The sequence below is a fragment of the Tenrec ecaudatus genome, chromosome 16, assembly GCF_050624435.1.
Source record: "Tenrec ecaudatus isolate mTenEca1 chromosome 16, mTenEca1.hap1, whole genome shotgun sequence".
NCBI classification, from domain to species: domain Eukaryota; kingdom Metazoa; phylum Chordata; class Mammalia; order Afrosoricida; family Tenrecidae; genus Tenrec; species Tenrec ecaudatus.
Genome location: NC_134545.1, coordinates 72,142,892 through 72,256,482, shown reverse-complemented (window position 1 = coordinate 72,256,482; position 113,591 = coordinate 72,142,892). Strand labels below are relative to the sequence as shown.

At 44.9% G+C, this 113,591-nt stretch overlaps 1 protein-coding gene across 1 annotated transcript; it reads right to left on the bottom strand.

Annotated features, from left to right (window-relative positions):
- Positions 1-9,319: 9,319 nt before the first annotated feature.
- On the bottom strand, positions 9,320-107,940 carry PAPSS2 (3'-phosphoadenosine 5'-phosphosulfate synthase 2). The gene is made up of 12 exons (XM_075534573.1): positions 107,732-107,940; positions 45,532-45,649; positions 41,082-41,317; positions 40,223-40,361; positions 38,632-38,750; positions 38,389-38,502; positions 36,773-36,884; positions 30,125-30,330; positions 15,721-15,856; positions 14,086-14,354; positions 12,654-12,883; positions 9,320-10,903 (listed from the first exon to the last, which is right to left on the bottom strand). Exons 1-12 carry the CDS (start codon positions 107,756-107,758, stop codon positions 10,762-10,764), a joined length of 1,848 nt encoding a protein of 615 aa, XP_075390688.1. The 5' UTR covers positions 107,759-107,940; the 3' UTR covers positions 9,320-10,761.
- Between the last annotated feature and the right edge of the window lie 5,651 nt (positions 107,941-113,591).

The following is a 113,591-nucleotide window of genomic DNA, read 5'->3' as shown; positions in this document are numbered from 1 at the left end:
GGCACGCACCCTCTCGGATTGCGTGATGAGGTGGTAAGGCATGGAAGGGGAGTCAGTGCAGGAGGACACACAGTAACTATTTTCAAAGTTGAGTATTGATGATAATGCTCAGTGATTGATAGATATATCCCAATGATCAGACTCAAGCTTAATCCACACTTTTCATAATCCCTGGCCTGTATTGTAGGGATTGAGATCGCAAGGATCGCATCTATGTGATGTTTCTCCAAAAGCCTATTATTACATAGACTTCTGGCAAAAATTACTCCAGGCCCTTTTGATATACATTTAATAATACAATACTTGAGTCAGCTCAATCTCTCCTCTACTTTTCTCCTCTTTAATCTCGTTTCCACTTTTGCTCCTTTGCCCTGGGTAGACCTGGAACTCATCCTACTATCAGTACCTGGTTGGAGTACTCTAAATATCCCAGATGGGTCATAATAACCTAACATTCTTTAGTAGCTTTGACTTAATAGGTTTGCTGCTTCATGAGGATGTTGACCTTGTTAACCTTGGTTACTTGGTACTTGTATAAAAAGGGCAGTTTCACCTGAGTAGGAATTTTTTTTCACTGGAATTGTGTTTGTAGGTAAATGTTAACAACTTTTTTTCTGGGTAAAGAAAATAAATTGGGTAATGTATATTTTATCATGTCCTGTTTAGCGTCTCTTAAATTCTAAACATTGGTAGAATTCTCGTACCTGAGAATGTTTCCTGCATGACTAAACCTCAGCAGGGACAGGATGCCTGAGACTAATCGTGGATTCATGAGTACAGTTGGGCAGAAATCCTTAGATGGCTGTGCTGATTAATTTTGCGTGTGAACTTGGCTAGTCTACCTTGCCCACTTTTTTGGTCAATTGCTAATTTGATGTTGTGAAGTTATTTTGTGGTGTGGTTAGCACAGTCTGTCGACTGTTACGTAAAGGAAGTTGGGCTCAATTGGGCCTTGCCCAATTAGTTGCCAGCTGGAGAGCAAAACAGGTTTCTCAGAGTTCTGACTCAAGACCAGCAAATCCTGCCCGAGTTCCCAGCTGCTGGCTTGTTGTACACTTCTCATACTTGTCATTCCTTAAAATTAGGTAAATTAATTTCTTAAAATAATTATACCTTTAAGTGTATGTAGCCTCTTGGTTTTGTTTTTCTGACTGATCCAAGGATTTTCTCTATTTGTTGTAATTTTACCCATCAAAGCCAGAGTCCCCTGATTATTTCAAAAGATGAAAGCTTTCTATGTGCAGAAGAAAAGTCTGTTCAAGTCATCTTGTTCATCTAATCATGAACTTGCGTAAATCGGGCCGCCAGACAGATTTGACTACAGTCTGATGAATATAGTGCCAATTGCAAATGAGGGTGAGCGTAAAAGAAAACCTCTAGCTTAAGATCATTTTCGATAGTAGCTGTTGTGCTTTGAAGTATAAAATGGCAGCCCCTATTCCAGAGCTGAGTAATGCGATAATGTTGGGAATGCCTGCATCACAGACACAGCTCAGCCATAAAACAAGAGCTGAAATAAATATTCCTCTGGAAAACTCACACTGAGATTTAGAACTCGGGGGGGGGGGTTGTCACACCATTAAAAAAATATTTTTATTGACATCTTACTCAATTCCAATATATCCCTTCCCATACAGTTCTGTTGTTCAATCCCATCAGGTGGTCACACCATTTCTTTTTTCCCCTTTTTTCTTTTTCTTATTTAAACATTTTATTAGGGGCTCATACAACTCATCACAATCTATACATATACATACATCAATTGTATAAAGCATATCTGTACATTCTTTGCCCTCATCATTCTCAAAGCATTTGCTCTCCACTGAAGCCCTTTGCATCAGGTCCTCTTTTTTTTTAATCCCTCCCTCCCCACTCCCCCCTCCCTCATGAGCCCTTGATAATTCAATATTATTATTTTGTCATATCTTGCCCTATCCAGCATCTCCCTTCACCCCCTTCTCTGTTGTCCGTCCCCCAGGGAGGAGGTCACATGTAGATCCTTGTAATTGGTTCCCCCTTTCCAAACCACTCACCCTCTACCATCCCAGTATCGCCCCTCACACCCCTGGATTCCCTGTGCCTCCAGCTCCTATATGCACCAGTGTGCAACCTCTGCTCTATCTAGTCTTGCAAGGTAGAATTTGGATCATGGTAGTTGGGGGGAAGGAAGCATCCAAGATCTGGGGGAAAGCTGTATTCTTCATCAGTGCTACATCGCACCCTGAATGACTCATCTCCTTCCCTAGACCCCTCTGTGAGGGGATCTCCAGTGGCCAACAAATGGGCTTTGGGTCTCCACTCTGCACTTCCCCCTTCATTCACTATGGTATATATATATATTTTTGGATGATGCCTTATACCTGATCCCTTTGGCACCTCATGATCGCACAGGCTGTTGTGCTTCTCCATGTGGGCTTTGCTGCTTCTGAGCTAGATGGTCGCTTGTCCACCTTCAAGCCTTTAAGACCCCAGACACTATCTCTTTTGATAGCCGGGCACCATCAGTTTTCTTTGCCACATTTGCTTATGCATCCATTTGTCATCGGCGATCGTATCATGGAGGTATACAGCCAATAATAGGAATTTTCTTTGATGCCTGATAACTGATCCCTTGGGGACCACGTGATCACACAGGCTGGTGTCACACCATTCTTAAGATGTGCAGCTTCCATGAAGTCTAAGAATGACCAGGATTCCCAAGTGGGTATGTGTGTGTGTGACAATGTCATCAAGCACACAGTCTTTGGCAGATCTGTCTGGGATGTGAAGGCCATCCATCCATATGCTGAGCCATGACAAGCTTCGTGAAGATTTCATCTGGAGCTGTCTCAGAAGTCAATAACTTGAGAATGGAAGAGTACAAGGAAGCTCACAAGATCAGCGGAAAGCTACAGAAAAAGTTCCCACAGATTTTAGCAGGAATTGCTTGGTCGCTTTGCCTGGAATATGAGCTCCAACTGTTGTCCTTAAGTCACTTCAGTGAAGGTTTTAACTTCTACAAGTGTGTAAAACCAGGTCAAAGGTACCGGTGGCAATCCTGGAGATTTGAAAAAGGGACCGTCCAGAGTTTGGCTCAGTAGCAATGAACTACACTAGGACTACCCATTTTGTTTCTTTGTACATCGTAGGAATATCTGCTACTTAGAGCAGTGTACAATTTTCTGGTGGTGGTACTCTCATGCCAACTCCCAAAAGCAAAGATCCATTTATGAAGAAAACACTAAATGGGGGGTTTGGGATGGGGGAAGTTACACAACATCAAAGCTAACTTTAGATGGAGTCCACCTAGCACCGACTCCTGCCGTAGGAGACCACCTAATTAGAGATTTACTAACTCATCCTGACTGACTACGATTCATCCAAATGAAATTGGTTACTGTGCGGAAGGGTATGTTATGGAACAGACAATAAGAAACAAAGGATCACTTACAGGCCAATTCCTTTTGTCTCCGCAACTTGCAACCAACCATATCTTTGTCCCATGCACATGTTCCAAAAAGCTCTAGGGATTGAAACAGCTGTTCTTTGTGCATCTGCAAGCACTTTATCTCCTCAAAGGGAACCAACCAACCCAAACACTTCGCAGCTCAAAGGCCAGGATCTTGGGATAACATCCATTGCTCCTCATGATCTAATCCTACAATAGGTCTGCCATCTATGAACTAAATGATAACCAGCATACTCTTGTTCAGTATTTGGAGAAGAAAAGGTAATTTAAAAACACACAAATATGAAGGTAAGTAAAAAGCAAAATCAGAAAACTTAAATGTCAAAATGTCAAGTTATAGTTTCTTAACATATTCTATCCAGGTCTTGTACACTTCCAAAAACAGTTTCTGTTCTCTAACCCCCCAAAAATTCTGTGCTCTTGGACCATGTCAAAATTCTAGGTTTAGTGTCCTCTGAATTCAAATCATGTTGCTCTTAAATGTTCTTTGAGTTTGGGAAACAAGTCTGAAAGGCACAGTCAGGGCTGTAGGGTGGGTGCAGTAAGGTTTTCCAATGAAATGCTCAGGATGATTCTATCCTTGAGTAAGTGTGATGGAAAAAAATTCCTCATTGTAGTTTTCTTAGCCTTTTTCTCAGCATAAAATTTTCTATTATATATATTTATGTATATATATATTATGTAGGTGAAGATTTACAGAGTAGAGCATCAGTTTTGCATTCAATGGTCTGTGTCCTGTCTCACCTTTCACTTCCCAGTTCTGTCTGTCCCATCACTCATTCCACCTCCTGTGTTTCCTGCCCGATGAACTTTGTCCTTGGGTAGATGCCCTTTTGATCCTTTTGAGTGACTGGTTTTTCCAACACAGAGTGAGTTTAATAGCAGATCTGAGTGGTGGCTACAGTCTGTCAACTTGGGTCCCATCCATTTTTTTAGGTTTGTTTTAGAGAACATTAAGTATAGCAGAGTGGCGGCATTTCTAGAGCTATGATTGATTGGGTCATGTACTTTATGTTAAGCAGATGAGCTTGCAATATTGGTCCAGGGACTTCCTTGCGAAATTCAGAGCATGATTACTGTTACTTGATACCCAGTATAATGCTATCCATCAAAAGACACACCCAAGTAAGCCCCTAAAAAGCACTGTCCTTCCCTAGGCTGGTTAGGGAATTGGAGGGCAACACTTCACATCCCTGGTCAATGGTCAGAGGAGTCACTGGAGGCGTAATCCAGGTGGGGACTTTGCAGAAGGTTTTTGGACTCAGTTATCTGTGTCCTGCAAACCCGGTCCTCAAAATGTAGGCTCTGATTCTGTATTTGTATTGGGCTTTGCTCATTGGGCTCAGGATGAATGGTATTAACATTCCTTGGAATGTTTTTAGTGTGCCCCTTTCTTACGGACTTAGTTGACACTCCCTTAGATGTCTGCTTGCTGCAAGACCAGTTTTTAAGCCCCAGAGCTGTTACTGGAAATCAGAACGTTTGAAGCTCTCCTGTTTATGCCATATCAAAGAAGGCCATTGAGGTAGGAGTGATGGGTACTTGTTTAGCGTGGACACTTGTTCTTATCCATGCCCTCTGCAATGTAAGCCTTCTGATGAAAGTTCATGTAGGACACAAATGCTTTCACACTATACCACTCCTGCACCCTCGTTTCCTTCTCATCCCTCAAATCGTATTCCCGCCAATTCCGACCAATTTACTCAGTTCACTTCTAATGTAAACCCACCCAAGTTCTCTGATCTCCCTTCCAGATGAGGTGTACACTGTGATAGGGCTTCAGAACTAGATGGGAAAGGGGAATGAAGGGATCATTGAACTTTTCCATGATCTTTTGGAAGCTCTCTCAGTGTACTTCTTGAAATTCTTCCCTAGAGATCCCCATCCTCCCCGAGTGTGGCTGAAATAGAGGCAACTTTAGGTGGGCCTTATGTGCATGGACGTGTAACTTCCTGCCCCCAACCTGGCAACATGAATATGGAAGTGAATTCAAGTGGGCATTCTGTATGGGTAACGTTTGCCACTCTGGATGGATGGGCCTTCAGAAACTTCTTGTTCCTCCTCTGTATACTGCACTTGATGTTGGCATGCCCAGCTCTGGCTAGCTAGATCACATTGTACCACTCTACTCTTTTATTTTGTCCCAGGTCCTGGATATAAAAGAATGGTGAATGAGGAAGTATATGTGCGTATGCGCGCTAGAGAGAGTAAGCCGTTCCTCTAAAAGGCAGGTACAGTGAAGGGCGGGCCAATGATCGAGGTTCTTAGATGATATCACCCAGTCACTCTGTTTGACTCCTACTCTCCGTTCAACAGCCCTTGATTTTCTCAATACTTAAGCTGGGAGCGATTTGGGTTGCAAGTTCAATTGTGCATAGTTAATTCTTTTTTTCTAGTTCACCTTTATACTCAGTTGTGACTCAGGGGTCACAGAATTTCATCACCATGAGAATCCCTAAGACACTAGCTCTAGTCCCCTTTCTACTCCATTCTCTAGGCAAAATTCAGAGAAGAGGATGGTCTGGCCAAGGGTTTGTTTTTGCAGCTGCTGTGTTCCAGAGATTTGAATCTACCCCAGCAATAAACTATTTTGCCGGTGGCTTGATTGCAGTCTCACACCTGTAAAGTTTCTTCATTCAGGTTAGGCCTGCCCCCCACCCCCCCTTCACTGCATTCGAACCCAGGAGTTTACTGTGGGGTAACTGCCAACACTCTCTGCTCACCACTGCTTTGTAAGTCAGGTCACCAAGAAATCCTTTGCTAGCTTCGTAGAAACGTATTACTCTCCTGGGCTTATTGGGATGGGGGGTGGGGGTGGTGAAGGTCTTTTATATCCTCCATTCTAAAAGAAGCATAAGTTGTGGTATGCAATTATTTTTAAAGAAATTTGTGAAAATTTTAAGTCATGGAAAGTTCATTTCAACTTGCTAGGTTTCAATCCCACTTATGTTTATTAGACACTATGCAGTGGAGCCTCGGGCACATCTCTGTTTTTGTTGGCACCTGTTCCCAGATCTGTAAACAGGAATCACCTATACCTTCTAATACAAGCTGTAAAGTGAATATGGCTGTACATTATTGTGTCCTTATTAAACTCGCATTTATAGGGCTGTCTCTAAAATGAGGGAAAGGCTGAAATAAATGTACTCCAAACTTCCACTAATCAGACACTGGCAATGGTAGTCATTTCGATAAGCAGATATAAGCAGGGTTCTTAGCATTGCTGATCTGACACCTAACTAGGTGACTTTCTTGTTGACTGATGGGTGCAGGCCCTGGTAAATTTACTTTCTTTAATAGGAAACACTCGCATGTACTTGGTGATTCTGTTCATTACACTTGCTTACTAGCCTGTGATGGAACTGAGCTTTTTCTTTGGGTGTTTACCTCAAAACCCAAAGATCGAAAAAGTTGTAGAATTTTTTAATGATTGGGATTAAGATAGGAGATGTATGCTCTTTAAGGGGTAATGGAATGACTTCTTCCCATAAATGTAGTTTCTTGGTAAATATTCTCAGAGGCCAATCTTTTAACTGGTGTAAAATATCAGTTCAATATTTCAGTTGCTTACATAGGAAGTAGTTCATTATTTCAATCTACTCTAAGTGAAACTTTACTTTTATAAACTGGAAAGGAAGTTCATTGACTAGATGTAAATGAAAATTTTCTTTATTCAAATTTATATAATAGTTAAAAGTTGCAAATACTTTAGTTAAAAAGGCAGAAGACTGGTTTATGCTTCTGAAGGAAGTTAATTATATTTAAGACCATTAGCAACTGAAATGCTATAGATGCCAGTAATTACAAATAGGACATTTGGGAGTTGAGTTCATCAGATACTTTGTTGCTTATAAACAAGGGGGCATCAGAAAAGTTCCCTTTCACGGAAAAATTCCATTTTGGGGGGTTCAATTTTCCCACAACTTTGTTGAAGCTCTTGCATATTTGAAGGCAAAAAAACTGCACTGTAGTTAAAATATTTTCTAATTTAGAGTTCTTCCTAATTCAGTGGTTCTCAACCTTCCTAATGTTGCAACCCTTTAATATAGTTCCTCATGTTGTGACTCCCAACCATAAAATTATTTTTGTTGCTACTTCCTGCCATTTTGCTACTGTGATGAATCAGGTGACCCCTGTGAAAGGGTCGTTCCCACAGGTTGAGAACTGCTATCCTAATTGAGACTGGTCTTTTCTGCAATGATTCCCCAGTTAAGGGGGCCAGAAAGAATACTGGCCTGGGGGGGGGGGGGGGGACAAGCTCAGAAAAGACCCCAAACTGCTAAGACGGTCTTTCTCCAGGGAGTGGCTGATGTTTTCAAAATAATTGACCTTGGCGTTAGCAGCCCAATACATTACCCACTAAGCCCTCTGGGCTCTTCTCAGTTACTTCAATAAAACGACAAAATGGGGGTGGGGAGAGGCCCTTTGGAGTATTGATAAGTTATGTGTGTATCTTCCCATCATTTGGTAAATGTCCAATAACTAATTTTCACCAACAAACTAAACCCTTGTTAAAGAGAAGAAAAATAAGTGGATTCTCCTTCAATTTCCTTACAGCATAATTTCCCAATATTTTATGCACCCATTGATAGAAACATGCTTAACTGATAGAAACCTGTATAATTCAACATCTCAGAGCCCAACCTGCATTATTGGTCCTTTACCAGTATTTCCCAAAGTGAGTGGTGGGGTGGGGCTCTGTGTTGGAATGATCCAGGGATGGGGACGTCAAAAGCAATACTGACACTTTATCCTGGATCATGACCCATGGTACAAGTTTTTTAATGCCAGCGGAATTCCAGGTAATTTTTTTTTTCCTGAAAAGGGATATTAAGCCAAATAAGTCTGGGAAGCTATGCAGTTGCATTACATACACCTTTCGACATAGCAATACCGACTAGCTGATCTGGTTCCCATCTGGCCACCTAGCCACCTGTAAGAGAGACACGGAAGAGCTGCGCAAAAACTCAAAGTCCAGGAAGATTCAAAGGAGGAAGAGGCCGAGAAGACAAAAATGAACTTGCTTTCTTTAATGAAGAATTCCTTCTGAAGGAGAAGCTGGGTTGGAGAAAAAAAATGTTGACATATTTATAAGGTCCACTATCCTCTGGATTTGCTTGCGTCTCTTTTTTGTCAGAACTTTCTTCACACACCCCTCGCCCCCCGCGTGGCATATTCCCCGAGAACCACTGATAACTTCCTGTGCTTACACATACCGACTCTCACTGGTACTGGACATCGTCAAGCGAGTAACAGGTGTGAGTTGGCTATTACAGCAGTTTTATTTGGGGTGAGGGCCCATAGCACAAATCTGCAGAAAGCCTTTGGAGAGAAGTGAGGGAAAGACTCAGCGAGGAGGGGGGTAAAGATAAATCAAACAAACAGTCCTGTAGACCATGCATGGAAACAGGTAGCCGTTTTTGCCCTCCACGGATAAGTAGCCACTGCTGAGGTGAAAGGTGTGGGTGGTGGGGTTTGTGGAGCGAAACAAAACCAAACCCACAGCTGCTCCTAAGAACCAGTGGAATTCCAGGGACACATTGAGAATAGGGTCTACTACTCCTTTGAGACCAAGGGAACAAGTTAGGCAGCTTCATCTCCTTAAGTGCTGGAAGAAAGGAGGAAGGAAGACAGGTTAAATCCTTAGGCAATGAAATCCTGAGGGGAGGCCCGGCATTACCAGAGCTTGGTTGAGACTGTCACTCACTGGAGAGCACATTTGAAAAATCACGAACAAGAGCAAACAGCCTCTTATTCAGGGTCTTCGGAGCACGGCTGCGGCTGAGCGTCTCCCATCACCCAGGGACAAAGCCATGGCCGTCAGGTGGCCAACCAAGACCCAGTGCTGCTACTAGTAGAAAAGACTCAGCCTTTGTTTTGAGAAATTTATTCAAATGTGACCAAGTTGTACATAGAAATTGTCATTTGTGCGAAAGCAGAAGAGCAGTTTTAAATATATTAAGAAATCACAATCTATATTGGTTAAGGCACTAATCCAGTCTCATGTGTTCAATAAATACACAGTTGTTTAAAAAGGCAGCAGTGAGCGCCTCTGGTGAAATGAGGCGCGGCATGACAGAATCAGAGTCGCTTTACTTTGCTGCGGCCATTAGGTGTGCTTTGTCCACCACAGAACCCTCAGGAGCTAACGAGCGTTTCTCTGTTTTAACAAGGTACAAGGAACAAAAATATACAGAGATCACAGTTTTGTCTTTTTTTGTCTACAGCAAGACTGATGTATAACAGACACTGTCGCTTCATAGATTCCTTGGCATCAATGAGTGACAGAAAAGGTACAGGGCTTCTCTCCCAGAGGAAAAAGGCCATCTAAAGTTGTAGGTCTCAGAACAGCTACAGTCTTGGGAAAAGTCCCCCCCCCCCCCCTGCAATAAATTCAGCCAAGCTTAGAAAACAAGACCTTTCTGTCTCTACGGAGGCTGCTTTGTAAGTGCCCTGTAGTCAAGGAGCTTTGTTCTGCAGCTGAGGCGAAGCAGACAAAGCAGCAACTGGGCACCAGGTATATGTGCCCTCGTTTGGTTCCACTATCAAAGCCTGTCGCACAGAGTAGGCACATTTGTGAAATGAAAAGGGTGGGACTTGCTCTTTTCTGGGGGCCTAACCCAGTAGTTCCAGCCCCCTGCGAGTCTCTGATGGTGGTGATGTTTTTGGTTACAGCTGCCCCTGCACAGGGTACAATGACCACAGCAAAGCGAACACTCACCTTCCCACCACATCACACCCGAAGTCCTTCCATCAAAGCACTCAACACCAAAGGGCCATTTTATTGCCCTTAGGCGCCTCACAAAAGGCCGCCACCGCCTCCTCCTCAGACAGAGGGCAGCACGAGGTTGCATAGATTTCTGAGGTTCAATTCACATTTTCATATATTTGGTTTCTACAGTGGGGTTTTACACTTCAACAAAGATTAGACGGGAAGGCTGTGTGTACAGGCATGAGGTAAAACATGAGCAAGGATCTTGACATGAGCCATACCTCATAGGTGAGAATTCCTCTTCGTTTATTTCTTTTTCTTTTCTTTCCTGATGAGTTGGAGGAAGAGGCGGCTCCTCTAACTTCCTTTACTATTGGTCTATTACCATTCCCCTACTTAAGATATGGGCTCTGATTCGACTTAAGAAAATAAAATAAAATTCATATTGACTTTAAATTACAGACACACTGTTGGCCTCGTTCTGAAACAGTAACTTGCAAATCAGCTCACTGAGAAGCAATTAAATAGAAAGCATCTAACCACAAAAATAGAAAAGAGAATCAAAGAGCACTTTAAAAAGAAACTCTGGAGCCACGGGCACTTAGTTGTTCTTTTCCAGGGACTGGTAGTAATCCGTCAGGACTTTCCAGGCTTTGGGCGCCATGAAGCCATCTGGGGGGTTCTCTCCATCCCGGGCGAGCTTCCTCATCCGAGTTCCTGAGATGAAGTCAAACTCATTGTGCCTGTCGGAAGGTGGCAACAGAGAACTCAGCGCAGGTAAATGACAGCCACCTGAAGGATTCCTCAGTTAGGCTATGAGTTCTACATCGGGTTCCCGTGTACAGAAGAATCACCCGGGGACCCCTAAGAACCACTGGGTGAGCTTGCTCAACTGTAGCGTTCATTCAGCACGTCAGGGAGGAAAGGGTATTCCCCGCAGGGGTTTCAACCAAAACAAACCCCTGGTTCTGAGGTCCACATTTTCACTTGAAGTGAAATATTGCACCTTCTTCCAAAACGGGGCACTTCAGTAACAGAACTTGCGGAATTAAAAAGGGAAATGCGATCAACTGCTGGAAAACTCCATCACATCTGGGAAAATAGAACCTGTTGCCAGTGAGCTAATTCTGACTGAGAGTGAAATGACAGGACAGGGTTTCCAAAGCTGTGAAGCTTTAGCAAAGTAGACTGTCACATCTTTCTCCTGTAGAACAACTGGTGGGTTTGAAGAAGGGACTTCTCAGTTAACATGGAAGGCCAGCAAAATCAGAAGAAACCCTCCGTGAGATGGATTGACTGCAGTGAGTGCCATCATACCAAGGATCAGGAAGATGGCAACGTTTCATTCTGTTCTACAATAGGAGTCGGCTGACTCAAAGGCAACACAGACGCGCTCCGGATTTACTATGCCCCGACTCTGTTCAAGGAAGTCTCTTGAGGCTGGAGACTGCCTCCTTCTCTCTGCCTACGGTGAGCTCTGAGCATGGGGAGGGCACCATAAGAACGTCCTTCCCAATGTGGCCCTTAAAGAAAAGTTTTTATTGAGCATTTACTCTATGCAAGACACTAGGTTCCAACTTCAAATAACTTTAAGAGATACAAGAGGTAGAAGACCAGGTCTTACTTCTCATGGGCTTCTCATCCCAGTGAAGAACACACAGGCATGGACAGGAGAGCCTAATGTTTTCTTTTTTGTTTTTTAATTGTTTTATTAGGGGCTCATACAACTCTTATCCCAATCCATACATACATCAATTGTGTAAAGCACATTCATTGCCCTCATCATTCTCAAAACATTTGCTCTCCACCTAAACCCCTGGCATCAGCTCCTCATTTTTCCCCTCGCTCCCCCTCCCACATGAACCCTTGATAATTTATAAATTATTATTTTATCATATCGTTCCCTGTCCGACGTCTTCCTTCACCCACTTTTCTGTTGTCCTTACCCCAGGGAGGAGGTCACATGTAGATCCTTGTAATTGGTTCCCCCTTTCCAACCCACCCTCTCTCTACCCTCCCAGTATTGCCACTCACACCACTGGTCCTGAAGGGATCATCCTCCCTGGATTCCCTGCCTTTCCAGTTCCTGTCTGTACCAGTGTACATCCTCTGGTCTAGCTAGATTTGTAAGGTAGAATTGGAATCATGATAATGGGGGTGGGGGTGGGGGGGTGAAGCAGCATGTAGGAACTAAAGGAAAGTATTGTTTCATCATTGCTACATCGCACCCTGACTGGCTTGTCTCCTCCCCGAGACTCTTCTGTAAGGGGATGTCCATTGGCCTACAAATGGGCGTTGGGTCTCCACTCCGCACTCCCCCCTCATTCACTATGGTAAGATTTTTTTGTTCTGATGATGCCTGATACCCGCTCCCTTCGACAGGCTGGTGTGCTTCTTCCATGCGGGTAGCCTAATGTTTTCAAAGGGCCCAAATGTTGCCTCACCATTCCAGTTTACAAAGCTGGCAGAAGGGGTTTCCTCAGGAATACCTACTTTGCTGGATCGTAGAAGTCCATGGCTCTTTTGACTTTGTTGTAGGCAGCCACGCGGAAGGGAATGATTTCCACCGAGGTAAGGCCTGGGGCCATGCTCAAGACCTTGCCTCCATGGGTGGGCTCATACAGGTCTTTCTTGGTCTCAGGGTGGGGCATTCCTGCAGGGTCCCGGCCAACAATGTAGAAGTTGGCACCTGCAATCATCCGGGCCCTGCAGTGCCACTGGACCTAGGAAACATGACATAAGAGGTAATCTTCTAGTCATGAATTACTGGCCCCTGTCCACCAAGACACTTATTTTCTGTTTGCAGAGGAATTCAGTGAAGTGAGTCAACTAGAAATGACAAGGAAGGTACTCAGCTGTCTAAAACTGCAGGTGCCCTTCTTTGGGGCCTTACTTGGTCATTCGGTTGTAAGATAGGCGTTTTTAAACAAAAAAAAAAAAAACTCTCCCCACTTATATTTCCTCCTCTCCTCTCCAAACAGATGACCAGACTGGCAACATTCAGACCTTAACTGTTCTCCAAGATTATGCGGATTACACTTTCCTGTTCCTCCCTACCCAGAATCATCACAGTTTAAGGGGGACCACAAACTCTAACATCTGTTCCTATTAGCAACAGGGAGCTAATAGCCTTGCGTGTGCAGACATGGATTGCAGTTCAACACAGCACTGAGAATTCAAAATGAACTGCCTTCTTTATAGGGCAGATATGATGGCCAGAGGAGCTAGGAGCCTGGAGTTTTGATCTCATTGGAAGGGGATTCATTAAACTCAGTCTGGGGAAGCCCAAAGGCTTGGGCCCTTTCAATCCCCCAAACTGCTCATGCCAGTCTCCCACACTGCAGGTGCGGAGGGACAAAGAGCACTCTGGCACGATGGGTTCCCTGTGTGGTGATAACGAGGGACACCACTCTTGTGAAGGCATCTTTTCCTCCCCTCGCCGCTCACAGGCATGTGAATCACTTGGAATGCGACTGAAGTCGGCTTGGTGGAATTTGCCCTGTGACCCAGGTAAGCGGCTTTCCGCATCCCGTTAACCCGGCAACCCTCATACAAAGGCAATGCACACCAAGTTTGATGAGGTGTCTCTAGCATTCTTTCATGTATGTATTAAAGGGACACATAAGGAGCCCTGCTGGCCCAGTGGCTAAGCACTGAGCTGCCAATCCAAAGGTTCATGGTTGAAACCCATCCGAAGGCTCTGTAGGAGTTCCCATAGAGACCACAACCAAGAAAACCCCAGGGCCATTCTGCTCTGTCCCTGGCGTTGTTATGAGCTGACAAATAGACCCAAGGGCATCTAACAACAACAGATGGAATCAGAGCTAAGATGGAAAAATCAGAGTGAGCAGATGATTGCAGATCTGTAGTGATCCAGTTGCTCTTTTATCTTTGACTCCGGGCCCCTGCAATCCTGCGTCCTCACCTCAGTGGGGCCAGCATACAACATGGGGGAGGGGAAGATGGCCACGATGGTGGACTTGGGATCCAAGACCCCTTCCTCAAGCACAGCTGCATGCTGCTTCATCCTCCAGTCGAGGGGCACATCATCGTCCTTGGTCCAGCCACCCAGGGGGTGTAACAGGAGGACAGGGTGCTTATAACCCCTCTCCAGGAGCCGACGGCGGGTGTCTTGCATCAGCAGGGCGTGGCCATTGTGGACGGGATTGCGCAACTGGAATGCAAACACAGCATCTAGGGACAGAAAGCAGAAAAGCCCAAGTGAGGGAAGGCATGGGCTCACAGTGAGCCACGGCTCTATTTGTTGGCTACCGCCTTCATTGAACACACTTGCTTTTGACGAGCAGCTGCAGAATACACGCAGGGCATTAGGAACGCCCCAAGACCCAGCAACTGAGCCCCGGAGCCCGAATGGGGAGCCTGACTCAGAAATGGCAGCTTTTGCCACATGGCCTTTCCTGCCCATGAAGATGTAGGCAGGGCTCAGCGCGCATCCTCCGGTCCTGCAAGGCTTTCAACAGTGCACAGAGGGGGAAAATGATTTCACTGTCACTTTCAGGAAGTTTTCGGAAGTATGAGGGGACTTCTACAAGTTTGTGGGCACATTCCATGATCTCTGGCTGCTACTTTCCCACCAAATTTTGGAAGCCCTCCTAGACTCCACATAGTAACCTGAACCCCTGAGCACCTTCAATTTCTTTTCTGATCCTGAAAGGCAATTAGTATATAAGCATTACAGAAAAGTTGAAACATGCAGCTAAGCCTAAAATATACAGAAAAACCATCCATAATACTGTTGTCACTTCCCTGTCCCCTTTTTCCAAATGTAGAGTAAAAAAATGAAAATCTCCCATTTCCTCTGGATCCAGCTCCAGCCCCATAGTCTGAAGCCCCTGATTTCTGCAACCGTGTGCACATACTGCCATCGTCTTCTCTGCTTCTACACATACAAGTAGGTTACAGGTTTAAATGGTCTTGTTTTATGTCTCCAAACGGGAGTATGTGATAGCATACTACCCAGCAACTTGCACTTGTGTTGGGTAAGTAAGTACATCTTAGGCCTCTTTCTGTGTCAGTGCAGATGTTTAACTGCTGCCTAGTATTTAACACATGGGTGTAGAATGATTTGACTAAAATTGTTTTCAGATCAACTAAACCCAGTGCCATTGAGTCGATGGTGTCAGCTCCTAGCCTCCCTAGAAGACAGAGCAGAACTGCTGCCCTGAATACTGGCAGGGGCAGAAAGCTTCATCTTTCTCTCTTGGATCAGCTGATGGAATCAAACTGCCCACCTTGAGGTTAGCTGCCCAACACATAACCCGCCGGACCACCGTCGGTTCTTTGTAGCCTTAGTTCTTTCATCAGAAAGCACCTTTCAGTCTTATGACCCTGGTGGCAGTAAGTTACTCATTGGGCTGCTAACCATGAGGTCAGCAATTCAAAACCACCAGCAGCTTCTCGGGAGAGAGATGAGGCTGTCTTGGAAACCCAAGGGGCAGTTCTAGTCTCTTCTGTAGGGTTGTCTGAGTTAGAATTGACTCGATGGCACTGAGTTTGGAGTTTGATTTGAGGGTCAACCAACTGGCTGGAGCCTACTTACCAGCATGCATTTCTTTACATTTCTGTTTCAGTTCCAGAGGCGTCAAGCGGTATTGGTCCAGCCCATCATTCCACCTGATTCTCTCCAGCACCTGAAGGTCTCCACCAACCAGCCAATCACCACTCTCCATCACCATCTAGAAGGAACATTCATAAAATGAGTAATACTGATTTCTGTCTCATTTGAATATTTTCTTTTAATTGCTGGCTCCATCTGGAGCTGTTGCTGGTGACAGCAGCCCTGCTAACCAGGGACAGGACAGTCCCTCACAAGAGTGACCTGGTTCAAACCATCCATGGTGCTGAGGTTGAGAGAGCCTGGAGCAAAGGGAGGTTGATGAGGCAAGTGACTTGGTTGTGCTGCCACAGCTTCATCTCGAAGGCCTGTGCTCAGGTCAATCATTGAACAAGACTTGTCAACCTGTACCCGTACATTGGCTCAGTCCACACGGCTTAGAATTACCATTGCGCCATCGGATGCTGTTGAGTTGATTGCAACTCAAAGCTACCCCCATGGGACAGGATAGAACAGAGGCTTTTCTGAGTTATCATATTTCTGGGAGCAGAATGCCGGGTCTTTCCTCCATGGGCTCTTCAGTGCGTTCTAATTGTGAGCCTTTCAGGGAGCAGCCAAGTGCTTGAACATTCATAATGCCCTGAACCCCCAAGGCCACTACCACCAAATCGATTCCAACTCATACCTATGGGGTAAAGGATATCCAAGATAGTCTATCTGTATCAGTTGGTGGGTTTGAACCCTGGACCCTGCAGTGAGCAGCCCAATGTATAACAAAGGATAACAACAAGGCTTCTTACAGCACCAACCAAAGACCCAACTAAAACCACTGCCGTGGAGTTGGTCCCAACTCTTTGCACCCCTATGGGTGCCATCGAGTCTATTCCAACTCATAGCGACCCTATACAGGGTTTCCAGGAAGACAAAAAATTTTAGGATCATTTTGGGGGGTTCTTAAAACAATCCATACATCTATTGCATCAAGCATATTTGTACATATGTTGCCATCATTATTTTCTAAACATTTGCTTTCATTTGAGCCTTGGAATCAACTCCTTTCCCCCTCCCTCTCCCCCTCCATGCTTGTGAACTCTTGCTAAATTATAGATTAATATTTTCTTTTTTAAACATCATTTTATTGGGGCTCATACAGCACTTATCACGATCCATCCATCCATCCATCCATCGTGACAAGCGCATTTCTACACTTGTTGTCTTCCTCATTTTCAAAACTGTTTATTTCTACCTGAGCCCTTGGTTATTAGCTCTCATCCCCCCCCCTGCCCCCTCACCCTCCCTTCCTCCCAAACTCTTGGTCATTTATAAATTGTAATTATTTTTTCATGTCTTACACTGTCCGATGTCTCCCTTCACCCACTTTTCTGTTGTCCATTCCCCAGGGAAGGGATTATATGTAGATCATTGTGATCAGTTCCTTGTTTCTCCCTCCACCTTCCCCTTCCCTTCCTGGTATCGCTACTCTCATTGGTCCTGATGGGTTTATCTGTTCTGGATTCCCTGGGTTTCCAGCTCTTTGTACCTGTGTACATGCTCTGGTCTAGTCAGATTTGTAAGGCAGAACTGGAATCATGATAGTGGGGAGGGAGGAAGCATGAAAGATCTAGAGGAAAGTTGTATGTTTCATCAGTGCTGTACTGCACCCTGACTTGCTTGTCATCTCCTGTCTCCTGTGACCCTTCAGTAAGGGGCTGTTCAATTGTCTACAGATGGGCTTTGGGTTCCCACTCTGCACCCACCCCCCTCATTTACAATGATATGATGTTTTGTTCTGGGTCTTTGATGCCTGATACCTAATCCCTTCAACACCTCGTGATCACACAGGCTGGTATGCTTCTTCCAAGCGGATTTGTTGCTTCTCAGCTAGATGGCCACTTGTTTATCTTCAAGCCTTTAAGACCCCAGATGCTATATCTTTTGATAGCCAGGCACCATCAGTTTTCTTCACCACATTTGTTTATGCACCTACTTTGTCTTCAGCGATCATGTCGGGAAGGTGAACATCATGGAATGCCAGGTTATTAGAACAAAGTGTTCTTGCATTGAGGGAGTGTTTGAGTAGAGGCCCAACGTTTGTCTGTTGCCTTGATACTTGACATATAAATGTGTACATAGATTCCCCTACTGTTATATATAAATATATTAACATGTACATGCCTGTATTTAGACCTCTATAAATGCCCTTTGCCTCCTATTTTTTCCTCTCTTTCTTTTTACGTTCCTCTTGTCCCACTTCGGCCTTCATTTGGGGTTCAGTAATTCCTCTTGGTTACAATGCCTTTGCTCAAGCCCTACCAGGCATCCTACACCTTCCTTGCCATCAATTTTAGATCACTTGTTATACCCTTGTCCCTGAGTTTGTTAACACCCACTTCCTTTCCTTGCCTCCCCTCTCCCACATTCCCCTGGAACCATCAGTCCCATTATTTCTTCTCTGGATTGTTTATCCCATCTATCCTATCTATATAGACACGCAGAGGCAATAATAAGCACAAAAACAAGAAAGAGCAAAACAAAACAACAAAAGAAAACCCCAAAACCAAACAACAACAGAAAAATCCAACAACAACAAAAAAGAAAAGCCTATAAATAGTTCCAGGTCTGTTTGTTGACCTTTAGCAGTGTTTTCTGGTCAAGTCTGATGGGGTGCCATGCCCTGGCCCCAAAGTCTATTTTTGGTATTCCTTGGGGACTTCGTTGCTTTGCTTCCCTTGCTGCTCTGTTACATTCCCTTAGCATTTTCCCCCGGTGTGGTGGGGTCAGATCAGGTACAATTCCCACACTGTGCCTCCAGTGTTGTCCCTCATAGGGCTATGGGTCAGCGAGGGTCATCTTGTCTGGTGGTGGGACTGGCCCTATGGTTCTGTGTCCACTGGCTGCTCTGATCAGGAATATTGTCCTTGGGGCTTGGTGGGCCAGGATGTGCTCCACTCTTCCTTCTTCCCTCTTTTTGCTCCTGTGTGTTCTGATCAGACAGCCCCTCTCCCTGAGCTATAGCTCCAGGGCTGTCCTCTGTAGTGCATTCTTCTGGGAGGGGAGAGGGGTATGCACAGAGTTGGGATTGGGGCTGGCCCCGCAGACCTCTCTCTTGGTACCTGCTTCATGCTGGTATGTTATATTCACATCTTGGCACCCCGGGTTGAAGTCTGGTTTGTTATTATATTCATATTTCACACTGACTGATATTTCCCTTCCCCCACGGTTTCTTTCTCCCTCCTCTCCCCACCTTTCCCCTACCCTCCTGGTATCGCAATCCCATTTCTATTCCTTAGGGGTATATCTGACCTGGAGTCTGTGTTGTGAGCTCGTATCTGTACTTGTGTACATGCTCCAGTTTAGTCCAGGACCCCAGAAAGGCAGGACTGGGGTCAGGATAGTGCAGGGTGGTGAAGCCTCAAAGAACCAGAGGAGTATTATGTGTTTCATTGGTGCTACAGCACACCCTGGTTGACTCATCCCTTCCTTGTGACCCTCTGTGAAGGGATGTATCCTATTGTCTACAGATGGGTTTTGGGTCTCTGCTCCAAACACCCTCGTTCTCAACAATATGTTTGCTTTGGGTCTTCTGATGCTGGTACCTGATCCTGTCAACACTTCATAATGACATAGGCTAGTGTGCTTCTTCCATGTGGTCTTGTTTCTTCTCTGCTAGATGACCACTTGCTTTATCTTTTGATAGTTGGGCACCATCAGCTTTCTTCATCACACTTTTTTGTGCACCCATTTTGCTTTCAGCAATTGTGTCAGGAGGGTGTGCATCACAGAATGCCAGGTTGTTAGAACAATGTGTTCTTGTGTTAAGGGAAGGTTTGACCAGAGGCTCAAAGTCCATCTACTTCCTCCATGCAGTGCCATATAAATATTTATATATAGGTCAATACCACTCGTTTTATGAATTAATGTATTTACATATGTACATACCTGTGTTTATAACTCTATCCATAGCTTTGCTTTCTACATCTTTCCTGTTTCCTTTTCCTTCCTCCTGCCCTACCATCATGCTCACCCTTCTTCTGCCTCTTAGTAATTCGTCTCAGCTAGATTGCTGTTTCTTCCACACCCCAAGGATCTCTACGTTCTTCTTGTTGATTTCAATTCCACAGTTGTTTCCCTGCCTATGGCGTTGCTTGCTCACCGCTCCCTTCCCCGACTCCTCATTCTGTTGCTTTCTCCTCGGGCTTGCTTCCCATGCCTATCTTATATCGGTAGGCAAACAAAAAATAATGTAGGCAATATAAAAATAAAACAAAAGATTGAATAAAAAGAAGAGAAAAAGAAAAATATATGTATATAAAAATAATAGCTAGCAAAAAAAAGAAAAAGTATAGCTAATTCCAGGACTGTCTGCTGACCTTTATGGCTATCTCTCCACTGGTCCTGGGGAGTTCCAGGACCTGCCCCTCCTAACCTGAAGTCTATTTCGGGCTCCACTGGAGCCTTGTGGCTTGGCTTTGCTCACATTGCTGATATGCCATGTTCCCTTTTGGGTTCGCCCCGCCGTGGGGGTTCAGACTGGACTTACTCCCTGCTGTGTGGCCCTGTATCCCCAATATTGGCCACTGTCACGATATGCTCCAGAGCTGTTGTCATCCCTAAAGTGCTCTCTGTGCCTTAGCAGCTCCATGCAGGGATGTCGTCCTTGGGGCTTGGTGTGCCAATATGGGCTCTAGACCCTCACACTCTCTTTTTCCTTCTTGGCTTGCTTCAGTGTGGGCAAGGCATGTCGGCCCCTCTTTCTAACCTGTAGGTTTAGTGTTGTCCTGAGTTGAATGAACTCTGTAGTGCAGTGACTAATTTTGGACACTAGGGGCTATCCTATATTAGTCTATGGATGAGTGATGGCCTGCTGAACTAATTCCGTTTACCAATGTTCCTGTTGGAAAAGACATATTGGAACCCCCAACTGTGGTCCAGCTATCAGAAGGATGTCCATGGTCTGCCTTCTGCCTAGTGTACCAAGCATTGTGGCCTAGTAGTCCCCACCCCTTGCAAGCCTTTTGGGACATGCAGGAGAGGCGTCGCAGGCAGGGAGTTGGTAGAATTGGACACACTCATGAGAACAAGTTACAGGTTTTGAGAATCTAGTGAGGAGTCAACAGGAATCCTGGTGGTGTAGTGAGTTACATGTTGGGCGGTTATCCACAAGGTCAGCAGTTTGAATCCATCAGCTGTCTCTCATGAGAAACATGAGCATTTCAGTTCCCATAAAAAGTCACAGCCTTAGAAACCCAAAGGGCAGTCTTACTTTACCCCATAGACTCGTTAGGAGTCAAAACTGACTGATCATTGTACGTTAGGCTTTGTGTTGCTAACCACAAAGTAGATGGTTCAAACCCCACCTCTACTCCTTGGTAGAAAGAGGAGGCTGTCTGCTCCCATGAAGATGTATGGCCTCAGAACCGCTATGCAGAGTCCGTGTGAGTCAGCATCGGTTCCGTGGCAGTGGGTTTGGTTTGGGTTTGAGCGAGGCAGGAGAAAAGGAGACTGGGCTTGGAATCACGGGCCACAGCAGAGTCCCAAACGCAGGAGCAGAGGAGCTCCACCAGCAGCACGAGGACCACGGAAGCTCTGGTGAACAGTCTCAAACAGGGCAAGGGGGTAAAGATGTAAAAGAGATCCTGGAGAGGGTGGAGGAATGTGTCCACTGAGAGCGGGGGGAGGAGCAGCTGAGGAAGTAAGAGAGAGAAGGAAGACACATGAGAGGGGGGGGTGCGGGTGACGAGCTTCGAGTAAAAGCAGGTCATGATGAAATGACTCAGAGAAAGGATGTGAGAAAGACAACAGAGATTCTGATCCAAGGGACAGGTGAGGAATAGGTATTTCTTTACGGAAGAGCGAGCACAGCCCCAGGACAGTGCTGTGGTGAGGAACGTTGGCGTTCGTGTCTACTAAATGCCCTCACAGTCAAACAGAAGGAGTGCTTTAACTGTCGCTAGCAAAGCCAGGCCCGAACCTAGGAGTCTTGAGTGAGGCTGTTTCTCCCACTGCACCTGCTTCTCAGGTTGCTTTGCAGCATTACCTTGACAGGGATTCCCAGTGTTGGCATTTAGTATGTGCCCCACCCTGGGCTTGCTGGAGATTTGATGGGAAGCAAGAAAATGTGGTCCTTGGCCTCGCGGATGGCGAGGTATGGCAAAGAGTGCAAATGGGTTGTCATACCACCGGAAGCCATGATAAAGAAGGGAAGCACAAAGTACACCGGGAGTACAGAAATCAGGCATTCCGCCAGGCTCACGGGGCCTGGCAGAAAGGCTGACTTCTTAAAGGAGTACGGACGGTGAGCAGGCATAGAGGCCCTCGGTCAAAGACCTAGCAAGAGCGTGCACGGTCAACGACCAGCTCAGATGAAAACCCCTCCAGAGTCCTTACCCCGCAGACCTAAACATTGTTCTGAGGACTAAAGAAGAAGAAGTAAAACGGAAGTGGACTTGGATTCTTGAGTGACATAAGGTTCCTTTCAAACATGGAAAGAAGCCAGCGAAGAAGAAGATAGACCAGCTCGGAATGACTGGAGGGGGGGAGATGCTGGCTGACGGTGGTGAGTGGATACGCGATGTCACGTCTTTGCAAGCGTGCCCACAGCAAGACTGAGCAGAAGGTCCTCGCTGCAGAATGGGGAACAGTGGGGAGAGAAGTTAGACTAGGGGCAGGGAGTGGATGGAACAAGTTAGATCACAAACGAAGTAGACAAACTCAAGAGACCCCTGAGGAGGCCAAAGTCTCAGGACTTGATGGTTGTTACGATTGAAATGGAAGAAAAAAGAAGCAAGAATGGCATCCAGGCCTTGGGCACAGACCCATCTCAGATGGGGGAGCTAGTACAAGTCTGGAGAGAGGATGGTGTGTTAGCCTGGGTAGACTAGAGAAACAAATTCATAAACACATATATGTATACAAGGGAGAGGTTTACATACAAGAGCAATTGAACATTGAGAAAACATCCCAAACGAGTCTAGTCCAAGGCCTGATATTAGTCCTTATGTGATAGCAATCTATAAAGTCCTCTTCAGACTCACAAAACACATGCAATGAAGCCAATTGCAGGGCAGTCACAAGCCAGTGGGTGGAAAGTCTTTGGGTCCAGTGGCGTTGTGAGAATCCCAGCGCTGGCAGGGGCCTCTGTGGCTTCTCCAGCTTCAGAGGTCTGGTTGCATCCATGTGGCTTGTCTTCTGCAATGTCTCCCAGGGAGTAGCAGAGAGAGAGGAAGTCCCAGATTTCCCAGAATTCTTAAGAGAAGGCCATCCCCACACAGAAGTCTCATTGGCTGTCTCCAGACTGACAGCCTAGACTCCACCCCTACACTCTTTATCCTTAAGTTGACGCCAGACTAGGTGACTACCACGGATGGGAAGGTTGAGTTTGAGGTGCTCACAGAGATATCTAAGTAGAACCATCCAGAAAACTGTTGGGTATACTGCAGATAATCATCTAATACAATGGTTCTCGGCCTTAACAGCACAGCAGCACGCTGGGTGGCTCTAAAATCCCCAAATGCCCGATCCAGCCCTAAAACCAATTCACTCAGAATCCACTGGGGTGAAATCTAGCCCACATTATTTTTTTTATTACCTTCATGTTAACGTTTATTATCTTTAGCTACCTAAATACCACTTGACCATAACCATCCACCCTATCTCGAGGTTTAAACTACTTTTTAGGCTGATTATTTTGGTGGCCATACCCAACATTTTGTCCTTATCAGTATTGACAACATGTCTAAAATCTCAAGACAAGCATTCCATTCTTTAAACAAACAAATATGTTCTCCAACTTCCTTTGTTCTCATAGCAAAATGTTATTTTACCTCTCTGAAACTTTAAATTAATTGCTTCCATCCTCTGTTTCGTGTTCTGCATGACTCTTGGATTGTCTACTGTCTTTCCTTTGCTTCTTTAAAAGGTTAGTCCATTGTTTATTATTATGATCAACTCCTTAACAATATTTCTTTCTTAAAAATCATTTTATTAGGGGCTCATACAACTCATCACAATCCATACATATATCCATTGTGTCAAGCACATTTGTATATTTGTTGCCATCATCATTCTCAAAACATTTTCTTTCTACTTGAGCCCTTGGTATCAGCTTCTCCTTTTCCCCTTCCCTCCCTCATGAAACTTTGATAATTTATATATTATTTTTTTCATGTCTTACACTGTCTGATGTCTCCCTTCACCCACTTTTCTGCTATCTGTCCCCCAGGGAAGGGGTTATAGGTAGATCCTGTGATCAGATCCCCTTTCCTCCCCCACCTTTCCCTTCCCCTCCTGGTATCGCTATTCTTATTATTGGTCCCGAGGGGTTTATCTGTCCTGGATTCCCTGTGTTTCTATCTCTTATCTGTACCCATGTACATTCTCTGGTCTAGCCGGATTTGTAAAGCAGAATCGGGATCATAATAGTGGGGGGTAGGATGCATGAAAGAGCTAGAGGATAGTTGTATGTTTCTTTGGTGCTATACTGCACCCTGACTGGCTCGGCTCCTCCCCGCAACCCTTCTGTAAGTGGATGTCCAGATGGGCTTGGGGGTTTCCACTCCGTACATCACCTCATTCAGATTAACTTTTTTGTTCCTTGATGGCTGATACCTGATCTTATCAACACCTCATGATCACACAGGCTGGTGTGCTTCTTCCATGTGGGCTTTGTTGCTTCTCAGTTAGATGGCTGCTTGTTTATCTTCAAGCTTTTAAAACCCCAGATGCTATATCTTTTGATAGCCGGGTACCATCAGCTTTCTTCACCACATTTGCTTATGCACCCGCTTTGTCTTCAGCAATAGTGTTTGGAAGGTAAGCATCATGGAATACCAGGTTATTAGAACAAAGTGTTCTTGCATTGAGGGAGTACTTGAGTAGAGGCCCAATGTTCATCTGCTACCTTAATACTAAACCTATAAATATATGCACATAGATCTATTTCCCCATCATCATATATATTTACACATGTACATGCCTGTATTTAGACCTCTATAAATGCCCTTTACCATCTAGTTCTTTCCTCTACTTCTTTTTACTTTCCTCTTGTCCCGCTGTCATGCTAAGCTTTCATTTGGGTTTCAGTAATCCCTCTCCATTACATCACCCTTGATCAAGCCCTACCAGGCCTTCTAAATCCTCCTCCCCATTGATGTTTGGATCACTTGTTCCCTTTTTCCTGGGTTTATTACCACCCACTTCCTTTCCCCCTTCTTCCTCTCTATCAGTCCTCTTGTTTTCTCCTCTGGATTGTTTATCTCACCTATCTTATCTAGATAGACATGCAGAGATAATAATATAAACGAAAACCAAGACAGCAAAACAAAACAACAACAAAAAAACAAATGACAAAATAAAAAAAAAGAAAAGCCTGTAAATAGTTCAAGATCTGTTTGCTGACCTTTTGGAGTGTTTTCCCGTTGAGTCTAATGGGGTGACATGGGGATTTCGTTGCTCTGTTCCCCTTGCTGTTCTGTTACACACCCTTAGTGTTTTGCCTCAGTGTGGTAGGGTCAGATCCTGCACAAATCCTGCACTGTGTCTCCACTGCTGTCCCCAGTAGCGCTATAAATCAGTGGTGGAGGTCATGTCTCTTAGTGGGGCCGGCCCTATGGTCCTCTCTGTGCATTGGCTGCTCTGAGTGGGAATTATCATCCTCAGGACTTGGTGGGCCAGGATGTGCTCCACTCTCTTCCTCCCCCTTCATGTGCTCCTGTGTGCTCTGATCAGACATGTCCCTCTCCCTGAGCTGTAGCTTTAAAGTCCCCAAGGTGGTTCAATCAATCTGACAGGCCACGTAGCCTTCCCTGTGGCCCCAAGGGATTAGGAAACTCTCAGTTCTTGTTCTTCGCTGTAAAGTTGTACCCTGTTGTCTTGTTTTCTGCGGCTGTCAAATGGCAACAGTGATTCTCAGCTACTTCAGAAGATACTTTGAGAAATTGTTATTATTTGGAGAAGCTTTGAGAGCCCTGAATGAAAGGCAACCAGGCTTATCCAAGCATTCATTTAGCAAGTTTGCTCCTCCTCCTGATTTCATCTGTGATCAGTACACATCATGCCAATTCGTTTCTGGGGAGAGGACAGGGATGCCGGGAGTGGAAATTCATGGGCAACTTCAGCCAGGAGCTATGTAACAGAGGCTGGTCGTTGCCTTGTGATTCTCACTACTTTTCATACATGTCCCTCCCAAGGCCACTAGGAAACACAAAGAGGTTTCTGATTTATTTTAGAAGGCAGAGTGTTTCTTAGAAACACCCACTTTAAAGAATTTCTGTAAGTTTGCAAAGTTGTGGTGGGTTTTTTAAGTACATGCAAAGATTCTGTGTCCCAATAAAACCCATGTTTTGTGCATCTGGACAACGCACTCCTGACAATCCAAGTGTGTTGCCATAGGGTGAGCGGCCTTCTGCTGGGTTCTCCACAGCCTAGCTTCTCTCCATCACCTAATGGGTCAGTCACTGACAGTGTGGTCAAGGTCACCAACTCTGCTCCTGCTCTCCCTGATGTCTAGCAGGCACTGAGTTCCAATGCTAAAACCCTTTTTGAGGCAAAATGCAAAGAAATAATGGCTTAAACACTTCCTCCTTTTGTGTGCGGCCCCCGGTTCTTTTTGAGTGGGCTGTGTGGTTGCACTCCTGGGGAGATCTGAGCTGACATAGTGAAAGGCCAGTCGTCTTTGGGGCATTGGGTAAGATAAGATCCCAAACAGATATAATCACTACCAGGAAAAGAATGAAACAAAGGCTTAATTCCTGCCCCTCCCGCCCCCACCCCACCCGGCCCCCAGAACATGATATTCCTCCAAGAGATCTGAGTGTAGCAATTTTAAAGATGCTGACAGCCTCTTTGTGGAAAATGGCTCAGAGGGCTTTGATCTGGATGTGCCCAAGATTAAAGATGATTATCTGTGGGATGGAGAACTACATTCAATAAACAGGAAAAACAGCTTTGCTTGCCCATTGATTTCTTGCGCTCAGATAGAGATGACCCAGAGGTCACCAGCAGGTGTCTTGACATGGTTCTTGCTATGTTGGAACCCTTCACAACCCCCACACCCCACCCCTACCCCCAAAAAACATAAGGCAAAAAGTTTCTGATGAGGTTTACTCCTCACCCAACTCACAGGGTGACAGGCGGGGAAGAGCATTAGATGCTTATTTACATGTGGCCACTGTCTTTTTTACGTGAGACCTTGGTGACAGGATTCTTGCCTCCTGTGCCGTAGACCCAAGGTTGCTTCCCTTCCAGGGCACCTTAAACACAGCCACCCACCTGTCTGTCTGTGGAGGCTTGTGTGTCGCTGTGATGCTGGACCGGGTTCTGTGGAGCTTCCAGACTAACGTGGATCAGTGAGGAAAGCTAGGTGACCTACTTCTGAAAACAAGCCAACGAAAACCCTTGTGAGGTGCCATCAATTCGGTCCTGACTCATGGGGACCCCTGTAAACAGCATGAAGCACCACCCAGTCTTGCACCGTCCTCACGATGGCGCCCCTGTCTGAGCCCGGCTTCTAGGAGCATTGTTGGTGGGTGCAAACAAGACACAATCCCTGGAGGCTTCAATCTCCTCAGTTTTCATGAGGTTACCTATTGGCCTAGGTGTGAGGATGTTTTTTAAAAAGGAACAATTTCTCTTTAATAACCGGACAGAACTTCACAATATGAAGATTCAAATGTATTCCCTTTAAAAGAGACGCTACCGCGATTCCCTCATAAAGCCACGATCGCAGGCAGAGTTTCAAAGAGTCCATGTGGTAGCAGTGCTTCCAGGCGCCCACACTGCGCAGCGGTGTGAGGATTTTCGTTTTCTTTCCATTGAGCTGTTATCCACACGAAGGATGCAATCCTCGATCTTCATCAGCAAGTGCTTCAAGCCCTCCTCATTTTCGGCAAGTAAAGTTGTGTCATCTACATATTGCATGCTGTTAGGAAGCCTTCCTCCCATCCTGATACCTCACTCTTCTTTACATAATTCAGCTGCTTCTACTATTTGCTCAACATGCAGACTGAATAATTAAGGCCAGAGAATGCAACCTGTCTTAATTTTAAACCAGGCTGGAGTCCCTTGTTCTGTTTGCACAACCGCCCTTGACCCACCTGCAGTTAACAAAGTGGTAAGGTCTTTTAAATGACCTCATACTTTCTTCACCTATGATGTTCTCAATGTCCTCCCGCAGCCAGCGGGCCATCTGTCACTAGTGTTCAATGTCTCAAATCTTTTCTTGAACCTGAAGTGGGACAGACTCAAGGTCATGGTTTGTCTCTCGTGGTCTTTTCTTCAGCTTCAGTAAATGAGAAATTGATGGTCTGTCCCCAGTCAGCCCCTGACCTGGTTCTAGCTACTGATGTTGAGCTTCTCCAGGATCTCTTCCCACAGATACAATCAATTTGATTTCTGTGTACTCCACCTGAAGAAAGCCACGTGTATTGTCCCCCTTTGCATTGTTGAACATAAGTATTTTGTAACAAATGTATCCAGCAGTCATTGGTCTTGCAAAAATCTATCATGCATCTCCAGCTTCATTTCTAGCACCAACACCATATTTTCCAACTACTGTTCCTTCTTTCTTTCCAACTTTTGCTTTCTGTGGTAGTTACATAATCTGTTGTGGTGGTAGTTAGATAATCTGGTGTCAATTTGGGACTTTAGAGGACTAAGATTTGAATGGGGTGGAGTCTAGTCTGTCAATTAGCATGGTCTTGTCCTGATAATTCTGGGAACTCCAGTATTTCCTCTGTGGAGCCTGAAGACACTTCTCTCTCTCTGTTCACTCCCTTGGAGACGCTCTACTGACAAGATACCTGGCACTATGCTGATAGACCCTGTGCCCTGGGAATTGGAGAAGCCAGTGTTGAGATGCTTACAACGCCATTGGATCCAAAAACTCTCTACCCACTGGCCTGTGATTGCCCTGCATCTGGCATCATTGCATGTGTTTTGTGAGTCTGAAGAGGACTTTATATATTGGTATTGGACATATGGACTAATATTGGACTTATAGACTCGATCTGGACTGGACTGGGATGTTTCCTCAATATTCAACTGCTCTTGTATACAAACCTCTTTCTTATTCACATGAGTCTCTATGAATTTGTTTCTCTAGTCGACCCAGACTAATACAGTTGTCAATTTGAGACTTAAGAGTGAAGGGGTGGAGTTTAGCCTATCAATCAGGTCACAGTTTGATGACCTCATTTGGAGACATTAAGGAGATAAATAGCTTGTTGGAGGCAGGACACATGCTCACTCCCTGTGAGGCATTACTGATGACCAGCCTGACGGAGCTACACTGATGCAGCCAGAGCCCTGGAGCTGGAGAAGCTACGTGGAGATCCACACCAGCATTAAAATGCATCTACTGCCACTGGATCCACAAGACTTTCCATCCACTGGCCTGTGATCTTCCTGCATTTGGCGTCATCACATGTGTTTCGTGAATCTGAGGAGGACTTTAGATATTGGTATTGGACATATGGGCTAGTATTGGACTTTTAGACTTAATCTGGACTGGACTGGGATGTTTTCTCAATATTCAATTGCTCTTATATATAAAGCCTTTTCTTATATGAGTGTCCATGAATTTGTTTCTCTAGTCAACATGAACTAAGACACCTTGCAATTGTGGTCTCTTTTTTTTGCATCCAGTGCTCTATATTTTCCCTGTTGGGAAACACATCATACCCAGCAACGTCATAACCCCCTCTCCAGGCACACAATTAGAAATTACAATGGACTCAGAAGAGTTTAAATCTGTTTTTTGCCTTTAGATCAACTTCAGATGTACCTAATCAGATTTTTTTTTTTCAATCTGAAAAATAATCACTGAAACTGTGTGACACTTTAGAAGATTCATCTAAGATCTGGTTCATTCCCTCTCACAACTCTGCCACTCTCTGTGCTGATTTATCTTTCCAGAAAGGATCTCACTGACCCTGAATTATCTGGGGCTCTGAGCTTTCTTTCTGGGTGTCGGGCCCAGGCTGCATGACGGAAAGGGTTTTCCCTGTGCATCATTTTCAAGATGTACAAGGTTGTAAGCTCTGGCTTTGTTTCTGTGAAAAGCAACCTTTTCTGCAAGTCAAATGTATGAGATGGACCCCTGTGGGTGACTTTTCCCTGGTCCAGTGGTCGCCATGCGGAGAAAGGATCAACCACTTCATAACCAGAGAACTCGAGACCCTCTGGGTCAGTCCTCAAGCAAAGAGACATTTCTGCGCTGCTTTTCAAACAGATTCCCCAAGGTAAGACCTATCAAACCTCCCTCTAGAAATGCTCCCCCCGCCCCTTTCCATCCAATCCCAGTTATTCTAACTCCTTGAAGAGTAAAAAATAGTCATTCTTGTCCTGAGCTGAAATGGAACTAGAACAGTCTTCGAAAGGGTTTGAAGCTTACTTTGATATGGGGGTGTTTCACACACGTTGTCCCCCACACCCGGGAGCAACGTTCCTCTTTCCGGTGTTCGAAGAATTCGGGGTCTCGCAAGATCGCCACCTGCCGTCCGTCGTGCACCAGCACCAGCTTGCTGCTCCCCTCCAGGCGCTGCTTCTCCTCCGTGGACAGGGGCAGGACGATGGGGACGCTCAGGTTGATCACGCCATCTGTGGAAAGAGGCACGGAGGCGTGAACGGAGGACACGAAGCTTTGCCTCCAGTGTGGACAATGCCCTTTCCAAACACATCCTGCAGAAGGCGCACGGCCGAAATCGAGTATGTTTGTGGGCTGTAAGAGTTTGAGCGAGGAAATCCTTCTGAGGCTTCTCAACGTACAAGATGGGCCCGGTTGGAAACATTCTTTGGGGACCAGGAGGGTGTCGCTTCTGGGGTCCCTTTCTAACGCTTGATTCCGACCTCAATAAATCATGGAGCTCAAATGTCTTTAAAAGCCCAAGTCAAAGGATGCTTGCTAAATTAAACCCAAACCAAACCTTGTCTTTCTTGAAAATGATCCTTTTAACAACATTGGGCATGTCTCAACTCAACAACATACTGAGTTGAAAAGAAAAAATAAAATTAGAAAATTAACATACACCAATAGGACCCAAATCAAGCCACTGTCCTCATACTGTTTGCTCCCTGGGTCCACTGGCAATGTAAGAGTTAAACTAGGGACCAATTGTCTCACTGCTCTTAGAATAGTGGTCTTGCTATCTCAACTACAATGGAGCTCCACTAGCCAAAAGGTGGAAGGGTGTGGAAAGATAAAGATAACATAAAGTTCATTTAGAAAAGCACATGAATTTTCTTGGACAAACAGATACCTCTCACCTTTGTGTGGAGTCTCAGACTTTAAAAGAAACTTAAAACAAACAGGTTCTCTGGTTTCTCAGTATACAACACAATGAGTTAGAAGGAACGGAATGTGTTCAGAGAAGTTACATCTACAGCAGCAATAAATGTGAAATGACAGCTTGACTGCAGGGAAGAGACAGGAAATCTATTAAAAAACAGACAGGCACACAGTCAGAGGCATTGGGAGGGGGTCACTTGGAGTAGGGGACAACCATTCCATGGGCCTCCGAGGTCCGGGCACACCAACAAGTGAAAGTCCAGCTTAATAATTGGCATTCCTAATGATATCCAGTCACTTAAAACACGTTGCCTTGATGGACAAAATGTATACTTCCTTTTGTAGTTGGGGATTCAAGAGAATAAAATTTGATTCCCTCGAAACAATTTAGTAATGATTCTATGTAATGTGAAAGTCAGTAATTACACAACTGTGCCCTCTTTCCCCCCACCCCACCCCAACTGATCATAATAGTGCCTTAACATTCTGACAAATGCATCAATCTGTCAATCATAGGAGAGAAAAATGGGGGTCCTGAGGGTAAGTATTTAACACAAAAGAACATAGGGAACAATTTTTGGGGGTGTGTGAGTGGAGCATTCCCGTGTTTGAGACTTAGAAGGAATGCACGGAAGGCCAGCAAAGGAAACAATAAACTCTAGGACTACACTTTCAGGGATCATTTCTATAGTTTGTAAAGAAAACATTAAACTCTAGGACTACACTTTCAGGGATCATTTCTATAGTTTTTAAAGAAAACATTAAACTCCATCGGAGGACATTTACCACAGAGTAATGACAGCAATTCAATGCACCTTCCAAAAGCAAACATTTAGAACCCCTCTGGTAAAGTTATGGATTCTGTTTCTCTGGGGGCATAAAGCGACACCCTCTAGAATATAGGAACCTCGAATTCTCCAGACCTGTCACTTGCCACTTTTCATACACATCTCCATCGCTACAGGAATATAGGCTATAAAGAATGCCATAGGACAGAGACAGGGACTGCCGACAGGAAAGAAATCGCACCTATCATGAAAGCTTGCAGCCTGCTCTGTTTTACAAGCCCTAAGTAGGATGTGGTGTACAGAAAGTCAGGCCTTAATGGGTTTTCCCATTCAATGAATTTGTTCATTTAAAAGTCTATGGACCATAAGGGCAATCCAGTTGTAAAACTCTTCTTGATATGATTGAACTATTGAATTGTATGATATGTGGATCAAGTGCCAATAAAACTGTTTAAAAGAAGAAGACAAAGAAGACGAAGAAGAAGAACCCAAGCCCCACGCAGAACACACTCCTCCCATTACCACCTGTGCCGTTCCATTTCTCTGAGCTGATCCACTCCCCTGGGATGTGGAGTCCCTGGGAAGTGCAAATGGTTAACGGGCTCAGCTGCCAACAGAAGGGTTGGAGGTTCGAGTCCCAACAGAAGCACCTAGGAAGAAAGAACTAGTGATCGTCCACAAATTCATCCACTGAAACCCTGATGGAGCACAATTCCATCAGAAGCCCACGGAGCCACCACGAGTCAAAACCAATTGGCTGCAACAGGTTTCTCTGTGCTGCTTGGAGGAAGCATAGGTCCCTCGAGCTCCACATTCGTGCAGGTTTCTGATTGTTGGAAGGAGCCCGGGTGGCACGATGCTGGCAAGTTTTAACCAAAGATACCAGCAGTCGGAATCCACCTGATGCTCCATGGGAGAGAGTACTGGCAATGTGCTCCCTTACAGATTACAGCCATAGAAGCCCCATGGGCAGCTGTGCTCTGAGTCACAAGGATGCTGTGACTCAGAATCAACTCGAAGACAACCGACACCAATCATCATTCCTGTTGTCGATTCTGATTCACAGCACCCCCATGTGACCAACAACTGCGCCATAGGCTCTTCTTGGCTGTAATCTGTACAGAATTCAAACCATCCATGTTTCAATCAGCAGCCACGTGTGAAATGCTGCATCACCCACCCTCCTTGGTCTATGATGAAAAATTAAGCCACTGCACTTTCTTGTTAAGGAAAAGGGAGAGGGCTAACGAAGACAAGAACCTTCAGGGATACGGATATTCCTTTTAGAACCCATGCTTTCTGTGGACTGTGTCCTCACCACACTGCTGAAAGAAAATACAGACCAGGTAAATACAGACCAGCTGTTGTGCCTTGGATCGCTGCTTGCAGACCTTTAAGACCTAAAGCACGATGCAACGGGGAGGGAGGACAGGAAGTGCTGGACACATCATTAGGCCAATTAATTGGGATGCCCCATGAAAGCATGATCCCAAGCCCACACACCAAGGAACCACATCCCATGAGGTGTTCGGGCTTAAGCAACCACACCTGCTACTCTTTTGTTGTTATTGTGTAAGGATATAAGGATAAGCCAAGAAATATTGCTATGAAATCATCAAAACCTTTACTCAATAAAAAACATCAAAATGTCAAGTTATGGTTTCCTGACATAGCCTCAAGCAAAATCCACCCACATAAACAGGAGGTGTTTCTATTTCTCTAATCTTTCCCCCCAAGAGTTCTCCCCTCTTCAGTTCATACCACAGTACCAAAATCGCAGTTTTGGTATCTTACAGGTTTTCCAATGGTACTCATTTGAAATGGTTTTAGAACTTGGGGAACAAAAAGAAGGCCGGAGAGGCACGATCAGGGTTGTAGGGTGGGTGAGGTAAGGAGTCCAAAGAAAGCCTCGTAAGATCCCCCTGGAGAAGGAGCGAGTACATTGTCGTACTTGAAAGAAGTTTCTTGGTACAATTTTTCCAGGCGTTTTCCTTCCCATTTCAGTTTTCCATTTTTTAGAAACATGATCATCCTGTGTCCTTCAAGAAAATCTATCACGATTACCCCTTGGGAATCCTAAAATCACTCCCCATCACTATCTAAGCAGACTTTTTGGCTTTGAATCAAATTGGAAACCACTACTTTGGCTTCCCTTTTTTTCATGGCACCCTAAGGGGACGGAAACCAGTGTCTTACTGAGAGAGCCTGCCTGCAGCCACGCACTGATTTGGTAGACCCATGAAAAATTTTCTTGTATGAAATAAACCCATGCTTACTTGAATGGAAGCACTATCACGTATCTCTTGCCAATTCAACTTTTTACCTGTGTCCACCTTATTAATATCAACTACAATAATTGGCTGGGCAACCCTACCCCTAGTCATGGGGATTTTCCATCATTATTAGCCTCATTCCCATCCCTCCTCCCACACACCCCTGCATCGCATCCCAGGTCAACACGAATAAACTTCAAGCCTTTTCTTGTCTTTTTTATACGGGAAGTCATACAACATTGTCTTCTTTTCTGATTAACTTATTTAGCTTAGTACAATGTCTTCAAACTCCACTCATACTTTAAGCATGTAGCAAGACGTCATTTCACCTACTGGCTGCCTAGTATTCCACTGTATGCATGTACCACATTTTGTAAATTCATTCAGCTGTTGATGGGCATTTAGGCAAAATTCCAAGTTTTGACTATAGTACATAATGCTGCGATGAATACTGGTGTACAGCTCTCCTTTTGAGTCTTTGCTTCTAAATCTTTATGATATATACCTCAGCGTGGTATTACAGGTTTATATGGTAATCTAATTTTAGATTTTTTGAGGACCTAACTAGACTTTTTAATGAAGGAAAGACAATAATGAAAACAATTACTAATGATATCTTCAGAAAGATTAATGATATCTTCAGAATCTTTTCTTTCTGGCAAAATGCAGAATTTTATAGTTACAGCAAGTATATGTTTATTCCCAGTTCTACAACTATCGATTATTGCAACTTGAAATTAAATTCATGCATAATCACACATTGCAAACAAATGAAGTACAATTGTGCACAATCCAACCAGGTCTATCCACTTTAAATTGCATCTAAAACTGACTTTATGTAATCAATTATAAATACTTTATAAACTTGATAGAAAAATTTCCGTATTTGTGAAAGGACAACTTAATGGAAATGCTGAGTGGAGCGGATCATAAAAATCTTAAAAATATCATGAACAAAATGTGCAGGAATAATTTAGAAAAAAGTTTGCTTTTTCAGCCAAATACAGCATTCTAAACAACAGCTTCATCTGATCCAGATACTCCCTGTTATTTGGAACCCAATCAACAGAAAAATGTCATTTCTAACTGGTTGGATCATGAACTGATATCCATTGCAACTGGTTAATATAGATTGTTTTTAGTTGCATTCTTGACCATTTCTAATTAAGGTGACATCTAATTATAATAATATAACTACTTGGAAAGTGTTAAAGTACATACCAGGAAGGACCATGCCTAGAGAAATACAAACACAATTAAGAAGCATGTTTTTAGCTCTCTAACCAAATAATCTTAAAGCAGCAATGTCAAAGTACAAATTCCTATTATGCAACCTCACATAGACAACATAAAAACATTTTGAACTTTTTGCTGCGGCTAGATTGGGAAACAGAGGCTCTATGACAGCAAAAAACAGATGAAATAGAAGTTTTAAACAGTTGTTCAATATAGCCCCATTGTTCAGATGATTATCAGTTTTTAAATAATTATGCAAATAGCTCCTCCAACTTCAGCAAGAACTTGTCCCTTGCAAATATGTGATATTACAGCCAGGCTGTGGGAAGAGGTATAGATGCAAAATGCTCTTGAATATGTGTGTATTACAGAGTAGCTACATGCATGGAATACATACATGCATGTGTGAGGAGCACCTGCGCAATGCCTGAGACAATGCTGGGAAAAGTGCTGGGTAGATAGGCATTATGATGCTTGATAAGTAATCTCGGGTAAACCAAGGGTCTTTCTGAAATGCTATTTAATCTGTGAGATGAAAATCTCAAGTTGCAGGGCATTGGCAGTTATCACCTCGAGCTATGGAAAGAGGTCCTATTTTTTAATCAGTCTTTGAGCTCCGATTCTGGCTTTATGCCCTATTTTCCGAGCAGAGGCACAAGGCCAGAACACAAATTTCTTTCCCAAGAAAGAACATCTGATTTTTTTCCCCCTAAAAGACTGGCTCTCTGCTCAATATTACAAATTCAGTGTGACTCCACTACCACTCCCACGCTTGCTTTATGCAGCAGTCCCCAAGGCCCTAAAGTACACACGTTCCTTTGGTAGCCTCGGGCAGTTCTAGAAGGGTTTGGACGTTTTCTGAGTGCAGAATGCTTCCACTCAGCTTATGTCCAGAAAGGTCTTTTAATGTTCCAGTGCTGGAATGCAGTGGATGAAACCATGTTCATGTACTTCAGGTATGGGCGTGAACATCGACGTTCTAGCACCCACCAGTGGAAGCAGTTGCTACAGTAATAACCCTAGAGGAACCTGAAGAGTGGGAGGCCCCGTGGGTGTGTTAAACTCATTAATCCTGGCTACTCCAGGATGGTCTTTGGTGGACAGCAAGAGTGCTTCTGGGTACTGTGTTATGCACATGGATGGCAACAAAAGGCAGGTGGAGGTAAAACAGTCGGAAACGTCTCTTGGTTTTATGTGTAAGAAAAGAAATGTCCTTTTCAGTGGCTTAGGTTGTACGTATTTAAAAATCCTTTGAGAAGAAATAGAAATCATAAATTGGAAACTGATCTATCATGGATTTGGAGACAGCCAAAATGACTTCAATAGTTTCACAGTTAAGATTCATGAATTATATACTAACACTTTTTGCTTCTGTACAGACTGCTGTGAAGGCTTACTCCCCCTGCCCTCAAACCACCCCCCTCCCATCTGAAAAGAGTCCGAAACCAAAATCATACCGTCCAGCAGGGTGTCAAAATGCAGAACCTGCAAGTACTCTTTCTCCCGCATAAATCCTTTCAGGGGAGTGGCCCAGCCTTCACTCAAAACTTGCACCCACTGGAGATCCAGCTGAAAAACAGGAAAAGCAAGTGACTATCTCCTAAGTTCTGCTTTCCAGCCATCTGGCCAGTGGGCAGTCCTTGCTTAATCCGTTTCTAGGAAAATAGTAACTGGTGAGTTTGACCCGCAGCCCTGGAGTAACCTAAAGCGCCCCCAGGGCTGCTTGGAAAGATCACACTACACAGCAGATTTGCCCATCTGCTTGGGCACTGGGGCAATCAGGATTTCATTTTACAAAGTAGGGGTTCTGTTTATAAACAGAACCTAGTAGAAGCTTAAGGAGGTTCCCTATTTGTTTGCCTCTTATGAAACTCTCTAAGGTCTTTATAGATTGTGAGAAAGCACTGACAAAGATCCGAACATCTTGCATGGGCCAGGACCCATTCAGGCATAAACAGGTCAGGATGAAAGTGCCTGGGGGCTGATCCCACGGATTTCAGGTAGTAAAATCAATGTCAGCCAGACTGCCTCTCTCCCCTCAGACTGGGCGCTCCTGGATGGAAGAAGAGTGGGTATTTGCGGAGTAGAAATACCAACAACTCAAGGTGTTCATAGCATTTAGATCAAGGTTCCGTTTTGTTTCCCCTGGTTTCAAATTTCTTAATGGCCCAGAAGCACTTGTGTTCTGGACAAACTCTCTCCTCAGCTGCCGCCAGCAAATAATTCCTGCCTGCTACCTGTTTTGGGCTAACCAATGGTAGGGTGGCAGTTATGCAAAACTCTCCTATGCAAAGAGACATCTCGTCCCGTCTGCCTCGTCCATGGCACCAGGCAACTGCCTTATCGGCAACTCTTCATGGGAGATTTGCATGCGGAAGAGATTGAAGAAAAAAAAAGTCACGATGGAGAGGTTTTACTTTTAAAACAGAACACCACCGAGTTGATTCTGACTCATAGTTACCCGACGTAGTAGAGTTTCTTACAGTGCACATACATCTTTACAGGAGCAGACCACTTCATCTTTCTCCCATGGAGATGGCAGTTTGTCGGCGATCGGCTTTGCCTATTAGCAAACCTTCTTTATGATTAAGGATCATTGTAAATGCATTGCATAAACCAAACCGGTTGTGGTTACATATACTCTGATTCCCAGTGACCCCGTGGGTGTCAAAGAACCATGCAGCATATGGGGTCCCATGGTTGATCTTTCAAAAGTCGATCACCTGGCCTTTCTTTTGTGGATCCTCTGGGTGGACTCAAACTTCCAACTTTTTGGTTAGCATCAGAGCGCATCAACTATTTGCACCATGCAGGGACTTCCCAACGGATTGTAGTGATCAATATTTAGTTGAGTTCTCCTTTCGCCAGCCTGCACTCTTTTATCTTCCTAGCTATTGCCACCGAGGCGATTCTGATTCACAGCGATCCTGCAGAGAATTTCCAAGGCTGTCCACCTCGATGGGTGCGGATAGCCTCAGCTGTCTCCTGAGGAGTAGCTGGTGCATCTGAACTGTTGACCTTCTGGTTAGGAGTCCAGCGCTGAACCAACAGCGCCACCTGGGCTCTTTTTTACCTTAGTAATGGACAAGGAAGGGAGAGTCTTGGCCTCAGCTCGCACTTGGTCAAGTTTGTTTTCCGGGAGAAAGAGTTCGTGGATGCCTTTGATTGTAGTGTGGGGTACAATGTTCTGCAATGAAGCATACAGGATAACAATTTGAAATGAAAACTACAAGAAGAATACGTCAATAGATTAGCATCACCTAAACTAATTTATTATTATTGAGAAAGAAAGAGAGAAAAAGACAAGCCCACCCACCTGCTCCTGAAGAAGTTCCACTACTTGTTGGACGCAGTCACTCACGGAGGACAGGCTGGTTTTAAGCACACACTCCGGAGTTTCAGGTTTCTCATAATCCGAATCAATGCCGGTGAACCCTGCGAGGAATATGATTTTATATTTCTGAGGACAGGAAAGCACATTTATTTTAGGGGGCACAAAAAGATGGAAAGAGTTTGCATGGTTTCTTTCGTTGAGCAGATGTCTTGGACCTTTAGCCCAACCTGGCGTTGCTGAGTGGCTCTGAGTTGCTTCCGATCCTGTGTGACGGACTAGAACTGATCCCCAGGGTTCCCTCGGCTGTGATCTGTCTGGAAGCAGATCGCCAGATCTTTCTCCCCTTGAGTGACTGGGTGGGTTTAAGCTGCTGATCTTTTGGTTGGTAACCAAGTGCTTCACCGTGATGCCACTAAGCTCTTTTAGTCCAACCTGCGGACGTCTCACCCTTTTGCAAGGTGCCCTGGTGGCGCTGTGGGTTAGCCATTGGGTTGCTAACCACAAGGTGAGAAGTTAAAAACCAATGAGTACTCGGTGGGGAAAAGATGAGGAAACCCTACACAGTGGGTCACTCTGAGTGGAAATCGACTTGATAGCAGGGGGGTTGTTTTTTTTGATTTTTATCCTTTCAATACAGGAAGAAACACTGGCAGCATGTTTGGAGGCCCTACTGCCAAATCCAAAGCCAAACTCCCTGCCATTGAGTCAGTGCTGACTCCCAGTGACCCTCCAGGACAGGGTACGACTGGCCCTGTGAGTTTCTGAGACTGTTACTCTTTAGAGGAGTAGGAAGCTCCATCTTTCTTCCGTGGAGCAGCTAGTGGTTTCGAACCGCTGACCTTGTGGATCTCAGCCCAACTCAGAACCACTATGCCACCAGGGCTCCTGCTTCCAGATCAGACCATGCCAACTTAAGCCCACTCAGCCAGGACAGGCACCCTGACCGAATGTTAGTGGGTGGCTCCACTGGAGCTGTAGGTGCCCCCATTTTGCTTTGAGGGGTACAGGAAGGCAAAGGGACAGGGCAGTCTTTTTAATCAATAAAGCACAGCACATGTTGAAACCATCTAGTAAACTGAGAATTCTGTTGGTAACAGAGGAGGTCCAAGAGTCGTCCTTGACCTCTAGCCAAAGAAAAGTAAACAGACAGCAGTATCTCCAACCCGGAAAGTCCCTACATTGTCAAGAATATTTGGCTAGCTACGAGTAAGCCTTCTGTGGGTGATTAGACTAGGAGAGGACAAGAAGGCGGAACCGCTGGAACATCCCTGTCCACCCCTCTCCTACTACTCCCATATCCGTCCCTCAAATCGTACTGCTGAGGAGGGGCTCATTCTTTCAAGAAAACAAGGACTCGTGTTTTAATAGGCCCATGGACATACTAAATACATCATGATTTGATTAAAAAAGGTGTACATGTTCTACGCAATTTTGGAAGACAGACAGCCTTTGAAGCTTTTACGCACTTTTGGATCCCACCATTTGAAACTCCAGATTTCTGGGGACAGAAGAAGGACTGACGGGTCGGTAGCATTGAACCGGCTGAAGAAGGAGCCCCAGCGGTGCTCTTTACCTTTGATCTCCCCAGCCCGGGCCCGCTTGTAAAGGCCTTTCACGTCTCTGCTTTCACAAATGTTGAGCGGCGCATCCACAAATATTTCAAAGAAGGGCAGTCCCGCCGATTCGTGGATTTTGCGGGCATTGTTACGGTCCTGGAAAAGACAGGTTCAGAATGGAAGATGACGTCTCACGGGAAATTCTTGCACCCGAATGGCTGCATCCTCCGGTAGTCGGCTAGCCGTAAGATAATACTTGGGACTTTAGCTCTGAGAGCCCGTGGGAGCCTCGTCCTCCTGAGAAAGTTCAGGAGCGCGGAACTTGTAAACACAGCCTCCTGGAGCCTGCCGGACGGGAAATGGGTTCAAAGCATATAATCTGCAATTCACAGAAACTTCCTGTTTCAAAACAAGAAGAATGACACCCTGCCTCAGTGACTTCAACAGAAAACACACACACACACACACACACACACACACACACACACGTTCTTTTCTTCTGAAGACCGAAACATTTCAATTCTATAGAGACCTGTACTGGCAATGCTACTGTTGCATGGTTCTGTTTAACTCTTTGTTCCTTTCAACTCGGGCCAAATATTCTATGGGATTGTGAACGTGCAAGAATGTGTGTCCTGGCATCTGGAAATGAAGGAACTCGGGTTAGATAACCAATATGAAACAGAGGAAACGAGGGAGCCAGTGGGAAAAGGGAGAAGCAGCGTAGGGGGTGGGGGTGGGAATTGGAAGTCACATTCCTGGTGCATCTCCCCCACCCGCCACCCCTCCCGCCCGCCTCCAGCCCCTGCCTTTTGCGGGGAAGTGGGAGAGCTGTCAGCTGGGTGGGACGCTCTGGACTGCGCCAAGTCATTTTACCTTCGTGAAAGGTGAAATGAAGCTGGTGATGCAGACCAGACCGGCATCTGCAAACAGCCTGGCCACCTCAGCAATCCGGCGAATGTTCTCTTCTCTGTCCCCAGGGGAGAAGCCCAGGTTTTTGTTCAGGCCATGGCGGACGTTGTCCCCATCCAGGGAGTAACAGGGGATGGCATGGGAGACTAGGTACTCTTCCAGAGCAAAGCTCACTGTTGTTTTCCCCGCACCGGAGAGACCTGTTCAGAACAGGCAAGACAGACTGAGAGAGCCTCTTGACTATTTCCAACCAGAAGCTGTGACCTGATCCCGCTCTTGGGAGGGCAAATCCTCCTCGAAGGCTTTTCACGTGCCATCAGTTGGTCTGACTCACAGGGAACGCATGACCAGAACCGCTGCTTAGAGTTTTCTAGGCTGTGCCCTTCCCCAACCCGATCACCGGGATGCTCTCCTAAGTGCCGTTGGGTGGATTCCAACTCCCGATAATCAGGCTAGTAGTTGAACGTTGAGCATGGGTGTCATTCAGGGAAGCATGCAGCCATCCAGGTTGCCATGAGTTAGAATCAACTCAAGATCAGCTTGTAACACCAATCCTTCCATCAAAACCATAGACATTCAAAACCACAGTATCATCCAATACCAACCCACTTCTTGCATCTCTTTCCATTGGTGAAATAACGCTCTGCGTCCTATGGGATCATATAGGGGAGGTAAAGAGGGGGAGTAGGGGGCTAGCTATGCTCTCCTCCTATGTGTTCCATTTTGCTTGCTTTTAAAATAAAACCTTGCTTTCTGTGGAATATCTAAGTAACAGAATGTTGGCCATTTCCTCCTTCTTCCGTGTATAGTTCAGTGACACTCATCACCTCCATCAAGTGGTTCCACCATCACCACTCCCCATGGTGCCACCAACCTTCAGAGAAGCTCCATGTCCCCTAAGCAGGGAGCTCCTGCACTGTTTTAAACAGGAACGGTGCACATCAGAACACAGCCTCCACGCTTCTCCTGGAAAATCATAAGATCTGGCGACAGTGTTTCATATGTTCTCCTGGAAACAATTACTAGAGTGGGGGGGGGGGTGCAGGCAGAGAGCTCCTAGAGACCAGTAGGCCCGCTTCCCTTGTGATCCCATCAAGCCATTATTTAACAGTAGAGTCTATATCCTGTCCTTTGGGTTTGAAGGTTTTCCAAAATGACTCTCAAAATATGAAGGCAGGGAGCCATGCTGAGCTCAGCTGCGGATGCTGCAGAGCCGAGAGACACTCTTAGGCACCGCAAGCCTTTATATGAGACTAGAGCTGCCGCGTGCCTTCCTGTGCCTTCCACCCATGTATCAATGGGAAAGGACTGGGAGTGAACCCTGTGATTTCTACACAGGGGAGAACATAGGCAAATGGGCAAAATGACTGTGGAGCTCAGATTCTGAATTACCCTGGAAAATGAACATGCTACAAATTCCGTGGTCCTAGAAGACCCTGAGACAGAAGACCTCATGCAAAGCCACTGTCAAGACAGCACCAAGGCTTAAGAAAGGAGGTGGTGGGGAGAAAGAAGAAAAGGCCCAAACATTAACACCAAGAAGACCACAGGGGAGAAAGAACAAGAGGGGAAAAACACAGAGAAAGGTAGGAATGGGGGATAGAGAGGAAAGGAGATGGGGGACAGGCAGAGCAGGTGGAAGGTGAAACAGTCGAGGCAATCAAATTGTCCCCATATTTTTCATTATGTTCAGTCCTCCCTTGGTCTGGGCAAAGGCTCATTAGAGAAAAGGCTACGGGAAGTCGATGTTAGTGTCAGTCCTTGAAGGTCATCCTTGAAGAAGGCATTGTTTACAACGTTCCCATGCTGCTCAGTGTCGTCAGAATAAAAATGTAGGTGATACATTTCCCTACGAATTTACATAGAAATGTGGGAGAGGGAAAGCAGATGTCTGAAGCTCTATTATGCTCTGTGGCATCAGAATCAGAGAGAGATTTTTCTTCCATTATCTTTCAAATCCACTTTCCCACGAACTTTTTGAAACCCCCTCAAACACGGAGGAAACACTAATTACACTTACTGAGAGCTTTCCTCTGGGCCAGGCATGGTGCCCAATACATCGCTGCCTTGTTTCATGGAGTCCTCCTTCACGTCAGTTAAAACCCCAAGGCCACGCTTGAAGAGGAAGGATGAGGCTGTCTCTGTAAAGACGGGGAGCCCAAAGAGCAGTTCTGCTCTGTCTGCAAGGGTTGCTATGACTGGAAGTGAAGGCATAGCAGTGGGTTTTATAATCCTATGAGGCAGGCACTATTTTTATTCCCCCTTGGAAAATAAGGAAACTGAGGCCGATAGAGGTATATTGGCTTGTCCAAAGTCCCACAATTAAGGTAGGTGGAACTGAGACTCTAATCCAAATCTCCAGAGGGGAACTATTCCAATTTCTTCTCATCTGCTTACCTCTGTAACTTAAGAATTAAAAACAAACAAACAAACAAAAACAACTAAGAAAAGATATTCCCTTCTGATTTTTTTTTTTCAGGATGAGGATCAAAAAAGGAAAAAAAGGCATTGATTTGCTCTTCTCCTGGCTTGCCATTTCTTTCCAAGGGGAGTCCTCATGAGAGAAACTGGAGTCTGCGTGTACTTCCCAATACAAAAGTTGTTTTCACCACAAAGCATCTCATGAAGGCAAATACAGACCAAGAGGGAAGTTTCTAGAATACAGCTGTGTTTTGCCTACTGCTGCTACAAATGATGTCTTTTAGAATGAGCTGGGGGTAAACATTCCAGAAACAGTGCCTAGGGAGCTCTGCCTCTGAATATCATGGGTGCCTTGACCCCTCCCCTGTCCTCTTTTCAGCTGATGAATGTTGTGATGCAGAGGCCCTGGGATGAATGACACCAAACCCCACATGCTGTAAACTGCAGACGCTAAGCCTAAAAACTCACTGCCATCCAGTGAAAGCTGACTCATGGTGACCCCATAGGTCACCATGGATCCTGTCCTATAGGCAATGGATAGAGCTGTTTGGCTTGGTTTCCAAGAGTATAACTATTTACAGGAACAGAATGCCCATCTTTCTGCCGATCTTTCGAACTGTTAACCATGCAGCTCACAACCTAATGCGTAGCCACTATGCCACAAGGGCTCCTAGACTAAGTCTAAAGAGGGGGTTATGTCTTGGATCCTGTCCCCATCCATTCCCCTACCCCTAAGACTGGCTAGAATCCTTTGTAATCCTTTGTAAACCTTTGGATATGATCATATTTGAAAGTGGGGGGTGCTTTGTAATATTAGCGGCCCCATCAGTGTAGGGTGTGCCCTAACCCTAATCACTTCTGAACTGTACAAAGATCAGAGCAGACACAGAGGCAGCCACAGACTGAAGAGGCAGATGCCAAGCGAAGAACCACAGACTGCCCAGGGCATCCTATAAGGAAGGAGTGGACACTGAGGACCCTAATTTGGACTTCTAGCTTCTAGGCCTGTGAAACAAGAAATTTCTGTTCTTTCAAGCCACTCATTTGTGATGATGTATGTTACAACAGCACAACAATTGAGACAGAGGTTAGTGACTGATTTATGTTGGACAGGGAAAGACCCGGGATGGCAGGGAAAAATGCAGGGCAGGTCCCTGCCTGCCACATTCTTCAAGTTAGGAGGTATCTAACTTATCTCACATCAGCATGCATGAGCAGAGAGTGACTCATAAATTGATTGCCTCACTGGATAAACCTTTATTTGCATCTGGACTCATGTCCATGGAACATGTCACATCTCTGAAATGCACTTGCTTTTCCTTTTGAGTCCGGGCTTTGTCAGACTCATACTCCCGAGGAACAGCCTTCCTCCGCCTTGTGACCGAGTAGCGGTCACCTAAGCTCGAATTTCAGGTCTGTCACTGTACTTTCACTGTGGCATTCTGTGGCTGTCACAACACAAGCAAATGGAGACTCATTTGGTCACCTTGGTGGCAGCCACGAGAGCTTTCTAGATCCTAGGGAAATCGTCAGCCCAATGGAGATCGCTAGTTTCTTCTCGTACAGATGCTGAGCTCCCAAGGAGAACATCAGAAAACAGCAACAAACATCTCACTATGCATCCCAAACCTCCGGGACGGCCAATTGCTCGGTGTCAAATTCGGGACGCCCCACTCAAGGGCCAACAGATGTGTTTGGGCAAGCACATGGCGATGAAGGAATGAATTCCTTAGAAGAAAAAGGAATGTCACAAACAACTCGTCCCAGCCTCTCATGCCGAAGAGAGGGAACTGTGGACAAGAGACATTCTATTTGGACCTTCAACAAAGTCGATGTGTCCTCGGTGGCAGAGTTAGGCAGGCTTTCTGCTAAAGCTCTCGGCCTCCGTCGACTAATAAATAAATGACCTTTCCGTCAACTGTACAGCGCCATCGCACAGTCACCTGTAGTGACCATAAGAAAGGATACAGATGCCTGTACAGACATGGCTTACCTGTAAGCCACACAGTACATCCTCGGAATCCGCCCCTTGTTCCAACCACCTGCCCTCTCTTGTTCCTGCTCACGTGATGGGCCTGATAGACCACATTCGTAGATTTCTGCTGGTTCTCCTACAAAACAAGGCAAAGCACAGCGTTAGATCAATAAAATGCTTAGTTTTCACTGGCGCTATGTGAAATCTATTTTACATATGAGTCTTTTAAGTTGCAAAGCTGAGACATGTCACAATTCACATGGAAGGCACTTTGATACCAGGAGACTCAGACTTACCCTTCCTGAGGAATTCTTTTTGTCCCCATTTCTGCAGACTACTCACCCCAAGCACATGATCTAGATGTATGCATTTTTAATTATTTTGTGTCTACCTCCCAACTCAGGCATTCTTCTTTCACTTAGTGTTATTCACAAGAACTTTTGTTTTCACATATGATTAATGTTAGATTGTGGCATATTAACATTGGTTTCTATAACACAATTTACTGAAAAACAATACAATGATAATTCAATCACAAAATCCATCAATAGTCTTTCCTATATGAAATGCCTCTTCTATAATTGGCAGGCAGAGTAACATGTATTAGGTAGTAATTTAGAAGCAGACAACGTCGTTAGACTAGCAACTATGGAAAATCCTTGGAAAACGTTGACGCCAATTAGAAATCTTTTTGATAACTCTGTTATAGTTCTGGCTCCAGGACATTTAAAAAGATTCTATCTTTGGGTTAACAATTTCTACATGGTGGCTGGCGTATGTCTTCGTTTCTGGAAATGCATGCTCTGTACCAATGTCTGAACTAAGGAGAGGCTTGACCTTATAGGTTTGAGCTGAGGAAGTACTTGGGGAAGTGGTCAAGCCCCCCTCTCCACAGAGACTGCGAGAAGCCCACATCACAGAGGGCCGATGCCGGCAATAGCCTTTTCCTTCCCACCTGCACATCCGTGAGGGAGCGATTCTAGCTCCTGAGCGGAGGGATGGGCACAGCGCCACTTCTTCAAAATAAATCATGCTGCCCCCATCCTACCATGAGTCAGAGAATGGACTTTCAATCTTTCAAAAAGCTCAGTACAAAGGAGTATGTCCCAGTCATTGGCTTGGAGACTCATTCAAACACTACATGTCTTCCTTTGGCTGTGGCAAAATCAACCCAGTGAGGGCACACAGATTCCCCGATGTTCCCCTGTAACTCCTCTGATATCTACAGATGAGAAAGTAAGTCATGAGTACAGATGGGTGACTGATATGGACTAGAGATTTGTAAACGGGGACAAGTTAGGTTAGTCCCTGAGGTATTCCGGCCACGTTTCCCATGGGCGCACAAATCCCCTGAGGTAAAATGCATGCTTTGTACCGACTGTACTTCAGCGTTCAAAGACAATACTTGAAGTCCCCACCCCCACCCCCGTTCCCTACTTCTGTATTTCCTTCTGGAGCGCTGGTGACATAGTGGTTACCAGTTGGCCTGTGACCCACAAGATGCGCCATTGGAAACACCAGCCTTTGCTCAGGACAAAGGCAGAGCTTGCTACTCCCATGAGCACCCGGGGCAGTTCTACCCTGCCCTGTAAGGCTGCTATGCATTGGAAATGACTCAATGACAGTGAGTTTGTATCTTTTCTATTTCTTTCTTAATTTATGACATTTGGATTCAAGAATATAGTATCTGGTCCAAAAATCAATTCATCTGCTCACTCATTGATTATTTCACGAACTGTTTTTTTAATACCTCCTACTTGCCAGGAGCCATTCTAGAGTGGTGGGAATGCAGGGTCAAACAAAGAAGCACCCTTTCCAAGTATCCTTGTATGGAGAAGCACAACTAAAACCCGAACTCATAGCAACCCTATAGAACAGGGTAGAACCAACCGCGCTGGTGGCTTTCTGAGACTGCAACTCTTTACAGAAATAGAAAGCCAAGTCTTTCTCCTGTGGAGCAACTGGTGGATTGAACTGCTGACCTTGTGGTTGCCAGCCCAACATGTAACCATGATGCCACCAGGGCTCCTTTATGGGGAGGAGACAGACAAAAAGACTGAGTTTGGGGGGTTCCCACTCCCCTAGGGAAGGAAAGGGTCTCCTGCAGAGATCTGACTAAGGACTGGTACATGTCTAGTATACTTTGTTTTTGTTTTGTTTAAAATAACCAGTAACCACATGAAGACATGTTTGATGTCACTTACTCAGAGAAAGGCACATTAAAACCAAATCAGCTGCCCCTGTGAACACCTAAGGGCAGCCAAGGCATGCTCTAATCCATTGATTGGGGGTGTGTGTATAAAGTAGAACATCCTGAAGGAGGGTGGAGAACCTGGTAATTTCCTATAAAACTAAGCCTATCCTTCCTCTCCGACCTTGCAATTCTAAGCATAGGTATTTACCCAAGAGAAATGAAAGGGTGTACCCACAAAAAGTTTACAGGAGAATGAATGTTATTTTTACTGGGCCCCAAACTGGAAATAGTCAAGTGTTCATCGGTAGGAAAAATATTAAAAATAAACCAACAACAAAAGTACCCCCGTAGAATATTTATATGAAATAACTCACTGCTGTTGAGTTGATTCTGACCCATCGCGCCCCTTACAGGACAGGACAGAACTTCCCCCATGGGTTTCAGGGAATGCAGATCTTTGTGGGAGAAGGAAGCCTCATTCCTCCTCTACAGAGTGACTGGAGGTTTTGAACTGCTTAGCAGCCCACCACAAAACCCCTAAACTACCAATGCTCACGTGGAATAGCACTCCACGATAAAGAGGGGATAAACTACAGAAACACGCATGCCACATGGATGCATCTGAAACATTACGCAGAGTTAAAGAAGCCCTATACACATACAAAGTACACACTGCAGGATTCCATTTATACTATACCCCAGAATAAGCCAAACCAATCTAGTAACCTAAGTCAGAATGGCAATTGCCTCAGGGGTCAGGGCAGAGTGTGTGGGACGTCTTGTACAACTTTTGTATCTGCTGGAACTCCTTGGATGCATGATTAAGAGGAGCATCCCCTATATTTAAACTAGATCACATACCAAACAAAGTTAAAAAGTCCTCAAGACAAAATAGAAAATGTAAAGACCTCAAGTAATCCAACAAGAACAACCATCATGTGATTACAGACGGTGGTCACCACTGCGACATTCATGGTCAAGGCCTCTGACCTCCATGGCATTGTTCCATTTGAGGCCCTGCTGCTCGCCTCGGTGTAGACCACACCCACCAGAACTTAAACTGCCTTCACAGATGGCTTCCTCTCTCCGCTGGCCATTTCTTCTTCGGACAGGCAGAGTCCCAAAATAAACTCAGGCCACTGGGTATCTTCTGTGGGAATGTTGTGGACTCCTCTTGCTAATTGGTTTTACATTCTTGGTTTATGAAAACAGCTCAGAACCCGCCAGAAAGAACTACTCTAAGAGAATAATATTGAATCTTGGAACTTTGTGTCCTCAGCAGCCCTTTCCTAATCAGTGGGGTTTGTACTGCTTTTTGTTCACCACAGCAATACTTTCAACAAGCAAAGAAAATACTTTCAGATGGCAAAGGCTTGAGCTTTTTTTTTTTTTTGGTGGGGAGGGGGTCGTTCTTGGTTTTTCCCCTATCTGAAACCCCACTCCTTTGATTTTCAGGGACTGGGAACCAGTATGATGCAAGCAGTTGTTTGGAAGGAAATGGGAACAACAGAGGGCAAGGCTTCTGCCAATCTGTCCTGCTGCAACCCTGCGCCTCTCTGAGAGAGCAAGTGCTACTGTAAACTTTGGAAAGCAAGTGGGAGGTGAAAAGAGGATGCTCTCAGTAGAAAACAAAAATTGTTTGGTGTAACAACCACAACAATGCACAAACAGCCTTTCTGCACTCCAGCCTCCCTATTCGTCTGCCCTCACCTAGTAGGAAGTGACCCAGACACCAGAGTCTGCGGCATACTTCTATTCAGGGGCCCTGCGGAACATTTTACAAAACTCTCCCATCTTCCAGGTCATTGGCCCAGAAAAACGGACTGCAGCACACCCAGGAACAGTGTGTGCATGGGCTTGGGAATCAAGCACACCTGGGTTTGCAGTGGGCTTCATCGCCTGCTTGCCTTGCGATCCTGATCAAGTGACCTTCCACTAGCTCTGTGGCAAATAGGAGCAAGTTTTTGGAATAGCGTAAGATCACGTGCATAACGTGTATCAAAGAAAACTTCACAGACACACGGTAGAATATTGAATCGGCCGAGACCGAGGCGGCGTTTAACCTGCAGAAATGATCAGAGTTTGAAGGCTAAGTCGCCCGCCCCGAGTAGAAGTATTCCAGGGATCTGGGTCCGCTCTATGGCTGGCAGGAAGGGGGGGGGGGGCGCTCATGATCAAAGCAGAGGCCCTAGAGGGTAGCCTTTTGTGTGGAGTGAGGAGTTCTCAGTACATGATTCTGCTTACTATGGAGGTGATGCTGCAGAGAAATTCTTAAGTATTAAAAATTATTGGCATAGTTGCAATTTGATGATTTTTGACCCAAAATGCAACCAGAAAAGATGCCACCCTGAAGTGTGCCAGTGATAAGCCTCATTCTACTCTAAACCAATCACTGCTCTAATCCAAGCTGCTCCAAGTTCATGGCCCCTCGTTACCAGGCCCTCAGCTAGCCTTTGCCCCAGGGCCAGTTCACCAGAGTTGGACGTGTCACACAGCTCAAGGCTGCACTCCGTGTATCGTGTCTCTCCCAGGCCCACCCCTCACTCCCATTGGTGGCACAGAGAGAGAAGGCAGCTTCTGGAACTCAGGGTGGGGTCAGTCCTGGCAGAGAGCCCAAGCCTCCTCTATTGTGCATGACTAAACCAGAAGAGAAAGGTCAGGAAGAGTATTACTACGAGCCACAGTACAGAGTGGTCAAAGGTCTTTTGAGGAGTGTCTATTGGCTTCCATAAAAAAAATCAGGATCCCTCCCCCCGCCAAGCAATGAGCTAAAGATTAATTTAGCAGCTATTGTGTGCAAACTCTGAGAAGTGAAGATGGTTACTCGCCGGTTGCTGTTGAGCCAATCTTCACTCCCAAAAGCCTTATGGAGAGCTCAGTAGAACCGCTCACTATGTTTCTGAGTCTGTCCAGACAAAGGAGCAGACAGCCTCATCTTTCTCCCATGGAGTGGCTGGTGAGTTTTGAACCAGTGACCTGGCAGTCAGCAACAGAACCACCAGGCTCCTGGACGGCAGTGAAGACAAGTGATATTGGCCAATTTGGTTTTGTAGTCATAATGAAAAGGCACTAACAGACAAGGAGATGAGCATATTTTTAGTTAATGTTAATTAGCTTTGATATGGAGTGCCTGAGTGGCACAAATGATGAGGCAATGGGCGACGGAACCACCCAGGATTCCTCTGCAGAAAGGCCCAGAGTTGCGGTTCCGGAAGATCACCACCTGGAAAACCTCACAGAGCAGTTGCACTCTGAACACCTGGGATTGACTCAGTGCCAAAGAAAAGCAACAGCATGCACCAGGCATTTTTCTAAGCATGACGTATTTACGAGGGACTTCCAAAACTGTGTGCAATTAAAGATAATGGAAGCGCCCTCATACCCATCCATGTCATCCAGCCCAGCAAGGCTGTTGTTGCTAGGGGCTATGGGCCAATTTGGACACGTGACAGTCATCCTATGGGACTTCTAGACTGCAATCTGTAAAAATAGTTTTTCTTGTGTTTTAGGTGAATATTTACATAGCTATTTTAACCCAAATCAAACTCACCACCGGGTTAATTTTGATCAAATTTTGATCTTTTGGCGGCTGCTTCCCTGGCGCATTGATTGTGGGTTCAAGCAAGCCCAAATCCTTGACAACGTCAACCTTTTCTCCGTTTATCATGATGTTGCTCACTGGTCACATTGTGAGGATTTTGGTCTTCTTTACATTGAGTTGTAATCCACACTGAAGGCTGTGATCTTCATCAGTATCTGCATTTCGCAGGTTGTTAATGAGCCTTCCTCCAATCCTGCCGCCATGTTCCTCACACAGGGCATCCTCTCTGATGATTTGCTCGGCACACAGCCAAGTGACTGCATCGCAACGAGACACAAGCAAACATCTTCCCGGTATGCCCTGCTTTCAGCAAATAGCCTATGGACGAGTTTTGATTTCCTTTGAGACCTGAGTTACTTCCATGCTCTTTCTATTGTTTTCTTAGCCCAGCCAAACAGAGGAATCGTTGTATCTTAGATGGGCACGGGGAAGTTTCGTTTTTAAGAGCCAAGACACACCTCCTCAAACTCGAAAGGAGAATCTCACCTTCATGAACCATAAAGACCTAGTTGTCCCATGAGACTATGGTCTCAAGTCTTCAAACTCAGAAAACCAATCTTCCAAGGTATTTCGTATGTCTAGGTAGTATATGTAACTGTGCCTCCTATGTGATTTATTATGTCATACACACACACACACACACATATATATGCAGCACATCAACCCCTATATCCATCTATCTACAGACGCCTCTCTACACGCAGACCCACATATTCACATGTGCCTTCCTATACACATATATGCATATGTGTCTACCTCTGTAATGACACGTCTTTCTTGATGGTTTTAACTATTGTTGCTAAATTAGATGCTATAGCTTCTCATGTATTTTGGACCTGTCAAGAAAGACCAGCTCTTGGAAAAAGACATCATGCTGGGTACAGGAGAAGGCCAGGGAAACAGGAGAAGGCCCTCGATGACATGGCGCGATACCATGTCTGCAGCAACGGGCTCAATCACAGCAACAGTTGTGTAGATGATACAGGAATAGACAGCTTTTTGTTCTGTTGCACATAGAATCACTCTGAGTCAGAACATCCCAACCCGACCAAAAGCAGCATCAAGATTAAGAGACACACAAAACACAGTGCTTGGGAAAGACGAGTATAGGAGATCCAAGGCATAAATCTGACTGGAAGGGTTGAAACTTTGTCAGAAGATATCCCCCCACCCCCGAGGATGCAACCTGGACCTGATCTGGTTTCCAAATTCTTCTGCATTTTTGGTTTGTATTTTCTATTTACTCATATCAGTGTTATGTCAGTGGAGGTCACCCTCTTGAAGCTGTGTTGTATGCTTTTCTGTTATTTGGTACATGAAACCCAGGATTGACGAACCTATAGGGACAGCAAGTAGAATAAGGGTTTGGGGAGGAATCGGGTACAGTGGCAGGGAACGAAGTCAAGGAGTCCATGTAGAAAAAGAATGTTTGGAAACGGACTGTGGTAGCAGTTGTACAATTCTACTCGATGTGATTGAAAGATGGAATGATATATGTATCAAATCCCAACCAAGAATAAAACAACCCATAGGTAATTGAATAGATTTTGGGCTCCCACTTAAGCCCCACTACAAGAATCGTTAGTACTCATGACATGGCCCTGCTTGATGTTCACTCTCATGAAGAGATCACTGAAGAGATGGGTGCTACAGTAATGTGTGGTCAAGAAAGCAGATAATGCCAGTATCAAAAAGAATACTATCTGGGGTCTTGAGCAGCCATCTAGGTGAGAGGTCAATGAAATCCGCATGGAAGAAGCATATGAGCCTGTGTGATCCAAAGCTGATAAATAATAAAATCCAAACCTGAAGGTGGGAAAGGTATCAAAGTTTAAATTGTGAATCCCAATTTGCAAAGGCTATGGATGCGTGGGAGGCTCAAAATCCATCGGCAAGGTCCCTGCCAGTTTAAGCCTCTGGTGGAGCCTCTCTAAACAGTCATGGGAAGTTAACAGCATTGGTATCAGAAAGAGACTATTGTACACTTGCTTTTGGCAGATAGAATTATGTTATAATGTACCCATTTTGGATTCATTGTAGTTTGCAAGATTTCCTGATTTTTTTCCTCAGAGGTTTTTTTCTCTGGTTTAATATTGTTATTGATCTTTTTAATGAACATATTTTCTGTTTTTGTTGGCTGGTTTGTTTTTGGCATCTTTCCCAGTATATGAAGCACAAGGTGGGCAGATGAATAGAGGCAATATTTGGTGTATGGCCTATAAGGGGTATGGGGGTGGGGAGGTTGGGAAATGAGGAGGATGTAATGAATACAGAAGTGGGAAGTGTGGTAGTTACATAATCTGCTGTCAATTTGAGACTTAGGAATGAAGGAATGAAGTTTAGTCATCTGTCAATCAGGTTGCACTTGCTCTCTGCTTTACCAAGCATGCTGTCCTTCTCCAGGGACGGGTCCCTCCTGATAACATATCCAAAGTCCATGAGATGATGTCTCACCACCTTCACTTCTAACTCGGGTTATACTTCTTTCTTTCAAGACAGATCCATTCCTTCTTGTGAAAGTTCACGGCATATGCAATATTCTTCACCAATGTCCTAATTCAAACCCACTGATTCTTTGTTTTCATTGGCCACTGTCTAGCGTTGGAATGCGCATGAGGCAACCACTAACCACGGCTTGGTCTTCCAGGTGATATCTTTACTTCCCGTCGCTTTAACGACGTCCATCACAGCAGGTTCGCCCAATGCAACACATACGCTCCTTGGCTTCTTGACTGTTGTTTTCACGGCCGAGCCAAGTAACACAAAAACTTCAATCTCTCCTCCATTAATCATGATGGTGCTTATTGATCCAATTGTGGTGTTTTTCTTTCTATTGAGGTATAATACATACTGAAGGTTGTAGTCTTCAATCTTCATTTCAAGTCCTCTTCACTTTCAGCATACAACGTTCTGTCATAGGCACATTATGCGGGTTGTAAGGAGTCTGCCCCCAATCCTGATGGCATGTTCTTCTTAGTATAATCTAGCTTCTTGGATGATTTGCTCAACATACAAACTGAGTGAGCATGCTGAAAGGACACCACCCTGCCACACACCTTCCTGACTTTTAAGCCAACCCCTTGTTCTGTTTTGAACCATTGCTTCTTGGTCTATGTATCTGTTCTCTGTGAGCACAATGACGTGCTTGGAATGCCCATTATTCAACACAGGGCAGTAAGCTTCCTGGCTCTCAGAGTGAGTAAGCTATGTGCCTTTGGGAAAGACATTTGCTGGCAGAGTGGTAGCTCCTGGGGAATTTGGAGGAGGGACTAGGCTTGCTGACCTTTGGAGCTAGAGCTGAACACCCACAGGCCGAGGCTTACTGGCAGAGTGAAATGCCTCTGAGTATAATTGGCAAAGCTAAAAGAAGTTTGTAGCACTTGCCTGAGCAGAAGCTAAGGGGCCATAGTCCCTATGTACATGTGGGTAGGACTGAGAGGAGGCTGTCCTGATTGAAGAACAATAGCCTGAGTTGTTCTTGAATCTGACTGTAATCTGTTCCTTCTGCATGGTTATTGCAACAAGTTATTCAACCCAGCAGGGAAGTAGATCATGCTGTGGGAGGGACAGTCGGTGGCAGAGTTGATATAAGGCATGGCTGACCTCCACCTCATAGGAATCAGCCTTGGGAGGCTGAAGCTAATGACCTTGATTCTCTCTCCACCCTCTGGAGATCAGAGACTGCCCTCATACCATCTGTACAGCTTGTGACGGCATTTCACGTGGAAGCTTTTTAAATGTCTCCAAACAATACAGTTTACCTGCTGTGGGAGTCTATACCTTAAAGAAACCGAAGAGATTATCAAGGGGACTGGATTACATCTGGAGCCCTGAGATAACCTGAGATTATTTTACAAAGTTAAACCAAAATTATTCTCTGGAGTTTTCTTAAAATCAAATAGTTTAAATTAACTGGTAACAAAAGCCTGTCCTGTGCCTTATATTTTTTTAAGAACTCTCTGTGGGAGATCGAAGTGATAAGCACTAAGCAGCTTAGATAAAAATGTTGTGGGGCAATAACTTGATGTTCATGGAGGAGAACCATCAGACAAGGAGGGTGAGAGTAATCACACATCTCAAAGAATGCCAGCAGAGGCGTTAACTTTGACCTGTGGACATGGTCGGATTGGTCTAGGCTTTACTGCTCATATTCTCAAGAACAAAATAAAAATTGAAGTAGAGAATATGGCTAAAACATCTTAGTACATCAGACTCAGCAACAACAACAGCAACCGCCACAAAAAACTGCCATTCGGTCTAATCTGCCTCCGACGCTCTGGGACAAAGGAGAACTGCTCCCTAGCGATTCCGAGGCTGTACATCTTGATGGAGGAGATCCCCGGGAATTTTCACCCTGGGAGTGGCTGGTGAGTTCGAAGTGCTGACTTTGTGGCTAGCAGCACAAATGGTACTCTACTACCCTACCTGGGCTCCTATCGAGATCGAAAGAAAAGTTTAATTTGTGGGATTCAGAATGCTTGCTTTTTATACAAGCAAATATTTAGAATCTATATCTTTCTGTACATGAAAAGTAAAAAACATCTAGATGACCAGACATGATCACACTGTATAATTTAGATATGCTCTTTGATGAATAGCTATTTTCAACTTTTCTCATGCTTTTGACAGCGTGAATGCGAGCTAAAATTTGTATTTCCTTCCACTGCATTTTTGACACAATTTTTCAGAAAAAACAGTGGTACCCATTTTCCCTAATTGCAACACCACTCAGTTTTCATATATATATTTTAAAAGTTAACAATTCACCTGGGAAAATGTTTAAACTGTATTTTCTACTTCCTTCAATTTACCAGGGATAATACATGTATTTTTAAATCCGTACGTTTACATGAAACGAAATGAACACCACCTCACTGCTCTGTTGAGTAAGTGCTGATTCACACTGACCCTGTCTAGGGTTTTTCCCGGAGCAGCCAGCCCCATCTTCAGGGTGGCTGGTGAGCAGGAAAGGCCGCCTTGCAATGGCCAGATCAGTGCTCAGCTGGCAGTGCCACCAGGGCCCCTATAGCCATTGACAACTATAAAGACAAGATAATATTTGAAGGCGCCTCAACAATAGAAGTCTGTAACAGGTGAAGCACAAGAAAGCTCTGTTGTGATGCAGTCACCTTTGACTGGGTTAGGCTTTAGTCCCTGGTTAATGGTAAACTTGGAAATTTAGCTGAAGAGCTGTTATAAATTCAAAAGTTAATAATACATTTAGAAAAGTGCTTTACATATAGGGAACTATGGCTCTAGACCTTAAAAAACAAAGCTATTTTAATTTTAAAAATTCATCATTTTATTGGGGGGCACTTATAAATCGTATGACAATCTTTCAATTTGTATTAAGAACCCTTGTACATAGGTTGCCATCAACATTTCCACAACAATTTCTTTCTACTTGAGCCCTTGGTATCAGCTGCTCTTTTTTCCTCCTCCCCTACCCTCCCACTCCCGTGAATCCTTGATCAATTATATATTATTATTGTTATTTCATGTCTTACACTGTCTGTTGTCTCCCTTCACCCACATTTCTGTTATTCATCCCCCTGAGGGTAGGCTATATATTCAACCTTGTGATAGGTTCCCTTTCTCCCCTTTCTCCCCCTCCCCTCATGATATCACTACTCCCACTACTGTTCCTGAGGGTTTTATCTGTCCTGAATTCCATGTGTCAAAAGCTCTTATCTGCACCAATGTGTGTACTCCGATCTAGCCGGATTTGTAAGGTAGAACTGGGTCATGGTAGTGGGGGAGGGGAAGAGGAAGCATTCAGGAACAGAGAAATGATGTGTGTTTCATCGGTGCTCTATTGCACCCTGGTTGAATCGTCCCTTCCTTGTAACCCTTCTGTTGGGGGATGTCCAGTTGTCTACAGATATGCTTTGGGTCTCCACTCCAACCCCCCTTTTTCACATCAATATAATCGTTTGTTTTGGATCTTTTGATACCTCATGATCACACAGGCTGGTGTGCTTCTTCCATGTGGGCCATTTTTTTTTAAACCCCAAAAGATTTATTCTTGGTTCCACCCCCCCTTTTTTTAAAACATTTTATTAGGGACTCATACAACTCTTATCACAATCCATACATACATCAATTGTGTAAAGCACATCTGTATATTCATTGCTGTCATCATTTTTAAAGCATTTGCTCTCCACTTAAGCCCTTTGCATCTAGTCCTCTTTTATTTTCCCCTCCCTCCCGCTCCCCCCTCCCTCATGAGCCCTTGATAATCTACAAATTATTACTTTGTCATATCTTGCCCTGTCCGATGTCTCCCTTCCATGTGGGCCATTTTTTATTTAAAAAAAGATAACAGATAATGTGAATTGAAAACTGAGCATGCTCAATCAAATTCTATAAGTACAGCGCAGGTAGGTGGCTCCCCGGACCCACTAGGAATCCAGAGAGCAACTAACCTCAGTCTTTCACATTCCAAATGCGCACGGGACTTGCTGCCACGCACCAGAATCACCTGACAAAAGGCATGCTACAAACATCTGGCCAGCACTCCTTGGGCAGAGCTGAACACGTCTGTCCAGGGAGAGGTACAGCCACAGTGTTCCTTGGAAGTAAGGAGAGTGAGCCTTTGTCTCACATTCCTTGTTATCAAGACAAGTCCCTGGAGAAGGACATCTTGCTCGGCAAAGCAGAGGGGCAGCGAGACGGAGGAAGCCCCTCGACAAGATGAAGTGACACAGTGGCTGCAACCATGGGTTCAGGCCCAGGGACAGTGTGAGGGGCGCAGAGACCGGGCAGTGTTTGCTTCGGTTGCACCGAAGGTCATTATGAGTAGGAAGTGACTCCACCACATCCAACAATGATGACAAGTACTCAAAGCTGCCAAGATCTTCAGAAACAAAGGAAGTTAGAAACTGCCACCGCCAAGTGGCATCATGACAACCATGTGTACGCCGCGTGGTATCTTGGTTGGGATTCTGGGATAGAAAGGGGACAAAGGTTAAAAACTAATGAAATCTGGTGCAAGCATGAACTTCCATTAATGATGAAGCCTCAGTGTTGCTGGTAAATAACCAACGGACCATACTAATGCCAGATATTAATAAGTCGGGGGAACGAAACTAGATGTGGGATATATGATCATTCCAAGCTATCGTCTTAATTTTTCTGTAAAGCTCAGAGTTCAGAAAAATAAAATCTCATTTTACAAAGTGCTTTTCACTACGATAGTCTCAAATCATGAAGACCTCAACATTTCACGATCACTTCAGCCCTCTGCATTGATGATTCTTCATTCTTAACCATATCGTTTTAAACAGCAGACTCCACTCTTTTCCCCCTTCTAATTTAATGAGTTACATTATTTGGCGTTTGAGAAGTCCTTGCACAAGCACAGCATGGGAGAGAGTGCATGAGGCCTTAAACAGAGTGGCAAGACTTGCTAACAAGTGTGTAAACAAATGCAGACACAGACACACTGGTTATGGACACTTCAAAATTTCACAGGTAAGATTTCAGTTTGGGTTCAGCCTTGGGGGGAGGCAAAGGACGCTCCTTAGACCCAGCAGAGCTCCAAGTGCCAAGTGGAGGTGAACTCAATTCTCTTTCAGGATTAGCTTTGAGTTTCTATAGGAGGCTCTGAGTAAATAACGAGACAAAAGGGGAAAACGGACATCTGAAACACTTTTGGGGGGTGGTGGGGGTGGGTGGTGAGCATCTCCAAAAGGCCACTTGTCCAGAAACAAGCGATTGGAAGCGGAGTTACTACATTGTGAAACCAAACACGTCTGCATCAAATAAGACCTCCGGAGATGGCTCCGGTGCTGCCGTGGATCTAGGAAGAACTACGCAGCTGGAAGCTAGGGACGGGTGTGGGGCCTAGAGCTCCATCTCAGCCCTTCACCTGGTGAAGGTCACATACACACAGCTTTGCTTTCCTGACAGTAGTAGCAGCAAAGAACAAAGGAAAGATCTGGACGTTGAGGTTGCTTAAATTAGTTCCAATTCTGGTTCGACTGGATCATAGGTTGCTAACGTTATTTGACCAGCCGCCCTGTTTTCAGGGAAAAAAATTATCTGGTACCCCGTTTTTATGCTATAGGGCATAAAAAATAGTCCTTAATTAGGATCCTTAATCCTAAGGAAAAAAAGGGGGGTGGTGGTAAAGTGTAGTATCTCCTTTTGAGACACACCACCCGCATCATTCCAGTGCCCCCCCAGGGGGCAGTAGCACCCACTGCAGTAGCACCTTGAGGAAATTAAGTCCAATCTAAATCTTGCAAAAATGGTAGGATTATAATTCTTGCTAATTCTGACAAACATGAAAAAGGGGGTAGTCATATGGAATAACCGAACTCTATTAGGTATTTAGTGACTATTTGCTGAAAGAGTACTAGAAGTTTCATGGTTTGTTAGCTGATTGATGGTTTTCCTAAGTGAATGCCGCTCCTGATGAGAAAACACATGCTTTCGTATCAGTAGTCAGTAACAGGGCATGTGCCAAGTGAGACAGGGGCCTCCTTTCTCCCAGCCCTCCCTAAGAACACAAAACGGAAACAAAGAAGAGATCTCCCCCACCAAGGGGCCTCTGCGAAATCATGATTTGTGATGCCATTCCTGGTGAGTTCCTCAGATTCTCTGAGAATCAGCTTAGCTGATATAACTCAATGCATTTCAGTTAGTCCTGACATAAGAACTACCATCTAACTCTAAGCAAAATATTAAATGGGAGACGCCGTTTCATAAAACTGCTGACTATTGAAATGAGTCATACACATTCTCAGGGCAACTTCATGTGGGAGAGTTTACTATTGTTTCCCCTCCACAATATAGACAAAAAAACAATCAAAAGATAGCCCATAAAAATGTCTGAGTGTCTCTATTGTGATATCCAAGAGTCCTTCAGCTTAAGATGACCTAAAATCACCATGCTGGGAACTTTACATTTAAAGAGTTACCGCAGGTAAATGTTGCTGACTTTCTGCTCACGCACACTTGAAGTCAATGACTAAAATGTCCCGTGAGGTACATTGTTAAGCATAAGGAAGGTCACTAAGCCCGTCAGCCTCTGGGGTAAACAGAAGAATGTAACTTTAGTTTGGCCATTCTTGGCCAGCTCAAAGTTCCTTGTTTCACGTATATGTTGTGGACTCAGAGAACTCAGCTGAAAGAAGCAAGATCAAAAGACACATTCATTCTCCGTCCTGCAACCATGAGTGTGGACCGGGATGGTGCTGGCTTCTCTAAAGAAAAGCAAGGCAAAGAGCATTTCGGAAAGAGCTAGATGCAAGCCTCCCTGGAAACTCCCTGACATTAGTAAGAGTAACTCACTGCCATGGAGTCGTCCTGAGCCACAGCGACTCCCTGCGGGTTTCCAAGACTACAAAGCCCCGTCTTTCCCCGAGTTGCTGCTGATAGTTTCGAACTGCCGGCCATGCGGATCACAGCCCACTGTGTCGCCACTACCACCAGAGCTCCACAATGACTGCTGGGCCCACCATTGAAGCTGATTAAATGAATTACTACATATAAAGCACTTACAAGCATTATCAAATCAATATTTACAATTCTGATGCTTATTGGCAAGTGTGGTGGGTACATGATCTGGTGCCAATTTGAGGTTATTTAGAGTGAAGGGGTGGAGTTTAGCCTGTCAAACAGGTCAAAGCTTGATGACCTCATTTGGAGGCACTAAGGAGATAAACAGCTCACTGGAGGCCAGGTTCACTCTCGGCTTCACATTCCTGATGGCAAGCGAGATGGAGCTATGCTGATGGAGCCAGAGCCCTGGAGCTGGAGGAGCCACGTGGAGACCCCACCAGCACTGAGATGCTTCCACCGCCACTGGCTCTACAAGACTTTCCACCCACTGGACAGTGATCTTCCTGCATTTGGAATTATTGCATGACTGCATAAGTCTGAAGAGGAATTTATGGATTAGTATTGGACATATCAGCTAATATTAGACTTATGGACTTGATCTGGACTGCGCTGGGATGTTTCTCTATATACAATTGCTCTTTTACATAAAGCTCTTTCTTACACACATATGAGTGTCTATGAATTTCTGTCTCTAGTCATCCCAGACTAACACAGCAAGAAAGTCTGTATCTCTCTTACTTGACACTCTCAGCTCTCCCATGTAGTGAATCTGCATGGCCGCACTCCAGACTTTATCTCCCCAGGCACCTTCCCCCAGCATGACTGCCTGCACCGGGTAGATCCCAGCAGAACCAATGCATGGGTGTAACCTATGAGATTTCCTCTTTGCAATTGAATCTGTTACTAATTTTCAATTCCACACTATTGTGGCCAGAGCTTACTCTGCAGGCTTCCAGTCTCGTTAGCTGTATGGAGACTGAGGTGGAACGTTGCCATCTGGGGAATGATGTGGAGCACCGCTGGAGAACAATGCGCATCGTGTGGTTCTTGAGTGGAGCACATAACAGACCTGTATCGACTAGGTTGACCTGGTTTATAATGGCATTCAAGTTGTCTACTAATTTTCTCTTCAGCTGTTCCCAGGAATTTCATCGGTGTTAAACAGGAACCAAGTCAGTAACATTGTGGGTTCACGAACTAGAAATTCATGTAGAATCTGCACTGCAGGCAAACCACGGCGATAGCAGCAGAAACTAGGAGCAGTCAAATTAATCCCTAAAATAACGTCTCTTTCTCATTTGACCTTGAAAGCTCTTTCTTCCTTCGCTTTCAGGATACCATTCTGTCCCAGCATCTTTCTGTGCGTGCACACATGCACACACACACACACCACCTCCCGCCCCTCTTCTTCCACCCTCCTGCTCTGCCTACGTAGCCATCTCTTGGTGACTCTGGGCTTTCCTTGACACTGTTTACCACCAATTTTTATCTTCAAATATTCAACTGCTTAGTTGTATGGTCTCCCCTCAGCTACTCAAACACAACACAGTCAAGTAAGGTGGGATTTGTCCTCCTGTCCTTTCCCTCTTCCTATATTCCAGAAGACTTGCAATGACTGATAGTCTATTATCTAAGCTATAATGTCTACAAACCCCTTTCTCTCACTAAAAATAACTAAAAAAATCTACCAGTAAGCCCTGTCTGTTTAAGGCAGTGGCTCTCAACCTTCCTCAAGCCATGACCCTTTAATACAGTACCTCACGTGGTGGTGACTTCCCAACCATAAAAGTGTTTTTGTTGCTGCTTCATCACTGTCATTTTGCTACTGTTATGAATCACGCAACCCCTGTGAAAGGGTTGTTCAACACCACCCCCCAGGGGTCACGACCCACAGGTTGAGAACCACTGGTTTAAGGAGTACTTTTCAAGCCATCCCACTATACTTAGTTATTCCTGGGAACTTCCTTGATAGCCTTCAAACTGAGTTCCCTGTCTTTCCTCCAGAAAAGTCTCCTCTTTTCCACCAAACTGACATTTTCCTACTTAAAATCCTGCAGTGGTCCCCGTGGCTTTTCAGGTGAAATAAATTTCATGTGAGGGCCCAAATCCCAGCCCAAAGCCATTGCCATACAGTTGATTCTGACTAATGGTGACTGGGTGTGTTAGAGACTAGTAGAATTGCTCCATAGTGCATTCTCGGATGTAATAGTTATGGAGTTGGTCAGCAGGCCTTTCTTGTGCAGGGCCACTAGGCGTGTTAGGAAGTCTTGCACAAACTGCCTGCACCACCCAATGACCTTAGGCTGGAGCCGCCACCTCCTCTCCTCAGCTGCCGGATGGTCAGCTCCACAGATGATGCCCAAACCTGGAACCGACCGTGATTGCACAACTCACTTTAAAGGCCATTCGCCCATAGCGGGGAGGGACTGCTCTAAGAGAGACAGGTGATGATTGCGCAATTCCCCTTTATAGGATTCAACGATGGAGCTATTCAACTCTATGAGACATACGTGATGTGGCAATAAGACTGTTGGTGGGGAAAAACAAAACATTCTCTTTCCACGCTTCTAAGTCTTTCCTTGCACGCTCCTCACTTGAAATGTCTTTCTCTCACGTTTCTGCTTACTCACCCATTAAGGTGTGGCTGAAACCGGGTAGAACTGCCCTACAGGGTTTCTAAGGCTGTAAATGTTGATGGGGACAGGCTGCCGTATCTTTCTCTCAAACAGTGACTGCTGGGGTGGAAACACCAGCTTTCCAGTTAGCAGCCGAGTGCCTAAGCACCGTGCCGCAAGGGCTCCTTAAGCACGCGCGCACACACACACACACACACACACACACGCTTAGCTCTGGGGAGTTACATGAGGAATAACTAGCCGGGAAGGGAGATGGGGTAGAAGAAAGACGCCCTTGTCATTGCAGGCTCATTTTCACTGTTTGAATTTCTTCACGTGGAATTGTATAATAATAACAATTCTGTGGAAATCCAATCAGCAGGAAATTAAAAGTACTGCATCTCATCTGGACCAAAGCAGAATGGTGAGTGATAAAATTCTTACTGCCTTTGTTCTTCTCTTTTACGTTTAGCAAGAGTGTCACAAGCATTAAGTCAAAGGGTCACATTTGAATTGGAGTATTTACCACAGAGCATGTAGGAAACCCTTCCATTTTCTAAAGACAGCCTATACATCAGTCAATAGGCCTGCTCTCTCCTTACCAACTTTCTTGTTATCTGACACTTCACGTTTCTGGCAATAAGAAACACTGTCTCATGAATTCATGATGTACAGCAGTATTGAATGCTATGGTGGGAGCAAAGGGACCTGGCTGTGATGGTTAGGCTTATGTATCTGTTAACTTGGCTGGGTCATGATTTTCAGTGGTTTTTGCAGTTATGTATTGATGCAATACTCTGTCTACATAATAATGCAATTTGGTAATTAGGTAACGATGTAGCCAACTTCCAGTTTTGCATAGAACCAAATTTCACACACTGGAGGGACCATGTCAATAAGTGAGGAAGAGGTAGAATTAGTCTGTGGCTTTGACTAGTTTTTCCACTCAGGAGCAGACTAAGCTGCTTCCTCCTTTAGTTTACAGCATCCTGCTTTGACTGATGTCTGGTCTCCAACACTGACATCATCTTACAAGCAAAACAAACCCAAAACACTTTGGACACTTGAAAAAAGAGATCCCTAGGATCTTGCCCGAAGAAATTTTTATGCAGTTGGTCTGGGATACAGCCCGAGAAACAGTTTTATGCCTAGCATACCTCATCTGATTTTAATGATTAGGCAAAACTGGTAGTAGCATTAGGAAAGTATGGGATTGCTCACAGTAAGGTTGATGGTTCAAACCCACCAGCTGCTGCTCCTTGGGAGCCATCAGCATTGACTCCATGGCAGTGAGTTTCGTGATCTCCTCCTTTAAAATGTGCATCCTTAGAAATGATACCACGGGCCACCGTGATCCAAAAATCGACTCAGTGGCAGTGGCTGAACTTGACATTAGAGCAGGTGTGCGTCTTGTGGCTATTTGTCGATGTGTCGGCCTCCCTCACTAGGTTGGAAGGGAACTCTCTAGAGGCTGCTCTAGTCACCATTCTCTTTGTATCCCTGATGTCAGGAACGTTGTAATGGTTTAAAAATTTGCACAATAAATGTTATGTATCCTCACTCAAAAATAATCTGCCACATCCATGATAGTTTGTGAAATGTGGTTGATTATTCAAATGGCCATTATGGACAAAGGTCGAGAGCCACATGGAGAAAAGTTATAGTGTTGGAAGAACCTGGGATCCAAGGGAGTATGATTGGGTATGAAGAATGGCAGAAATTTTTTTCCAAGTCTTAGCTGAGTTTCAGATTTGCAGTCACCATACTGGGTACGCACTATTAGAAAAATTCAACCAGATTACTAGAAATCACCACGTAGAAAGACAAATACTGCTGCTCCAGCTCTTGCCTCCCCCAACTTGACACCTTTGCTCTCTTTAGGAAGTAGAATGGTAGGAAAATTAGGAATACGGGGACGAGAGTCAGAATGATTGGTTGGGTCTCCTGGTTCCAACAGCAGCCAGACTTCAGAAAATAATTTCACCTCTCAGAACCTTCATTTGTAAAGTGGTTTTAATAAAATGTCCTACATTACTGGATTGTTATGAAGACAAGTGAAAAATGCACATAAAACAGCACAGAGCCTTCCATCAGTGAAGCCCTTAAGAAACATTAGCTAGAACAAGAAAAAGAGTTATTATTAATGATCATTAAGTTTGCTGTTTATAATTGGTTATAAAAAAGTGGGTTGGAAAGGGGGAACTGATTACAAGGATCCACATGTGACCTCCTCCCTGGGAGATGGATGGCAGAGAAGTGGGGGAAGGGAGACTCCGGATAGGGCAAGATATGACAAAATAACAATGTATAAATTACCAAGGGCACATGAGGAAGGGGGAAGTAGGGAGGGAGGGGGAAAAAAAAGAGGACCTGACGCAAAGGGCTTAAGTGGAGAGCAAATGCTTTGAGAATGATTGGGGCAGGGAATGTGCAGATGTGCTTTATACAATTGATGTATGTATATATATGGATTGTGATAAGAGTTGTATGAGCCCCTAATAAAATGTTTAAAAAAATAATTAAGTTTATGATAATCCTTCAAATTATATCCATTCCTCACTTATCAAGATGTGTATGCTCTAAAGCCCAGATCATCATGTGAAAAGTAGTGTTGCGTGAAAATGGAGGACACACACAGCAGATTCTCAAACGGAAGATGACTGGATCACTATCTAACTACCAAATCACATCATCACACAGTTGTCAAATTAGATCACTACTGTGGTAGTGATATAATTGTTTGTCAATTTGAGAGGATTAAGAGCGAAGGGGTGGAGTCTAGCCTGTCAATCAGGTCATAGCCAATGAGGCCTCTGTGTAGGCATGGCTTTCTCCTGAGGATTCTGGGAACTCCGGTATTCCTCCTTGGAGGCAGGAGACACTCTCTCTCTGCTCACTCCCTCAAAGACATTACAGATGATAAGCCACATGGAGAGAGACTGAAGGAGCCTCGTGGAGACCCCTGCCAGTGCCGAGATGCTCACTGGATCCACAAGACTTCTCACCCACTGGCCTGTCATCTTCCTGCATTCAGCGTCATTGCATGTGTTTTGTGAGTCAGAAGAGGGTTTTATAGATTTGTATCGGACATATGGGCAAATATCAGACTAATATGGACTTGATCTGGACTGGACTGGGATGTTTTCTCAATATTCAATTGCTCTTGTAGATAAAGCTCATTCTTATACAGATATGATTGTCTTGATGAATTTGTTTCTCTAGTCAACCCAGACTAACACATAACTGCCAAACTATTGGAAACCGTGGCTCAGCCAAGTTGACACATAACCTTAACCATCACAGCCAGCATCACTCTCACCATGAGTCTTAATGTGCGTTATTGCTAGATGCAGGGCCGTAATGCACAAAATACTTGCCTAGTAGACTTACTTTACTGTCGTAAGTGTGAAATGTCAGGTAACAAGATCATATCTAGGCGAGGAGTGGGTATATTAACACAGCCCTGACGCTTCCCTCTGCTCAGTCTTCCCCTGCCATGAAATATGAATGGCACAAAGAAATCTAACCACAGGCAGCACTGTCACACTCACTAAAACTAGCTGCTGTGATGGAGTCCTTTCCACTCATGCCGACTCCGTGTGTAGACCTGTGCTCCAAAAGGTTTTCTGTGGCTGTTTTCTCAAGTGTTTGCTAGATTTCTCTTCTCAGGTGCTGACTTGAGTGGTCAACCTTTTGCTTAGTAGCTTCGCCTATTCACCCAACCTCTCTCCTCCTCTGCACATAGAAATAGATTGCTTCCTCTGGCCACGGGGCTCTCTGTGGCCTTTTGTGGCTGAGAACCACTGTCTCTCCACACAGACTCACACCAGGCTGAAGAGGGCTTTTGTCATCCGCCTGGCGCAAGCCAGTTCCCAGGTCGGTTGTTTTAATAAATGCTGCAATTCTTATACTTCAAGGCGAGCCCCTTCCTTGTAGGAAGTGTACTTTTGCTGATGCCGTGTGGGCTCTGTCACCATAGGGTCCTTCCACCAAACTCTGCTTCTTTTGTTCTACTTGCTCTCACACTGACTGGGCCTTACATCACACGTTTTGAAATCTGGGTTTCATTGAAAATGGATTTTGCAAATCTGTTTTTACATTGACCTTGTTATTTTGTATATTTTCAGCAGGGAGAAAAGGGTGGGGGGGGGCCTGTGGAGGGAGATGCAATCTCACATAGCCATGGGTTTCCCATTTGTCGGTACCTTCCCCCTGGAAACTTTCCTGACCTCTCAAGGTGCCTCAGGTGCACCTTTTAAGTGTTCTCAGTGGAATTCTGCACATCTAACACAAATAGAAACAGGAATTGTTAACTTACCTGTGTCTACCTCTGTTCTGTGAGCTCCGGGACACCATTTCATAGTAACCCGTTCTATGCTCAGTACAGTGAGCTCCAGGTCACAAGACCATTCCAGTCACCGTTCTATCTTCAGTATACATTGCCTAACCATTGGCCATGCTTCTTCCTGCCATTGAGTTGATGCCACCTCACAGTGGCCCTGTTAGACTGGCACAACTGCTCCGCTGAGTTTCTGAGGTGGCAACCGTTTACGTGAGAGGAAAATCCCGTCTTTCCCTGGCGGAGTGGCTGGTAGTTTTGAACTGTTGGCTTCTCAGATTGCAGACCTATTTTAACCACACCACCACCAGGGTTCCTACTGGCCATGCTAGTAAATCTATTTCGAAGGCGTGTGGTTAGCCAGGAACTATCTGCCTGACCTCATTACCTGGACATTGTGTTTAATGTGGTTGGCAGTATAATGTCTACTTAAGATGTTTACCAAGAGGTGACTTTGAGGGTTAAGGTGTGCCTGACCCAAGTCGTGGTATTTTCAATCTCTTCATGTGCACGGGAAAGCTGGGAAGTGAATAAGAAAGAGTGGAGACGAATTTAAATATCTGAAACGTGGGCTGGTGGAGACTATGGAAAGTCCCCTGGACGGCCAGAAAAACAGGGGTCTGTCTTGGAGGAGGTGTAGCCAGAAGGCTCCTTAGAAGCTAGTTGACAAGACTTCATGTCACATAGTTTTGATGTTATCAGGAAAGACCAGTCTCTGGAAAAGGACACTATATGTGCTAATGAAGAGGGTTGGTGAAAAAGAGGGAGATTCTCAAGGAGATGGATTTGACTCAGCGGCTGCGGCCCTGGGCGGGAACTTGAGCACCTCAGGGACGAGGCCATGCTTTAGTCTGTTGTGTTGCCTACCATCGCGAGGAGGTCGAACTGACTTGATGGCAATAACAATAGCTACAACTCTTGTATCTTAATGATGGTCTCAAAGAAAGTGTTACCATGAGTTACATATTTCTTAGTATAGATTAAATCTAAAAGAATCTTTACATTATAATAAGGCTCCTGATTATATTCTACTTGGTTTCCCCTTGGACAAATTCAACCCTATCAGAAATAAGGGTATTAAAAATATATGACTTATCTGAATGGAACATTGGAATAGCAGTGTGTACAAAAGAAGGCAAGAGACATTAATCTCTTTAGGAGAGATTGAAATCAAATAATCAAACAGGTTACCACAACCTCAGATAAGACTACTGGTTCAAATTCCTGCTCACTCATCATTTGTTTTGGAAGTGGGAGTAACCTTTCATGTATTTGGAGTCTGGACTAGCCTCATAAGTAAATTAACCAAGCAAAGTAAAAAAGTAGGACGGGACTAATCACAATTCTTTAGTGATTGATCAATTCGTGATGTTTAATGATCAATGAACATATAAATTATCCGTGATTATTAATTAGGTAGTAATTACCTTTTAGGTAATTAAGCTTACGTTTCCACCTAGGTTGTAAGTATCTTAATCACATTCTACACTTTCTTTGTTCCTTTGATACTTTTTGCTTTGCTTTTCTGAAATGAAAACATTTCCTGAGCACCGAATAACTGTCAGACCGTGCTAGGGGTTTTGGGTAAAATAGTGAGACATACAAGTCTGCTTTCAGGACTCGCTCCAGCTTGCAGCCTGGGCAGCATGTAGAAAGCACTCAGAGGAAGAATGAACCCATTGAAACTGGACTGAAAACATATTGGAGCACTTGTTAGTTTTGCCCAAATTAGCAAATAAAAATGCAGTCTTTCCCCTGTAACATTTGGGGCAGACATAGACTAAAAAGTGTTTGTTGCTGAGCTCAAATTCAAATTTCACTGGATGTCATGTGTTTTCTCTGGCACTCGGCCGGGGATTTGTTTCTTAGCAAAATGCGCTGTAAACTGCTATTTATGACATGTACAGATCACCTGGCCACTGGTGTTGTTTAGTATCTCGGGGGCCTGTTCTCTTTTTATAATCCATTTAGAAAATTCTGTTTCTAGGAATTCTTTCCAAAGAACTAGCCCATCCTCTGGTGTTCATCTGAAGGGACGTGATCACTGGGGGGTTTGTGGTTCTGAACTGTTAGCTGCTGGGAACACTGATATTGTGGGAGAATCGTGTGTGCTGTCTCGAGGGTCTCCAGTTTCAGAAGCACGTCTGAAATGGCAGGACCTGTCAATGTGTGATTCTTTATTCCTTCAGGACCCGATGCTTCATAGTAAGCATGGAGAGCTCTCCCTCGTTACTTTGAAATCAGTGAGAAACATGTTCACGGGCTGGTTGCTGAGGGAACTCTGCCAGGAGCCTGGAAGTGGAGTGTGGGGACACTATCTGAAGACACTAGGGGGAAGATGTGATCGTGACAGAATGGAGAAAGACTGGATTGTCAGACAGTCCTACACTACTGCTCCTCTGCCCTTCTATCAGTCAATGAGTAAAATTACCTTTTGAGGAAAGTCGCCGTTCTCCTGGCTGACAAGGAGCAGAGATTGCAGGATAAAAAAAGTGTCTGGCAGGAAAAAAACCCCCAAAGTTCCACAGAGGACAGGACACACACATTTAAGAAATACCTTCAGGGGAGGAAAAAGTTTTAACCCAATCTGGATATAATAGAGGAGACCTAAGTTTTGGGCTGCTAACTGCAGAGTTGGCGTTTCAAACTCACCAGGTGCTTCCTGGGAGAAATATGAGACTGTCGGGATAAACATTTTCAGTCTCAGAAGCCATAAGGAACAGTTCTACCCTGTCTCGTAGATTCGCTATAACTCAGAATCCATTCGATGACACAGGTTTTGGTTTGGATACATTTTAAGGCCAACCATAGGGGTATAAGCAAAAGCAACAAATGGCAGAAACTATATGCAGCAGAAACCTGTCATAGAAGGAACATTCAAATATTTTCCTTGAATAGAGAGCAATGAGAAAGTGGTAAGTATATTCCCGACAGAGGCAGAAGACATTCAAGACCCAGAGAGACAAAGCAGTCTCTGTCAAGTTCCAGCTCTGAAAGGTTTTCACGGCAAATACACAGTCTGAAAGAACTGCTCTTCGGTTCCGGTTCATTCACACAGGGGTCTACTCCACCCAAGGTTATGGACATGTGCCTCCACAGTTGGTGGATGCCGACCCACACATTCCCTCAGTAATATACGTGTCTGAGTTCCCTTGCAGTGCCTTAATCCAAACAGTGGCCGTCAGGGGTCCTGCCAGTTAAATTCAAGGCAGAGAGGACAGCCCAGAAGGTTACAGAGACTGTTTTATGCTTTTGTTTTTAATGTACAGGAGCTCATTTTATTTTAGGTTTACTGATTCATAATTGCAATTACAGCTCTTATCATAATCCATACATCCATCCATTGGGTCAAGCACATTTGTACATATGCTGCCATCATCATTTCCAAAACATTTTCTTTTAACTTGAACCCTAGGTATCAGCTCATTTCCCCCGTGCCCCACCCTCCCTCCCTCATGAACGTGTCATAATTTTTTTTCATGTCTTACAACAACTGCTGTCTCCCTTCAGCCACTTTTCTGTGGTTCCTCCCTCGGCGGGGGGGGGGGGCATTGTATGTCCATCATTGTGATAGTTTCTCCCTTTCTCCCCTGCCTTCTGCCAACCCTCCTGGTATTGCTACTCTCATTATTGGACCTGAGGGGTTTATCTGTCCTGGATTCCTTGTGTTGCAAGCTCTTATCTGTACCAGTGTACATGCTCTGGTCTAGCCGGATTTGTAAAGTAGAATTGGGGTCATGATAGTGGGGTGTGGGGGCAGGCGGGGAGGAAGCATTACAGAACTAGAGGAGAGCTGTATGTTTCAGCAGTTCTATACTGCACCCTGACTAGTTCTTCTTTTCCTTGTGACCCTTCTGTCAGGGGATGTCCAATCATATAGTGACTTTTTTTGAGGACCCCAAAGAGGTAACGGTGATAGATATTCTCAAAGGGCTCAGGATGGCCACAGGACTTATAATAAAAACAGTTTATGAAAATGAAAAAGTCCATTGATAAGAAAAATACTAGGAAAGTTGCACTGAAAATTGTTGGGGGTTTTTTCCCATCAGGAAAATGCACCTGTTCATTCTTCCAGACTAGTAAGGTCTGTCCCATTTTGTTGGGAAACCTCACCCCATTTCCCTACAGCTTTGATCTTGCCCCTCTAGACTTCTTTTTTGTTCCCCCAAACTCAAAGACCATTTCAAAGGACATTGGTTTGAGTCCCTCAGAGGATTTTTAAGATGGCATAAATCGAAGAGCTCATATAATTTGTTGGGGAAAGGTTCCAACCCATGGCCATTGAGTGAATTCCAACTCATAGTGACCCTACGGGACAGTGTAGAATTGCCCCTTAGTATTTCTGAGACTGTAAGTCTTGGCAGTCAGTATGTATGCAGTCACTATGAGCAGACAGCCTCAAATTTCTCCTAAGTAGAGGCTGGTGGGTTTAAACCACCCACCTTGAGGTTACCAGCTCCAAACTTAACTTATTCCACCATGAAAACATCACCTTCAGAAGTGTATAGAACTAATTGGAGGCTATGTTGAGAATCAATGGTTTTGTATTTTGATAATTTGTTGAATAAAAGCGCCTGACTCTGTGTGGAATATCATTGCTGATGTCAGATGGACCCTGGCAGAAAGTAGAGAATACAGGAAAGATGCTTACTTGTGTTTTATTGGTGATACAAAGGACCCTAAAAACTGTGGATAGTCTTGAGAAGATGGGGGATCCCAGAACACTTCACTGTCCTCATGCAAAACCTGTACATGGATCAAGAGGCAGCTGTGCACACAGAACAAAGAGATACTTCATGGTTTAAAATCAAGAAAGGTGTGCATCAGGGTTGCCTCCTCTGACCATACTTATTCAGCCTGCATGCTGTCTGCTGAACAATCATCCGAGAAGCTGGGTTACATGAAGAATAATGAGGCATCGGGGTTGGAGGAAGGCTTATTCATAGCCTATGGTATGCAGGTGACACGGCCCAGTCTGCTGAACGTGAGGAGGACTTGAAGCACTTGTTTATGAAGAGCAAGGATTGTAACCTTCAGTATGGATTACAACTCAATATAGAGAAGACCAAAATTGTCACCACTGAACAAATAGGTAGCATCATGAAAAATGGACCAAAACTTAAGTTATCAAGGATTTTGTCTTGCTCAGATCCACAATCAACGCTCCTAGAAGCAGAGTGATGAGATCAAAGGATGCACTGTATTGGGCAAATGTGCTGCTCAAGACTCTGTTAAGGTGCAGAAAAGCAAAGAAGTCACTCTGTGGACCAGGGTAAACTTGACCCAGGTCACGGCAGTTTCAATGGGCTTCTGTGCATGTGAAAGGTGGACGTTGGCTACGGAAGGGGGAAGAAAACGGATGCCTTTTTATTGGGTTCCGGTGGAGGCTATGGAAAGTTCCACGGCCTGCCAAAAGCACAAGCAAGCCTGTCTTGAAAGAAGTGTGCCCAGAATGCTCCCTAGAAGCGAGGACGGGAGACTTTGTCCTAGACAGACTTGATACGTTATCAGGACAGACCCGTCCCTGGGAAAGAGTATCATGCTTGGTAAAACAGAGGAAAACAAAAAGGAGAAAGACCCTCAGGAAGATGGACAGACACAGTGGCTCAGCAATGGGCTCAGCCCCAGGAACGATGGTGAGATGGCCCAGGACAGGGCTGAGTGTCCCACTGCCACACTGACCAGACTACACCTAATAACAACATCGTGAAGACTGTAAAATGCACTCTCAAGTGCGTGTGTGAGTGCACGCACATTTTTAAAGTATACAAACACAAAACCCTGTCGTTAAAAAGAAAAACATCTTCCATTTAGAATGGAAGTGCGGGAGAGGGAAGAGATCCTGATACAAGCTGACAATTTTTTTTTAATGTAAATCTCTAGCTCTTACCTCTCAAATGTCTCTCAGAAGGCAAGAGGAAGAAAAAGACATGGGTGACAGTTTTCTCTAAAGACCTTGAGTAGTAAGTGGCTTTTCTCTTCCTACCACCAACAAAAGAAGGCTGGTCAATAGAAACGCAAACTCAAACACCCTAGTTCTCATGTTTCTTGAGGCTAAAGGTGGAGCATGAAAGGATTCAGGCCAAGATAAGCCTCCCAAAGGCAAGCTAAACTTCCCTCCCAAGAGTGCATTCAGCTTGGGAGTCGACATCTACAGGAGGGCCTAGGAGGAGCCCACAGTATCCCCTGGGTTCTGCTGTGGCAGGTGAAGGAAGGGGACTGTTTGGGGGACGTTTGTCCTCAGCATCCTACGCTTGACCTAGGGACACAGTTTTGGTTACAGAGTGGGAGGGGTGAGTTGGAGCCTCAGGCCCAGGATGTGTCTCCTGGTCCAGCTCCCACTCACTGGAGAGGAACAAAGACAGACAGTACCAGATCGCCGAACGGCCCTGCTAACGCGCTAAGTGACCCAGCAAGGGTGGAAGGGTGGAGAATATAGGCCGACTGGTCAGTGTGGGCTCATGGGCTGCCTCACCAAAGTTACCTGCATCGCACGAGGTAAATTAGTTCTACGGCCTCACAGAACCGAGGATTCACTTCTGAAAAAGGACGCCATCACAGCACCACCTTCTCAGGTCTGTTCCAAACACAGAAAGACACCCACATGCCCATGTAAACGTGCTGTAGCGTGTTTCTACAACAGAATACTTGCCGCACATGAATGAGAACACCGCCCAGCAAGGATGGATCGTATCGTGTTCCATCCAAGGATTGAAAGGAGCTACACCGTCAAGACTACATACTATGTAATTCCGTTTCCCTAAAAGTCAAACGAAAGCAAAGCAGACCAAGGCAGCGTTTAAAGACAAATCAGACATTCTGAGATAGTGACTGGGCATTCGACCGCATACATCGTAGACCAACCCTTGTCACTTGTTAGTATCCACCTGGGACAGGACCCGGAGAACGACGGGCTCCTTTGAAACTCCAACTGCAACGAGAACCTGTTTTATATTTAATCACTTGTTCCGTGGCGACTTCCACACAAGCAGCTGTGGAAGGGACTCCTTCACCCAGTGCCTCAAAACTCAGCTTCCTACTGAAAAGGGCTATAATTTTTTAAAAAGATTAACTTAACATTTACTAACTGCCTTTCTTATTGTTCCTACTTTAAAACCCAGTGCAACTTTTTATTTTACTCCATTTTACATAGACTGATATCATGTAGCCAAATAAATTCAATAAGGCAATGTGGAATAAATCAGCTTTCTACTCTTGTGGTCCCCTTGTCTTTAGTATAGACAAGTATGTTTTAGTATCTTTCATCTGAATAAGGAAGATGCTTAAAATAGCTTTGAGGGAGCCTGATTCTCTGGCCACATGTTGAAAACTGCATGGATCTACACAGAAGACAAATAATTTCCGACCACAGTCATGCAGGGTCATCACATAGCAATCTCGCACACTCATGAAAATTTCCACCATAGGATGCTACTGGACCTTCACAGATGCTGGGAACAGGATGAGTTTAAGGCACATTCCCTCCGTCACACACAAGGCCCACATTGTTGAACCATTCCTTGAGAATTACTTGCGGATTCCCATGATTCTGGGCCTGACTAGTGTCTGAAGCTACACGATTTAGAATACGCAGCACTACTTTCAGCATCCCAAATTGCACTTCACACTGTACAACCTCCTGTGCCCTCCTCCATCATCATTCTTTGGGGCTTTGGAGAAGAGACACTTCACAGCTGTATTGGACACTTCACCTTTATCAGGGAAGTTTTGTCTTCAAATCTATTTCCCTTTATGCTCTTCCTTCTTCCAACTCCACTAATCCCCCCAATTATCTATGTGTGTGTGTGGGGGGGCAATACAGCACCCCTCATTTCATGTGCTCTGCATATCTTCTAAGATCAATAGTATTGGCAACACCTTCATTTGATGTGATTCAACCAGCTGCTCCTTAATTACATTATACTAGGTGATTCTGAAAAGGAGCCCTTGTGGTATAATGAGTTATCAGTTGGGCTGTTGACCACACGGTCAGCAGTTCAAACTCACCAGCCTCTACAAGGGAGAAAGATGAAGCTTTGTGATCCCATAAATATATACAGCCTTGGAAACCCACCACGGCAGTTCTAAACTCAGTCCACAGGGTCTCCGTGGGTCAGAATTGACTCAGTTGCAGCGAATGTTAAGATGAATTCTGACTCACCACCACCACATGGGTCGGAATGGAACTGTGCTTCAGAGAGTTCCCAAGGTTGTGTTTTTCCAAACGCAGATCACCAAGCCATTCCCCTGAGGAGCTTTTGGAAGGAGTCAAGACAACCAACCTTTCAGTTATTAGTAAAGTACTTAACCCTCTGCGCCACATCAGGACTCTATAATGTAATGACCTCACATTTAATGTGATTCAATGGAATGGAATACAATCACTTTCCTCCATGCAATCTAATGTCAACTGACCACTCCATCCATTGAGGTCATACTAGTGCAAGATGGATGCTAAACCTAATGACTTCTGAGTCATAAAAAGGCCAAACTAGACTCAAAACCAAGGTTCCAAGAGTGCTGGAAGATGAGCCCCCTCAAACTGGAAGCCACTCAAACGATGATTGATTAGCTATACAATCAAGATACACTGATAATTACTGGTGACTGAAATGCAAACTCACTGTCATCGGGTCAAATATGACTCATAGAAACACCACAGGATAGAGGAGAACTGTCCCTGTGGGTTTGTAACTCTTCAGAGTGGTGACATAGTGGTCATGAGCTGGGATGTTAACTCCAAGGTCAGCAGTTCAAAACCACCAGCTGCTCCTTCTGAGAAAGACTGGACTTTCTATCCAGTAAAGAGTAGAGGTACAATCTCAAACTCACAGAGTTACTTCTACTCTACCTTAAAGGGTCGCTATGAGTTGACATTGACTCATTGGCAATTGGGGTGTTTTGTTTGTTTTTTCTGGAATGAAAAACCATCAGGTAGAAATATACCCTAAATTGCAGAAACAATGCCCCAAAGTTAATGATACAATTTTGCAAGACCCGTGACTTTTCCCTTGCAAATACCCCTCCAATATAAATAGTGACTGTGCATGTGGACCTTGCCTGATGGAATACCCAGGAATCACATCAACTGGATCTGTGGAAAGAAACCGGGAGGAGGACAATATCACCAGTCAGCAAAAGACCAGGGGCCAACTATGGAACACACCACCAACAGCTCAGGTTCAAATTGCAGCTGCAGGAAACGAAAACAAACCCCCAAAGCCAAAGTACAGCCCTGAGTCGGTCCCCCCTGAATTTAGAGAGTACCTCAAGAACAGATTTGACACGTGGATCGCTCGTGGTTAAAGGAGCTGTGGGATGACGTCAAGGATGTCATACAGGACGAAACCAAAAGGCCACTCACAAGAGCTGAAGAAAGACATGCTTCCATTTCTCAGACCTGGAGACAGATGAAGTCTCGGGTTTCAATATTACAGGACTCTATGGATCAAACATTGAAGGGTACAGCAAGCCTCAAAAGAAGATGCCAGGGAGCCACGGGGTTCCTGTACCAAAATGAATTGGTGGACTTTCAGCCACTTCGAGAGGTAAGACATGATCCAAAATCTATGACACTTTAGTGCTTTCATATTTTCTTAGCTTTCTCAGACATGTGTTAATTCTGCAGTTGTAGTTCTGCCACAGTGAATGAGTGTTATTCAACGCTGTGCCCTGCGTTTAACCCTCAGTTTTCTCTTATGCAGGATTCAGTGATTTAAGTTTTTAAAATATATATGTAAGCATCCCATGTATTTTAATCTAAAAGAGCTTTCCCAATGTAAATATTCCTTATTACAATAGTATTTTAAATTCTTTCTTTTTAAACTTTTCCCCCAAACTGTTTTATTGGGATATAATCCACATATCATACAAGTCAAAAATCCAATCGTATCAAGATACAATAATTACCCATTCAATTTTAGAACATAGTCTTTTTTCTTGTGCTTCTTGTTATTAGTTCCCCGTTTCCCCCAACCTCCCCTGCAAACTCCCAGGAAAACATTAATCTAGCAACTGTCCCTATAGATTGATACATCCTAGATTTCATACACCGAAAAGCATACAAAAATACAAAACAAATGGTCAACAAACCTTACAAAAACAACAAAATAAAACAGAGAAGAAACCAGAAAATATAAAAAATTAGAACAATTTTAAAATGGGTCCAAAGTGAGATCAAATGACAAGGTGCTAAATTTTAACCTAACTACATCTGCCATCGTCCACTTTCCAATGCTCTCCAAATGCTAGCCCCTTTGATTCTCGTCTGCTGCTTCCATGAACATTGGTTCTGGATCCAAGTAAAATTAAATCTTGATAATGTTTTGCTAATCCTCAATAATCCTTCCATGTTTTCTCCATTTCTATTGATATTATAAGGATTTTTGTTTTCTTTTTTAAACAGTTTTTTTACACACAAATCATACAATTCAATAGTTCGATCTTATCAAGAGGAGTCGTGCTCTCATTGCCACAATGAATTATAGAACAGTTTTCTCTTCCTTGTACTCATTGTTCTTTATTCTTTTAATTGTGGCAAAAAATACACACAACAAAACATTCTCCAACTCAGTAACTTCTACACGAATAATTCAATGCCACTGATTCTTCTCCTCATGCTGTACAGCCATTACTAAGAGCCTTTTCACATAATTCCACCGCCATAAGCATACACTCAGTGCCCTCAAGCGCAACTCTTCCTCTGTCACCCATGGCAACCAGTGGTCAACTTTGGCTTCTTTCCTTTTTTTAAGTAGTCTTCTTGATATAAAATTCACATAGCATACAACTTCCATAATTAAGTTGCTTTTAAAAAGAGTTCTATGTAACGTCATCACAATCCATTCTGGTGCTGCCTTCCCCTCTCCTGAGTTCATTGTTTGCTCTTGGATTCCCCTCATCCTACCCCTCACCCCACCCCCATCCCAGATAAACCATTGCATCAGTTATTGTTTCTGAGCATCCACTCCTTCTGTGCTTCATAAACTGGGAAAGCTAAAAATCAAAACAAAAACAGTAAGAAGAAAACTACTACTAATGTTATAAAGATAAAAATAGAGAGAAAGAACTAAAAGGTCATCAACAATATTTAAAAAAATCCAGAGGAGAAGTTTCTGTGGTGGAACAAACGAGATATATTTAACCCTAGAACAAATTCAGGTTGGGTCAAGAAGGAGGTCAACTGCCCAAGTACCATATTTGACCATAGTTCAATCCACCATAATCAAGGTTACAATGATCTCTCTGACAGAAAAGCTCTTCCACTCGTTCGCCTGCGGGAGCTGCCAGAGACTTAATCTGACTCGACATTCTGCAGCTGGGTACTGGGCTCCCGTTGTCCTCTATAGCCCCCTACAAATTAGTGTTCACAATTTAAACTCTGACGCATGTCCCTGCATCGTATCTGGAGAAACACTGGCCGGTCCTGAAGATCTGAACAAAAGCTTTGAAGAGTTCTTGGATGCTGTCTGTATAAACAAGAGGCATGTCAAGTACTAAATCCATCTAAATCATCATCCTCTTTTTCAAAGAAGGACTGCGCAGAGACCTGAGATACGTGCCAAGGGGAAGAATATTTTTGCCTTTAAAAATCCGGGCAGTAAACTGTCTCTGAGTTGACCGAGCTGTCTCATCTTTTATTCAGACTGTACAAGATCCCTTTGCTGCTGGGGGCCTCGTGCTCAGAAACCACATCACGATGTGGGTTTTAGGGAACAGATGCACTGACACAAATCAGTACATGTTTTCGTGAATGGAAGGCATTGATGAGGTGACTTAGAGGAACTGTAACCTGGGGCCACACCATGCTCGACAGGGAAACCATCTCCTCCGGACAGCCCCTCAGCAACCTTTCCAGCCTGTTGACAAGACCCCTTTGTCGATGGCCTGGCAGGGAGGAGAATGCACCCTTTCCCCCCCTTTTTTCACTCCTTACCCCAAACCCTCACTTTTCCCAGAACCCCACCTCAGCCCCACCCATATCCTACCACACACACACATCAGTATTTTAAATTCTATACCAGTGGTTATAAGATACTCTGACTGTGGACCAGGGTTGTGACCAGCCTTGCTAACATGCAGCATGCATTGGACAGCGGATTGTTGCAGATGCAGCGAGGGTAAAACTTAGCACCCTCTCATTTGATTTCCCTGATGATCCACGCAAATTTATGATCATTTTTAATATTTTCTGCTTTCTTTTCAATTGAGGTTTTTATCTGCTTTACTTCATTATTCTTTAGTTTTGTGTGTTGTTTATTTCTTAATGTTTTTCTGTATACGAAATTGAGAATAGGTAACTCTATAGTGACAGTAACTGGACTGATTCTTTAGGGATGTGGTAGGGGAGGTTGGGATGCGAATGGGGAGCTAATAAATACACAAAAGGAGAAAATGTTCTAAAACTGATTGCGATGATAATTGTACAACTCTTCTTGTTGTGATGGAACTATTGAATTGTATGACATGTGAATTATAGGCCAATAAAACTGTTGGGAAAAAGGTAAATGAAAAAAATACTATAATTAGAATTACCAAAAGCTTTATAGAGGCCACTTATATTTTCTCTCAAAGAGCTGATAATGTTGCTATTAAACTGGAAAAGGAATATATATATATATATATATATATATATATATATATATATATATATATACCTTAGATATATGAGTGAATTTTGAGCTGAAATTGAACCATAAGCCCTAACCTAAGAACAATCCATTCTGATGATCATACCCTGCTTCATATTTACCCTCCTGAAGTGACCACTAAAGATAGGGGTGCTGTAGCAAAATTAGGTGAAAAAATAAGATTGTACCCCCAAGTCAGAAAGAATAGCATCTCGTTCTCAAAAGCTTGTCTTGAAACTGGCAGCCATCTAAGTGAGTTGTTAGTTAGGTACACACAGAAGCAGCACACCAGCCTGTCTTGTGTGATCCTAGGTGTGTTAGGATGGGTTGACTAGGGAAACAAATCTAGTGACACTCATCTATGAGTAAGAAAGAGTTTTATATCAAGAAGTAATTATATATAGAGAAAACATCCCAACCCAGTTCAACGCAAGTCTTTAAGTCCAATAGTAGTCCTTAAGTCCCTCTTTAGACCCGCGCAGTCATGCTCAATGATGCAGAATGCAGGAATATCACTGGAATATGATGGGTCCAGAGTCCTGTGGATCCAATAGCAGTAGTAACATCGCCAGGCCTCTGGCAGGTCTCAGAGTGGCTTGCCAGCAGAAAGGTGAAAGGAGAGAGAGAGGGAAGGTTCCCAGGGCCCTCCTTATGAGAAGGCCACACCCACAAGGAGGCATCAGTCTGTGACCTGATTGACAGGTTGAATACCAACCCTATACTTTTATAAATTTTCAAGTTGGCATGAAATTATGTAATTACCACACTAAGGTTATAAATAATAAAATACAAGAGCATAGGAAGGAATTGTGTTAGAGCTTACATTCTCGGCACCCTAGTTTGCAGAAGGCTTTGGATGGCAGTGAAAATCCAAACAACCATTTACAGAGTCCTCACAGGGAATAAGCCTCTATTGAATTTTCTTAAACCACTGACTAGGATATCGCCTGGCCCTCAGAGAGAGAGAGCGTGAGAAAGTAAATGAATGCAGATATAATTAGGCTAAAATTTAATATCATCTGCTGTTTTGTATGATTTTCTTCATATGAAATCCAGCATTGGTAAATCTATAGAGACAGTAACTAGATTAACATATTCTTAGGGTTCTGGCAGGGAAGGTTGGGGGAAATGGGGAGCTAATAACAATGAGGCAAAAAGTTTTTAAATGTTCTAAAACTGATGGTGGTGATAACTGCACAATTGCTTTATAATATATTCAAACCATTAAATTGTATAGTACATGAATCAAACGTCAGTACAACTGGAAGGAAAAACAGAAGAAGAAAATCCACGACACTGAAGGAAGACGTCCACGGTGCACTGAAGGCATCCGTGAGAAACGAGACTCCAGGAAGTGACAGAACACTAAGTGAAATGTTTCAACAACTGGATATAATGTTGGAAGCATTCACCTGTCTGTGCCAATAAATTAGAAAGAGAGCTCCCTGGTCAACTCAGGAACAGGTCTCTGTACTTGTGCCCATCCTTAAAAGAGGTGACTGAACTATTGAATTATATGACATGTGAATTACATGTCATTAAAGCTGAGGGAGAAAAGGGAAGATCCAATAGAATGCAGAAACGATCAAACAAGGCCATTAGATTATATTCAACAAAAGTGTGCTAAAGATCACTCAAAGTAACTGCAGCAGGACATCAACAGAAGGCTGCCAGAAATTCAAGGCAGATGTAGAACAGGATGTGAATAAGAGATATCATTGCTGATATCAGAAGGATTTGGGCTGAGAACACTTAATACCAAAGCATGTTTATCTGTGCTTTAGTGACTATGTACAGTCATTCAACTGTGCAGTTCAACTACTGGCTACACTGCAATGAATAGGAATTCTAGGATGTTTAATTGTGCTCATGTGAAATGTGTACACAGATTAAAAGCAGCCCTCTTAACAGAACAAGAAGATACCCTGCATGGTGTAAAATCAGGAAAGGTGTGTGTCAAGGTCATATCCTTTCATCTGGAGGCTGGCAAGTAACCCAAGGAGCTGGGCTATGGGAAGAACGCAGCATCATGAAGGGAGGGAGGCTCATTGTCAACCTGCAACATGCAGATGACGCAGCGTGCTTACTGAATGCAAACAGGACTCGCAGGTCAAAAACTGTAGTGTTCAGTATGGTTTACACGTTAATATATAAAAAAGAAATATCCTCACCACTAGACCAATAACCGACTTTATGATAAATGGAGAAAAAATTGAAGTTGTCAATGATTCTATTTTACTTGCAGCCACAATCAATGCCCATTGATAGAAGAGTCAGGAAATCCAATGACATATCGCACTAGGTAAATCTGCTGTAGAAGAGCTCTCTAAAGTGTCAAAAAGGTGATGACTAGAGTCCCGCTTGACTCAAACCAGGGATTTTCAATCACCTCACATGCATATGAAAGCTGGACAATGAAGAAGGAAGACAGAGTGATGTCTCTGATTGGTGGAGTTGGTGAAGAAAATGACATCTACCATGATCGACCAGAAGAATGAATAAATCTGTTTTGGAAGAATTAAAACTAGCATATTCCTTAGTTTTGAGGATGTCAAAACCTTATCTCATGTCCGTTAGATGTGTTATTGGAAGGGACTAATCCAAGGACAAAGATACTGTGCTTGGGAAAGTAGAGGATTACACAACAGGCCCTAATTCATTCTTAGAAGCAGCCTTTGCCCTGATACTCAAATCATATAAAGACATTACAGAAAGAAAAACTGCAAGCAGAGATCGCTTATGAATATAGAGCAAAAGTCTTCAACAAAATATTAGCAGACAGAATTCAACAAGACATTGAAACCACCATGATTAAGTGGGATTTATTCTAAGGATACAAAGATGGTTCAATACTGGAAAATCAATCAATGTAATACAGCACCTCAATAAAACAATGGAAAAGAAATGCATGATCATCTTTATGGATGCAGAAAAAGTATTTGGTTGAATCCAACACCCTTTCTTGATAAAACCTAGAGAAGATCAGAAAAGAAGGGAAATCTTTATTGTGATTCAGAGCATAGGTGAAAATCCAGCCGTCAACATTATACTCAGTGGGAGAAAGACTGAGCGCTTCCCCCCTGGGAATCAGGAACAAGATAAAGTTGCCCAGTCTCACCACTTGTAGTCAGTATTGTATTGGAAATCCTATCCAGAGAAAAGAGGCCATAAAATAATCCAAAGTTACTCATATTAAAAAGGAAGGAAAATGATTCCTTGTTAGATGATATGATACTATAAATTTAAAAATCCACAAGAAACGTACTAGAGCTAATAGAAGAATTTGGCCATTTCGGCGTATAAGGATACAAAAATTAGTTGTATTCCTACATACCATCAATGCGAAATCTGCAAGGGAATCTAGGGAAACAATTCTATTTACAATTGCATCCAAGAAAACAAAATACCCAGGAATAAATCTAAACAGCGACATGAAGGACTTGAAATGGAAACTATAAGACATTGTAGGGTGACAAAATAATAATTTATAAATTATCAAGGGCTCATGAGGGAGGGGGGAGCGGGGAGGGAAAAAAAAGAGGACCTGACGCAAATAGCTTACGTGGAGAGCAAATGCTTTGAAATTGATGAGGGCAAAGAATGTACAGATGTGCTTTACACAATTGATATATGTATGGATTGTGATAAGAGTTGTATGAGTCCCTAATAAAATGTTTTTTAAAAATAGGGTTGTATGAGCCCCTAATAAAATTATTAAAAAAAAACACTGTGGGAAAAGATGATTAAAGAAGACTTAAATAAAAGGAAAGATGCTTTGTGTTCATGGATTGGAAGACGTAATATTGGTAAAGTATCTGTATTGCCCAAAGTTATTTGTAGATTAAAGGCAATCCCAATAAAAATTCCAACAACATTCTTTACAGAAATAGAAAAAACAACTCTCAATTTTATAGAGAACGGCAAGAGGCCCCGCATCTAACTGCGCAGCTATAGTAAACTGGTGTGAAGACAAGGGTGCTGAGCCCAACTGATAGGGATGGAAGCGTCTCTTCAATAAAGAGTTCTGTAAATTTGTGAAGAAAGATAAAATAGTATCTATTCTTCACACCATACATAAAACAAATTCAACATGGACTGAGGAACTAAATGCAAAAACTAAACCAGGAAAGCTTTATAACAAGCATGAGCAATGCTACCAAGTCTGATGGTCAGCAATGGATCAGCTGATGCAGGGGACTTCAAACAGTGCACTTAAAACTTCTACTATCTTTTAATTTCCTTTTTCTTTTCTTTTTTTCCCAGACCCAAATTCCTCCCAGTTTTATTTCCCACTACACTCCAGTCCATCCATCTGTTCATTTATTTGTGTGTTGTTCAGCCAGAATTTTTCTCTTCTTTTTTAAATAAATCATTTTATTGGGGGCTCATACAACTCTTATCACAATCCATCCATACATCAATTGTGTAAAGCACATTTGTACATTCATTGCCCTCATCATTCTCAAAACATTTGCTCTCCACTTAAGCACCTGGCATCAGCTCCTCATTTTACCCCCTCCCTCCCCACTTCCCCCTCCCTCATGAACCTTGATAATTTATAAATTATTATTTTGTCACATCTGACATCTCCCTTCACCCCACATCTCTGTTGTCTGTCCCCCCGGGGAGGAGGTTATATGTAGATTCTTGTAATCAGTTCCCCCTTTCCACCCAACCATCCACTCTCACCACTGGTCCTGAAGGGATCATCTGTCATGGATTCCCTGTGTTTCCAGTTCCTATCTTTACCAGTGTACATCCTCTGTTCTAGCCAGATTTGTAAGGTAGAATTGGGATCATGATAGTTGGGGGAGGTGGGAGGAAAGCAAGGTGGATAAACACTCTGGAGGAGAAAACAACGGGACCGACAATCCTGGGGGGTCATGGGAGAGGGGGAGGTTGGGGGAAAGGATGTGGTGTTAACAATCCCAGGAACAAGGGAACAACAAGTGACCCAAATCAGTGGTGAGGAGAGTGTAGGAGGCTTGGTAGGGTGTGACCAAGGGTAATGTAACCAAGAGGAATTACCGAAACCCAAATGAAGGCTGGACGTGATAATGGGACAAGAGGAAATTAAAAGGAAATAGAGGAAAGTGCTAGGAGACAAAGGGCATTTATAGTATTAAGGTAGCAGATGAACATTGGGCCTCCACGCAAGTACTCCCTCAATGCAAAAATACTTTGTTCTATTAAACTGGCATTCCATTATGCTTACCTTCCCGACACAATCGCTGAAGACAAAGCGAGTATACAAGCAAATGTGGTGAAGAAAGTTGATGGTGCCCGCGTAACAAAAGATATAGCATCTGGAGTCTTAAAGGCTTGAAGGTAAACAAGCGGCCATCTAGCTCAGAAGCAACAAAGACCACATGGAAGAAGCACACCAGCCTGTGCGATCACGAGGTGCTGAAGGGATCAGTTATGAGGCATCAAAGAACAAAAAAATCATATAATTGTGTGCTCATCTCCCCGATAGGATTGCATAAGCAAATGTGGTGAAGAAAGCTGATGGTGCCCACTATCAAAAGATATAGCATCTAGGGTCTTAAAGACTTGATGGTAAACAAGCGGCCATCTAGCTCAGAAGCAACAAAGCCCACATGGAAGAAGCACACCAGCCTGTGTGATCATGAGGTGTCAAAGGGATCAAGTATCAGGCATCATCAGAACAAAAAAATCATATCATTGGGAATGAGGGGGAGTGTGGGGTGGGGACCCAAATACCATCTGTAGGCAATTGGACATCCCCTTACGGAAGGGTCGCAGGGAGGAAATGAGCCAGTCAGAGTGCAGTTAATTCCCCTATTCATGAATGTTTTTGAAGCTCTTTCTTATGACAAAAACAGCAAAAAACAAAATAAATAAATGGGACCTCATACAAATGAAAACTTTTGTTCATCAAAAGGCATTGGCAAAGAAAGAGTGGTGAAGAAAATAGGAGACACATAAAGAGAACTAGTCCAATGGATTTATATACTACATGAACATCCATCTGCATGGCCTGGGACCCCAAACTAGAAAGTTCCTAGCCACCGCTACCAACTACTCTGAAAGGGATCGCATGAGAATATTCTGAATAAAGTGGGAGAAATGCAGAACAAAGCTAAAAAACCATACAACTATTAGACTGGTACAACCTCGAAGACTATGGCTCTATTTACCCTTCTGATCTGGAAATGAACTCATCCTCATGACTCAGTTTTGAAGCACACATTAAGCAGGTCAATCAGAGGAACAATAATACTAGGGAGATACACACACCTTAGAATAACCAACCGAAAAAAAAAACAAAACCAAAAACCAACCATTTGAGACCAAAGTGCCAGCATTTACCTAAGGACAAAGTTGAGAAGGGTTAGGAAAGAAAGAGAAATACACTACCAACAACCACATATAAGTAATATGTATCTATAACTGCAACAACTTCACAACAAGAAAACAAATACTTTAATCATAAATTGGGAATATAACTTGACTAGGCATTTTAGAAAAACAGTTGTTGTTTGAATGGTCAGCATATGCATCAAGAACTGTTGAGTATTATTAGCCATTCAAGGGATGCAAATAAAGCCACAGGAAGAAACCCATGAGGCTTTGATAAAAAAAAAAAAAAGTCAGAAAATAACAAATGTCAATGAGGATGTGGGAAAATTGAGACTCTTGCTAATGGCAGAGAATGAAAAATAATACAGCTGTTGTGGGGACAGCGTGGGGGTTCTTTCATAAGTTAAAAATAGAACTACCATATGATCCAGTAATTCCACTCCTAAGTTTAGACCCCAAAGACTTAGAGCAGAGCCTCAAAAAGACACTTGTACACCAATGTTCATTTCAGCAATAGCTGAAAGGTAACAGATGAAGGGATCAACAGAATATGGTACAGACATGCAAGGGGATATTGCCCAGCCAGCAGGAGAAAGGAAGTCTTCTGCTGATCAAAAGAAGTCAATCAGAAAGGACAAATACTGTGTGATCTCACATGAAAAGGCAAGAAAATGCAAGTGTACAAAGACCAGAGTTTATTAGCAGTTACTAAGGGGAGGTGGGAAGAGGTAAAAAGGGTACCAGAGAAATCACATTGATTAAGGTAAGGTTGCACAATTACTTAATTACTGTCAGTAAGTTATATACATATAAAAAGTTGTATGTTATTTATATTTATGACAACGACCACCCAAACACCAAAAACAACTAGCTGCTAAGCCTACTTATGGGATTTGGTTCATCGGTTTGAAATGTGTAGGGTCATGGTTCCATGGGACATCCCAATTAACTGGTCTAATAATGTGTTTAGTACTTATGTCTTCCCTCTTAGTTCAACCAAACACCTCATGGGATTTAGCTCCTTGGTTTATATGCTTAGGGTCATGGTTTCATGGAACATCACGGTTAATTAGCCTAATAATTTGTTTCATGCATATGTTCCATTTCCCATTTTGTTACGCAGCCTGGGGTTTTAAAAGCTTGCAAGCTGCCATCTAAGGCCCAATAATTCACTTAGACTAGAGCAACAGAGGAAGAAGCTACACCAGAACCATCCATTTCCTCTGTGTTATTCTAAAGGTCAAAATGGTACTCTATTTTGAGGAGACTGTAATAAGCATGGGCTAAGCTGTGAATAACCAAGAATGTCCACGCGGAGGGCATGTTCACTTGATTGAATACTGTACAACGGGGTTCCTTAACATGACACTGTTGACATTTTGACTCTGAAAATTCTTTGTTGTTAGGGGTTGCCCCATGCATGGAAGGGCAGTTGGCAACACAATCCTCTAGTTACAAGAACAGCCACAACAAAAAATGTCCCCCAACATTGCCAGAAGTTCCTTGTGTAAGGAGGGCAATTTACTCGGCCCTTGCACTCACACACAACATACTGAGACTCGCTGCTGTGGAGCAAAGCGAAGGCACACATTCCAACTACGCGCAAACAATACAACTCTCCGAAAACTTATGTAAAGGAGTCGACAATGCAGGGCTCCATTGATATAAAGCAAAAGCAGGCCACACTGGTTCATGTTATGAGCAACCAGGATAGTTAACTTAGGAGACAAAGGCAACAACGGGAAGGGGCTTCTGGGGCTCGGGTAGTTTTCCGTTGCTCAATCTGAGTGCTGATTACACAATGTGAGAGCTAAGGCTGTGTGTCAAACCAGGCTGAGCAATGGTGGCTAGTGGTTTGGCAGCTATGTAATTATGTAATGATCCTCCAGGATGGGAGCAGTTAATCACTTGTCAAGGCTTCCTCAAGGACGTGGCACACATCTGCTACGTAAATTACCTTACTTTCTGATCTTGAGACTCATCGATCTCTTCAAGCTCTGCAAGAGTCAGAAGCCTTCCCATTTTCCCTGTCTTCTTTGCATTTGTCTGCCTCCGCATCCATGAAACAGCAGTTTGCTGGCTGACTTGATCTTGGCTTCCTCCTTTCTTGTACCCACCGGTCTGGAAAAGTCTGACGCATGTCCTATGGATGTGGAAATTTCCAACGTTTCCATCCACATAAGCCATATATAGACACTGTACATGCCCCTTGAACAATCTAAGGGTGCTGTGAAAAGAGGCAGGAAGGTGGCCATTTCTGATCTTCTTTGGCTCCTCTACTGCCACGAGGCAGGGGGCAGACTCGCCTCTACCTTCCTTATGTCTTTACCTACTCTGACATCAACTGTTCCTCCCTTGGTACTCTACATCAAATGGTAGGTGCGACGATCAATTGCAATGACCATACAGACTCACAGACAAAACTCAAAATTCTGGGTTTTATTATTATTTTTTTTTTTTAGGAAAGTTCATAGGTTACCACAAGTCAGGATCGGTCAACAGGAAGGATACAGCCATTGGTCCACCACAACACCTCCTCTCAGTCAGCAACCACGTTTCTCTCTGGTCCTCAGCCTCTGTTCTGAGCCACGTGGTCCCTTGGCTTCTATCTCCTTGGGTCAAGAAGCCCACCTGTCATTCTGCCTCACAGTTCCATTGTCTCAACTCTGCTCATCTGTTCTGTCTCATAGGTCCCTAGCCTCGGCCTCTCCTGCTACCCTGGCTCATGGCCCTCACCCACAGTCTCTGGGCCACAGCCTCTGGTGTCTCTAGTGTTGGCTTCAGTCAGAGAGCTCGAGTGGGCTCGAGTAGAGAGAGCTCGAGTGGGCTCGAGTGGTCCTGGGATTTCTCTCTTGGTCCCAAATGGCTCTTACATACAGAAGAATGGCTTCAATGGAGGGGTAGCTGGTCTTTTACCTAACCATACCCAGAGGAAACAAAGGGTGTGACTTGGCCCGCATCCTCTACTAAGGTCAGGACTTAATCCCACCTGAATCCTGTTCATTTGCTCATAATACATCATCTAAGGAAGTGCTGCTAGAAGGACCGTATTAACTGACCACAACCCCTGGTTCCGTTGAAAATCCATTCACAACTCTTGGCTCCCACCCAACTGACATACGAATCGCCTGCTGTTGATGGGCAGCCTTACATATAATATAGACGGCTGATTTACATGTACTTTGTATGGTATGCATATCATCTCCTGCCTTTTTCAGGACAAGCTAAAAGGTGTTTGTTTCTCAAGCAGGGCTAGAATTTCATGCCTTCACGAAATGTCCTAGGTTTTCTGTTTGCTGCACTTCGTGTCAGTCCCCTGGAGTTGTTCCAGGTTGACAGCCCTGCACTAAATATCCCGAAAACCACCCGAGGACTGTGGGAGATCCCTCGTTCTGATGTGCTAGACAGTGCACTGGAGGGACGCTGTTCACGCGGAGAGGACTAGCGTCATGGGGCACTGACAAGAAGACACTGGCATACACATGGGCGCATGCAGGTGACACTGTGTTGTTTCAGGGTTAATTGTACATCTATAGATGGTTCTCTGTTTGCTTCTTCGGAGAAGCCAGGCTAAGAAACATGAGTGCATTTATTTATGTAAGGTCAGTGGGCGAAATGCTGAAGCTTTATGTATTTTTCCACATGTACAACCGTTCTAACATTCGAGTCATTGCTGCTGCAAAGGCAGGGCATTCAAGGTGAAGTGACTCAGAAGGGACCAGCACCTTTGGAACAGGATGCTAATTCATTCTTCCATGGACCCACACGGCTCCTTCGGGCCCACCCTGAAATGTGAGACAGAAATCCAGTGTGTTTGGCTGATGAATGAAAGCTTGTTCCTGGACTACTTTCTTGCCCAGATGCAAAGCCAAAAAACCACCTCGTCCTCCCACCATTTTCAATTCATACGTGCTGAGCACAGCTCTAAAATGGATTTCAACCTGAAACCAGCCTAGGAGGGGAGCAAACAATGAGAGGCTCGCTCCGGTGCTGAAGAAAATGGGTCTTGTCCCCAGTGCTGAGAGTAACCCAAGGGCTCCTTTAGGATGCCAAGGTGACTCTGGTGGCAGCTCAACTTGACAGCTACCGTCCTTAGAAATGACTCCCTTACACTGGTGCACTAGTACTCTCACTCTTGGTTGGGGCCCTTCCTGATCGACGACTTTCTGAGAGTGCACCTCGTGACAGGAGTAGAAAGCCTCATCTTCCTCCCTCGGAGTGGCTGGTGGTTTCAAACGGCTGACCTTACAGTTAGCAGCCCAAACCATGCCCCACTATACCCCAGGGGTCCTTGCTATAATAAAAAAACAACAATGAAACCCCAAGTCACTGCCATCAAGTCCATCCTGACTCATGGTAACCCTCTAGGGCAGGTTAGAACTGGCCCCGGGCGTTTCAGAGGCCGTAACTCTCGACACAGGCAGAAAATGGCATCGTTCGCCCTCAGAGCGGCTGGAGTCTCGGGCTGATGACCTGGCAGTTACAGGGAGGTAGCAGTTACCGTAGGGAAACGTGACACACGTCAAATTGATTCTGAAAAACATAACTGTATTATCCAGAAGATGCTCAAAACTATTCAATAGTAGTTTTCAACACAGGTCCTAGACCTGTTAATGTTTCACCCGGCCTCCATCCTAGCTCTATTACAGGCTGCAATTCATTACCCCTGTGTATTTTCTAGAAACTCTTTTGCAATCGGCTCTGATCATGAGGCTGTGCATATGATACATGCACCTTGCTTGAATCACAAAAGAGGGAAATTCTGTGCTGGAAGATAAAAATTCATGCAAGATGAAAGCTGAACATTCCATGGGAATGCCTATGAAATCCCTAGTACATCCAGAGAACAGGCCAGGCGCCTGTGGGGCTTTGGGAGCTGGGGACGTATGAATGCTCTACTCTGTGGCCTCGCTCACATAATGAACAGGGCAAGGTCTAGAGTTACATATAAGTCACTGTCATTCTTTCTAAGGACACTTATTCCTGAGTGTATGCATTCACCCCCGAGACCCCAGCAGCTCTGTGTCAGGAAGGTGAAATGTTGGGTCAGATTCTAAGGAGAGGTACTGTTGCTAAGACTGGCTTCAGAACCTCATCAACACCAACATGTATTGCTTTGGTACAGCCTTTGCTAAAACCCACACTTTTGAAGGAGCATGCATGCCACCCTCCGAAAGGACCGTCAGGAAAATTACTTCCAACGCAGCCTCACCTTTTAGTTCTTCCCGTGAATGAAGCGGTAGGCCCAAAAATCAAATCAAACTGTGAGTTTAAATAAACAGAATGGTTTTCACTCTCAGCACCTTGACATGTTTCCCATCCATCACACTAACTGAAGGGAAGAAAAGAAGCGAGATTGGAAACAGGGCAGATACAGGTAGGAAGTGGCCAATTTCAGTTCCGCTACTTAGAATTATGTTGTTGTCTATGGTACGTGGCGGAAGCCCATTAAGCTTCAGTGCTTTCAATCATAAAACAGGAACATCACAGTAACCACGCCATAGATTACTGCGCAGATGGAAAGTGCCTGGCACAGAGCGCAACTCCAGCAGGCGCCTTCCTGGACCCCAAAGGAGCAGGGCAACAGGGAAGATGAGCATCGTGGGATGCTTAAACAGCTTCTCAACCCTGACGGGAGAATGAAAGAAATCATTGCAAATGATCATCGATGATCCTGCAGCTTACTCTATCGACACATTGTGGCCGTGTAACAAAGTCTAGCCTTTCGATGGACTTGTATCCAAGGCGTCTCATTCTGTTACGACATGAGAACGATGTGATTCAATTTCTATGCCGTTCCAACTACCCTCCTCATTTAAATAATACAGTTTTTCTCTAAAAAGGCTTCCATTTCAACACTGGCAATTCCACCCCCCCCCCCCCCACCCAGTGTCACGGTCTTCAGTAGGCGCACGCATCTGTCCTCTTGTACCAGGGCTGGGGAACGTCCAGCCCCCGGGCCACGTACGGCCCTCGGAATCATCAGTGTCAGCTAACATCGCACGCCGCACCGAAGGGAAGCCGGTCCAGCCCTCACACTAGGGGTGAGTAAATTTAATATTTCACCAAGTATACCAGGCTTTTTAAAAATTGAGCCTTATTTCACATATCATTCGATTCAATAGTTCAGTCCTTTCAAAAAGGGTTGTGCAGTCATTGTCACAACCAATTTTGGAAACTCTTAATTTTGTATGACCTGCAAATGATGTCATAAACATCCAAATGGCCCCTGGCAGAGGAAAGGTCCCCACCTCTGTCTTACACAATGGTGTTAGAATTCAGGGCTTCAAGGTGCCTGGTCATATAGTGGGTTATAGGTTAGGTTGTTCACCACAAAGTCAGAAGTTCAAAACCACCAGCCACTCCTCTAGGGAAAGATGAGGCTCCCCACTCCTATAAAGAGTTACAGTCTCAAACCCCCCTCACCCCTGGGGCAGCTGTACTCTGTCCTACGGGGTCACTAGGAGTTGAAATGGACTGAATGGCAGTGAGATTTATTAGTTTGTTTTTTAAAAGCACCCTACCACTGAGACTCTGGATAAGGTTAACCGAACATTTATTCTTCCTTGTGCATCAGAAACTTCTGAAAATCTTTCTCCAAGCATCATGGAAGGTGCCTTCTTTTAAAATCCCTATTTCTAGGTTCTCCACAACAGTCCCAATGAAACATCCCTAAACGTTTTGAGCTCCATTGGGTGGAATTTTTACTGTGAGGAAAATGTAGCAATGACCTAATTCCTTTTCCACAAAACAAAACAAAAACACACTGTCACTAAGTTGAGTCCAAATGCTAGGATCCTACATGGGTTCCAAGGCTGTAATGGGAACAGATTGCCTCATCTTCCTTCCAAGGTGTGGCTGGTGAGTTTGAACCGCCTACCTTGTAGTTAGTAGTTACGCTTACCCTACACCACCACCATGCTCCTTAGATTCCTTTTCACATTCACATATCATGATTACAACTTGGCTGACATATTGTCAGGTTGGGTGGAAATCAATCATTCTGCTTATGTTTGTATTTTACCCATACAAACTACCTTTACAAGTGAATATGAATATGAGAACAAAAAACAGGCTTTTTTTTTTTCAATTTTTACCTTCTAAAGGGAAAAATAGTGTGGTAGTGGGGGTAACATGAATTTGCTACTATATGCCTTTACTCTTTTTTTCCTGGTGAATTTCTCTAAATAGAATTCATTACTATTATCTTGAGATATCAGCAGTAGGTAGCTGCCAAACTGTTCTACAAATGAAGCAGTAATACATTACGATTCACCCATTCCAGCTGTGTTTATTACTTGGCTGTTGTCACCTACCTTTTATGAAATAAACAACTTATTCGCCACACGGGAGTTAATAAGTGTCTAGGTCGTCCTTTGGGGCACTCTCCACGGACTTCTTTCTGCCAAATGAGTTCCCTTCTGATTATTTGCTCACCAACTTGCTTAGTGGGATGGTGAGGGCTCAGTGAGCCAAGTCAACAGAAACACCTGAACCAAGTCTCATCCTAAGGCGTTGTAATAGCCCCCGGGCACTGGGCCAGTCACGAACCTTATAGGGAGTTTCCAAGGCTGTAACACATCATGTGAAACTACTGATGACCGAGGTGGATTTGGAGGACATCATGCTGAGTGAAGTTCGTCAATCACTGAAGGCCAAATATTGCCTGAGATCCCTGTTATACGGGAAGAAATTAAGCTACAGGATTTCATACCAAAAGAAACTGACTTTGGTGGTTCCCGGGGTGCAGGGGAAGGGAGCGAAGGGAAAGCAGAAGAGTGCATGGTTAAATTGCTTAAGTTGTTGGATACAAAAATGATGATCTGAAATGTAAACCCCCACCTAACTCACAATAAAAAGCCAGAGGAAAAACATCTTAATGGGACTAGATAGCCTCATCTTCCGCCCAAAGGTGGTCAAGCTTGTGGTTAGGCGTCTTCACATTTCCCCCACAGTGGCACCAGGACTCTTTAGGCATTGTAATAAAAACTCACTGCCCTCAAGTCGATGCTGATTCATAGTGGGTTTTCCAATACTGCAAGTCTTTAAGGGAGCAGAAAGTCTAGTCTTTTGCCTGAGGAGTGGCTGGTGGTTTTGAACTGATGATGTTGTGGTTCACAGTCCAATGCGTAACCACCATACCACCAGGGCTTGCTAAGCATTAGGACACTAAAAAAACCTCCCAACTCATTGCCATCGAGTCGATGCCAACTCATTGTAACCCTATAGGACAGGATAGAACTGGCCCGGGAGTTTCTGACGCTGTAACTGTTTATGGAGTTGAAAGACCCGCCTTTCTCCTGCGGAGTGGCTGGTGATCTCGAACTGCTGGCCTTTGGGATCACAGCCCAATTTGTACCCACTGCGCTAGCAGGGGTTCTCAGCATTATAACATGTGCTCAGTAAATGCTGCTGATAAATAGACCACACCAGAAACAGAATTTCCTAAGAAACATACTCAAAAAAGTGAAACTCCTCACAAAGATGCAAATTCCACAGTAAGAATTTTCATCTGTGGGCTTTATTTGGTGCCTGCGTACTCTCAGGGCTAATGTAAGCATGCTGTCATTGCCACAGGGTGAATTTCAACTCATATCAACTCCATGAGATGTCACAGAACTGCCTAGTAGGGTTTCTTGGCTGTAATCTTCACCCTAACGTCTTTCTCTCCCGGAACCATTGACTGGGTGGGAAGCACCAACTTCCAGGTAAGCAGCGCTTAACTATGTGCACCACTAGCGTTCCTTTGATCCACAATTGATGAATTAAAAAATGTTTTTTCCTTTTTACAATTCTAAACAGTTTGTCATACTAGTGACCTACTGGCCCACGGGCTGCAATTAGCTATCTCATTTAGAAACAGTTTCTTTCCTGGGATTGGCACACAATCGACCCTGGTCACACACACAATCACAGTGACAGCTTTATTTTCCAGCCTTTCACAAGAGCCAGGAGACGATGGAAGGGTATGGATTGAGAGACCTGGGGGTTCTGAACCCTACAACAAGAATGGAGGCATCAGTATGCAACTGAACTTGGCTCAACTTTGGCCTAAGACACTTTTATCCCTACTTCAGTGGCATACCGGTTCCGTGTTGGGGTGCAAACCACAAGGTCAGCAGTTCAATACCACCATCCCCTCCTCAGGAGAAAGACCAGACTTTCTACCGCAGTGGAGAGTTGCAGTCTCAGAAACACAGTCGTAGGCACAGTTGTACCCTGTCCTATAAAGATCTGTGAGTCAGACTCCACTTGAAGGCAGTGATTTGGTTTTGTTTGCTTAGCACACTGTGTTATCACCGGTAGCTCTTGATAAAATGATTAAAGCATTTTAGAAGGGTGAGGGAAGTGGTGGTGGTGGAGTAGAATGAATTGAAATTTCTACTGAGAAGCAGGCCGTCCAATCAAAAATATGTCCAAAAAATATCTTTCAAATACATCCCTTGGATCGGTGTTTTCCATCTCCAGAATTCAAAGTACTAAACGCTAAGCTAAGGTGACTCACTGATATCGAACCGGGAGGGAATGTTTGTTTTTATAATGGAAAATATTCCTTGATAAATAAAAGAAACAGAGCTGGAGAGAGTGGGTAGGGCCACTCCAAAGGGTGTGTGATAAAGAGAAAAATGCTAGGTGTGCAGCTGGGGCTCAGAGTTCCACTTAGTGATGGTGTCCCCAACCAGCAAAGAAGAGGTCCTGGGCCTGAGTATGGCTCTTAAATGTTGAGCACTCCCTGTCATAGGAAAGGCCTGATGAAGAGAAGCTCTTAATATTCCTTCCAGAAGTAAAATGCAAAGATATTTTTTTTAAAGAGGGAGAATAACTAAATAACAAAAGTAAATCGACACACCAGCTGATTCTGGGATCTGGATCCTTGAGGATGCTCCACCTTGGGCCGTCATGCTCCTCAGGAGCTCAAATCTCACTAACCCTCAGACCATGAAAGGTCTGGCCTCAATACAAACTAGGCAATGACTCAAAATGGCTAGAAAACGGCTCTTTTGATTTTAAAATCCTCCAGGACCTTGATAACTTTTGCCAACTTAATGGCTTGGCCACAGAGGACTGACGATGCCCAAGGTCAATGGCCCCAATGGAGATCACCCACCATGAGCCCAGGGTAACGATCCTCGTCTCGGCAACAGCAACGCATGCCTGCCTTCACCAATCAAACCGACACGGAGCTGTATAGAGCTGGTTCTATCAACCCCTACAGCACTCACCTGATGCTGCCACGACAGAACAGCTACACAGCTGTCACCACCTTGGTCCAGCAGGATGTGGTTACAAAGGATGGGATCTTCAGCCCCATTCCCATTACCAAAAAGCAGGAATAACAGGTCTGGCTGAATGTAAGCTTCAAGCAGCTCATTTCCATGCTTCCCGCTCAACCTCTCCACCCCCACACCTTCCCAGAGCAGCATCACCTGCCTCATCCAAACCTGCCTATCAGGAAGCTACGTGGTGCTCTCCCACCCCTAGCCACCAGGCTCCACCTTCGAGAGTCTATCTGTCCATGATCTTCTTTATGTTGGGGCTACTCATTATTTTAGAGTAGCCCGGCAGACTTCACTTCCCAATAAAGCTGGTTACTTGAAACAATAAAATTATAATAAATCAGTTAAAAACTTCACTTCGTAAGGAAAAAAAAGATTTAAAAATAAGTAAAGTCCACTGGGCATGTTCCTGATTTGGGTTTCAGGCCACTGGTTCAAATCACTGGGCGAAAGACTGATGGAATATGAAAGTTGTAGAGGGGGTTTCAGTTAGGGAAAAAAATTAATGTTGTGTTTGGATTAGACTTCAAGACTGAATTTGAGCAGATTCACAACCACAATTAATGCACCTAAGGTTACAGTAACTATGGTGAATTCAGATGAGGGCAGCTCCTGGTTTTAATGCTCACTAAATATTTGCTGAGTGACTGCAATGAAGAAATACTTAAGTGAGGATTGTGGCAGGCGCTGAAAAGAGGAAAGATCTTAGAGACACAGACACTATACAATGGGATTACCAGATCCAAAAAGCCACCCGCTGGCTGCCATCCATTCAAAAGGACAGGGTAAAATCACCCCAGGGAATTTCCAAGACTGTAACCCTTCACAGGAGCAAACAACCTTCTCTTTCTCCCCCAGAGCAGCTGGTGGCCCTCAACTGCTGACCTTGTGGTTAAGCAACCCAATTCACAACCCACAATGCCACCAAAACTCCTTCCTCCAGGGAAGGATGAAAAAGTACGCGCTTTTAATTCTTTAAAAAGCATGAAAATAACAATGATCACTACTGTCTCGTGCTGCCAATTTTGCTGAGAATTGGGAAGGCAGGAGTTGTTTATCGATACAGACTGATTGGAGAAGGGATGAAGTACTTGTGGGTGAAGTGTTGGATTTCACACAGGTGATGTGAGTCAAACACCCTGAACATTGTTTTCAAAGCACACTGCCCTATAGAGTGGATTTGCACTCGTTGGCACCCTAGCTGGCGTTTCCCGGGCGGTCCCTCTTCCTGGGCCTGTCTTTGTCCCCCAGCGCGACTGGACGAGTTGACTGTCCTCGTAGTTACAGCCCACTCCCTAACTCACAACGCCACCAGAGAGCCTTCTAAACGCACATCCCTTCCAAAGAGCAGGCATTAGGGTCAAGAAAAATAATGACAAAGTTATTAGAATGGATGTTGACAAATGCTATATATAAAAATGAATATTTTTTCATCATAAGATATATAAAGCAGGTTTTAACCAGCTATTCAGAGCAGAGAACTCGGCATAGAAACAATTGCCCTAATGATGTCACATATGATTTAATACCTTTATGTAACTATTTTAGAAAAAGCTTTATTAACAGGTCCCTTTGTTGCTACTAAAGGGTAATACCTGGTGCTAGAGAGAAGGAGTTTGTCGAGGTTATATTGTAATCATGCCTCCAATGCCAGCAGCAGTTCCACAGGCTTCAGAACAAATGTGAAAGTGGTGGAAGTCCCACCAGCTAGCAGATGGGAAGTCATCTTACCCCACGTGTGTCATCAGAGGCACACTCTGGCTCGTCGTTTAATACAGTGGCTCTTTTGCAGAGAGATAGACAATTATCTGTAGCATCAATTTATCTTAAATGGAAAAAAAATGAAAAAGGAAACTGAGATGGGGATCAAACTGGCAAGAAAGGGGAAGAAGTCCACCTTTGTCACAAGTTCAATGCTTATGACCAACTCACTACCTCCGCACCCCAGGAAGGGGTGACTTAATCAGCAAATGGTTAATCAGGGGTCCTCAAACTTTTTAAACAGTCTCTCAGATGGTTGGAGGGCCGGACTATAGTTTAAAAAAACTATGAGCAAATTCCTATGCACACTGCACATATCTTATTTTGAAGTAAAAAACAAAACGGGGCAAAAATACCCGGCGGCCTGGACAAATATCCTTGGCAGGCCGCATGTGGCCCACAGATTAACATGTGGCCCTCTGGTTAACATGCTGGCTGGTCACTGACAGGTTGGAAGTTCACATACCTCCCGAGGAACCTTGGAAGAAAAGTCTGGCCATTTACTCTGAAAAACCAGACAATGAAAACCCGACGGAGGACAGCGGTTTTACTCTGACACACAGGGAGTGGCTGTGAGTCAGAGTCCACGTGCTGCCAACCGGGACGTGGTTACTCCTTTCAGTGGAGAAAGGAAGGGAGCTTAGATGTCAGTGTGCGTCTGAGACAACATGTCCTGCTTCTGTGTGTGCTGACTTGCCCCAGAGGGTGGACAAGTAGCTTTAGGGCATCTGAGAGCACAGGACAGTTGGGTGTGCTTCTGATCCCAGGGAGATTGGATGGACATCAGCAGTCTCCCAAGGAAAACAAGCAGCAAACTGCCATTGAGTTGATTCCAATGCATACAGACCCTATGTGACAAGAGGAGAACTGCTCTATCGGGTTTCCAAGGATGTCAGTCTTTACTGGAGAGAGACTACCTCACCTTTCCCCTGGTAGGTAGCAAGCCCTTCGCCCGCTGGCCCTCCTCTCAGCAGTCCCCAGACCTCCTCAGAGTCCCCACATGGTCACGCCAGGGCAAGAGCCTGCGTCCCACACTCCTGGGAGTAGCAGGAAGGGTTAGAGCCACGGCTGGTCCTAAGTTTCCCGACAGCCCCAGCGTTGCACGGGAACTGTCCAATGGTCTCAGGGTCGGATGACGTTAGGAAAGTTGCTGAGAATGGAGGGACCATGTAACACACACTGGAACAGGACCCCCAGGGAGAAGCAGGCAGGGCAGGGGCCCCCGGTGCTGGCTGACACAGGCAGGGCCCACCAAGCCTAGAAGAGCAGCCCCGACCCAGGCTCCCTAGCATGTTTATTCTGGAGTGAAGGCTGCACTGCATGAAAGATTTCTGTCCAGTGACCTGACTTGCAGCTTGTCCTGTGTAAGGGTGATTCCAGGAGGCAGAGCAGGCCCGATATGCAATGTGCACGATTCACCAGGATCAAGAAGACACCGAGACCTGTGTTTCCAGCAGTGATGGTTTATTCGGGTTGACCTTTCCAAGGAAAATAACTCCACCCCTCAAAAAGCACATTGTCATCACGTGGCTCTGACTCTGAGCAACCCTAGACAGGCTTCCCAAGGCTGTCCATCTTCACGGGCCTAGACAGCCTCATCTTTCTTCCTTGGAGCAGCTGGCGGGCTTGAACTGCAGCCCTCCAGGTTAGCAGTCAGTGCTTACTGGCACCAGCACCCTCTGCGCTCCTAAGTGAAAACACTGGTTACAAAATATCATCAGAACAAAAAATCTTACCAGCGTGAATGAAGGAGGAAGTGTGGAGTGGAGACCCAAAGCCACTGGAGATCCCCATGCAGAGGGGTCTCGGGAGGAGACGAACCAGACAGGGTGTGACGTACCAACAATGAAAAATACAACTTTCCTCTAGTTCCTAAATGCTTCCTCCCCCCTCCCACTATCATGATCCCAATTCTCCCTTGCAAGTCTGGCTAGACCAGAGATGGACACTGGTACAGATAGGAACCAGAAACACAGGGAATCCAGGGTGGATGATACCTTCAGGACCAGGGGTGTGAGGGACGATACTGGGAGGGTTGAGGGAGAGTGGGTTGGAAAGAGGGGACCGATTACAAGGATCTACATGTGACCTCCTCCCTGGGGGATGGACAACAGAAAAGTGGGTGAAGGGAGACATCGGACAGGGCAAGATATGACAAAATAATAATTTATAAATTATCAAGGGTTCATGAAGGAGGGGGGAGCGGGGAGGGTGGGGAAAAAATGAGGACCTGATGCCAGGGCCTTAAGTGGAGAGCAAATGCTTTGAGAATGATGAGGGCAATGAATGTACAAATGTGCTTTACACAATTGATGTATGGATGGATTGTGATAAGAGTTGTATGAGCCCTTAATAAAATGATTAAAAAATAAAATAAAATAAACAACAAAGAACAGATACGACAGGAAGAAACTGCCAGGCCAAAGTCTATGCGCATACAGGGATTCAGAGGGGTCGCTAGACAGGGAGCTACCTCTGTCCCAACAGGGACAGATCTGGAGAGATTTTGGCAACCTCCCTGGCACAGGCAGAACAAAACCAGACCCAAAAAGGGAGAATTCAAAGGCCTTCCTCACATAACACAGGGGCTTCAAAAGCCCACACCCTAAAAATCAGGGTGAACCTGAATAAACCCACCTTTGCCCGGAAAGACTGCAAAGCACCCACTTGAGTGGGTGGGGCTCCTGCGAAGTACTGACCGGCTGGCCCTTGTGCGCAAAACTAGCAGCCTTGACTTAGAGCCCCTGGGTGGCCTGAAAAACCCTTCAGTTGGGAATTTAGGCTCAAGCAGCCCCAGACTGGTGGTGCCTGGAAGCACCCGATGGAAACAAAAGCAAATCCTCTTTGCCAAAAAGGCTATTTGTCACAGGTCCCTACAAGAAATTGTCCGGCAAAGCTCAATATTGAGTCAAACGACAAATAGCCCATCAAAAATGGCCAAACACACAAGCGCTGAAAGAGAAGAGGGGAGAAGATGCATAGGCGCTATGGAAACAGCAAGCGTTCGTTAGCCAGCCCTCCACTCGTGTGCTCCATAAGCAAGGATGGCACACCCACTCCAGGTGCTGGACCTCACATGCCATTTCAGCGGTTGTCATAGGAACCAATGGGTCAGCTGTTCGAAATGAGTCAGCCAGAGGACGGAGGGTCTTCGGAGTACCACTCTGTGGATGCTCAGTTACCTTTCACTTCTTAGTTCTCAGACTTCCAAACACAGTGACTCATGGGTAGCCCCGACTATTTAGTTGATGGATTTTGAAATCAACAGTGATCTCCTAGGACTGAGGCTGACATCACTGCTTCCTTCCATAGACTCTCATTCCCTGAAGGTTCCGTGTTCGAGCAAAGCCTAATTATCCCCTAAGCAAACCACAGAGCCAACACACATGAACAGCAAAGTGATGACAGGCAGAGGTATCTTTGCAAAGCCCTGAATTAACTACATTTATCTTTAACTGTAAGCAAGTCCAGGCTGGCGATCCGATAAGGGATGACCTTGGGACAGCAGAGAGCAAAAATCAGAGGACATTTGCTTAATGGCAGACTTGGAAGCAGATGAAGGCACAGAGAAGCTGGGAAGGAGGTTAATGCAATATTATGTGCTCATCAAAATGGTTGGCAAAATGCTCTTGGCCTTTGGCTTACTGTGGTACATTTAATTTAAACCAATCGTCCACCTTTGTCTTACATCCTGTATTTTACAAGAAGCAGCCAGATGGTCACCTCTTTGCCCCTGCGTTCATTGGCCCATTCTAGTGGCTGCCATTTGCTCAGCCTTTGGAACTGTCTGACCTGTTCTTTCATTCCCGATTTGCCAAACCACAGTACGATGCTCTAAGAGTAAAAATAACTAGTTTTACTGAGAAACAGAAAGAGGTGGCGTTGCTATTGTCAGATGACAGAGTTAGTTCTGACTCACGGTGATCCCATGCCCAGGGGCATCAGAGTGGGGTGATCCAAAGGGTTTCCTTTGGAATACTTTTGAAAGTCCATTGCCAGGTCTTTCTTCCTAGTTCCTTAGCCCTGAAGCTCTACTGAAACCATTCAGCCTCATAGCAACATACAAGAAGCTTCTACTGACAGACAGGTAGGGACTGCACATGAGGGGTGCTGACCAGGGATCCCACCTGGGCCTCCTCATGGAAGGTGAGACTTCTACCACGGAAACTCCACTGACCTGGGCTTGGCACTTTTCAGAAGTTATTTTATTTCATCCTTACAAGTAGAAAAGGTCACTATGATATTCATTTTACAGAGATGGAAACTATGGGCAAGGAAGTTATATCCCGAATCAGAAGCGCAGAGGAAGCAAAAAGTATGTGTTTGGGTGTTGGACAGGCATGAATTCAAATCCAGTCCTACCCCAGGGAGTTCTCCTTCCCTAGAGTTGAGGCCTGAGTTAGTCACTAGGCTGATAAATGCTAGGTTGGCAGTTAAAAATCATGGAGAAAGATGAGGCTGCCAGCTCTTGTAAAGATTTGCAGTCTCAGAAACCTTATACAAGGTTGCTGTGAGTCAGAAATAGGAGCCCTGGTGGTGTCGTGGACTATGGCATTGGGTTACTAACCCAGCGCCAGCAGTTCGAAACCACCGGCCAACCTAAGGGAGAACGATGAGGCTTTCTACTTACTCCCATAGAGATGTATAATCTCAGAGACCCTCGGGGTCAATTCTACTCTGTCCAACAGGGTCATGATGAATTGGCTTGGGTGGCTCACTTTGCTGGGATGAGGGCTGTCCCAAGTGAACTGGAGTCGAGCATGACCAAGCACCTGATCTCTGGAGGAACTGCCCCACCACCGATACTCGCTGGACATTCATGGCTTACCTTAGATATTATCTTCAAATGTACTTTCAGGAAAAGAAAGCTCTACAGGCTTTTCATGATGACAAAACATTTGATAATACCTTATATTTACAGGGAAATTCACAACTGTCAATCTTCCTTCATTCCTTCCCAACCATGGATTCATTGAGATCCTCCAAACCAGTGGTTCTCAACCTTCCTATGCTGCGACCCTTTAATACATTGCTCATGTTGTGGTCACCGCCCCCAACCATAAAATTATTTTCGTTGCTACTTCATAACTGTAATTTTGCCACTTTTATGAATCGGGCCATGCCTGTGAAAAGGTCGTTAGACCCCCAAAGGGGTCATAACCTACAGGTTGAGAACCGCTGCTCTAAAAAGTAATGTAATAGCTCCAGGCCATGCTGCTGCTGTTTATGAGTTTTGAGGCAGCTAATAAAAAAATTATTTTTAATGATGTCAGAAGAAAGAACCCAAGCCTTTTCCTTACTCCCCCCCCCCCCAATTGGGGACAATTTGCTTCTTTTATTTACCTAGGTGTCTGAGCGGGGCCACTGGGGGTTAGGGGAGCTGGAGAAGGACTCAGAAAGACAGGCAGAGTTGGGGCTGTGTCAGCAGGGGGAGAAGGGCGTCAGACAAGGAGCAATGCCTTTGGGTTCCATAGGAAAGACACTGTCTGAGTTCTCTACCACTGCTTTCACAGATCTGTCACTCATGGGGCCTGTGACAAACAGAAATCTGTTTTCTCGGAGGTTAGAAGGCCAGACGTCTCGATGCAGGGCACCAGCCCCAGTGGAAGGCTGTCTGAGGAAGGTCCTTGTCGCTCTCAGCTTTTGCTCTTGGGCCATGACCCTGAAGCCTGGCATGTGTCTCCCCCCATGTCTCCTCTACTTGCTCATTTAGGTCTCAAAAAGGAGACTGACTCAAGAAATACCCTCCAAGAACTCTGTCTCATGGGCATAACAATGTCAACCCAGTCCCCAAAGGGATTACAACGGAAGACGAGGTCAGGACACAATTCCATCCTTAACAGATGCCTGGTACAGGGGTATGCTACAGTCCCTTACGAACCTCGAGCTTTGAGAAAATCATCCTATACTCACTCAAGAGGAACAGTTTTCTCTTTTGAGGGAGATCTGAACAGCATGGCAGGAGCCATCCAGAGATGGATGGGCCTTTCGCAATATATCACCGAGGGCTGTACTCTGCCAGTGTCCAATTGGTACACCACCTAGCACACAGAGGGGTTTGGCAAGCATACGAAATCAGTGCAGCGGCTCCGGTGGAGCTGACACTGCAGCAAGAGACAAAGTGCTTCCTGACAACCCCCAGTAAGTTCAGGTCAGCTGACCGCTAGGTTAGTTCTCTCGAGGTCTGCCAGAGTCACTCCTCAAATCATTGATTTGTTCAGAGGTCACACGTGTGGACGTGGTTCAATCTGACATGGCAAGTTTCAGAAACATTTGGAATCAACCTTTAAAACTCGAGAGCAGGGTTTCAACTTGGTTCAATCATGGCTAAACATGGTGTAATCATAACAGATCCCAATTGGTAAGATGTGGATGTGCCAGGATGATAAGTAGAAAGGAAAAAAATGACAGAGGGATCCCTGGCCAGGGAGACTGGAAAGAGATCTAGTGAGCCTGTTCGGGAGTCTGATGAGGGAAGAGTACATTATTGCTTGGACAACAAAAAACACGTACTCAAAGCAGTGTGGTCAGCAGTGGTGAATTATCCAATCAGCAAGATAAGCACAGGCTTATTTTGCTTATTGACTAATCTGTAGTGCTTATTGAGACGAGCCCTGGGGGTACAGCGGTTACAATTTGGGCTGCGAACCGCAGGGTAAGCAGCTCAAAACCAGCAGGAGAAAGATGAGGCTTCCTATGCCGACAGAGTTCGTCTCAGAAATTCACAAGGGCAGTTCTGCTCAGTCCTACACAGTCGCCAGGAGTCATAATCCTCTTGATGGCAGCGAACTTGCTTTGGTTGTGCTTATTGGGTACTCCATCCCTACCAGGGGTGCTAAAGTGGAAAAGAGGTTTTGATTCTACGGGAGGTGCTGCCATCTTTGAGCCTGGCACCTCTGTCTCTGATTCTGTGGGGCAAGAAATGTGGTTGCTAGGCAACATGCACGTGACCCATGTTTTCTAAGATGGACATTAAGCGTCTAGGAGGCCACCTAGCTAGAATTTTCCTGGCTCTTGTGATCGTTCCACTATATCCACCTTTCTCCACATTTGAGTGTACCCCAGTTTGGCTTTGTGGGCCATAGCTGCACTGGGAAGAACTGTTTCCACGCCCTGTCTGGGCGTTCATATCCATTTACAGTTAGTTTGCTTTGCCCAGTCCTACCTGCCTGGCCCTTCTGAGAACTTCTGTTGGTACTGGATTGTCTAAATTACTTAACTAAAAAATCAGATTTCCGATTAGCTATTGCAAATGTTAATTTCATCATATTCAGAACCCTTTGTGACACAGCTTAGGCCTGAGAATCTGCTCCACGCACATACACCAAAGGGGAAAAAATAAGATGTTTCCAAATGTGGACGTACTAATACCAAACCTACGGCCTTCTCGTGTCTTCCTGTCCTTTGATTAGAATGGTTCTCACCATTGACTTGTAAAGCACCTGTTGGCACACCCTCCATTGGCCAGTCATTGGCTGATAAGAGGCATGAGGAGGAAAGAGCACCGCTCCCTTTTGCTAATGCTCGACAAAACTCCCACCAGACTGCGACAGAACTCTTGATCTGGGCAGAGGGAAGAATTTAAAAAGCAATTGCCATGGTAACTTGTCCTTTAGTAAGATACCATTTGAGAATTTATAGAAATTACTCCGATGAATTAGCATAAAAGCATAAGTGATTTTCCCTTAACAATAAAATGTGTTTTAAAAAGCAGACTACAATACCCAAAGTCCCCTATGAAAGGCTGCCAGGCCTGACCCTTCTCTCTGTTCAATGGATGCTGCCTTCCTCTTAGATCTTCTGCCTGGTCCAGGGTGGTTCCCTGAAGCCCACGAATCCCCTTTCCACTTGCTGCTCAGACGTTTCCAAACCTCACACAACCCCTCCACTCTCAACTCCACTGCGTGTGTGTGTTTAACCCCATGTAGTGGGTTACATGTTGGACTGCTAACCACAAGCTCAGCAGTTAGAAATGAGGAGCCCTCAGTGAGAGGAAGATGAGGCTCTCTGCGCCCACAAAGAATGACAGTCTCAGAAACCCACGGGAGCAGTTCTTCCCTGTCCTATAGGGTCGCTAGGAGTCAGAATCGACTCCACCGCAATGAGCTCAGTTTTGGTCTTTCCCAACCCACCACCAATAGGTGTCGTAAAAACATGTTGGTGATTACCATTAAATAAATCTTGTAGGTTATTCTTTATTGTGATAGCAAGAGGCACGTATCAAGCACCTACTACATGCCAAGTACGATTCAAACGATTGGAGGGAGTTCCAGCCATGCTGGTAGCCTCTGCAATCCTGTAAGGCTTGCGGTTGCAGCAGCCAAAGAGATGAGTGTTCAGCGGCCAGACTGCTGGCTGGGTCTCGTCTAGACCAGCGGACGTCTGGGTGGCCCACATGCTGTCTACTTGGCGCCTTCCAACGCTTGAGCCTGGCATTCCTGCCTCCACAATTTCAGGAGCCTGTGATGCTAAGTGGGGACGGGCTTTCCTCGTTGGCATTGGCACACCCTGATATTTCCCTTTCAAGAGACCGTCCACGTTAAGCCTTCTCAAAACCATCCTTGCCTTATGGCCAAGAGGAGCCTGAGCCCCCATCCGGTGCCCCTCCGCCCAGTCCCTCATCACTAAAGGGGCCGACCACCTTGTGCCAACAGGGAGCTGAATCCACCTAGAGGGTTAAATCCTACCGAGCAGAAACGCGACTTCCTCTCGTAAGCCTAGATAATTGCCGTTTCCTCCACGACAGCCCGTCATTAGAAGCCACCCCAAGGAAGTCTCACGGGCGAAACCCAACGACTACGGTGTACTGAGGTGCCCGGCTACCAGACCTGGCAGAGCCGGCGTCAGCTCGGCGCTGGAGAAGAAAGAGGCTTTCCTGTCTCGGATCCTTCCACGGGGTCGGACCCATTTGCAGGCTCGGGAGCTCCGAGGGGCGCTGCGCGCGGAGGGACCGCCCCCGCCGGGGGCTGCCCCCGGGGATCCCGAACGGAACCGCGCCCGCGCCCGCCTCGGCGCCTTCCTTGCTGCTCCCGGCGCGCGGGCGCGCGGCCAGGGCGGGGGGTACCCCAGCGTCGCCAGGGGAGCTCGCAGCGCGGCCGGGGCCGGGGAAGTAGGGGGGCTCCAAGCCTACCGTCTTCTGCTTCTTGATGCCCGACATGCTGGCCGGCTAGCCGAGAGGGTTCGTGCGCGGGCGCGGGGCTCGGAGCCTGGGTCCGGAGCGCGGAGAGGCGAGGACGCGCGGGTGGCTACGGCGGTGGCGCTGGCGGTGGCGGCGTGGACGCTGCTGCGAGACTCCAGGGAAGGAGGTATAAAAAGGCTCCGCAGACACGTCGCACTTCCCTTGACCAGCCCCTCCTTCCACTCCTCCTCCCGCCCCGCTCCTCTCCTCTCCGCCCCGTCGGCTCCGCAGGCAGCGCCCAGCCTGGGCGGGGTCCCGGGCCCGGCCCCCAGCGCCCGCCGCGGGGGAGCGCGCGCCGCCGGCCTGGGCCCTCTCGGAGCTCACAGTCTTCTTCCTCTCCCCCTCCCTGGCCCCGCCGGGTCCCCGATGGCTTCCCACAGCCCGTCCACCCCAGAGCCGCCTCAAAGGAAGCCTTTCTTCCAGGGACCCACGAGGCTTTGGTGAATGGCAAGGAAGCTTGTTGGCATGCCCTCAGAGGGTGCCCAACGCCCTTGCAGGTCCGACTTTACAAGGCAGGCAACTGACGGCCTGAGGCTTTCAGATGTCCCCGAAGCTATATCCCCCAACTCAAACTCACTGTCAGCGAGTCGATTCTGACTTGTAAGGAGCCTATAGGACAGCTCTGTGGGTTTCTAAGACTATGTCTTTATGGAGATTTAGCCTCCTCCTCCCACTGAGCGGGTGGCGGTTTCGAACTATTGACCTTGAGGTTAGCAGTCCAACGGGTAACTCACTCTGCCATCCCAGGCAGCCTGCACAGTCCAAGCTTACTGCACCAGTGTTATCACAAAGCAGGATAATAGAATCACTGACTTGTGTCCCATGAACCATCCACCCAGCTCAGGGTTCTGATGCTGGAAATATGATTTCCAATTGTTAAGAAGAATCAGCTGAGGCACCACAAGGTCAAGTAATGAGACTAGTTCAAGGAAAAGGCCAATGGTGGCCCAAAGGCTTGCTTAGTCATCTAAAAAAACTCGCTGCCTTTGTGTCGATGTCGACTGACTCCTCACAACCCTCTATGGCCGGGTAGAACTGCCCCTGTAGCTCAGCACCTGGAGGGGCACCTGGAGGGGCCTTGCTGAGCAGGGAGTGGGGAGAAGGAAGAGGCACAGGCTGACGCGTTTAAAAACCCTAGGTGTCCCAGGTGTAGCCTAGGACAGACGGAGACAGCTGTCTTGAACTCAAATGTAAGGCACAGCAGCGGATAACGGAGACAAGGAGAGAAGTCATGCTTGGTGGCAAAGTACCCAGACAAACAATGACAGGGACTCACACTCCTTTACGCTTTTACTCCTTCGCAATGCCATGAACTGACCAATACGGCAGGGCCACACTTCTCCCACCAAACCTGGCAGCTCTTCTCCGCCAGGACTGGTGATACTAGGAGGTCCACTTACTGCTATCAAGTTCACTCGGACTCATGGCAGGCCTGGAGTAGCACTGGCCCTGTGGATTACCAAGATTATAAAGCCTTATAGTCAAAAGCCTCATCTTTCTTCCTTGGCTAAGGAAGTTCCAAAACAAGCAAACTCGCTGCCCCTGAGGTGATTTTGACCCAAAGTGACCCTCTAATACAGAAACCCTGTGGGTTTTCAAAAACACTTAGCTCTTCACAGGGGTGGACTCCCGCAGAGCAGCTGGAGGTTTCGAACCACTGACCTTACAGTTAGCAGCCCAACCATAACCACTGCCACCAGAGCACCTCCGAAGGGAGTTAGGAAGGGGCATTTTCCCCAGACCTAATTGCATTTCTGGGAGGGAGGGGACTGTCTTTCAGATTGATAGACAGAGACCTGAAGGTCTGACTAGTCCTTGGCTGCCCCTTTCCACGGGAAGGTGAGCAAAAAACGAAATCAAAGGCCAGAAGCTTGCACGTTTGTGCAGTCTGGGTGTGTCCGGCTATTTACTGTCATAACGAATATTGACTATATAAGCCGCCATCACTGCCTTCAAACGTGAGCTGCTACAGGGCGGACACCGTGCTTGAGCTTCTGTTCTTCAAGTACCACAGACATTGTGAATTCATGTGTAGTTTAAGCAGCGGCTCGTCTGATCCCTCGTGGCCCAGTGGTTTCCACACCTGGCCAGTAAACAAAGGGCAACACTGGGAAGCCATCATTGCTCCAAGTGAGTGAGATGTGGCAACCGATTCTGTGATGACTTATTTAGGTCCTTGGGGGACCCTGTGGGGCAGTTCTGCTCTGGCCGACACAGTTGATGTGTGTGGGATCCAGTTCACAGCAATGGTTCGTTTCCAAAATCAGAATCAAACTCACTGCTACCAAGTTGATTCCACCTCATGGCGACCTCATTGGACAAGGTAGAACTGCCTTTGTGGGTTTCTGAGACTCATCACAGGAGTTAGAAAGCCTCATCTTTTTCCTGGTGGCTTGGAACTGCTGACTACTGACTTTGCAGCCACAGCCCAACACGGAACCCACAGACCCATCAAGTTTCCTTGGGTTTAGCTTGGTTGTATAAAAAAAAAAGGAAGGAAAAATAAAAAATAAATGGAAGGTGCTACTGTTTGATGGTCATTCCTAAGGGAATGCTATTGCATTGCCCCCTAGTGGCTGAGAAGTCTTAATATTTCATGAGACTTGATCGTTGAACCCTCACATAAAAAAACTATTTGGGCAAGAAGCACTTAGGGAAGGTCCTCTATGATCTAAATGTTTTTCCCAAGCACAGGTACTACGATCCCTGCCTTCAAGACATTCAGTCAAGACTGCCCATCCCTCACCACCCCATGGAAACATTTTCATAAAATACACGATTGGAACAACTATAAATGATAGACACACATCTTAAACATTTTTCTTAGACTTAAAATACTCCCCCAATTTACAAATATTTTATTTAGAGTTAAGGGCTTCTCCGTTGGTATGGGTCACCTGGTGGGAGTCTCCAAAACCAATCTCCTAATAGACCTTCAGTTGTTTCCAGTTTGGGATTCTGCTGAATGGAGTTAGAGATAAGGGAGCTTGAGAAATCATTTGAATAGAGATTCCACCAAAATTTTTACATTCCCCATCTTCGTCTGTTGTCCTGCCTACCCATCATAATACAGCTGTATAATTTTTAGTAACATCTTTCACAGTGGCATGCCTTCATAGAAGACACGTCTCTCTTTTTTCTTTAACCAGTTGTTATTCTTAAATCACATCTAATTAAATCACTTAATTGCACTAACAGGTACAACTGGAATAAATTTTTAACACACACAGTGGATCTCAGTAAGCATACAGTTTAGGAGCAGAGGGGGGAAAGTCTTAAGGCATTCCACAGCTGCTTCTGTCTGTAAGCATTCAGTGTGAAGGGAAATCCACCACCGTCTTTTCCAGAAGAAATATAACTCTGAAGCTGTTTAAAGTTTGCCTTGCACAAAGAATTTAACTGCAAGCAATTTCAAATAAATGGAGGCCACACAATCACCCTGATGCAGTTGATCTCAGAAAGAGAGGCCTGATTTCAATCAACTGCGTTGAGACTAGCCAACGGTTGTTTTTAACAGTTTCCTCTTCTCTTTAAAGCCTCTTTGTAAGTACCCTGCATTGAGCCCTTTGTTTTTAGAAGCAAAATGATCTTCCTGTATGTACAGAAAAACTGCTAGAAGAGGCCCTAAAGGCTTCCACGGATTGGTATTTTCACATTTTTAAATACTAAATGCTATCCAAAAAAAGCAATAGTTCTACACATGAATACATTACTGTTTTTCAACCATATATAAGCACTAGGTACAAGAACAAAACCATCCTCCTTTAAAATGTTACCAAATTCATTTATTGATTGATACTCATAACAACAACAAAAACAGGAACTGCCAACCCACAGCCCTTGAGTCTATTCCTGTTCCTAGTGACCCTCTATAGGGCTTTCCAAGCTGTACATCTTGATGGGAGCAGACAGCCTCATCTGTCTCCCGAACGGATCCTCTAATGTTCAATCACCAAACACTAACGATACAACTTCAAGCATGGCGATGTTCTTAGCCTCAGGAGGTTGACAACAAGTACCTTCTTGCACTTCGCTCCTGCTCCCACTGTTGTTGTTGTATGTGTTTATTTTGTTTGGCTTTTATTTCCTATACTGTAAAAAGCCCCTTGGGCTCTATTGGGCTTCCCGTGGTCATGGTCCCTTCCCCCCAGACTGCCATCTTCCCCCGTAAAATCTAGTTCCAGAGAACAACGTGTTGGTTTGGTTTGGTTTTTAATGAGCATCTGACACCAATGGTCAGCTTGCGCTGAAGCATCAGAAGCAGTTCGCATCTCTCACACGTAAATGGACAGTTTCCTTTATCAGATGTCTAGCCCCTCCCGCTTCACCTTGGCACATCCGAACAAAGGGTTTTTCTCCATAACTGAATTTGAACCTCTCCTTTTAACTCACCCTAATTTCTCCTTCTGAAACCTGCCCCATACCAGTCACAGGATTGCGAAAGAATGTTTGTATTACTTCTAAGTCATAATTCTTTTTCTGCAAAGCCCCACCCAACCCTGAGATTTCTTCCAACAGCTATTTAGTGGGTAAGGGTGGAGGGGAAAGGTGAAACAGAAGAGTTGCAAGTCATGGTGCTCAACCCAAGGCGCTCCGTGCTCGGAGACACCTGGGCACCCATGGGCAGAGGCTTCTGCCTCTTTTTGACCCCTGGCTACAAAAGCAAGGAGGGGCAGGAAGCAACGCAGGGCTGTAACAGCATGGGAGCCACCTCTCTCCTCCTTTGACTCCAAAATGGAGAAAGAAGGAGAATCCAACTTCTTGCCAGTCGAGTCCTGTTGTCACGAGGAAGATGGCAGACGTGTCTCCACTGTCCATCTTTCCTTTACCTTATTCTAATTCCAGCGATTCCTTCCACAACACTCTGCTTTGCTCTTGGGTTCAATGTTATTGTTGCTGGGTGCTGTCAAGTCAGGTGCTAGGCAGAGCAAAGCACCTCCTGCTCCTGGGCCCACCTGACAACTATCCTTCCGTTTGAGCCCACCCTCGCAGCCATGGTGTCAATCCATCTTCTCGGGGCTTCTCTCTTTCCTTGCTCCTCAACGTTACCAATCCTGACATTTTCCTCCAGGAACTAGTCTTTCCTGATGGCATGTCCAAAGTATGTAAGACGAAGTGTCGCCATCCTTCTTTCTAAGGAGCATTCTGGCTGTACATCGTCCAAGACAGATTGGTTTCTTCTCTGGGCAGTCCATGGTAATTTCAATATTCTTTGCCAGCACCATAATTCAAATGCATGATACTTCTTTAGTCCTCCTTATTCAATGCCAACTTCCACATGATGAAAAATACCATGGGTTGGGTCAGGCGTTGGTCATGGGTTGGTCGTCAAAGTGGCATACTTGTTCTTCAACAAAGATTTAAAGAAATCTTGTGCAGCAGATTTACCCAATGCAATGCGTTGTTTGAACTCCTGACTCTTGCTTCCATGAGCATTGATTATGGATCCAAGCAAGACAAAATCCTTGACAACTTTAATCTTTTCTCCATTTAGCATGTTACTTACTGGTAAAGTTGTGAAGATGTTTGCTTTCTTTACATTGACTTGCAATCCATCCTGAAGACTGCAGTCTTTGATCTTCCTGAGCGAGTATGGCAAGTCAAGTCCTCCTCGCTTTCAGCGAGCAAGGATTGTCATCTGCATATTCCAGGCTGTTAGTTACACTCCTGATGCTGCATCTTCTTCATATTGTCCAACTTCTCCGACGATTTGCTCAGCGTACAGTTTGAGTAAGCGTAGTAATAGGACACAAATCTGACACACACCTTTCCTGTTTTTAAACCTTGCAATATTGCCTTGTTCTGCTCATAC

Excerpts from the sequence above, each read along its gene's own strand:
- PAPSS2 (XM_075534573.1), bottom strand. The coding sequence starts at position 107,758 with ATGTCGGGCATCAAGAAGCAGAAGACG. Across the intron at positions 40,362-41,081 it reads TCATTTCACCTTTCACGAAG|GACCGTAACAATGCCCGCAA; the intron begins GTAAAATGACTT and ends TGTCTTTTCCAG. Across the intron at positions 38,503-38,631 it reads TGGAACTTCTTCAGGAGCAG|AACATTGTACCCCACACTAC; the intron begins GTGGGTGGGCTT and ends GCTTCATTGCAG.